At 43.0% G+C, this 144179-nt stretch overlaps 2 protein-coding genes across 2 annotated transcripts; both read right to left on the bottom strand.

Moving 5' to 3' along the window:
• Positions 1 to 22567: 22567 nt before the first annotated feature.
• On the bottom strand, positions 22568 to 24271 carry Gp5 (glycoprotein V platelet). The gene has a single exon (XM_059276995.1). The coding sequence runs from the start codon at positions 24269 to 24271 to the stop codon at positions 22568 to 22570; it is 1704 nt and encodes a 567-aa protein (XP_059132978.1).
• A 6488-nt stretch (positions 24272 to 30759) lies between these two features.
• On the bottom strand, positions 30760 to 118514 carry Atp13a3 (ATPase 13A3). The gene is made up of 33 exons (XM_059276847.1): positions 118401 to 118514; positions 117626 to 117671; positions 93215 to 93315; positions 90973 to 91146; positions 90257 to 90439; positions 89964 to 90034; positions 88083 to 88163; positions 85827 to 85896; positions 83889 to 84023; positions 82371 to 82443; positions 79974 to 80105; positions 78474 to 78811; positions 77410 to 77598; positions 75882 to 75943; positions 72761 to 72911; positions 69998 to 70114; positions 69389 to 69406; positions 69141 to 69294; positions 68931 to 69051; positions 65597 to 65721; positions 64719 to 64894; positions 63639 to 63761; positions 63482 to 63561; positions 62198 to 62240; positions 61995 to 62104; positions 61167 to 61263; positions 60239 to 60311; positions 54897 to 55065; positions 53076 to 53263; positions 48279 to 48367; positions 38468 to 38548; positions 37308 to 37397; positions 30760 to 30957 (listed from the first exon to the last, which is right to left on the bottom strand). Exons 3-33 carry the CDS (start codon positions 93263 to 93265, stop codon positions 30760 to 30762), a joined length of 3762 nt encoding a protein of 1253 aa, XP_059132830.1. The 5' UTR covers positions 93266 to 93315; positions 117626 to 117671; positions 118401 to 118514.
• Positions 118515 to 144179: the final 25665 nt, after the last annotated feature.

The following is a 144179-nucleotide window of genomic DNA, read 5'->3' as shown; positions in this document are numbered from 1 at the left end:
AGAGAGAGAGAGAGAGAGAGAGAGAGAGAGAGAGAGAGAGAGAGAGAGAGAGAACCTGGGGAGATGATAGAGGAGTCACAATTAGGGAGGGGGCGGCCAGATTTCAGCTTCTTTTCCATGAGCGGCCCTCAAACAAAGCAGGAGCCACCGACAGACTGCAGGCAGGTGCCCTGGCTCAGTTTCCCTTCTCCACCAAGCGGCGAGAGTGATGTTTGCACCCAGCCCCTGGTGGAACGCCAAGAGCCTTAATTAATGTTTGCAGGGTGCTTTGAGAGCTGCCATGAAAGGCAGACATAAAAGTGCGGTGTTATTACTGAAGCAGTGATTTGGGTGGTCAAGCCCTACAGCCTGAATCATGCCTCAACCGTGGCACCATGAATCACAGCCAGAAACAAAAGTGCCCTGGCTATTAAACGAGGAGCCGGAGAGCGCTGCCACCACACCCCCAGCCCCAGCTCCCCAACCTCAGCCTCCTTTCCCACCGGTATTCCACAGGAGAGCACCTTCCTTCTCACCCCCAACCTCGGAGCCTCTGCATCTTGATCCCAGGGGCGTCAACTTCCTGACCGCGGACCTTGGATAATAAGACTAGTCCCCTCGTCCTGTCTCCTTCCTCCAGTCCCCCCACACAGTCACTGTGCCAGGCTCTGCGCTGACAGTGGTCAACAGCGGGGACATCTAAGGGTGGCCATTTAAGCAGCACAGCTGTAAGGTGGGTGTCCTGAGGGACTTGTGCTGCGTTCTTCCTATATTGCTTCTGCCACACCTTGTTTTTCAACCAGACCGTGGTGACATTCAGGGCCAGGTGATGTTTTTCTGTGGAGCTACCCAGGGCTTTGCAGGATAGGATGCCAAAGAGCAACTCTGGCCCCTACCCTCTAAAAGCCAGTGACATCACTTGTGTAGTGTTAACAACAACAACAACAACAAAATGTCCCTTAGACGTTGCCAAATGTCGCCTCCCATGGGGAGGGGTGGGGGAGAACTATGGGCCCATCAATGGCTCTCTATACTGTAAATGAAGCAATTATCACCAACCCAAGACCCAGGCCAGTGCTGATTCCCCAGAGGTCACACACCAAGGGGCAGAGCGAGGATCCAAATTGATGGCTTCTGTGCTGTTCATATCTCCATGGGACTCATTGCTCTGACAGGCACGACTTTGACAGGTAAAAACACCGCGCTATTTAGACAGGCTGTGTGGAGGAAGAACTGTGAACAGATGGGGGGTGAGGTGGGCAGAGTATGCGGAAACCATTAAGGCAGAGCAAGGAAGGTACTTGGCCAAACGTCACGTTTGAAGCCCAGATTTGTGATGGAGTCAAGGAAGCCTAGACTGCCTCCCGGAGGAGTGGGGGGCCTTGCAGGCAGTGGGGGGCCGCCAGAAGCACTGGAAGGGGTAAGAATCATGAGGAGAGCCAGCGGTAGGATGCTGGTATGGGGAGAGAGTGCCCAGTTTCCGGCTCACTTGATAGCACGTGGCTGATGTACAGTGACCAGGACATGCAAGGGACCACCCTGGGGTGTCCTACATCCTCTTACACTTGTGCTCCCTCAAGTATGAGAAAGCAACATGGTGCCCAGTCAGCCCCCACAAGTGGGACATATTACTGCAGAAAGGAAAAGCCTGACTCACCACCCCGAGGCCCTGTAGCCTCGGGGCACACTTTCTATCTATCCCGTGGGGCCAGGTTTGCTGAAGTGCTCAAGGGAAGTCTGGCCCCCCTCCCCCAGACCCATGTGGATCTGTTGTGGTTAAGAAGGGTACAGGGGGCCTCTAAGGTGGCTCAGGGGGTAAAAGTACTTGTGGCACAAGCCTCACAGCCTGAGACGGATCCACGGAACCCACGTTTAAAAAGTCACAAACACTCCTGTAGTCTCAACGGTCCTACTTCACGACGGGACTGGGAGACAGCAGAGTCACCTGCCAGTTCGCGGGCCAGCTAGCCTAGAGCTGCCGCAGAGCAGAGACAGAAGAGGCCTTTCCTCAACCAGGCGGAAGGGAGGAGAGAACCGACTCCCAAAAGTTGTCCTCAGACTTGGGTATGCATGCCGGGGTACGCTAGCGCTCCCACACAGAAATCTCATACACACGTACACGCTCTCTCTCTAGTGTGCTCTCTTTCACACACACACACACACACACACACACACACACACACACACACAAATAAATAAATAAAAATGAGGGGAAAGAAGGATGGATCAACCGGGACTCTGGGACCCAGCTTCTGCTCTGTGGAGGAAACCCCTCATAGCACCCTACCACAGGGCATTATCATCCCATGAATCCCCCGGTAGAGCGGCACAGTGAAGAACACAGAGAGCGCCCCAGGGTAGTGAGGCTGTGGGCGACAGAACAACCTACTCTGTTCTACCAAAGGCAGGATGTGTAAAGCCATTTGCCAGGGTAGCCTTGTTCCCACAGAATGATAATGAATGAACCACTGCGATCAGGAGTGTTCAGACCACATATCTAATGTCTGAATTCCTCAAGACAGAAGACTGGGGAGGAAAAAGAAGGTCTCAGACCCAAAGAATTGAAATTTGTCCAGGAAACCCCACCCTGGGGGTAAAACTAACCTGAGGCCCTAACTGCCGGAGGAGGACCCCTCCGGGAAACAGTGTGATAACCACTCTTGCCGCTGATCTGCACAGCACCTTTTCTGGTGCCTGTTTCAGCTTTTCTGTAAATGACAGCATGACTCTGGCAAAGCAGCAGTCACTTCTCTGTACATTGTCACCATGGTGTATAGTAACACTGTTCCTCAGTCACACCTCAGACCTACGGAAAACACTGACTGTCAATCATGGTCCCTCAGAAGCCAGAGGACAGAACAAAGGCCCAGTTTCCCCTCGGAACAGCCTTCAAAGCCGTTCCACCTGTCTCCTTCTAGGTCTCCTCATCTCCTCCCCTGCCATGGTCCCTCCATCTCTGAGGCAGCAAAGACCATGGGGCCGCTGAGTTCCCCACGGAGAGCTTATGGTTCTCAGCTCCTCCCACGGTCCTGGCTAGCCTCAGAAGTCTCGTTTGAGCCCCAAAGCAGTGAATCTCAAAGAGATTCATAGATGCAGGTGTTCATGTTTTGTTTGTTTGAGACAGGGTCTCTCTGTGTAGCCCTGGCTGTCCTAGAACTCAATATGTAGAGCAGACTGGCCTCGAACTCACAGAGATCTGCCTGCCTCTGCTTCCTAAGTACTCGGATTAGAGATGCGCACTGTCATGTCCAGTCAGTTCATGTTTTATTGAAATAAACTTGATTCTTGTATTACGATCTACTAGGTAATTACACCAACTATCATACGCTGTAAAAATAGTTATATTTCTATCTTGCCTTCTATTACACTGAAACCTGCCTTCTGGGAATCCCTACCCATGAGATCTGTCCCATTTTGGGACCATATCGTCAGGTCAGCTCTCACCTGGAGGCCACTTTCATGAGTAGGGCCCACAAGGAGACGCACTCTATCAAAGCCCTCATCTCTCCCGCACTGTTGGACACACCACCTCACCTCACCATTCTGAGTGCCTGCATTCACTCAACAAACTCTGCACCAGGCCTTAGACTGGGTGTTAACTAACACGCAGGAGTGAATTCATTCTAAGAGAACTCAAACACCTCAGCAATCAAATTCAAGAGTAAGACACAGAACCACCGAGCTTTGGGGGGGCCATGGAAGACAGCTTTCCCACAGAGCTGACGCTCAAACTGCTCCTGGTAGAAGGAGGAGGCACTTGGGCATTCTGGGAAGAAGCAAGAGCATTTGCAAAGGCACAGAGGTGTGAACAGCCAGCCTATCATGCGTGTGAGAAACAGAACAGCAGTCCCCAGAGCGGGGTCATGTCCGAAGCAGAACTACCTTCCCGGAGGAGGGCAAGGGCCAGCCTAGGAAGAGTCTCGACAACTGGAATGCATTCTGCAAGACACAGATCAGATCAGTGTGCCCTGGTGGCTTCCACGGGACATCTGGCAGTGTCTAAAAATATTTTTGTTCTCATCATTTGGTAAAGGTACTGGCATCTGGGGGTGGTGGAAGAAGAGACACTACTAAATGCCCTGCAATGTATGGGGCAGCTGCCAGACAGAGAGCTATGTGGTCTGGGAAATCACTGATGCCCAGGAGAAGAAAGGCTAATGTGGAAGATGGATAGTTTGGGTGACAGCGTAGAATGTGAGTTACTAAGGGGCACGGAACAGGATAAAAATGACAGTAGTCACTCAGGCAGATGATGAAGGCCTGGAGCATTGATAAGTGGGTTGCACAGCCAATTGCTGAAGTCCAGTGATGGAATGTTTACAGCAGTAAGTGGACCGATGAAGCAGGGTTGCTGGGGTACCGTCACCAGGGAAGCCAGTATCGCAAGAGCTGAATCACAGTGGTGTTCCCATCGAAATGTAGAATAGTGGCTTCACTGCATTGGAGACATCGAGCCATGGTTGTCGTGATCCTAAACAGCTGCTCCTGAACCTACCTCCATGTTCATATTCCTGCCAAAGGAGAGGCAAGAGAAGAGATGCTTAGGGCTTGGTCCTTCTCTTTAAGGAAATGATCTAGAAGCCACACTCGTCAAATCTCACTCATATCCCACTGGCCGGAGCTCAGTCATGTGGCTGCTCCCATCTGCAAAGAGAATGTAATCTTTTGCCAAGCACCATGTACAAAGCAAGACTCTCACAGCTGTGGAATGGAGAGTGAATGGCCTTTAGGGGACCATCAATCACTGGACCATCAATGATTTAAAAAAAAGTATAAAGGTCATCAGTCAGATGGAGGCCTGGGTAACTGAGTGGTTGGCCAGTGTTATTAAGAGAGCTGGATGATGAGGGAAGACAGAGTTGTGGGGCAAAGCCGAGCCCACTGTGGACTGTCCAGGGGAGTGTAAAACCACATCTGGGCTCAGAGGAAGGCATGGGGGTGGGGCTCTATGAAGTAGAAGAGGGGTAGAGTACACAGAAATGGCACCTACTCAGGAGACTACCAGCCCCCCGGCTTAAAACACACTCCAGATTAAAGGGCTGGGTGGAAGATGAAGTCTGAGCTTCCTGAAGTGTGTGCATGCACGAGTGTGTATGTGTGTGTGTGTGTGTGTGTGTGTGTGTGTGTGCAAGAAAGACAGAGACAGAAACAGAGAGAAAAAAAAAGAGACAGGCAGAGTAGCGTGAGTAGTGGGTGAGCACCTTTCCTGTCCATCCCAGGGAGGTAAGAAAAGGGGTAAGAAGATGGACTTGAAACCCATTCCGCACTTGAGAGGTGGTTGCAAGATCAAAAGTTCAAGGCCAATCTGAGCTACACAGGGAGATCTGCCAGAAAGAGAGAAGGAGAGGGAGAAAGAAAGATTAAAGAGAAAAGAAAAGCAGCCCCGGGTCCCCAGTGCTACTGAAACAGAAGATGAGGAGCCCGGAGGGACCAAGGGGCGGCAGTCGAGCTGCTTAGACTGATGACCTGGGCTTGATCCTGGAACCCGTGGAAAGGAGAGAGTTGACTCTGCAGAGTTACCCTCTGACCTCTACACACACCGTGACATGTGCATGTCTCCATCATACATACATGTGCACAATTGTAATAAATTAAATAAATACATTAATATTTATAAAGAGGCTACGGTGAGGGGCAGAAGCAAGGGAGGAGGAGGGAGGAGGGGAGGAGGGAGGAGGCAGAAGGGGGAAGGAGGAAGGGAGGAGGGGGAAGGGAGGAGGGAAGGAGGGAGGAGGGAGGAGGGAGGAGGGAGGAGGGAGGAGGCAGAAGGGGGAAGGGAGGAGGGAAGGAGGGGGGAAGGGAGAAGGGAAGGAGAAGAGGAGGGAGAAGAGGAGGGGGAAGGGAGGAGGGAGGAGGGGGAAGGGAGGGGGAGGGGAGGGGAGGGGAGGAGGGGGAAGGGGAGGGGGAAGGGAGGAGGGAGGAGGGAGGAGGGGATGGAGAAGGATGGAGATAAAGGTCAGGAACTTGAGGTGTGGCGAAGCTAAAAGCCAGGACACCTCAGTGTGGGAAGCAGCAGACAGGAGCAGGAGGCAGGGTCCTTAGGGGAGACTCAGAGCGTGCATTGTGTGTGTGTGGTATATGTGTATTATGAGTTTGTGTGTGCATGTGCACATGTGTGTGCATGCACATGGGTCAGGTGATGATGTCGAGCATCTTCATCAATCACTCTTCACCTTATTATTTCTTTTTAAATTTTATTTGTTTGTTTGTCTGGGCATATACATGGAGGTCAGAGGACAACTCTCAAGAGTCATTTCTCTCTTCCTGCCATGTGGGTCCCAGGATCCAACTCAGGTTGTCAGGCTTGGCAGCAAGCACCTTTACCTGCCAAGCCACCTTGCTGACCCTTCACCTCTTTTTTCTTTCTTTCTTTCTTTTCTTTTTTTTTAAGAAAATGTCTTTGTTTTACTGGGAGCTCACTGATTGGATAGACTAGCTGGTCAGCAAGCTCCGGGAGTGTTCCCAAGTCGCTGTCCCAGCAACCAGAGGGACTACAGGCACACAACAACGCTATGCCCTACTGCCACAGAGGCGCTGGGGATCCAAACTCAGACTCTTAGCTCAGGCCTCCCTGGAGCACCCTGATGGTCACATCCAAGACCCCATTGTCATCATGTGGAGTCTATCATCTGCATGAGAGTTCACTCAGTCCTGGAGGAACACAATGACAAGTGTCTGCCATCAGTGTCATACAGGGTGTTCACAACACACGAGGGTTTTTAAGGACAGAGAATTCAACATGCCCACAGACCAGGTGAGAATGCCTAGTGGAGAGGAAGATGGGGCAAATGGCTGTGAATGTCAACCCAGCCCTCAGTGTGGGTCCAACAGCCTGGGACAGGGTCCCTGTCGCAGAGAGCTTCTGATGGCTTTAAATCTCAGCTCTGCAAGTTCTCACCTCCCTCTCTGAGTCTTCTCGTCCCAATGTGTGAAGTCAAGTCAACGAGCTTCACTAAAACCTGCCTCGCCTGATTAACTCAGGCTAGAAGACAAGTAAGAGGTGAGATCCACGGTGCAGGATGCCAGCTCAGCAGCTGAGTAGGTGGGAGCGCCCTGAACCTCCTCAGCTTCTTCTGTCCCTAAGGATAATGCTCTCAGCAACCAAGAACATCGGTAGCTTGTGAGCAAGCGCCTTTATCATCCCTTGCTTGTACCAAAGGGGTTGAGTTTGGACCACATAAAGTACACCTGCACATCTCTCAACAGCAAGGATGTTTGTGATAAATGCATCGTCAGGGGATTTCATCATGTGTAAACATCAGGGGCTATTTGCACAGACTTAGAAGGCTGAGTCATGGGAGATATAATCTGAGGGAACCGTTGGAATATATGTGGCCCACTGTTGATAGAAACATCATATGTAGCACGTGGCTGCGTCAGGCACCATGCTCATGTTGGAAGAATGATGCCAGAAATACTGAAAATATATAAAATAATGATAATGGGACAAACAAGCAGACAGTCACCTTCTTAAAATCCTCGGCGACAACTCCCAGACTCATCCCCGTCCATACCCAGTTATTAGTGGTGTTTCTCCAGGGATGAGTTTCCTAAGAGTGCTCGGGTCCCCAGCATGTGCTCCTCATGATGGTGACTGCAGAGTCATGGGTGTTCCAGGAGGCTGTTTGCTCAGAGCTGTGGGTGGAGAGGAGAGTGTCTCACGGTGAGAAAGCAATCCCCAAACAAACAGGCAAAGGCTGAACAAGCAGCTCTCCACAGAGTATACACAGGTGGCCAGTGACGGCACAAAAGAATGCCCAACACCAACACCGCTGCATTACAGAGATGTGAACTAAAGCATAAGGACACACACACACACACACACACACACACACACACACACACACAAAGAGAGATCAAGTGTTACTATGAGGAAGAAGAAGACCCAGAAGATAATGTGTTGGAACCGATGTGGAGAAGTTGGACTGATGGTTATAACGGCAGGGGTAGAAAATGACACAGTCACCGTGGGGAGCAGGGTGGCACTTCTAAAAAGTTACGTATAGAAGGACCATATCATATAGCCGTTCCTCCTCTAGGCACGCGCCCCAGAGCAGAACTTACCTGCCCACAGTCAGTCACAGCAGCATTAATCTGAACAGCCAGAAGTGGGAGCTATCCAAGCTCTGGACAAACCACAGAATGTGGTGCATATTAAAATGTGTATGAAGATGTTCCAGTTTTAAGAAGAAAATGAATACGGAAATTTTGCTGAAAGAAACCAATCTCAAAAAATACTGTGTACTTTCACTTTTAGGGAGAACATATATATATATGGTAGCTAAATTCACAGAGACAGGGTATAACAAGGTGATTGCCATGGAGCAGGGTGGGGGATAGGAGTTGATAATGGGTTGAGTTTCAGTTTGGGGAGCAGCACAAAATTATGGTATACTCAACGCCACAAACTGTACATTTAAAAATGGTTGAGGCAAGCTGGGTGCGGTGATTCACACCTATTATCCCAGCACTCAGGATGCTGAGGCAGAAGGATTGCTACTTCAGGGCTAGCCTAGGTTAGGCTACATAATGACATCTTGCCTCAGACAAAACAAAAGACAAAAGACCGGCTGGCAAGATGGCTCAGCAGGTCAAAGGGGCTTGTTGTACAAGCCTTGAGACCTGAGCCTGAGTTCCATCTCTGCAACCCACGCGAAGGTGAACGAAACGCCACAAAATTGTCCTAGGCTGCCAGCCCCACCCCCAGCAACATTAACTAAAGTAAAATGTCAAGAACTAAAATAATAATAATAATAATAATAATAATAATAATAATAGTAATAATAATAATAATAATAAATCTGGTAAGTTTCGTATATATTTTATCTTGAGGAAAATAATAAATTGTGCGTTACATATATTTTAATACGCTAAGTAACCCCCAGGTAAAGTTATGTTCCAGAGAGTTGAGGTCCATCACTGTAATAGTAAAATGATATTCCACAAAATCAAAACTAGCCCTTTCTCAAAATATTAATTAAAAACCAAGACCACAGAACATCATTCTAAGCATTCTGGCACCTGCTTCGACAGGGGCATGGACAACTATAGAAGCCATCCCTCTGCCCTGGCCAGCTCTGCTTTCCCCTCACCCATCAGATATGGCCCAAGCTTTTGAGGAAGGCTAAGTTTTCTCAGGTGACAGGAATATGGCTCATCTATCTGCACCTATAATTTTGTCTGTCATATTTTTTCACATTTTTTCTGATGATTTTTATAGTGAAGAAAACATTCCTAGGATTCTCCATTTTTAAGACCCTATCCTTCAAGCGTCCTTGCAATGTTTCTCAAGTGGGTCTGGGAGTGATCAGTGATGCCATCTTTCCCGGGTGAGTCATGCTGGACTCATGGGAGGATGGGCTGGACTCATGGTCCAGAATAAAAGGCCCATCAAATCTCTTCAAGGGGTCCCCACAGAGACAAGCTGGAACGATCTTCAGTCCCTACCCCAGGAGACTAACACCCCTACACAGGGAGCACGGGGCACCCCAAACCCAAAACAATCTTAGTTCCCTGTAAGTCAGGTATCCGGCTTCAATGCGGGGAGAAAGCGGTGGTCCAGCAGGGATAATAAGACAGGGTGCGAGGGTGGGGGGAGGGGAAAATAGGGAGCTGCAGGATCCTTAAGGGAAATTGGGCATCTGTGAGCTCTGGAGAAAAAGAATGGGGACGGCTGCTGTGGGAGGAGGGGGTGAGCTGGAACAGCTAACAGGAACTTGTACGCCTGGCAGGCGATGATGGCTGATCCAGCCCTCAGTCCATCACGCGAGACCAGTGGCTCTCAACCACCCCAACACTGTGACCTCTGAATACAGTTCCTCACTTTGTGGTGACCCCCAACCACAAAATTATTTCGTTGCTACTTCATACCTGTAATTTTGCCATGGTTACAAATAGTCATGTAAATATCTGATATGCAGTATCTGATCTTTGATATGAGACCCCTGTGAAAGGGTCGTTCGACCCCCCGAAGGGGTCGCAGCCCACAGGTTGAGATCTATTGCTCTAGAGGCTGCTTTTCTGCCACATCAGCCTGAAGAATTGCCCAAGGCCAAGTGGCAAGCTTGTCAAAATGCCTCTGAAATGTCCATTTTCGAAGAGTCCCGGCATCCCATTCACTGAAAGTTGGGGGAGTCTGAAGGCAGACAGTTAACAAATGGGAAATCAGGAGGGAATGGGGCTGCTGTTAAGGAAAGAGAGGGAGGGAAAAGTTCTCCTTGGCCTAAAGCAATTTATTCAAGTTACATTTAATTGTACATTTTAATATGAGCCTTCCAAATTTTACGCCACAATAAAACAGAGCAGCCTTTGAAATGATTAAACTAACAACGTCGCAGTCCTTACGGCTAGAGCAGCTTCCAGCGCGTCACCACACCTAATTAAAGGTCAGGGATGGGCTCTGTAAGGGATGCGATGTTTCCCTTAATCTCTGCGTGAATGAACAGGTCTGTTCTGGATGCCCGACATGACAGGCTGCAGGAGACAAGGCCACATGTGCCCAGCCTAGGGAGCCCCACTGCACCACCTACTCCTTTTACTCTTAAGTTGTTGTTGTTTTTTTTTAATTTTATGTGTATGGGTGTTTTGCCTGCATGTATATCTGTGTGTCCCATGTGTACACTGCCCGGAGAGGCTAAAGAGGGTGTCAGATCCCCAGGAACTAGAGTTACAGACAGTTGTGAGGCACCCTGCGGCTCCGGGAATTGTACTCAGGTCTCCGAGAAGAAGAGCCAGTGCTCTTAATTGCTGAGCCATCTCTCCATCCCCCATCCCCACCCCCAACTACTCTTAGTGAGAGACCCTAAGAAGAATAGGAAAGTTCCATTAGCTAGAAAGGAAAAAAAAAAAAAAAGCAGGCCCGTGAGCACGTTCATGAGAGTCATGGAAGGCTGTGAACATGAACAGGGACCTAGTGAGTCACTTCCTGTAGTGGGTCGCGGGCTTCCCTTCCATACAGTAGGGCAGTACTGGAGACAAGCATACAGGACAGCCTATTAGGCTATTGGGGGAAGAATTGTATCTTTATTATTTTTTTTTAAACCCCATTTCATCTGGGAATGAAGGGAGAAAAGGAAGGAGGTGAGGAGAGGAGAGGAGGAGAAATATGCCCGGGTTCATATTTGTATTCACCAGTTCTTGCTCGCTAGGTGATCACTTGGCATCTTATTCCCTTGAGATAGTCTCTCACTGAACCTAAAGTTAAGCCAGCAGCCGGCAGCTCCTGGTGGTCTGATCCTCTTGTCTCTAGCCCCTACGATGAGGGGGTTATGGGTGTGTATGTCCCCACTCCTGGGTTTTTAACGTGGGTGATGGGGATCTGAACTTAGATCATTATGGCTGCCATTACCCAGAACCCTCTTGACTCTGTATGCTGGGACCACACCTGGCTTGCCCAATCTAGATAATTGTTCTGTGTTTTGCTTCTTGTTAGTGGTTTGTTTGTGTTGTTGTTGTTGTTGTTTTGTTTCGATTTCTTTGACACAGGGCCTCTCATTGTAGTTCAGGCAGGCATAAAACCCGCTGCGTAGCTCAGGCTGGCCTCAACTCGTGGCATCCTATTGCCTCAGCCTTACCTGTGGTGGGATCACAGGCAAGAGCGACCAAATAGCCGTTGAATAGACACGAAATGACAGTAGTGAACGTGGGTTCTACTCCAGAGCCACACCTGACTTCGGGGAGCTACAGACTTGGCAATGGCATTGGCTGTTTCCTCCCTGAGCCATGAAGGGGATGAAAAGGACTCAGCCCTTCTTCCTACAGCAGAAGGCTCTGAAGGCAGGGAAGTCAAACGCCGCTTACCACTCCAGAGGGCATAGGGAACACGTGGTTACGGCACGATGGGTAAAAGATCCAGCTGGAGCCAGGCAGGATAAGGACGGCTCCTGAGCTCTGCCCTGCTCTGACCCTACTCTATCCCTTCTCTAAAGCACGAGACAGTTCCTCACATGGAGGGCAGAGCTGTGGTCCTCAGGTCCAGGCTCTTCATGATCCAGTCAGAGACCTCAGAATCCACACAACCCATGCATTCATTTATCCTTCCGATGCCTCACTCCAGAAAAGTTATGCAGCTCACAGAAAACACAAGATTGCCTAAATTAAAGCTAAGAAAACAAAGGGGAAGGGATAGCAGGGAACAAGGAATAAGACCAGAGTAAACACTCAAAGTTCAGTTCGTGGGCCCTTACTCAGCTGCACACAGATAGGATTCATGTGCTTTCCTGCACACATGTTAAGCAATTAAAAGAAATTTTGCCAAGCCTGGTAGCACAGACCTATAATCCCAGCTACTTGGGGAGCTAAGACAGGAAGTCTAAATATTCAAGGCCAGCCTGAGCAGTTTAATGAGACTAGTCTCTTAAATAATAACTCAGTGGCAGAGCACTCACCTATCATGTGCCAAGCCCTGTGGTCCCAGTATCGTAAATGACAAAAACAAACACATTCACATTTTAAAGGTAGACTTGGCATCTTCTCCCCACCCGTGACACAGGCAAGAGGCAGCAGAGGCCACAGCCACAGAGACAAACACCACAGGGCCTGGAGAGAGGAGACCGTGACGTGGCCGCCTCTGCGCTAGTCAGCAGGCATGTGACGGCAGCCCGCCATGATCCGCCAGGCAATGGGGATTCGGGACAGGCAGCCCATTGCTACCCAAGACACTAAGGACTCTGTGAACCTGCCTTAGGACAGGCAGAGCTTGAGGGGAGAGACTGAATGGAAGGTAGGCCTGGGGGGGGGGGGGGTCGCGGGATTCAGCATTCAGTGGCAGAGAGAAGAGGCTGAGCATGGAAGGGAAGCCGAGGTGAGATAGCCAAAGAACCAGGAGGGAGAGAACCTTGCCACGGTAGACCAGATATCCCCGTAAGCCTCTTAGCGGGTAATCGGAGAAAGGAACCAGGTCTACTAATGCGGCAAACACATGATGAGGCACCAGAGAGGAGTGTGAGCGACCTGAGTCAAGGGCCAGATGGAACAATGCCTGTAAGGGTCCCTGCAGGGAACACTGACATTAGTCCAAACATGCCCAACAGTCATCCCAACTACAGGTTCTTGTGAGCACCAGAGGTATGTCTTCCCACAGGGTTCAGGGTGCCACTCCAGATGAAGAGGTGACCCTACCAAGAGCCAGATCCCTACCCTCTGGTCTTCAGGCTTGTTTGAGGTGTATCTGTGGCCATCAAGGGGAAGGGCTAAGCCATGTTTTTCCTCTCAGCAACTCTCCCTAAATATTAATCCTCTTGTTTGGGCTTTGAAACCTCAGGGCCTTGAGGCTGACAATGCCCTTGCAGCCCAGTGGGACAGAAATCAGACTGTCCCACTGACATTGGCCTCTTCTGAACCAAGTCTCCTAAATGCCCTACAAACCAATCACTTGATCTTGGTGACTCTGTACAAAAGGATCCAGGCATGGTGGCTCATATCTTTAACCCCAGCACTCAGGAGGCAGAGGCAGGTGGATCTCTATGAGTTCGAGGCCAGCCTGGTCTACAGAGTGAGTTCCAGGACAGCCAGAGCTACAGAGAGAAACTCTGTCTCAAGAGAAAAAAGAAAAGAAACGCATCAATGCCGCAGAAGGAAAGAAAATGTAGGCGCTCCAGGGTCACAAAGCTCCTTCAATCTCTACTGTCACAACATTTGTTCCAAAAACAACGGCTCACTGCCATCAGAAGAGGCAACAGCAGGTCCTCTGTAAGCCAGGGGACCTTGTGCTTAAGTCTTCCTTATGACAGAGGCAGGGCAAGGAGCCACCTAGGAAACCCTCTCCTTCACTCACCGCCACCACCCTCCTCGGGACTCCCAGTCAGCAGCTAGCTAGCACAAGGATGGGGGGGAGGGGCTTGCCAAGATGACTGAATTTCAGAACAGCCCTTCAATCGGGAGCCACGAGAACCGCTGTCCAGGGTGTTTCTGCTAGGTGCGGCGAGGACCATGGGACGGGGGCCATCGGGCAGACTCTGCCCCTGACTATCTACCTAGTCTGAAAAGGGACAGTTTATAGAGTTGCTTGACTGCGTGGCAAGGGGAGGCAGGCTCAGCCGTTGGGGTGCAGACTGTGTGGGAAGGGCAGCTGATGGGGGTGGGGAGGGCAGCCTTGACAGAATCAAGGTAGAGCGTAGGGAAGAAAAGTGAGAAAGGAGAACTTTGGGATCCAGGAGTCAGACCCTGAGTTGGGACGTCCTTACGCTCCAGACTCCCACTTTACACACAAGGATACCAAAAGCACAGATGCTTCCCTACATCCGGGACATCTCAGATGTCCCATTATCAGAAGCCTGGGGATGGTCAGTGTGACCCGAGGGAGGATCAGGCTGACTATGCCAGCCCGGAAGATGACACCTGTGAGGAGACGTCCCCTCCCCTGGAAACAGCAGCTCAAACTGCCTGTTACTGGAGTGGCTTGTTTCGCATGCTCGTCTGAGGATGTGAACTGACCCCGGGGCAATGAAGCACCCAAGCCAGGACAGTCCTTGCAAATTCCTCTTCGTCTCAAGCAGGTGGTTCAGCAAGGTCACGGTCAGTGTCTCGGTTGACCAGTGCCTGGGTGGCAGGTGACACCCAGACCCACCCAGTCCAGCCCAGGGTAGGGGGTAATTAGTCAGAGACTGTCTGAGGTACGGGGATCTTAGAGGCCATTTTCCAGGCCCACTCCGGTCTCCATCCAACATTCTTTCTCCCCAGCCTAAGGCTCCTTGGATTGAGGAGGAAGCTCCCGCTGGCGTGCTGGGCCACTAGAACCTTGGACAGTGTGTGAGTTCGTCCTCTGACCCAGCAAACACTTCACCACTTCCGGGTCTTCCCTGGACCCCATTCCTTTGAAATGACATAGAACGAGACACCTGGTATCTGCTTGCTAATGGATTCAACACTAAATAAATCCACACTCTCCACCCTGACTGTGGCTGTCAGCGTGTAACAGAGTGTTCAGGTTGGAAGACACCAGTACAAATCACGCTTCCTTTAGCGACCTGAGACCCCCTTCTCCCTTCCTGCCATCTCCCGCCTTGACGCCTTGGTCCAAGACGTGAGAGAAAAATCTTATCCCAAAAGACAAAGCCTTGGACATCTAAAGGCTCAAGATATGTAAACATGTGTGACAGAGGCTTCTAAAATAAAACCTTTTCAGAAGGCCACAGGGTCATGGGCCAACAGGTATCTGCTCCCCAAGAGCACACACAGCAGGTGTTAAAGATGACCAGTCCCAGCTACCAGCTCACACATGCCACATTCATCCATTCAGGAGTGTGCCCACCCTGAGTACCCACTGTTCATTAAGCCCCACACAGCCCCATGAGAGGAAAGCTAAGCACATGTAGTTTTTGCTTGAGGAACTCCCATTAAGGAAACTGACCTATAGAGAGCCACCGTAATGCAGACTAGATGCCACATATCAAACAGGAAACTGAGACCGTTCCTTTCTTATTACTGTTTTCAGGAGTTACCACAACCCCGGAACAAGTCTCACTGGGTTGAGAGGAAGGGGCCAGGACCGCTGTGTTCCACTGGAGGCTGGGAAGAATGTGCTCTGCGACTTCCGAGTGCAGGCTACCACATTCCTTGAATCCTGGCTTCTCTCACCATGTTCAAAGTCAGCAGCACCATACCGTCCTCTCTTGCCTCTTTCTTTTGCTGGACTCCTGTGGTCACACAGGGCTCTTTAGATAACCCAAGGGCCTTCCCCTGAGTTATTGATCTAACGACTTCTACGGAGTCTTCTTTGCTGTTTAAGGTAACATATCCAAATGGCCTGGGATTAGGAAGGGGGCATATCTGAGGCTTTTAGTGTGCCTCCCACGGCTGGAGAACTGCAAACTCTCCCTGCGGGAATGACTACACTGGACTGGATTGAGGCATTGCTAGATTTCTATGCAGAAGCCCTTGGGATGAGTGGGAGATGATACAGAAGGAGACATGCCCTCTCGTGAAGTAGGAAAGCATAGTTTATTTTTGTCTTTGGTTTGGTTATTTGTTTTTAAGAAAGAGCCAGGATCTGCTTGATTGCTTCCAGTCCTGAGAGGCTTACTACCCTTCAAGGGGCAATCAGGCATCAGGGCTCAACTAAGGAAGATTTTCTCCGTGCAGATCTGGTAACTAAACTACAGTCCCAGCGCCTCTACCATTGCTGGAAATATTAATACTCACCACAGTGCTCAGTGACTTTAGCTAGACCACAGTGTGGGCTGTGCAAGGGAGGGTCAGGGTGCACAGTGGTCTAAGAGACCCAAGAGGTTGCAAGTCAACATTTTAGCAGAGAACACCTTTGTCAAAGCAGGTCAGGTGGCCGAATTTCATCGACGCCATCTCCTCTCCTCTACTCCAAATCAACTGAAAAGAACCCAAGCTGAGGATGAATCTAAACTTTGAGCTTAAAGAGGACCGAAAAACAGATAGTGACATTTTTCTTTTCTCTTTTCACGTCGCAGGGAAGTAAATTGGTGAGGGCTTGGATTTCTTGTCTTCCGGGGTTCTGGTAGCTTCAGACAGGTGTCTCTGGGGGAGAGGGAGGGAGGGAGCTTTGGCGGTGGGAGTATCTGGATGTAGGAGGGACATAGGGAAGGCTTGCTTCGAAGCCCTTCCACACGCCTGTTGTCTCGGTCACTTTATTGGCCCCTGTCTCTCGGGTGGAGGAGGTAGAGCAGACACAAGCTTGCTCTCCCGGAGAACAGTGACAGGTGGACTCCTCCCCTGCCCAACAGAGCTTCTGTGGGAACAACACCATCTTTGACTCGGAACACCCTGGGAAGAGTGGAGAAACTGAGTCAGTGGAGAGCTGTGGGCCTTGGCTCCTGCTGGGAAGCCGCTGTCAGCAATGGCCCACCCTTAGAATCCTGTCTTTCTCTCCCTTCCTTCCTTCTTCTTTATTTCTCTCCATCCATTTTCCTTTTGTATTCCGAGTTCCTCTTCTTTCTCAAAGCCAAGCCTCCCCCCACCTCCACTAATGTTCAGCTCTCAGGGAGCTCTTTTGGGGCTTGAAGGACGACAGCCCCTAGATCAATATGGCTGACCACGAGCATGAGTGTCCCTTTGATTGACAGGCCTTTGTATCAGTTGGTCTGGTCCATGCCAGAGGAAACAGGCGTGGGCACTTGATAGCTGGGAGGCTGGGGATCCTGTGACAGCTCTCCTGTCACCAAAGGAACTTACTCCTCCACTCTGGACCTCATGTTCTTTCCAGCCGTAAAGAGGGCTGATACTGCCTCCCTCCTAGGTGGTTGTAAGGACAACTGAGATCCCAGTGGAGGGCGTGCTTAATGTTCACTAAAGCTACATTGGCTGCACAGCCCCTGAAATGCAGAGCTCTCCCAAGGCCTGGATTTAGAAACAGCAGGGCCAGTGCTGACTAATGAAACCCAGGAATCACTGGCCCCACGGCCAGGCAGGTACTGGGCGGAGGGCTGGGCTGAGGGTCACTGGGTGGAGGTTGTTATTGTTTTCTCCCCTCGGGTGTCAGCCTCTCACTCCAGACCAGCCACTGGACTCAATGAATGTTTGTTTCTTTATGATGTTGATGGATCATCCTGTAACATTCCAGGGCCTAATAAGGGGGTGCAGGCTGTTGGGGAGTGAGTCCTGGAATCTCCCTGCCTGCGGCACACCCTGGAAGGAATGGTGATTTTTTTTTTAAAGGCTGGGAAGCCCAGAGAAACTTTGGTCAGAACAGACGGAACCAGTTCAAACATCAGGAGAGGTCCAGACCTCCATCTACTGAGGTTCTAGGAAGGTAAATCAAGCAGAGCCCACAATGGGAGGTTGGGGGTGAATGGAAGACACAGTCCAGGAGGGATCAGGGCAAGGAGGACTGTCTTCCAAGGAGACAGGGAAACTTCCAGAATACAGACTTAGAGAAGAGAAACAGATAGACTTAACACGAGGTATGGCCTCCCTTCCCAAGGACCGTACCTGGATGGCAGTAAGGGAATTGAAATGGTATAAGGCTCAGTGTCACAGGCAGTGGAGAGGGTCATCAATGCACTTCGTAGTCCAGCGGGTTCCAGCTGAGGGAGTAGTAGCTGAGGAGGAAGCCCAGCCAGTGTGGGTGGAGAGATGCCATCTCCTTCACAGAGCTTCACTGAGGGCTGAAGAAGCTTTGAGATGTGAGGCTGAAAGTCAGGGAGTTGGGAGCTAGTGTAGAACAGCTGCTTCCGCTTCCACCCCAGGGGAGCAGGAGAAAGAAACAAGCTCTTTAAGGAGGTGGCCCAGTCTCGGACAGACAAAACGCTCCATGCAGGACAGGGAAACTGCATCCATGAACTCGCTGTGGTCACCTGAACAGGGCAGCATAATGGCAGCACCTGTTGACATGCCAACAGGGACAGGGGAAATTCCACAAGGTCCTGCCCCTAGATGAAAAGCTAAGGGTGGCCAACGGCTGAGAGACATTGGCGGGGCGGGGTGTCCATTTCCTTCAGGAACCAACTCCCACATAGGTTGTCCAATTCCAAGTGGTCAGATCTGGACATGTCCATACAGATAACACTAAATGGACTCAGTAGGTTGGACGGACACACACACACACACACACACACACACACACACACACACACACACATTTAAAGATGTCATAAATTTGGTAGGGACCCAGGGAGGCACAAGAGGAGTTGGAGTAGGGAGGAGTGATGTGGATGAAGTTCTAGATAGATGATAGATAGATAGATGATAGATAGATAGAGGATAGATAGATAGAGGATAGATAGACAGATAGATAGATAGATAGATAGACAGATAGATAGACAGATAGACAGATAGATAGACAGCGGATAGATAGATAGATAGATAGATAGATAGATAGACAGATAGATAGACAGATAGACAGATAGATAGACAGCTTGCTATCCTCGTGTTCTAAAATAAATCTTGCCCTCAGTAACACTTTCATGTGTGCACAGAGCTCTCAAAGTTGGTTATTTTCCTTGCTTCAGTTTTAAAATATGAATAACCAAGGATTCAAGAGGAATAAGAAACAATAAAGGCATCTCAGAGGGAACATGCTTGTACACCAAGACCTTATATAAATCAAAAGGATCTTCAAAAAAAAAAACTCAAGCTCAATAAGCTTTCAGAGCCTAAGAAAACTTCAAAATGCAAGCATAAGAATGTATAAAATCATCTACCATTTCAACATACCAAAGGGGAAAAGCATAGTAGAATCTTAACAGACGCGGCAAAACCTGCTAAAATTCAACATCCACTCATGATTTTTAAAAGTACTTAGCAAACTAGAGCTTGAAAGGTTCCTGTTTACAGAGGAAACAGTCAGGAAATTAAGATGTAGTTTGGTGCCACTTACTGTCAAGATGATAGCCGTGTGTTAGCCAATGCAGACATGGGTTTTAAATATAAAAATAAATAAACGTTGGGCACAAGGTTTTAGTAGGAAGCAGCAATTGTCGGAGTTACTCCAGATATAAAGCAGTCATGTGTAAGAGCTGGGGTCATAGGTCAGTGACAGAGACCTTGTCTAGTGTGTGCAAGGCTGAGTTCTGACAGCAAACTTGTGGAAAAAATAAGCTACAATATCACAAACAACAAAAACCAGACAAAACAGAAACACCCAGTGTAAACTGATCAGTGTTCATGTGCAGATCATTTCCAGAAAAAGAAATCTCAGTGTTCAAAAAACATTTTAAGATAACTGAATTTCACTACTTGTCAGGAAACCAAGACAAAACAGTAATGAAAAACTAAGTTAGGGTCATGGAAATGACTTGGGTGGTAAAGGGGCTTGCCCAGTGATCCCTGGAACCCACATAAGGGTGGAAGGAGAGAACAGACTCCACAAGCTGTCCTCAGACACACACACACACACACACACACATACACACACACATACACACACACATACACACACACATACACACACACACATACACACACACATACACACACACACAGACATATACACACACACACACACACACACAGACACACACACAGACACACACACACACAATACCTTTCTAAAGAAACTATTTTATACCTACCAGATTCACTAAAATATTAAAAAATCCAACATTAACATGAGCTGCAGAATATGACCACTATGAAAGAAAGAAAGAAAGAAAGAAAGAAAGAAAGAAAGAAAGAAAGAAAGAAAGAAAGAAAGAAAGAAAGAAAGAAAGAAAGAAAATGGAAAATAGAAAGGAAGGTGGGAAGGAAGGACAGACGGACAAAAGAAGAGGTAGCCAAGTGAGTCGGTGCACATGCCTTTAATCCCAGTGCTTGAGAGGCAGGTGGACCTCTAGAAGTTCGAGGCTAGCCTGATCTACACAGTGAGTTCCAGGACAGCCAGGGCTGTGCAGAGAGACCCTGTCTTAAAAACAAAACCCAAACCCAAAACAAACAAAAAGGAATATACTGTGGTAAGCCGTAGTATATTCACTCAATAGAATATTATATAAATGTCAACTGTCCTAGAGCTAAATAATCATACTGATAAATCTCAAAAGTATCCAAATTCAGGAAAAGCTGAAGACCATTGTATGTAGGTTAGCATTAAGGCAAAAACTGAAAATGCGCCAAGTGTGAAAACATATATAAGGATGTAAAACACATTTATTGAGTAGCTTTATTGCTTGACAAAGAGAAAAAGGGATAAAGTCGAGGAAGAGATTACACAGGGGTTTTCAATATTATCTCTTTAAAGATTGAATCAAATAGAGCCAAGTCTGATTATTTCATGAAGCTGGCTGAAGTGTTCGAAGCTGTCCTCCACACCTTGGTTCTGAAATAACCAAGACAAAAACTGCCCAAGGGGTTCATAGCACAAGAGGCTAATTAAACAGATACCCTAAAATCCGCACCCAGGACCAGCACATAGCATACAGGAGGTACACAGTCAGAAATAGGGAGGGCGTCACCAAGGAGACGTCACCAAGGAGGCGATATTTGAGGGTGCTGTTGAAGTAAATGCAGATAGACGTCAGGATCCAGCTCTTTCTCCTCCACATGCCCCAATGGTGTTGGGAAGATCCGTGGCTGTGGCCTGTAAGCACAGAACCCGAGCACACAGGACTGAGGAGGCCACCGGGGGTCAGATATAGCTGGTTTGGATATAACCTCCAGTCTGAGAAAGTTTTCTCTTTTATATACAGAGGGTGAGAATATCCTCTTTAGAAATCATGGTATCAGCTCAGTGTGACGGCCCAAGCCTCTAATCCCAGAGTCTGGGAGGGTAAGACAGAAGGATCTCAAGTTCAAAAGCAACCTGGCCTGCATAGTGAGACAGTGTCTCAAAAACATGAGGGTGTGGGTGGGTGGGAGGGATGAGAATGTAACCGCATACTTTTTAATGGTAGCTATCCTTCCCTGGGCAGTTTTTGTATGCAGGGCACTGGGTAAAGTCTTTGTTTTATTACCTTTAACTCTCACAGCGACCCTCTGAGGCAGGTACTGTTGTGTCCCCTTTCAGGGATGAGGAAACCCAGGCTTACAGAATGTGTGTACAAAGTCCTCAAGGGTTAGTACGTGGGGACATGAGACCTAAGTTGTCAGCTCCCAGTGCATGTGTTTAACCACTGCCTCTCACAAGCACAGACAGCCAATTAAGGCAACAAGGGTTTAATTGCTTTCAATTGGAAGGATAAATGAGAATGTGATACAAGCGCTGTCCATGGAAACCAAGCTATCATTACGTCCATGAACACCTATCACATGGTCACAGCTCCATAAATGCTTGTGAAATAAGATGGCATTTACCTCTAGGAAATGGGAACCAATGACACATCTCCCTGGTGCAAAGCAATGGAAACTCCCAGGAAGCTAATGGGACACGCGGAGCAGCAGCCCGCCCCCCCCCCCCCCCCATGGCTTCTCCAGATGAGTTCAGAATCCCTCAGCCAGGCTCTGGTTCCTGTGGAACCTCTATTTCAGAGCAAGCCTCCTCTGTGATGGGCTGGGCCAGGACACACGGGAGTTCCCATCCCCATACCAGTGACAAAATCCATTCTAGTCAGGTCAGGAGTGGGTACCAGGAAGTGACCGTCGTCGCTGGGGGTGGGGTTGTCACAGAGGAGGCTTGCCCTCAAATGCGTCTCCGGATCAGAGTCCAGCGCCCTCCCAAACAGCCCACAGAACAGACTCAAAATGAGAACCAAAAAGAACGGACACGAATCTCCTTTCAAGTAGAAAGGGACAAGAAGACCCCAGCTTTCTCCTGGGAAAAGCCGCCGTCATCTCTGGGGCCCAGGATTCGTTTTATGCAGGTATTCCTTCAGCAAATGTCACCCGACCCTTGCTGGGTGCAGGAGAGGTCTTGCCCACCTAGGAGGAGTGTCCTCAAACTCAGAAACTAAGAAAGAGCTCCTCTCTCCACGCTGCACGGTGGGACCGGAGGAGCCAAGTACAAGCCAAGTTTCCTCCTCCTTCTCCCCGAAGCTAAGGCCAGAGAAGGAAACTGAGGCCAGGCTAGCAAGCGGTAGGGATTTACAAAAGGTACTTCTGAGGAGAGGGGGAGAAGGAACACCGAGAGAAGGAACTGAGGAAGAGAGAGCAGGGGAGAGGAGAGAAGGCGTGGGAAAAGGAGGAAGGAAGCAGCATCCCGACTGGATTTTCCTTGGGGCCCCCGTCCACAATGCTCTAGTCACGTTTTTAATTAGTCACACGATTTTTCCATTGCCTTAAACAAGAGCTTCTCTCTGATTAATGTTCGAAACAGCTGGCCGATTTTAATCATGGCAAACACGATGATCCCGGCTATGACGGCCTGAGCTACTAAAAGCAGAATATAAAGACCCCAGTAGAGGCGAAGATCGGGACCTTCACCCCTGGCCACCAGCTGGACCCACGCGCGGGACTGTGAGCTGTTAGGTAGCTGGGATGGGACCGGGACTTCCAGAGCGTTGTCGGCTGCAGGGTTGAGAGGCAGGCCTCGAGGGTGCGGGCACCACGGGTCACCCTGCAGCAGGTCCCAGAACGACAGGCCCGCGCGTGGCTCCGGGCCACGGCACAGCGGGGGCTCGTCGTGGCTCAGGAGGTCCTGATGATGCCGCAGCCACTGGAGGAAGGGCCACAGGCCACAGTCGCAGAGCCAGGGGTTGTGGCCCAGCAGGACGTAGGTCAGCTGGGGCAGGGTCGCGAACACGTCTCCAGGGAGCGTCTCCAGCTGGTTGTGCTCCAGCTGCACGGTCTCGAGGCTGCTGAGGTTGAGGAAGAGCGCGCGGGGCAGGGCCCGCAGCCGGTTGTGGCGCAGCGACACCTGGCGCAGGCGGCCGAGGCCGCGCAGCGCATCCTCCGGGAGCTCGGCCAGGGCGTTGGCGTGCAGCGCGAGCACGCGCAGCTCCCGCAGGCCCTGGAACGCGCCGCGCGGGAGCGCGCTCAGGCGCGGGTTCCCGGTCACTCCCAGCGTCTGCAGGCCGCTCAGGTTGCGGAAGCAGGCGGCGGGCAGCGTGCGCAGCCGGGTGCCGTTCAGCCACAGCTCCCGCAGGCCGGCCATCTCCCCGAACAGCACCTCCGGGAGCTCCTCCAGAGGGTTCTCGAACAGGGTCAGCCGAGTCACGCTGCTCGCACGAAGGAAGAGCTCGGGCGGCAGAGACTCCAGGCGGTTTCTGGACAGAGTCAAGGAGCTCAGGTTTCCGAGGCCGTCGAAGGCACCGGGTGCGACCGAGCGGAGGTGATTCCGGTCCAGCCGCAGCTCCATCAGGGCGCCGAGGTTGCCCAGCAGCCCCGAACCCACAGATGCGAGCTGGTTTGAGTAGAGTAGCAGTTGCTCAAGCTTAACCTGCGCCGCAAGCAATCCCATGGGCAGGTGGGTCAGGTTGTTTCCCGATAAATCCAACACCTTCAGCTTCCCCAGGCTCGTGAAAAGGTTGGCAGGAAGAAAAGCGAGCTGATTTTGGTTCAAACGGAGCTCCTGCAGGTTGATCAGTTTCTGAAACAGGTTTTGGTCAAGGTCCCTTAGTGCATTGTGGTCCAAGAACAACTGTTCCAAGAGCACCATCTTATCCAGGAGCGGGCTTGGGAGATGAGAGATTTTGTTGCGCGTCAACCTGAGGGTTTTTAGTTTTATCAGGTCATTGAAGGTGCCGGGGTCGATGGCGGAAATGTGGCTATCTGAAAGCATCAGGCGCTGCAGGACTGTCATACCACTGAAGCTGTGGTTCCGCAACACGCCCTGGTCCATTCGGAAGAACAGCATGTGCGTGAGGTTCGTGGGCAGACCCAGCTCGGCGATGCGAGCCACGCTGCCGCCCGAGCACTGCGCCGCATCGCGGACCACACACTTGCAGGTTTTAGGGCAGGGGAAGGGCTGGGCGAGCACGAGTGCGAGCACAGCGCACACCAGGGCGCTCCTCAGCATGTCTGAAAGAAAGGCAAATGACACCAGGCTCAGAGCAGGTAGGTCTTGGAGTCCAGCACCCGCTGCAAGCACGGCTCTTTGGCCAGCATTTTCACTGCCTTGGAATGTTGCCCAGATGCAACCAAGTCCCCCTCCATTCTTACTAGGGCCGATTAAAACATAAATTACTTTTCTAGTCAGTTTCTATGGGTGCTGGAAATTCTAGCTCAGGCTTGCTGGGTACACATTCTTCATCTACTGAGCCATCTCCCCAGTTCTCAGTTATGAGCACTGAAATCTGGGCACCTTCAAGCTACAGAAAGAATACCTTAGAATCTTCATGAATTAAAATTCTCACGGTCATGTTCAGTCATCACCAAGTAGTGTCCACGGGGGGACACTGGCTGTGCTGCTGACTACTGACTTACTCAGGGCTGGCTCTACCCAACAGCCAGGAAGGGAACAGCAAGGCCCACAGGACCCATTTTCTTAGAATCAACACAATACACTAAAGGACCAACACCCAACAACACAATACACCCTCCTTTAACTGCCAAGCTCGGTGGAGCCGGGCACTTGGTACTGTTAACAGTAGGCATGAGGAGGGCAGTAGGGCTGAGCGCTTCAACCCACGTCAAGTTAAGTAATTTAAGGGTCACATAGAATTTGAAGGTAGTCTTTCTGACTCACACATTTAAATAATCTGTCTGCTTCTAAGCCAAGCTGCTTAATAAAAACTACTCTGGACATTGAATTAACTGGAAAACACAGCAACACTAGTTTACTCAGTTTCCCAAGTAAAAATTTGTACTGTTTCTCGTACCTTATCCTCCCCCCCCCCCCCCCCCCCGGACTGGACCCTCTAATTACAGACACTAATTTAAGAATATTTGGCCTTACCTGAAGCGGTTCTGCACCCTGGACTGACTGAAATGCTTATAGCTGTGCTGGTGACTTGGCACTTCACAGAGGAAGAGGGAGTACCCTTGCATCCTGAGGATAAAGACCTTACCAGAAAAAAGGCAAGGAAAAGACTATCTCAAGAGGGCATATTCTGGGCGTTCATGACAAGAACTTTCAGACTGTGAAAGGCCATGTTAAAGAGTCCTATTGTCGAAGCTAAATGGTAGAAGACCCAAGTTTTTCCATAAATGGCAAGCTAAAACTATTAACAAAGTTTAGGGATGTATGGATCATTGCAGCAGTCACACCAATAAATGGGTCATTAGACATACATACATTTGCATGTTACATTGCACCAATTCTCATCCCCTTTTAAAGAAAAGAATCATTTACTTGGTATACATGAGTATTTGGGTACCCATGTGCCACAACCTCACTTGTGGGTGCCAGGAACCTTAGGCAGTCAGTTCTGGACTTCCACCACGGGGGTGCCAAGGACTGAACTCAACACGCCATCAGGCCTGGAGGCACCTTTACCTGATGAGCCATCTCCTGTGCCTGACATTTTATTTTTTAAATAAGGCTAAAAACTTCTCAAATGCTCCCTCCTTTAATGGCTAGTGTAGCCATTGTCAAACTTGCTCATGACTGGCGCTGTTCAAGAGCGTGTCATCAGTGTAACATACTGTCAGACTGCCCGCCACAGTGGGTGTACTGACAGTGCCACATACCGGGTGAAAACCCCTGTGCTTCACAGCTCTTGCTTATGCTTGCCACTCTCTCGATCTTTCCATCAATGCCCATCCCTCACCTGGCACGGCTTGGGCACACCCCAGGACAGCCAAACAGCACATAACCCACCAACCCACTGTCTCAAATGCTTTTGAATTTCTCATTTCTGTTTAATGATGAACTTATCTTACAATGAAGGGCCACCTGTGCTTCAGCTTTTGAGAAACTTGGGTTTCCCTTGTCACGTGTCTATTTCTTTCCTCCTTTAGACAGTCTTGCTATGTAGCCCAGGCTAGCTTCAAATTTATGATCTTCTGGCCTTAGTGTCCTAAATTTTGGATCCGGAGAATGCGCCATGATGCCCAGCTGTGTTCATTTTTGTATATGCAACTTTACGTAGACTTTCTTTGTATGTTCTGTTCACCCACTGTCAAATCATAGGTGTTAAGTCAATCCTCCCAAGGCAGGAGACCCCAACCAATTCCTTTAAATGCTCTAAGGCTCTTCTCCATAACATTCAGATCTCTGGGGATAAACAGGTTCCTTGGCATGTACCTAAGAGGCGGAATTAGTTCAAATGTTCTTAAATCACTAACTTCCATTTTTAACACAACTCAAGATGACTCTTCAACTGCTTTAAGAGCAACGATCCAGGGTTTGGGGAGACTGCTCAGTCAGTGAAATGTTTGCTTGCAAGCATGAAGACTCATTTAATCACAAGAGACAGAGACTCCTGGAGCATGCTGGCTAGCCACGTATCGGTAAGCTTCAGGCAGCTAACAGACCTTACCTCACGACACCCACTACACATACAACGTTTACTTGAGATTACAGAAGGGAGCAGTTTGGAGAGGCACTTCTTACAGTACTTTAACAAGTTGGGGAAGAACCCCCCCTCAGTGTATGCAAGCACACAGACTGTTCCGTTTTATTTTCTCCGGTGCTGGAGATTGAGCCCGGGGCCCGGGGCTTTGTGCACACTGGGTCAAGCCCTCTACCACTGCCTGAGCCAAGTGTACTCAAGCCCAGCAAGGGTCTTCTCAACTGGAACCATCTGGTCAGCTCTGAAGCCCAGGGCCAAGGCAATGCCTCCTAAGGTCGGACGAGTTCCTCAAGTTCTCCCCGAGAAGCAATTCTAGAGCCCCAAACCACCACCCTACTCAGTCTGCAGTCAGCCCTTCCCCCAAGCAGCCTTCTCCACCCCCCACTCGGGCAGTAAAGGCCAGCAGAGCTGCGTCTCGGGAACCTCTACCTTCTATCTAGTTCTCCGATCCCTGTCTTTCCTCAAGGGCTCCTTCGGGTGCCCAAGGCACACTACCTGATACTGGCTGTTGATTGATCCCAACGGATAGATTAGGTCTCGAGCATTATTTCAGTATTTCCTCCACCCCCACCACCCCCACCCGTTTACCACGTGGCTGTTGTGCGTAACTGCTGGGACTTCCTTCCCTAAGGCAGTTACAGGCCCAAGGGTCCTTTGGAAACACTGTACTGTTATTCCAAGTCAGGGAGACAAAAAAGAAAAAAAAGAAAGAAAAAAGAAACTAAGTAGTAGGTCCTGAGAGAGCTGCATTCACGTAACTAAAAATCAAACAAGTGTGTAAAGACCCAGGAAAAATTAGATTCATTAAAATTTTTATTTTGAATAGCTTCAATCAAAAAGATTTCATAAGGTTATTTACAATGCTGAATGTACAATTATGAATATCTACCTTTTCGACAACAGGGTACCATTCTTGAGCAGCAATACAATTTTAAAAATATAAAGATGTGGTATCATATCTGATATATAAAGTTACTTAAAAAAATCCACGGTCTTAGGGAATTCACAAATCATAACAGGAAGTAACTTTTATTAATTTCATGTGCACATAATTACCAAATTGTAATACATTAAAAATACGTGTAAATGCCCAGACTGTACAAAAGTTAATCCCCTATCTTGTTAAAAGTTCCCAGTAACCTCCCACCATAAATATACAAAACCCTTTTCTTCGACACATCAAAACTGCATGCATGAAATTAGATGTGCTCTAACGCCTGAAGTTGCCCCTCACTGCATATGAGCTTCTGCTGCTTCTGGAAGAGGTTTTTAATGTATGTATTATGTATGTATGTATGTATGTATGTATGTATGTATGTATGTATGTATGTATATATATGTGTCATATGACAGGTCATTCATTCCTCATGCCTTTGAAACTGTGCAGTACTTTCATCAGCATGGGAAACAAAATACACGGTGTGAAATCGCTGACGGGTTTACTCAAATGTGAGTGCAGTCTGGAGGCTCTCGAGCGAGCGCCAGGCTCTAAACCGATAACAACGTATCTCCGGCCTGTGGTGGTCTCGCCGCTCTCTCCCCAGCACTATCTGAGCCCTGCTTTACAGCAGGTGGTGCTGAAGACAGAAAACAGTTACCACTATTGGTTTGTATTTGAGGAGGAAAATGACTTTAAACAACCCTGAGGGAGACCCACATTAAAAAATCTTATTTATTTAAAAAGTTAAAAAGTTACATATCATTATTTAACAATTACTTTCCCGGACATTTCTGTCCTTTAAGTATGTGCATAAATAAAATTTAAATCAGCAATATTATCAATCTTAATACATCAAAATAATATATGTACAGATTTTAAAATCTAGGTCTGTATATACTCAGATAATTTAATGTAAAATTCAGAACCCAAATCTCTATATAACAGTGACCTACAGAAGACTGTCTACCTACGGCACTAAGCAGGACCCATGTCTGGACTCACAGACATTCCTCACAACATCCTCACTGGAATAACCTACCCTGTCTATGTTCAAATCAAACTTCCTACAAATGCTTTCTCTCACCTACAAAAAACCTTGTTCCTTTGCAAACAATATGGAGAGATGAGATATAAACCCTTATCAACTCTAAATATTAAAAGGGATATGTGTCAAAAATAGCCTTTTATGATCATTCTCTTGAGGATGTTAAATACAATTAATATTGGGTTTCTAAACTGCAGTTAGCAATTATATGCTTCAGCATTTAAACCAAAGAGTAAGACTTAACAATCCAGAAAAATCACTAAAGAATAATATGAGCATTATTTGAAATGAACATGGACAGTATAAAACAATAGAGAATAAGTAACTATAGAAAATAGTGCTAATTCACAGCTCAAGAGGTCTAAGATGCATAGCTTCATAGAATCATTCATGGGACAATTGTTCTTATCATCTAACATATAATAATACTATACATTTTGTTGGAAAATTTTGATTATGTATTTTTTAAGAATCACCAGTGGCAATAGCAGTAACAGTGATCCTGAGAATAATTTACATTTTTTTTTTCTACAATTATCAAACATCATTCAGGTCTCTGCAACACAAAAAATAAGAAAAAAAAATGGTTCCACAAATCTGGGTAACATGTGGTAAACTGGTAAGTATGTACTGGGACAGTAATGATCAACTCGGAATGGAAAGCATACACACACGGTTAGTTAAGAACCAACATAGAATAACATCACATTGTCTCACTAATTTAGGGTCCATCTTTATAGCAATGCCAGCTCCCCAAGCTTATCATAACTGTGGGCACTGCCAAACTGCCAGGTCCTACATAGGAAGGCATTGTGGATATTCCTTGAGAAATGAACATTAATCAGACAAAACACAAGTGTGAAAAATGCTTTCTACATTTCTTTTGGCTCAATAAATGTGTATACTTTATTTTCTCAAGCTCACTTGTAACAAAACAGGTATGTGCTGACCTCTGGTGCCACCTAATGGCATAAAACAAGCTCTACTCAAGTTCACACTGCTTTGTAAAAGTCAAACTCAATATTCATTATTCTTTTAATCCTTATTATCCAAAGGAGAGACATACACCAAGGCTAAGCTCTAACTCAAAAACAAAACAGTATTATCCGATTCCTTTAAGTTAAAAAACAAACAGATAATGAAAAAGCATGTAGAATGATAAAAATCCTGAAAGAAAAACAACAACAGGTATGAAAAGCTACAAGGTCACCACCAAGGAAATGACCGTTGCTCTCTGCATGCATGGATTCTGAGACAGGACTTTACTATCTCCTCTAGGCTATCCTTGGACTAAGAACAATCCTCCTCCCTCAGCCTCCTGTGCAGGAGTACAGGCCTGCACTACCATGCCTGGCTCAGAAATAAACTTTACTAGAAAAGTTCTTCGTTGATGAGGCAAACTGGACTGCCGACATCAGACACAGTATGAGACAGACCCACAAAGGTTATGAGGACACGAGACAGCGGTGAAGCACCTTGCTGGCTAGAAAGTGACACCCAGGCAGTCTACACAGAGACTATAGAACCAGAGGTGGAAATTACCTGAGCTGCTCACAAACACTAACACAACAGTAACACAAACCACTCCAACCCCAGGTCAAAGGAAACTGGTGTATGTTTAACACAGAACTCTTTGGGAGAAACATTGGAATCAAAATAGATTTTCAACCTATTTTCACCAAAGGCTAATCACAATTAACAATCATATTATCTTTAACAATCCTATTATTAGGGCCTACATATAGAAGAAACTTGCTAATAAGGGGGTTTGTGAAAATTAAATTTAAGAGGCAAACTAGTGTCAAAAGCTGAAATCTAAAAACCCCAACACAGTTCTCTCACACCCAATATAAAGTGTATATCACATTACGTTACTGCATGAAGATCTAGCCAGACTGATAGTTAATAACTGTGAGGCAAATGCCATTTTACTGCTTTTGTTTTTTAATCAACTACTGTATTATAAGAGGGCTATCAACTGGCACAGTGCCACTCTGACAGCCAGCGTCAGAAGAGCCCAGCACATCCTCCTGAACACTGTCACTAGCACAGCGGAGAGGCGTCTGCTATGTGATGGTGCTGATCTGACATGATCCGTTCTCCTTGACTACAGCTTTGGCTTCCGTCGTTGTCTGAGGCTTAGGTGGCCATTCAGGGTCAACTGAGAGCTCCTGGGCCAGGTACATGTATTTTGCCTTTGGTGTCTTCTTTCTACAGCTCAGGGCCCAGGACAAGCAGCACTTCCCCCATCGATCCACTGACTCCTAGGAAAGGAAAAACATCCCGAGTAAGGGCTTATTTGTTACAGCATGCACTGAGCGTAGAACAAGATGAAATAACTTCTGAATGCAACAAATAACTAGGAAAAAATTTCATGCAAAAAAAGGTCAGCTTTCAATTTAGGAACAGATTGTTTTAAAGCGGATTTTTCCAAGCTCCATTAGTTTTGCGCACATGTCCTCTTGTGTACTTACTATATTATTTAAGTAGCTTTCTCTAGCAGAAAACACCCAGGATGAGTAATTTGAAAGTACTCAGAAGATAGTTTTATTATCTAATTTGGAAATCCTCATATCCTATCTCAAATTTTTTAAAATATATTATTGATACCCACAATCACTTTTAAAAGAAAGGAATCACTGAAAGCTATCACTGTTACTGCTAATATCACTTTCAAAACACAAAGCATGAAGTAAACACCATGGAGTGAAAACCAGAATCTCACTGTCACATTTAAAATTGCATCTCTGGGGGCTGGAGGGATGGCTTAGGGGTTAAGAGCACTGGCTGCTCTTCCAGAGGTCCTGAGTTCAATTCCCAGCAACCACATGGTGGCTCACAACCATCTGTAATGAGATCTGGAGCCCTCTTCTGGTGTACAGGCATAGATACGTGATAAATAAATCAATCTTTAAAACAAACAAACAAACAAACAAACAAACAAACAAACAAACAAAAACTGCATTTCTGGCCAGGCATGGTGGCATATACCTGCAATCCCAGTGTGGGTGCTGCAGTGGTCTGTTTCTGTCAAATTGACACAGGCCAGAGTCATACGGGAAGAGGGAACCTTAACTGAGAAAATGCCTCCATCAGACTGGCCTGTAGGCAAGTCTGTGGCATTTTCTTACTTAATAATTGATGTGGGAGGGACCAGACCACTGGGTGTTGTCTAAGAAAGCAAGGTGAGCAAGCCCTGGGGAACAAGGCAGTAAGCAATGTTCCTCCATGGCCTCTGCTCCAGGTCCTGCATTGGCTTCCCCTGATAATAGACTGTAACCTGTAAGCCAAATAAGCCCACATCGGTCACGGTATTTTATCACAGCAAGAAAAGCCTAACTCACACAGCTACACAATAAGACTGTTTTTAAAAAACAAGTACCACCATATTCTCACTGACAGAAAACTACTTTCACCGAAGTTTCCCTTGGTGTTCCACAAGCAAGTGCTGGGCTCAAGAGATGGCTCAGTCATTAAGAGAAGCAACTGCTCTTTCAGAGGACCCAAGTTCAATTCCCAGCACACACATGGCAGCTCACAACCATCTGTAATTTCAGTTCCAAGAGCTCTAATGCCCTCTTCTGTCCTCCACAGGCACTGCACATACATGGTGCAGACATACATGCAGGTAAAACACCAATACACAAAATAAAAATAAGCTGAGACCATTGTGATCAATCATGATGTTACTGATGAATATGACCTTAGATAAATAATCCTTGGAGAACAGGAAGGCAAAGTTCTTGAAGAAAAATAAACAGAATAGTTTCAAGTGAAGTTTGAATTAATCTAAATGACTCTTGTTTCACCTCTGAAAACAGACCATAAATTACTTGGTTATTGCTTCTCCCAAGGAAAATTTAAATCCTAGATCATTCTTCTGCCAAACAACAATGAGCCAATCCACACTGGGCTCTAACCTCAATGGAAGCCATCCTACAAAATGGAAATACAAATACAAATATGAACATCCAAAGTACCCACAGCCAAGAAAGGCAATGTGTTAGAATACATACTTGAAACATGCTTCTTCACTGGCCAGGCGTGTGTAGTCCCTGCAATCCTAGCACTGAAAGGGGGGGGGGGCGGCAAGGCAGATGATTTGGGGGCTCACCACCAAGCTAAACAGCAGGTTTGGGGCTAGTTTAAGCTACAAAGTGATACCTCTATTTCAACAGATCGATCCATCAATCAATTAAGGCAAGTAGCAGCCAATGGGAAGGACCAAAAGTACTTCAAAACAAAAGCTCTAAAACTGTAATTCCTGGTGCTTCTCTCACTACAGTGAGACAGCCATCAGTAACCCTGCCTCTCTTCTTCAGTAAGTAGATATAACATTGAGCTGCATCGCTCCCAAGGATTTAAAGGCAAAACTGTAGTCACAGATAAGTTATATTACATCCTAGGGAAAACTAAAAGATTTGAAGATTATTCATCCAGTAACCCCTGTTACCATCACAATGAAAGTTATGAGCTGTGCATGGTGGCACTTGCCTGTAATACCAGTACACAGGAGGGTAGAGGCAGGAGGATCTTCAGAAGTTTGAGGCTGGCCTGGTCTACATCGTTGAGTTCAAGGTCAGCCAGTGTTATACAGTGACATCTTGCATCCAAAAAAGGAAAGCCCCAGGTGGGGGTTACAGGTGTGATATTACGTTATTCTCTTTTTTAAAGAGTTCATGACAAATCACTGTGTATTAGGATCCAATAGTCACCATGCACAGGATCCCTCGGGTGATCAAGAATGGCTAGCAGGTCCCTTCCCAACCCGGTCATCTGAGATGACACTACACTACTACATTTTACTGCTTCCCCGGTGCTTGGACTCTTCAACCCAATTGTGGCAAAGATCACTGTTCCTAAATATGAAAGCTGTCTCTTTCATTTATCACAGCACTGCTAAAGCATCACAGAGAAACACATCATGCTTGTCTGTGTAGATGAGTCCTTTGGGAAGGTGACGCATAACAGGCAAAAAGCCCCGAGTAATAGAACCGAAGACACACACATTCCCCTCTAAATTCACTGTTCTACACCCGTGGAAACCAAGGCAAGCAATATAATTAAAGCTAATCACAAATGGCATCATAACTGCAGATTTCTCTTAACATTTTGGGATATATTATATATACATATATATTCACATGTTTAAAACAATGTATATTCATTGTACATCAAGTCACAAGGAACACCTGAGATTTCCCCTATTCCACCATAATTAGAAACATGTTTGTTCCTGTACCCTTATCTCCCCCCAAATGTCACAAACAAACAAACAAACAAACAAACAAAATACACTACACACAAAGTTCGTGAGACTGCACATAAATGTACCACACACATCCTCAAACAACACAATTCACTGGAAGAGAAAATTGAAGGCTACAGTCATGACAGAATGAGAAATCAGGAGAGGGAGGATGATAGCAAGGGAGACAGCCAGTCAATGTGGAACACAAAGCTTATTTAGTCACGGGGCTTAGACTGAGCACTTGGATCTCCCCAACACAGAGGTTCAGTCCCTGCAGCAGAACACTGGATCCTTGGATTTAGTTAATTGGGGATGGTTAACGTGGCCAAAAATAGAATCTCCAAGACAACAAGAACAAGAGTCCACAGGTCAACAGGGAAACCACACAGAATGTTTATGAAGATCTGCAGCCACAATCTTGCTTCTGAGACACTCCAAGTTGCTCATTCTAATGCCCGGCTCTTTATGGCTAGCAGTCTTCATGCACGGCATGTATTGTGGTATTCATAAATCTTCTTCCACATCAATCCTCAATATAAAACAAATACAATCCAAACTAGCAATCAATCTAAGTAAGTTCAAATGGTATTTTCAATAGTTCTTTTTTTTTTAAGTTGCATAATGGCTACAGTTCACAGATTTTCACTAAAGATAAAACGTATCAGGTACATAACCTCAACAGGGTCACAGTGCACAACAGCATGATTCTAGTTCTCTCGTGACTTTCAAATGCAACCACTTCAGTTTAGCGTGGAGCCTACAGCTCTGAACTAACTCAGTGTGCCCCTGAATATGGTAAGGAAAGAAGGGGGTGTTCTTTCTCTGACACCAACACAAAACTGGAGAGCTGCAGTCTGGGCTTTCATGGGCTTCTCTGTAAAAACGAGCAGCACTGGTTAGGCAGTGCAGAGTAGGGACTGTGGCGGAATTACAGCACCACACACCACGAGGCCTGGAGGAACCTGGTGCCGCTAGCCATCTCTGCTTCCTTCTCACTCAGCAGGGCTTTCTACTTCAGCACGGGTGAGACCTTGGGCCACACAATTCTTTTTTGGCAGGGGTAGTTGTCCATGTAGCACAGGATATTTATTTACCAGCCCCAATGGCCTCTACCCACCCTACATGTCAACAACAACCTCCCCTTATTTCTGATAACCAAAACTGTCTAGAGCCACTGCCAAGTGGTCCCTGATGGGGGAGGGGAGTTAGACAGAGTTGCCCCTGATGGAGGAGAAACTCAGCATTACTTACACACAGGAGCATCACTAGAGGAAACAATATGCATTAATAGAAGGACTCTCCTTTTCTAAAAGTAAAACTCCAAAAAGTGCTTTCTTAAAACCACAGAACTAAGGCCAAAATTCTTGTCTACCCAATGATATCCAAATTGGGTCAATTTGCAAGAATGCTGAGCTTACATGCTAAAGGACTGTCCCTATATCTCTATTCCCTCCCAGGAACATTTTTAGAGGTGGAACTTCACATGAAATAAAAACTTTTAAAAGTTAATCATTATTTAGAGATTTTAAGGAAAAAAGACAGTAGTAAATAACAAATAGATAGCCATTTTATTGTGCTGGGGATCTCTCTGAACCAGGCAGCGTGGCAATGAATCCCAGCACTCAGGAGGCAAAGGTAAACAGATCTCTCAGTTTGAGGCCAGCCTGGTCTACAGATTGAGTTCCAGGATAACCAGGGCTACACAGAAACCCTGTCTCCAAAAACCAAAACCAAAAAGTATTTTATAGGGGACTTAAAAGACTCATTTGACTAAATAAGCAAATAAGCTCCTCTTCAGAACATGTCTGCACTTGCTATTTAGACCAAGTTAGACATCTCTTTGGAGAAGGTAAAAATTTGCATGTTTCCCTAGGCCTGTGCCTTTCCAATACTAATATTTCACATGAGAAGGGCGACCTGAGACAGTCTGACCTTCTGAAATAATGTAGTGATAGTGAAGTCACCAAAAGAAAATACAGCTATGTCATTATGACCAAGGAGATTCAGCTAAAGGACCTGAGCCCCATAGTTCTTTCTGGTCTTGCTTACTACTAGTGACAAACAGGCATGACACTGCTTTGAGGAAGAAGAACTGGAGTTGACCTCAGACCCATGCTGTCACTGCATGCCATTGTTAGTCCACCATAAGCACAGAGCACAAAGTGGCACTCTCCATCTTACACAGCAAGCCCAGCATCAACCTGGATCTCAGGCCTGCTTAATCACCAACACAAAACTCGGGAGGTCACCATTTAGGTAAAAGGTGATGACAGTGAGTTAATGGTCTAAGTCAGAAATGTCAGCTGATCCTTGAACACGTATTAGCAAGGCACATCACCCACACTACAAAGAGCAATGGGTTATGGGTTCTAATGTATTACAATCCATCTTTGCACTCTCTGTGATCTTCTACTGCAGCCTCTCATGTGCTGGGACTGTGTGTTGCAACTCCTGGCAAGATGAGATGTTGAATGCTCAAGTTCTCATGGGGCTGACTGAATGACAGCCATCTACAGACTAAGTCTAACCTGTACATTCTGTCAAAAGCTCTACTGGAACATCCTCACACTAACTAACAGATCTATTCATCTGTTTCTCTTTCCTTTTGCCAGAGCTTTGTGCCACCTGATAAATCACAGGCTATTTCACTGTCTTTCAAAGCCCTCACCACTGCTTACACAGAAATGAGAAAATACTTTTCTGAATGAGAAGTATTGGTCAGGTAAAGCCCAAGGCCACATTAACTTAATGCATAGCAGCTGTCAAAACAGAAACACAGAAATAAATCTGCATGTAGAAAGTGTCTCTTGGTTCTGATCCAATAAAAAAACAAAGTTTGTTTACATGACTGGCATTTACATGTGAAAATCAAACACAGAAACTATAAAGAAGGCAGAAATTAAAGAATTAACTCTCAGCCGGGTGGTGGTGGCACACGCCTTTAATACCAACACTCATGAGGCAAAGGCAGGCGGATTTCTGTGAGTTCAAAGCCAGCCAGCCTGGTCTACAAAGTGATTCCAGGACAGCCAGGGCTACCCAGAGAAACCCTTCGGGGAGGTGGAGGGAGAAAGAATTAACTCTCTCATGTTTGAGGATAAGACAGACAGACCGAGACATTTGCTCATACACATACACACATACTGAGGATTGGAATGGAAAAGACTTAGGAAATTCCCAAAGTCCTAAAAAGCCTGTATTAAGTGCTTGCCATGAGTTTTCTTGGACTCCTTACCAAAAAAAGAAAAAGAAATGCCAGGCACAGAGAGGCGGCCGAAGCTGCACACACAGATAACAGAACAAAGCACACAGAGGAAAGCCAATAGGGACGTGAAGAATCAAGAGTAACTGCTCGATCCCAACCTGTGGCGGCTGTGTGGTGGTGACACGACACTCTCCTTGTCTGTCTCGACTGAACACAACTTTCCAAAGGACCGTGTCAAGGAAGAAGCTCTGAGAGACAGTCCAGTGAGGTAAGAATTAAAAACGCCAGGTCATTCCTTCCAACATGCACATTTCATAACATTCACACAATGCTGCATCATTAATATAAACAATGTGAAAGGCTTTTCATATGGCAAACCTCAGTCAATACTACAAAAGAATAAATAACAACTCTAATAACAAATACAAGTCATAAAATTCTTGATAAAACAAAACTAAGTTTTCTACAAAAAATCCCCAGTGCTTCCTTAAATTAACAATGCTGATGATTCATAGCCTTTTTCTTAAAGAGTTATTGTCACTTAATATCTAATATTCTGTCTACATCTCTCTACAAACGTTTCATCAGCATCCAATACAAATAATTCTCTAGATAACAGGAATAAAAAATAACATCTGAAAAAAAATGAACCTACACAATAGGAAAGAGAGTGCTTACGATACAGTCTTACTGTGCTTTCTAGGACTCTTGAATAGAAAATACACATTCTATGGAACAACTTAAAATGATTGACTACAAATATTCATGCTCCCATCACATCTCAATTTAAATCCAAGCTATCTTTTTGGGATAGCTGAATTTCAGCATAATTTCTCAATCTAGAATCATCACTAAAATAAATACATACTTTCAAAAGCCTCTACTATACAAGTCCTTAAACATCACTTTACTGCTGTCTTGTCTGTTTCTTACACCGATATAAAGAGAAGCTTGAGAACTTCCTAGTTCCTTTTAGAGACATTGCCCCGAAGGCTATTTTCTTCTTAAGCGGTACACTCTGCTTTCCATTAGGGAACACAAGCGGTTCTGTGAGCTGCTGGATACCTACTTCTCTTTCTACTCACCACTCATTTTTGCTACCTCACTACCTAATGCCGCCTATGTTCATGAATACAACTCCATCAAATCTCTTGACAGAACTACAGAAAGGTCTGATCAGGAAGCTAAAAGAATTTGCCTAAAATGAAATGAGAGAGTGGGCTTCTGTATAATAAATAATATTACCTGTTCTCCCCACCACTATCATCACCAGCACCTTTAAATCACCCAAGAATCCCAAAGCTGAGTGCTTGCTTACCTCGACCATGATAGACACGAAGGCATTGATAAGAACAATGATAAGCATATATATACGCCACTGGTAGGGTACACACACAATCTAGAAGACAAAAAATTATAGTTACTCTTAATTGATATTACAGCATTACATCATGGTTTTATGAAGTTAGGCATGGTAGCATATGCCTGTAATCTCAGTACTTGGGAGGTAGATAAAAGAAGATCATGAGTTCAGGCACCCTCAGGTACCTAGTGGGTTCAAAGCCAGAATGGGATACTAGAGACCTTTCTAAAAAAAATAAACAAAAAATCTGAGTTTACTGAAATCCTATTACGTACCTATATTCACACACTTTATCCATTTAACTTTCAATAATGCCACAAAGCATGTATCTTTTCACACAATAAAAGTCTATCTCATAATTTAAAATGTGACTGAACTCAGCATTACATCTTAAGAGACTCAAAAGTCCATGCTCTAATCTACAGTATTACACATGGCTAACAAGTCTGTATTTTTAAAATAGAAAATCTGCCTTTCAAAAATAAGGCAGAGGTTAGATCACTGGCTCAGTGGTTAGGAGCATGTGCTTCCAAAGGCTCTAACTCTGGTTCCTAGCATCCGGATCTGCTGGCTAACAACTACCTGCTAACTCCAGCTCCAAGGGATTCAATGTCCTCGTCTGGCCTCTGCAGGCACTGAAGTCAGCATGCACGTTCCTCTAGACATACACATAGTTAAAAAGAACCCTTTTAAAACATGAGGCGACACTCATTTAATGCTGGTCAAACCTCAAGTTGACTTCCACCTACTTAAGTCTCCAAGCAGCTGGCTATCATGCCAAGCACATGCCATCATACCCAAGTAAAATCTGATTGTTCTCTATGACCTAAAAGATCCTTTCAGTTAGCAAGATACTAGGAGGCCAAGGCGTGAGATGACCTAATGAACTTCACATTAACAACACACTATTGGTCCAGTAAGTTTGAGATGAGGAGACTGCAAGAGATGCCAGAAGGCCAAACCAGACCAGGGCCAGTAAACCTGAAGTAAGGATAGAAGAATCTCCAGAATAGGGAAACTTAAACAATGGCAAAAACAAAACAAAGAAGCCACAAAACAAAAACACTTTAAAAAGAGGTGGGATCAAGAGAACCAGCAAGATGGAAAGAGAACACGATACATTTAGCTTTTTTTTTTTTTGGTTTTTCGAGACAGGGTTTCTCTCTGTAGTTTTGGTGCCTGTCCTGGATCTTGCTCTGTAGACCAGGCTGGCCTCGAACTCACAGAGATCCTCCTGGCTCTGCCTCCTGAGTGCTGGGGCCCAGTCAATACATTTAGCTTTAAGCCTTAGCATCTAGATGCTGTATGTGTGATGTATGCACACACTTATGTGCACACAGGAGGCCAGAGGAGGATGTCAGTTTCCTGTTCTATCACTCTCCAGTTTATGCCCCTGGTGCTGGGATTAGAAGCATACACAACCATATCCAGTGTTTTACGTGGGTTCTGGGATTTGAACTTGGGTCCAGCAAACACTCTTATCCCGAGCTCGTTCAACCTCAAAGTTAGCTTTTTCAAATGCTCCATTTAGGGAACTGCTGTCACTTCGAATTCAGGTCTACAGCTCAGTAGTGACAGCTCATCTGGGGTATAGACTGAACAGTCTTGAACTTACTGATGCCAACTACAAGCAAACCTTGACTACAAGGAGATCATCTGAGTACTGAGCGAAGAGAGAGACACAACCAGAGAACAGACCCACACCAGGGACCCAGAATGAGGACCACGGCAGGCAGGAAAAGCCAGAGGGAAAAAAGCACCGCAATCTAAGTGGAAGATGTTTGAAAATACTGGCCTGGTTATGAGGTTCAATACTTCAGGAACTAAAGAACAGCTCAGGAAAAAATTTCAAAGAGACACACCCTTTGGATGGAACTACTAAGGTGGTCAATGATCTTGGTCAGGGCAGTTTCAGTACATCAGCCATGCTAGGTGACAGTGTATGGAGGTGAGCAGAGTATGTGTTTAAAACGCTTAACTAAATCTCTCAATGAAACACATGAACACACCCAGACACTGCTCTTCAAAATTCAGTAATGCAGTTTTGATGAGGACTCAAGATAAAACGTCCTGTGGTTTGGGTTAGGTCTGTCACTCTTCCAAACTCCTGTGGCAATGTGGTTCCCAATATAAGCGTTAAGGGTAAGGGGGCCTTTGTGAGTGAGGACTTTGCAGGGATTCCATTTCCAAGGAAGGATGAATGTACTTTCTGCTAAGGTAGTTTAGTTATAGCAAGAGCAGGGTGTTCGAAAGTGAACTGGGCCCCATGGTTCTTTATTACTACATTTCTTACTCTGTGACCTCCTCTACACGTGCCAATCTGATTTTCCACCTTTCGGCCCTGAGAGGAGATGGAAGTCCTCACAAAAAGCTGAATTGATGATGCTGGCGCAGTGCTCTCAGACCTCCAGGACTTTAAGCCAAAAAGACCAAAACAAAACCCCCTCTTCTCTCCATAAACTGTCTTTCTTCAACTATTTTGTTATGGCAACAGAAAACACTGAGGGGCCAGAGTGACAGACAGCTCGGTGGAGGAGAGTACTGGCTGTTTTCACAGTGGATCTGGGTTCAGTTCCCAGCACTAGAATGGTGGCTCACAGATGCCTGTAACACCAGTTCCAAAGGGGTCAGTGGTACCCTTTCCTGGCTTACCTGGGTACCAGACAAGCTGCAGTACATATACACGTGTGTAGACACTTACAAACACACATACAACAGATCTTTATAAAAATGAAAACATGGGGGGGCGGCGGCTAAGCTAGGTGGTGGTGGTGGCCATGCATGCCTTTAATTCCAGCACTTAGGAGGCAGAGGCAAGCAGATCTACAGTCACCAAGTTCCAGGATAGCCAGAGCTGTTACACAAAGAAATCATCTCGGGGGTGGGGGGGAACCAACCAATAACTAACAACAACAAACACACACGGGGCTGAAGAGATGGCTGAGAGGCTGAAAGCGTGTGCTGCTCTTCCAAGGTCCCAAAGCCAGTTCCCAGCACCTACTACCAAGTGACTCACAAACTCTACTCCGGTTTCCAGAGGATCTGAGGCCTCTGGCCTGAGGAAAACCTGCACTCAAGTACACATATCCACATGTAAACACACATACAAATAATATAAATCTTAAAAAAAAACAATAGCAACAACAAAAAAGACAAAACTACACTCCCAGGAATTCCACTTTTGTGCCCTAGCCTATAATACACATTTGTTTGTGTTATAATAACTTAGAACATCAAGATACTGGAAATAACCTAAATGAAGTTAGCTTAAAAAAAAATAGGGAAAAGTCTGTACTACGGATTTCTCTTGGATCTTCTTTTTTTAAAGACAAGGTCTCACTTTGTTGGCCAGGGTAGCCTCAAACTCCTAAGCTCAAGCAATCCTCCTGCCTTGGTATCCCAAATCAGTGTAAATAGATAATGGTGTTTGTTCCCTTAATATAACAGTCTTGCAATACATCTAACAAAAATGTACAAAACATCTCATGGAGAAAACTACACTATTGAAAGGACTCTTCACTGTTAACTCTGTGAGAACATTTTCAAAGGATCTGACTAAGGATGCAGGATTCTAATCATAGGTGCCACCATCTCATGGGCTTGGGGGCCCAGATTGATAAACAGGAAAAGAGGCTCCCCCTTCTATTATGAAGAGCTGTGAGGAGGACAGGACCCAGACTGCAGAGAGCACCAGCCCCTATCCCCAACAGAGCTGAGAGCTGTAGGGATCGGAGCACTTCACCTCTCAGTTCCAGGCAGTGATGCTCTTTTATTTGTGCCTGTTTCCTGGTGAGTTTGCTTTTGTCTGTTTACTGCTGTTAGGTTTGGGAACTGTTGTGTATGTTTCTTCATCCAGTCTACTACAAGGCTTTTTTTTTTTTTTTAACTATCCCTTTCGTCTATATCTCAAATACTTTACCCCTTATTTTAATGTCTTTTCCTTTTTCATTTTTTTTTTTTTTTGTTTGTTTGTTTGGTTGGTTGGTTGGTTTTTTGAGACAGGGTTTCTCTGTAGCTTTGTGCCTTTCCTGGATCTCGCTCTCTAGACCAGGCTGGCCTCGAACTCACAGTGATCCACCTGCCTCTGCCTCCCTAGTGCTGGGATTAAAGACGTGCACCACCACTGCCCGGCTCCTTTTTCATTCTTTTTTTTTTTTTTTTTTAAGATTTTATTTATTTATTTATTATGTATACAGTGTTCTGCCTGCATGTGTCCTTGCAGGCCAGAAGAGGGCGCCAGATCTCATTACAGATGGTTGTGAGCCACCATGTGGTTGCTGGGAATTGAACTCAGGACCTCTGGAAGACCAGTCAGTGCTCTTAACCTCTGAGCCATCTCTCCAGCCCCTCCTTTTTCATTCTTAATCCTGCCTCTTTTTACCTATCAGTTATAACCTTCCACAGCCTGAACAATTTCTACCATCTGTAGGCCCTAACAGTATCTCAACTTCCCTCTCCTTGATTCTTTTTACAAAACTGAACTCATCCTTATCCTCACCCTCCCAACTTTCCTCCTAATCCTAACCTCAGTAACGAAATCCCAGGATACTCCTTATTATCAGTGGTAGTTCATTCTCCAACAGACTGGTTACCACATCCGTAAAGATAATGTCCAGCAGCTGTGGTTACTATTCTCATGGAATAAACAGAGCCCACCATCAGGAACTCCTTTCTAAACTGACCCTCAACTCTACCATATCCAAGTCTCACGATTAGCACTCCAATTGAAAGAATGTATCTTATTAAAAAAGAAACATTCCTAGTAATGAAATAATTCCAGATATGTGAACTCCAAAGAAGTAAAGTAAGAAATTGGAAAAAACAACTCTTCCAAAAATTACTAATCCTTCAGTAATGGCATCTAGTAAGAATGAATTATATGAAGCCCCTGGCAGAGAATGCAAAAGGTAAGTATGCTTGAAGAAATCAAAGAAGATAAGCTGCTGAATGGGAACATAAGCAAGTGAATGAAACAGAGAAGGCAAGGCAAGGCTCTAAAGAGAGATGGAACTCCTAAAGAAAAACTAATCTGCAATGCTGGGAATGGAAATAAGTCAAATAAAAAGCTCCCTGCAAAGTTTCAGCAATTGAATGGATCAAGGAGAGGAGAGAAAGTGGAGGAACTAGAACAAACCAACATAGAAGAAGATAATTAATAAAGTTACCAATGAGAATTTAAAAAAGTGTGACACTCTATAAAGACCAAATATACGGGTTATAGGCATAGGAGAAAAATCTCATTCTAAAGGCAGAGAAACATTAACAAGATATCTTCATGTTAGGAAAAGATGCCAACCAAGTTCTAGGAGGCACTGAGGACCAAACAGGCAAGACCAGAAAAGAATCTCCTCGGTCACAGCACAATTAAAATAGTAAATTAAAAGCAGCAGGGGGAAAACCAACAAGTCATATATCAAGGCAGGCTTATCAGGAGAAGAACAAACAGGTCATTCGACTAAAAATTTAAGAGCCAGAAGACTTGGAATGATGTCTTTCAAGTTCTGAGAGATAATTGCCAACCCAGAATACTATATCCAGCAAAACTGTCATAACTGAAAGAAAAATAAAAACTCTCCATGATAAAAATAGACAAAATTTGTGACCACTAAGCCAGCTCTATATAGAAGATACTTTAAGGAATTTTTCATACTGAAGAGAAACTGATCCATCCATAACACTACAGGATAAAACAAACTACATAATGGTGTGGAATATTTAAGATGTGTTGCATTCATTTATGCTGTGAAATATTTGTTTAATGATGCAAAGATGTGTTGCATTCTTATATGTTGCATTTGTTTAACTTTGTGAAGCTGTGTTACTTTGCCTGCCTAAAATACCTGATGGTCTAATAAAGAGCTGAACAGCCAATAGCTAAGTTGGAGAGAGAAACAGGTGGACTGCCAGGCAGAGAGAATAAATGGGAGAAGAAATCTAGGCTCAAGAGAAGAGGAGTGAGAGAAGGATGCCAGGGGCCAGCCACAGAGTCAAAACGGAAGAGAAAGAGAGATCTATAGAATAAAGAAAGGTAAAAAGCGCAGAGGAAATGTAGTTAAAGAGAAACAGGATAATTTAAGTTAGAAAAGCTGGCTAGAAACAAGCCAAGCTAAGGCCGAGCATTCATAAGTAAGAATAAGTCTCTATTTATTTGGGAGCTGGGTAGCAAGCAATGAATAAAAAACAAAACAAAACAAAAGAACTGCATAACTGTTAAGTGAGAGGGGGAAAAAGAAAAAAAAGCACTGCCCCAAATCAAGAAAATGACAAGAATTAATACACAACCTTCCGTGGTAAGTGAATATTAATGGCCTCAATTCCTAAATTGAAGACCCAGTCTAGAAAAGAAAAGAAAAGAAAAAAAAAAAAAAAAAAAGCAAGAACCATTAATTCGCTGCCTCTAAGAAATGTACCTCACCACAAGACCCACATACCACCTTAGGGTGAAAGGCTGGGTAAAAGGTACTGCAAGCAAATGGACCTAACAAACAAGCAGGTGGTTTACTATCTGACAAGAGACTGAAAGTCAAAACAAGTAATGAAAGACAGTCATTTCGCACATCAAGAGGACATTAAAACTGTAAATGTTTGTGTCCCAAAGACAGCTGCACTACTTTCAGAAAACAAATACTATTAGAAGTGAAGCCACAGATCAACCCTAAAGCAATAGTAGTGGGTAACTTCAAACACCTGACTCTCTCAATTGGCAGATCTTCTTGACAAAAAAATAAAGATAATTAGACGATATCATAGATAAATGGCCTTTAAGAGACACCCACAGAACATTCCATCCAAACATTGCAAATCCATTATTTTCAGGAGTCCATGGGACTTTCTATAAAATAGATCAACATTAAGAAAACTCATAAAGAAGTGTAGGAGACACGAAGTTAAGCACTAGGGGGAAAAGAATGTTAAACATACAGGGCTGGATGTGGCTAGTAGCCTGGTGACCTCTGCACCAACCATATGGCCAGGCCACACCTGACTCCCCCAGACTCTTACATTTATCTCTTGAGCCAGTTTTTCCCAGTTAATCAATCTACAGAACCTAGCTTTACGGAAAATGCCACTTGTACTTTATAAAGAGTTTTGATGTAATCATGTCTTAAGTTTTATTGTACACATGGGATTGAGTTAATTATCGCAAGGGAACTTTCCCCAAAATTATGCTGTGCTTAAATATGCCTGAAACAAACTGCCTGGTGTCAGCCTCTCAAAGTTTGAAGCAACACTGGCTACTGAGTAGTACTGAGCCAGACTTCCTTCTTGCCTAACACGGATTAGCACTCTGCTGGCTCTGATGTTGGCAGAGACCTCCCACAAGGAAGAATAAGACTCTACTTGATCAAAGTAATCTTGAGCAAAAATAACACTGCTGGAGGTATAACCATAATTGATATCAAGTTATGCTGAAGAGCCACAGTAACAAAAGCAGCATGGTACTGGCAAACACCACCACCACCTCAGACACGGAGATCAATAGACTAGAAGAGAGAGAGGATTCGTCAGAGTCTACACAACTATAGCAACTCCATTTTCAACAAAGATGCCAAAAGCACACATTGGAGAAAAGATAGCATTTTCAACAAAATATGATGGGAAAACTGAAGACCAAAATGCAGACTGAAACTAGTTCCTTATCTCAACTCCAAATGGATAAAGAACCTCAGCACAAGAGCTGAAACTCTGAAACTGCTTCAAGAAAAAGGTAGAGTACACATTAAGATATTGGCACAGGGAAGGAATTTGTGAATAGGACTCTGACCACTCAGGCAGGAAGTAAGATCAATAGCAAATAGGATTGCATGAAATTAAAAAGCTTCCATACAGCAAAACCACCACCAACAAAACCCTGTCAACCCACTGAAGAGGCAGCCTATGGGTTTAAAAAAAAAAAAAAAAAAAAACTTTGCCAGTTATACATCCAACAGAGGATTAGTATATAGAATATACAAAGAATTCAAGAAACTAAACAGTAAGAAAACAGCACCACCCCAAACAAGAGAGTCGGGTACTGAGCAGTGAGTCCCCCCGACAAAAAAGGCAAATAAACATTTAAAAGTATTCAACACCACTGTGAAAACAAACCCAAACTGCTTTGAGATTCCATTTCACCTAGTCAGAATGGCTGGCATCAAGAAAACAAACGTTACCAAATGCTGGTGAAAATGTGAGGAAAGAACCCTTAATCCACTGTTGGTGGGAGTGTGAATTGGCACAGCCGCCATGGAAACCAGTGGTTTCTAAGAAGCTTAAAAAACTGAATTACCACCTGGTGATGGGGGCGCACGCCTTTAATCCCAGCACTCGGGAGGCAGAGCCAGGCAGATCTCTGTGAGTTCGAGGCCAGCCTGGTCTATACAGCGAGATCCAGGACAGGCACCAAAACTATACAGAGAAACCCTATCTCGAAAAAACAAAAAACAACTGAATTACCATGATCCCAGCAATACCACTCCTGGAGACCGCCAATGATTTTTTTTATCTCCTACTACAGTGATATTTACACAGCCACACTCACCACTGTTCTAGTTACAACAGCTAGGAAATGGAGTCAGTCTAGATGCTCATCGAGTGATGAACGGATAAAGAAAATGCCACACACTAACAATGGAATGTAGTCAGCTGTAAAGAAAAGTAAAAGTATGTAATCTGCAGAAGATGGATGGAACTAGAAACTAGGCTAAGTGCAGTAACCTAGGCCCAGAAAGACAAATACTTCACATTCTCTCCCATATACTGATCCCAACTTCAAACTTTTAGATGGAGTCAGGAAGCTAGAGAGGACATATAGGAGAGAAAAGAAAGCCTTAAGGGGGAGGGGGCAGGGGGAGGGACAGTGGCACACACGTAATATAAAAGTAGAGGGAGGGGTTGGAGATTTAGCAAGCGCAAGGCCCTGGGTTTGGTCCTCAGCTCTGGAAAAAAAAATAAGTAGAGGGAAAGAACATTAGTAGTTAAGCAGGGTTTAAGGTGATGGGGAGGAAGAGGGAGTAGGGGTGAGCTAAGGAAAAATTTAGGGAAACCTCTTTGTAAGCTAGTTTAAAATATGCACACAGGGACTGGAGAGATGGCTCAATGGTTAAGGGCATTTGCTGTTCTTGCAAAGGACCCAGCTTCAGTTCCAGCACCCACACAACAGCTCAAAACTGTCTCTAACTCCAGTTTTAGCGGATCTGGCTCCCTCTTCTGGTCCCTGTGGGCACTACATACATTTAGTGCACCTACATACATGCAGGCAAACCACTCACACACACAAAATAAAAATAAGTATTTTTTTTTTTTATTTATATATATAAAACACTAAGACTGAGTTCCAGGGCAGGCTCCAAAGCTACAGAGAAACCTTGTCTTGAATAATCAACCAGCCAACCAACCAAACAAACAAACAAAGCTCCTAACAGGATGAAACTCACAAACTTTATGCGTGGGGAACTGAGAGATGACAGAGGTACCACTGAAGACACATGGAAAAAGATGTGCCAATGAACTAATCAGGTATAATCAATAAAATCTATTTTAATTATGTTATTTCTTTTAGAGCATCTTTTAGTAACTACAACTATATCTTAGACAAAGGGAAAGAAGCAATACTGGGAAAAATAAATGGAGGAAGTTTAATCTTCAGTATCAAACATCAGAAGTATTATTTAGCTGTTTACATTCCACATAATACTACAATGTCACTTTCCATTAATGTCTTATTACTGTTACCCCAGTTCCTATCAGCCATGACACAAGTAATAAATGAAATGCTAAGCCTTACCTCAAGAACCTGGTCAACAGAGGCAACTGGATGCAACATGATGAATAATATGAAAACATACAAAATAATCACAGATATAACAAAAAAATCTGGAAAAGAAAGTAAACAATTAAATTAGGCATTTTCTTTAAATGAAAAGGTGCCAAACACCAAGAAGCATATAATTACGTCAAGATTTGGTTGAAACACCTCTACGTGTTGATGAAATAGAAAAAGCATGTTGTTATTTCCTATAGTGTAAGACATTCTGCAACCCCACAAAAGATTCATTAGAGACATCTAAAGTCTATTGGCGTCAACCTTAAATGTATGTCAGATAATGGTAGCACATGCTTTCATCTCAGCATTCCAGACACAGACATATCTGAGTTCCTGGCCAGAAAATATAGTGAGACCCTTATCAAGTGATTCCCCTGCACAAGTACAACTAAATTAATACATATTAGTTATCTGAAACTATTACGGCAGTTAAACAAAGTGCTGGTTGGAACTACACAACCACAAACAGATCAAATGGGGAGAAAAAGAAAAAACCTAAAGGAAATAGTCCCAGGCAGGTATGATGACACAGGCCTGGAAAGCAGAGGGAGAAGATGAGTCTAAGGTCAGCCTGACCTGCAAGATGAGATCTATCTCAGAAGAGTGAATCAGAATGAACTGATGATTGAAGTTTCAATTCAATAAAGACATAACCCATCAGAAACCTTTCAAATCTTACGACATTTAATAATTGTTCCTAATATATTCCTTAGTTAAGAAAGTTGTTATATTTACCTAAACATGTTTTTCAAAAGTTGCTGAGCCACCCCAGGTCTGACTTCTAAAAATCTGCCCGATTTCCAGGGGAGGAAAAACGATTATTTTCACTAGCCTGGAGATTAAAAAGCTCCTACAGGCTGGGAGATGCTCAGCAGTTGAGCACTTGCTGCTCCTCGACAAGATACATGTTCTGCTCCCAACACCCTCATCCAGTAGCTCACAACTGCATCTAACTCCAGCTCCAGAGACTCTAATGCCCTTTTCTGGCCTCCGTGAGCATTGCATACAATTAACATGGACACAGAGACAGAAACACTTATAAATAAAAATAAGTCTTAAGTACTATTCAAAAAAGGTAGATGTCGCATGGCTTTATTTTATGTAATAAGCACACAAACATTTTTTTGAAAATCACTGAAGACTTCAACAAGACTGGAAAATCGAGTACTGAGGTGAGAGAGGCAGGAATGTTAGGAGGTTCCTCTCAGCTTCTGGGTCCTCTTAGGAGGGGCAGTGAGCACTCAGCAATCCTGTTAGAGTGCAAACCCTCTTCACCAGAGCAAGTGCCAGAGCATCACAAGCTGCTGGCGACTGCAGGGCGGGGCCACGGGGTTAAGTTAGAAACTGAGTCAAAAGTCAAATCATTCTGCCGAAAATGGGGCTATATTGTTATAACAAAAGTTTTTTTTTTTTTTTTTGGTTTTTCGAGACAGAGTTTCTCTGTGTAGATTTGCGCCTTTCCTGGCCTCGAACTCACAAAGATCCGCCTGCCTCTGCCTCCCGAGTGCTGGGATTAAAGGCGTGAGCCACCACCGCCTTTTTTAAGTGGATACTTTTAAATACTCAAAAATGTAAAATAAAGAGCAGGCCATGGTGGAACATTCCTGTAATTCCAATACTCAGGAGGTGAGGTGGGAGGTTCAAAAATTCAAGGATGGCCTTGAACTTCCACATAATGACAGCCTAGGCTACAGATCCTTTTAGAAAGTTAGTTTGGCGGTACATGTCTACAATCCCAAGATTTGGGGGACTGGGACAGGAAGATCACCAGTTCAAGGCCAAAAAGCTTGAGGCTAGCCTAGATTGGACAGCAACACACTGTCTCAGTGTTTTCCAAAGGAAAAATATGTAAAGCCCATTAATCATATCCCAGCTTACTGTAACACAAATCTTTTTGATAAAAAAGGATTTCCTGCCTATTCCCTCTAGATAACTCCAAATAACACAGAGAGCAAACACATTGGCCTATGGTTTGTCCATAGTACACTCTTCTCTTAATGTCTCTTAGCCCTGTCTCCTTCCCCACAGTAACCGCCATCTTCTGACTTAGCTTCCTCTCTCTTTTATTTCACTCAGTTACCTGTCTCTAAAGACAACCTTATTTTGTAGGGCTAAGTTATCTGACTCTTCCCACCAATTACGGCATGACAACTAAACATGAAAAACACAGGCAGCCTCTCAACTGGAGATGCCGACAGTTCAGTACTAACATCTTCTCAGACAAAGACAGAGGATAGATTTTACCAACAAAAAAACTACAAGGGTCAAGCAACACTCTAACAGAAGCTGAAACTGCCAGGAAGGTGGCTCACACCTCCAATACCACAACCTGGGAGGTGGAAGGTCACACGTTCAATGCCCCCTCAGCTACGTTAAGACCCTGCCTCAAACTAAGCAGCTCAATCTAGTGAGAAATGACAGTTAGGACTTCAAGTGTCCATCATTATGGTACTTGAAATGGAAGCGTGGCCAAACACAGTAGTGCACATGTAACTGCTAAGTTTAAAAATGTGTAGCTAGACTGAAAGTAGGTTTCATTTTAAAATGAAAATAAACCAGAAATGTACCAGTGGGGATGTACCAATCAGGAGAGGGTGCCTCTGACACCTGAGACTGATATTAATTACAGCAACAAACAAAAACTCAAAATAAATATAATACATTACATTGATTAGATCTAGAGAACAACTGAATGGTCCTAGCAAAGAACTATTCCCAGAATTCCAATGGCAATGTACATCACTGACAGGAAAACAAGGAGTGAGAAAACTAGCAGAATGTACATGGACAACTAACTATGTTGGTTCCGCTATACACTCTATTGCATAAAGTAGTTTTATGATTATATTCCTGCTAAACTATTTCAGAACATTTAAAAGAAGTCAGTGTCATTGTCAACAATAAAGTGGTTATCATTTATTGACATCAATTGGAAGCTAAACAAGATAAATTTGAAGTTTTCCAAATCATGTAATAGATTTTTTTGGGGGGTGGGGGTGGTTTCAAGACAGGGTTTCTCTGTTTAGCCCTGGCTACAACTCCCTGCTTGGAGTAATTCAATCAATCAATCAATCAATCAGTCTGTCTGTCTATCTATCTCTTTCTCAACAATCTAACTACAGATAGGGTAGAATATATTTCCTTAGATCAATACAGCTAATTTTCCTAAGGGAAAACAACCCGAGGACCAGTTCTCTTTATAACTAAAAAGAGAAAACCACATACAATGTTCATTCAAAAACCTAAAATAAAAAAGGGAGGGCTGGGGCTGGGGCTGGGGCTGGGGCTGGGGCTGGGGCTGGGGCTGGGGCTGAGTTGAAGAACGCTTTCCTTGCATATATTCCACCCAGGGTAGGACCCCTGACGCTACATGAACTGGGTGTGGTGGAAACACCTGCAATCCTAGCACGCAAGTGGAGGAAGAGATCAGAAGCTCAGGATAACCTCGGTTATGCAGCCTGAGCTGCACAAGACCTTACCAGGACGGACGGACGGACGGATGGATGGATGGAGTGAGTGAAAAGAGAGTTGACTGGGGCTATAATTCAATGGTACAGTACCTACCTAACTTGTGGTGAGAGTCCTTAGGTTTAAGCCCTTAATATTACCTCCACTCCCTTCCTCTAAAACCCTCCCCTACCCCAAAGGTTCACCTTTTAGTACATTAACTTTAGTTTTACAAATTAAAGTTACATATAAACTAAAGGTCCTATTTTAAGCACCACAGCATCGTTCTAGTGGATCTCAGGACAGTTATTATACACAGTAACATGAGTAATAAGAAAAAACAAAATTTCAGCGTTACCTGTTCAAACACATGAGGCCAAACTTGGATAGTGAATGTGGAAATGTTCAACTTTAGAATGAGAACAAGGGTCTAAAGATTATTACTTCTGTGATGTCTAAAATCTAGACCCAACATTTGAATTGGAACAATGACATCTTTTCATGGCCATAAGAATATCTGCCATTTGCTCCATGATAGCAAAAGCCACATCAACTAATGTTTGCAATTTTAAAAATTGTTACTGTATATGTGAATTGACATATGTGCCATGGCACATATGTGGAAGTCACAGAACATCTCCATGCAAATGAGTCTCTCCTTACACTTTTATGTAGGTTCCAAGGACTGAACTTAGGTCAAGCTTTTCAGGCAGGACAAGAGCCTTTACCTGCTAAGCCACCTCACTGGTCCCGTTTTCAATTTTTAAAAGCTAGCAACTAACATGTAACACCAAGTTTTGTCTATAAGGTCTAATTTTTGTCATTTATGTTATCATCTATAAACACACACAGACCTCTATGCCATTGGCCACTTTTGTGGTAGGAAGCAAAAGTAACTAAACATTAGGAATTCCAGAGACACTGACCACAACAGTTTAAGTAGAGAAAAAAGCAGCTGGTATTGTGTCAAATAGCCAAAAGGAAAACATACCCACTGTCTCCCTGAGAGCCTCCTATAGGCTCCTGATTCCAATTCGAATTCTCTGGACTCACTCACAGAAAGGAAAGGGCCAAGTAAGAGGCTATGCAAACCAGTTGTCATTTTCATTTTTAAACTTAGGCATAGGAATGCTCATGAAAGTGAAGAGAGGACAGTAAATATTCAAAGCACTAAAATCTTGTCTATCTGTGAAGAAGTTACCAGTTAAGTCTTTACTGATTTTATTCCTTTATGCTTTTATGTTTTTATGTATTTACTTTTGAGACAGGGTCTGACTATGTAGCTAAGTAGAATCATGATGTAATACTTACAATTCTTGTAGCAAGGCTGCCTGAATGGTTTTCCTTTTGAAAAGGCAACCGCCACTGTGAGGTACTGAAAACTGGAGATAAAAAACACTGTGGTATTTTCATAATTTTGTATTTTACATGTATCGAGTTCAGTTCCATTGAACAAATGTGACGAGTTCCAACACGCACTTCTTGTTGTATTACAAACACTGGAACACACAAAGAGTCTATTAAAAATGCAGCAGCATCTCCCCAAGAGGCCAGTGTTATACAGATGCCTTAAATCACAAAACAAAAAAGAACAATGCTATTTATAGCAAAAGACACAACAGCAGCAACACAGAGGGCAGGCAGAAAAGTTGTTTCTTCTTTTCTTTCCCCTTTAGCTAGATAATTCCAGTCAACTAAAATTATAATCAAGTAATTTTTTTAATTTTTGAAATTTTAGCACAGTGAATGTAAACAGGCCACAGGTCTGCCTTTAGTGCTCCCACTTTTAGCATCAACCCATGATAACGGGGGATATAGTATCTACTGAACAAACTGATACCACTTGTTCACCTGGGATTCGCACTTCTCTGGGGGTTATGCCATAAGTACTAAGTAGGAAGACTTGTGCTAATGTCTGGCCGAGCACTGGCACCAAGATAACAACCAATGATTTTAGTTACAGCTTACTGTTGTTAGACATACACAATTAGTAATGTTACAGCAATGAACACTGATAAATGTTAAGCCTCTGTGTAAATGGACTCTGGAAAGATTCAAGACAAATTTTGCCCATTCCTTTTCATGGGCAATGCCTATATACATACAAAACAGTAATATTTTTAAATTTTCTAAAAATTTCAATGATAATCTCAATAAAGTAAAATATTCATAACTAAAGAGTTGACAAAATTATTCACATTTAATTGAGTCATCACAGTTTTTTAACAGTAAAAGTACTTCACAAATAAACACATAATACTGCCAAGGTGGTGGTGGTGGTGGTGGCGGCAGCAGCGGCGGCAGCGCACGCCTTTAATTCCAGCATTCGGGAGGAAGAGCCAGGTGGATCTCTGTGAGTTCGAGGCCAGCCTGGTCTACAGAGCAAGCTCCAGGAAAGGTGCAAAGCTACACAAGAAACCCTGTCTTGAAAAATAACCAAAAAACAAAACAAAACAAAAACCCAAAAAACAAAACACATAATATTCTTTTCAGAAATTTAAAAATAAATAAATACAGTGTTTCTTCAACTTGGGGTAGAAAAGCTGGAAGTATGACACTATACCTCTTGGACATTGATACCAATTTTCTCATTTTACAGATAAGGCAAACTGATCAATTGATCTAAGGTCACATCCAGGTAATGAGAAGAACTTTGCCTGTAACCCTTCTACTACAGTCTTAGAACTGTCCCCTGTAAAGTTTATGCTCAGATTTAATCCCCACTGAGATATTAAAAGAGACTGAGTGATTAGGGTTTTGCCCCAATGAGTGGATTAATCCATTTATGCAATTCACAGGTGAATGGGGCAGATCAGAAAAGGTCTGTTATAAAACCCAGTTTAAATAGGTCTCTCATTGTGTGCTGTCTGGTACTGCCTAGGGACACCTCCACCAAAAAAGTCAGCCTATGTTATTTCTCAGCCAGGAGATAAGTCTCTTTTCTTAATAACTTGGTCTGTGGTACTGACTAATAGAAAACTGAGACACTCTCCTAAAGACAGAAGTTACCATGACAAAAAGGAAAAATTTATTAGGTGTTTAAAGCAAGCTGCAGGCAAGTTCTATACACATTTCAAGGCTCATCTTTTTACATTCATCCTACAAATTTTTATGATGGATTGACCAACTCACTCTGAGTACGGATCACACACTTTATACTGCTTGACCCAGAAAAAGCCCAGCGACTGAAATCCAACGCAGATGACGATCTGAGACAAGACAGAGAAGAGGAGTGCCCCGGATATAAGGCCTGAAGGTGGTCTCTGTGCCACAAGCTCCTTCCACGCGGGATTTAAACTCACTGTATTTGAAAGGAAAGAACAAAAAGCTGTTGTCTACATTTCCCACTAAGAAAGAAATAATAAAATTGACTGCAAATAAAACTTTTAAAATTCTGGTTTTGTCCATTAAGTATTTAATAAGAAAAGTTTGTAAACACTCAAGCCAGATGTCATACACATTTAAATAATCTGTAAGAGAAAAAATTTATTATTTCAAAAATGCTTCCAGTAAGTTTCACCTTTTTGTTGAAATTCATGGGAAACATTAGTACCAGTAAAAATAATAGTAACTGTAAACCAACATGTGATGGGGCACCCTTGTAATCCAGCACTGGGGAGGCTGAGGCAGGAGGATCATAAGTGCAAAAAACCATTTCATACCATGTATGCCATAGCATAGCGTAAAAAAACATGGAGATAGAAACCCAGTCAATTGCTTTCCCTTTAAAGAAATTACTAGTAACGTCTGAAGCAATATGAACAGAATAGTAACAAAGTAGAATTAGTACAAGTGATAACATGTGGGATCTACTAAGTTTTCCTCTATAAAGTTCCTGTTTATCTTTTGATAATTAATGTCAAAAGTTACACTGACACTATCAGAATTTTGTTTATCCATTAACTAGTTTTATCATCTATTAAGCATTTTTAACTCCATAATTCTCACCAGGGGTAATTTTAGCACCCCAGAAAAGATTTGACAAGGGCTCTACTTCTAGCAGTTGGAATTTTGGCAGCATTGACGATATGCAGTAACCAATGGTATAGCTGTGTATCTGACAGTGCACAAGACAGCTCTCCACAAAGAATTATCTTCCTAAAATGTAAAGAAGCCCTGGATTTCTTCTTGGTCAAATGTATTATTAATTAATATAATATTAATTAGCAAGTTCCTTAAAACAACAGTTTTCACTTACTTCCCAAGTACTTATTTATTTCCAGTATGGACAGACTTGTGAATTCCTATTAATTTAACAGGTCACACACCATAATAATTATTTACCTTGATGTTAGTATCACCAACACTAGTAAAACTAACATTGTGTCTCCGCACACGATGAATCTACAAGGACACAACATCAGCCTTGTAATATCCCTTCAAAAATCCATAGCCTAGGGCTGGAGAGATGGCTCAGAGGTTAAGAACACTGGCTGCTCTTCCAGAGGTCCTGAGTTCAATTCCCAGCAACCACATGGTGGCTCACAACCATCTATAATGAGATTTGGTGCCCTCTTCTGGCATGCAGGCAGAACACTGTATACATAATAAATAATTCTATTAAAAAACCATAGCCTGAGTTTAAAGAACATAAGTCAGGCAAATCCAGCTTTAGCAGTATTAAGTCAGGTTGTCCTCTAAAGACTAGAGAGATGGCTCAGTGGTTAAAGAGCACTTGCTGCTCTTGCAAAGGAGCCGAGTTCAGTTCCCAGCTTTTCAATAATCACATCATCCATTAATTCCAGTTCCAGGAGATCCAATACCTTCTTCCCACTCCATGGACACCAGGCACATTCATGGTGCACACACACACACACATGAAGGCACACACTGAAGTACCTAAAATAAAAATATAACAGCCGGGCGGTGGTGGCGCACGCCTTTAATCCCAGCACTCGGGAGGCAGAGCCAGGCGGATCTCTGTGAGTTCGAGGCCGGCCTGGGCTACCAAGTGAGTTCCAGGAAAGGCACAAAGCTACACAGAGAAACCCTGTCTCGAAAAACCAATAGATAGATAGATAGATAGATAGATAGATAGATAGATAGATAGATAGATAGATAGATAGAGATAAATAAATAAATAAATAAATAAATAAATAAATAAAAACAATGATAACGAGGACTAAAGAGTATATGGAAGTGAGCATGCTCCATTAGAACTGATGATGTTTGTTACTCAGAATATTTTTCCAGTTGATTATTGAAAAGCTACTTTACCATAAAAAAAAAAATGGGGGGGGAGCACAAAACCAAGGCGTAGGGGAGAAAAGAAAGAAATACAATAATTAGAGTAGACTGATTCACAATTTTTTGAGGAAGCGCCATACTGAGTTCCATAGTGACTATACAAATTTACACTCCCAACAGCAACAGAGAAGTGTTCCCCTTGCTCCATATCCTCGCCAGCATGAGCTGTCAATTATGTTACTGATTTTAGCCAATCTGACATCTGTGAGACAGAATCTCAAAGTAGGTTTGATTTGCATTTCCCTGATGGCTAAGGATGTTGAACATTTCTTTAAGTGTTTCTCAGCCATTTGAAATTACTCTATTGAGAATTCTGTTTAGATCTGCACCCCACTTTTTAACTGGATTATTTGGTTTTATAATATCTAATTTCTTGAGTTCTTTATATATTTTGGGTATTAAACATCTATCAGATGTAGAGTTGGTTAAAAAAAAAAAATCCCATTCCATAAGCTGTCTCTTTGTCCAACTGACAGTGCCTTTGCCTTACAGAAACTTTTCAGTTTCATGAGGTCCCATTTATTTTGGTGATCGTAGTTCCTGCACTATCGGTGTTATGTTTAGCAAGTTGTCTCCTGTGACAATTCATCCAGTGCTGTTTCCCGCTTTCTCTTCTATCAGGTTCAGTATATCTGGTTTTATATTGAGATCCACTTGGACTTGAGATTTGTGCAGGGAGATAAATACAAATCCACTTGCATTCTTTTACACATAGACATCCAGTTTGACCAGTACCATTTGTTGAAGATGCTTTCTTTATTACAGCCTGTGTTTCTGGCTTCTTTATCAAAAAGGTGTCTATAGGTATGTGGACTTATGACTGTCTAGGTCTTTGGTTCAATTCCACTGATCAGGAGATGTCTGTTTTTATGCCAATCCCACACAATTTTTATTACTTTAGCTCTGTAGTACAACTTGACATCAGGGACAGTGATATCTCAAGCAATTCCTTTTTGTTCAGCCAACTGTTTTAGATATCCTGGGTTTTTGTTTTTCATATGAAGTTAAGAATTAATCTTTCAGGGTTTGTAAAGAATTGTTGGCATTTTGATAGGGACTGAGTTGAAACTGTATATACTACTCTTTAGCATATACCCAAAGTATGCTCCATCATACTACAAAGAGACTTAATCAACTATGCTCATTATGGCTTTATTCATAATAGCCAGAAACTGGAAACAACCTAGATGTCCCTCAACTGAATAGATAAAAGAAAATGGGGTACATAAAGACAATGGAGTATTACTCAGAGGCTTAAAACAAAATGACATCATGAAATTTGCACATAAATTGATGGAACTAGGAAAAAAAAAAAAAATCCTGAGTGAGGTAACCCAGACCCAGAAAGATAAATATGGTGTGTATTCACTTGTAAGTGGATATCAGCTGTTAAGTAAATGATAATCAAGCTATAATCCACAGGCCCAGAGAGGTTAGGTAAAGAAGGCTATGGGGGGGGGGGGGGGGGAGCATGAATCTCCCTGGGAGGGAGAAATAGAGCAGATTTTACGGGCAGAAGGGAAGGTGGGAGCTGGGAGCCAGAGTGATCAGGTAGGGAGGGGAGATGGGGCGGAGGAAGAGAGTTCGAGGAGAGACAGCTGGAATTGGAAAGCATTTGAGAGGTGGTGTGGAAACCTGGTGCAGTGGAAAGTTCCTAGAATCTGTCAGAGTGACCCCAGTGAGGACTCCTAATAATGGAGGATATGAAGTGTGAATTGGCTATGTTCGGTAGGCAGGCAAGACTGGGTTACATTCGGTTGAGTTGTTGGCCAAGGAGATCCTATGGAGACCCCTAAACACCCAGGCTGATGCTAGGACAGCAGGTTGCCCTTTCAAAACTGATAACAGGGCCCCTTTGCTGAGGACAACTTCTATTCAGATCACTGAACATAGAGAGGTTGAGCTGGTGCAGGTTTAGAGCCTTCATCCTTATGTCCTAGCCTCTTTGGCATGAGAAGGTACTCTGTAGGCTACAGAAAGAGAAACCTGGACACCAATCCAGCCACAAAACTCCCCACCTACAATCTGTCCTACATGCAAGATGTGCTGGGGCAGTTGTTGCACAAAATATGTAGGAGTGGCCGGCCAACCAATGACTGGTCCAAATTGAGGCCCATGCCACAAGAAAGGAGCCCATGCCCAACACTACTTGGATGGCCAGAAACTGGAGACCGGATAGCCCAGGAACCTACAGTAGGACCAAACATGACCAATGAAATTAAATGATCCCTGAATGATATTCTGCTATACTCATAGTTTGTCCAGTCTCCAGAGAGGCTTCCTCTGGCAGCAGATGGGAGTGGGTGCAGAGACCCACAGCCAGACATTATACAGAGAGTGAGTCTAAACTGAAGGTCCCTCCCCTCAGGGATGGGTGAACCCCAAGTAAAAGGGGAAGGAAAAATTGTGGGAGGAGGACACCAGGACAACATGGCTCACCAAATCAACTAAGCAGGGCTACATGGGCTCACAGAGACTGAAATGGTAAGGATTGCTCTGCACCAGGTCCTCTGAATAAATGTTATGGCTGCTAGCTTCGTGCTTTTGTGGGACTCCCAAGAGGTGGAGTGGGGTATCTCTGACTCTTTTGTCTGTTCTTGAGAACCTTTTCCTCCTATTGGGTTGCCTTGTCCAGCCTAATAAAGGGCTGTATTATATCTTGTTTTGTCTTGTTTGGCTGCTGTCCTGTGGAAGCCTGCTCTTTTCTGAAAAGGAAATGGAGCAGGAACAAATCTGGGGGAGAGGAGAGGTAGGAGGGAGCTAGGAGTGGAAGTAGGGCAAACTGTGTTTGGGACGTACTGTATGAAAGAAGAATCTACTTCAGCAGAGAAGAAAAAAAGAGTCAGAGTAAGATAATGCGCCAAGGATCAAATGCATACTGGCTAACAGAGGACCCTCTCCTCATTTACTAACCGAGCAAGAAGGGGACTGTAAACAGTTAGTATTTGATGGCCTCTATGGTGCAAAGAAATCCATTCTGAAGGTTTAAAAAAAAGACACACACACACAAAAAAAAAAACCCATAAAATTTATGAGTCAGGATTATAACTCACTTCTAGTCTAGAAAACAGATTAGGCAAAATATAAACAACCAGTAATAAAACATACACAGGAAAACTGGAGCAGGACAAGCTACTTATAATGGCTGATACAAATTTACCAAAACTTAATAAATAATTTCAAAATTTCACATGCTTTGAAATCACAAAAATTAGCTAACTACTTACTTGTAAATACCACTACCAAAATGATTGCCAGGTCAATGAAGAGAAACTGAAAGTCTCCCAGGTTACTCAGGATCTAGAACAGCAATTGTGAAAGTTTAAGAGTGTTTTCATAGCACTTTGCCAGGCTATAATCTTGTCTTTCCCCAAGAATGACACCTTCAAAATGATACTTGAACCTGCTTAAAAACTGAAACACATTTGCCTTTGAAATTCATAACAGTAACAATCATTGCATAACTTTGGCCGAATATTAGTACAAAAAGTTTAACTTTAAAATATTCAACATTCTAATCCTCAGTGTTCTCAAATGTCAGTATCTTTAAGTTTCTTCATACTTACGTCTTCCCTTCTGATACACTCTATAAATAGTAAAAAGGGAATGTTCACAGAGATACCTTTAGGATGTTAGTGTCAATTAGTAGGAACTCTACAGTGAGATCATATCAACCATAATCTAATAGAGTAACCTATTGTAACTACTGTGACATTCTTCTCCACATTCATAAAGTTCTATCAACTTTATGTCTTTCTTTTTCTGTAAATACACAGCAAAGTTAACTACAACTGTGACTATAACACAGAAGGCATACATCTTTAGACTTCAGGGCCATCCTCAACCACATAATGAATTTGAGACTAGCCTACAAACATAAAATCCTGTCCAACACAAGCAAAACCAATCTGTACTACAGACTAAAAAGAACAAAATCAGCATTTCTTCTCCACAAAGCTGTAGCCATGGGTGCAGGCTTTAAGGAACATGCGTCCCAAATTAATGACACTGCTATTCAACTCCATTAATACACGGTAATTTTATACACACTTCGTAAGTTTCAGGTTCAATCAATGTATTCAAGATCAATGACACATGCTCAATACCTTTGGTGCCTGACCATTAAGACCATGTCTGTGTGGTACCGGTACTCACAGAATAAAGGAGAGTAACACTGAAGTACTGTATGATGCTGTATAATGCCATGAATTTAAACACACAGAAAGACGTCATTAAAGCAGCACGGCCTTCCCTGCGAATAGAAATGTTGGCATGAGATTAACAGCACCTTAAGCTTGTCCTTCAGAGCACAATTCCATGACAGACGAACATCAACATTCACAGCTACAATGAAGTTCTTGGATACCAAAAAAATTATGCCACAACACAAAAGCATCAATCTGTTATAGATCAAATACACTGCTGAACATTATAACAAGTTTATATTGCACTTTATGATAATTTACCCTATTATATTTTAAGCACAAGCTAAAACAAAATTATAAAACTTCAAGCCAGGAATACTAGCTCTCACATCTATATTCATTCATAGCCACTGGGGAGGCTGAGAATAGAGGATTATACAAGTTTAAGGCCATTCAGGCTACATAGTGAATTCCTGGCCAGCCAGTGCTACAAAGTGGGATCCCATCTCAAACTATAGAGCAGGTGCTAAGGGGGTGCACACATGCTAAGGGGGCTGGAGAGATGGTTTGACACTTAGGAGCACTGGCTGCTCTTCCAGAGGATCCAGCGTTTGATTCCCAGCACCCACATGGCGGCAACTCACAACTGCCCGGACTCTAGTTCCAGGGGTCCAGATGCTCTTTTCTGGTCTGCTTAGACATCAAGCACACCCATGGTAGCGGTGCGCAGACTTCCATGCAGGCAAAACACATACACGTTTTATTAAGGTCTCCTCAAAAAAAAAAAAAAAAAAAAAGGGGGGGGGGGAATAGACAGAAAGATCCCAATCTCCATTACCTGATGAGGTTTGGCACGCAGGAAATACTAGGTGTCTTAGAAGTAAAGGGAGATGCCACGGAAGCTTCAAGCTCAGACAAGGAAATCCCACCATGTGCCCTCTTCAAAGCCTAATTGTTTCAAGAAAACTGATTAAATTTTGTGACTATAACTCAGGCTAAAAAAAGAACTACCAAAAAAAATCCACAAAAAACTTTACTTACACCACAATCATTTGCACCATCACCGCACATCCCAACAAAGTAACTAAGAAAAAAAAAGTTTAAGATTTTATTACAATCACATATAAAGCAGTGGATTCTCCAGCACAGAGTCACAGAGAGCTAATGGATAATGAGTTTACACACTAGACCATCCCAGACAGGACAGTCTACTGACAGCACACTGGGCTAAAAGCAGAAAGAGCTGAGTAACTTATTTCTGTCTGTACAAGAACAAATGATTTTGGTGTCTTGATTTCCTGACCTGTGGAGCAAAAGGCTTTAGCCTGTATACAGCTGAACACACTTGTGTTATGAGTGAAGACTTCTCCCTTAGAAAGTTCAAACATTACTGGTTACTAAAACTCCAGAGCCAGGAACCAAGTGCATTTGTGTGATCCTATAAACCCAGAACTTGGGAGAATCAAGAGTTCAAGGCTAGCTAAGACATTGCCTTCAAAACAAAAATACCCCAAAAGTCAAATTATAAAGTCACTTCTTTCACTATACACCCACACATATACAAGTAGCACTAAGTGGACTGAGTAGGTTGAAGAAAGGAAGAAAAAACCCATGAGCCTAGGAGGCAGAAGTGGAAGGAGAGATGGGGGGACTGGAGGGAACAGGGAGTGAGTGGGGCTTGCTTATAACAAACTATAAGCACATACATGAATTTCAATGGAAAGAGCACTAAATTAATGATCTTTGTGTAGGTAAAACCTTAAGAAAGCATTGTGATATTTTACTTCAGCTAGCCAAACATGCAGGTGAGCTTGTTTAAAAACCAAGTTCGCCAGGCGGCGTTGGCACAGGCCTTTAATCCCATCACTCGGGAGGCAGAGCCAGGTGGATCTCTGGGAGTTCAAGGCCAGCCTGGTCTATAGAGTGAGATCCAGGACAGGCACCAAAACTACACAGAAACCCTGTCTTGGAAAAAAAAAACAAAAAACAAAAACAAAAGCAAAACCCATAAAGTTCTTACCTATCTTATAGGTATCAATGCCCGCCCCCTCTCTCTCACTCACTCACACACACACACAACATATCTTATCTGTTATAAGAAGTATTTCAGATTTTTGGAGTTTTTCATATTTTCGAATGTTTGCTTCAAATTCTATTCTGACACTCAAAAAGTTTCAGATTTTGAAACATTTCAGGTTTGGATTAAGGATGCTAAACTTATACATAAGAAATACAAATTACTATTCTGAATTTGAAAATGAAATTACAATTCATGAAGGGGGAAAAAAAAAAACCAAGAAACGATAAAAGTCCATGACTACGTACTCTACATTCTGCAATGCTTCTACCAACTGTGTCTTCTGATCCGGCGCCATCCGCGCAAACACGGTGCCATGCAGCATCAACTAGAAAACAAACACAAATCATTAAAATGCCATTCACAGTAAGCTCATGAAAACATCCATAAATCCACAGTATTTACCTTGGGAACAAGATCTTGAAAATGTTCCAGTATCACTGAAAATGACTTTCCATTCATCGCAAAATGAAAGCGAGTAAACTGAAGATCCTCTAAGCTATCACGGGCAAGTTTAATCGGGATATCCTGTACATGAGACACGCAGAACAATATTCAGGCAGTCATACGAAGAAATACAGTTCTCATGCTCAATATATGTATTCCAAGACTGGATTCTTTCACATTATATATTATACATATCATTAAAATCTTAGGATTTGCTGCGGGGTGCCTCACACCTTTAATCCCAGCACTTGGGAGGCAGAGGCGGTCAGATCTCTGAGTTCGAGGCCAGCCTGGTCTACAGAGGGAGTCCCAGGACAGCCAGGGCTATACAGAGAAACCCTGTTTCAAAAGAAAAAAAAAAGCAAACACACACACACACACACACACAACACACACACACACACACACACCAACAATGACAACAAAACAAAAAAACCTTACCATTTATTCAAAAAGGAAAAATCAATATTAAGGTTACCTAGAATATTCATTTAAAAAAAAAAAAGAAAGAAAGAAAAACTATGATTATAGGCAGTACACCTATAATCCCGTCACTAAAGAGGTGAAGACAAGATCAGCTTCACTTTGAAGTGATCTGAGAACTGCTTTTTTTGTTTCTGGTTTTTCCAGACAGGGTTTCTCCGTGTAGCCCTGGCTATCCTGGAACTCACTCTGTAGACCAGGCTGGCCTCCAACTCACAGATATCTGCCTGCCTCTGCCTTCCTGAATGCTGGGATTAAAGGCGTGCGCCAGACCAAGAATTGCATTTTTACGGACTACCTGGATCGTTTACTACTGATTATGATTAAAAATGGGGTATTTGGGATTCTTACATTTTCAAACTATGGTTCTCAATTTTGACTAAATATAAAAATTTAAACATTCAGATTCTTATGCTAATGAATCAGAATCTCTGGAGTGATAGTCCTTGAGTCTATTTTCAGTTTTTGTTAATACTGGGTTTTCCTGTACCATCTTTTTTTTTTTTCCAGACTAAATTCAAATAAGCAAATTTAAAAAGACAATATAAATATTACCTCTGAGTCAATTGCTGATGATTCATTACACTGTGTCAGGGAGTCTGCATAATGCCAATTGATCTTGGCAACCTTCCCATCCTTTGGAGGTAATGCTTCAGCAATAATAACTTTATCCTGAGGTAGAATCATTCCACAGTCTCTGGCCACAGAGACAGCTGTCAACATGTTGTCACCTAATTTTCCGAAATATTTAAAACACATTAAGGTTGAACAGGAAACATGGATGTGAGGAATGAGTACTAGGCATCTCCTACAGTGCCTATGGCTAGCAGAACAGACCGAGAATAAAGAGGGCCCACAAGATGGCTCTGCTGGAAAAGGAGCTCTGCTGCCAGCCTGGTAACCCACCCGAGTGTGAGTCGCAGCTCTCACACGGAAGCCGAACTGACTCCTGCAAGCTAATCTCTTGACGTCCACACATACATACATACATACAAACCCATAATACGGAAAAGAAGTGTAATTTTAAAAATTCTAATCTTAATTCTGACAAACACCTGGTAATCACTTTCTATTTATATGTCAATATTAAAATAAATTACAAACAATCCCCAAAATGAACAAGGCATGCACTTATTCCTCAGGATTTTATATTACAGCACAAGAAACATTTACAGATAATTCACACAAGGCAATGTACAACACGTGGTACAGGAAACAGAATAAAAAGGAACAGAATTAAAATGTTTCAGTTTCTCCTTCACTACTATTCTATATTTTCTATAAACAGGTTTTGTTAGAAATCAAAACAAGGATTATAGTCATCTTATTATCTTGGAAAATTATGTAGAGTTGAAATAGGACAATACATGGTAGAGCCACTAAATAATGTGTTTTCATACATGACACACACTTGAGCTCCACATCACACTCACCTGTGACCATGACAGTTCGAATGTTGGCTTTATGCAAATCTTCAAGTACTGCAGGGGTTTCCTGCTTTAATTTGTTCTGCATTATAATCAATCCCATAAAATCCATGTTGTTTTCAATGGCATCTCTGAAGAAAAGAATTAATACACAATAGTTTAGTTTGGATGAAAGATTGACAGCAATCTAAAATACATAAATCTAAAATATCTTTAAGTTATAAAGTAAAACACTCACATGCTGAATGAACCACATTTATATGTACCAGTTCACTATCTCCAAAAACTTAAATCTCAAAAATAATTTCCAAGCAATGTTTTAATATATTAAAATAAAAATTAACCTGATATGAAATACAAACATCATCTGGAAATATCTTTGTAAACATTAATCGGTTCTGGCACTAAGGCATATTAATATTTTATACAAAAGGATAAAAGCACAAATCTGTGTCCTTCATGAAATATAGCCAAATTTAAATGTTAAGCGAGGAAGGCACACCAAGAGCTATACCAGAAGTATATTAGCTATACCTATGATGGATTCATTACAGATGTATCTTTTAGAATAGTGATAACCAAGAGTTATCAGAATGTTACTCTTTCAATAACTGATTATCTACTATGCTGGTGCATATCCCTAAGTCAAATATAAAGACATTTCTCTAATAGATGTTTGCAAAAGCATTCTTTAGCACTATCACGGTGACAAAGTCTGTTCAATGAACAAAACTGTGACTCTGTCTTGACTAGTAAGTCTCAAGCTACAAAATTATACCATAGACACAGTTTTAATCAACTGGGAAAGAAAGCCTTAAGTTACCAACTAAAAACTCGGATATGAAATCACCAAGTGATTTACCAACAACAGGGATGAGGTATAGCTCAGCCAGGAAAGTGCTTGCCACGAAAGCACGAAGATCTGATCTGAATCCCCAGCAGACATGTAAGAAGTCAGGCTTGGCAGTGCACAACTGTAATCCTAGTGCTGGGGAAGCAGAGTCAGGAGGAGCCCTGAGGCTGGCTAGCCAGTTAGCACTGGTGAACCGGGCAGTTCCAGGGTTAGTGAGAGACTGACTGTTCTCAAAAACCAAAGTGGAGTGCAATAGAGAAAATGCCTACCACTGACCTCTGCCCTCCAAACACGGAGACCCAAGCACAAACGCAACATGGACAATTTCAACAATAATGAATTATTATTATTTAACAATTGTTATCCATGAAACCTAACCGTCTTTTAAATACTTAATTCATAACAAACGGTAAAGACACTGCAGGGGAAAGAGGGAGGGAGGGGAACCCTTGAGATGTGACTGTTCAAAACACAGTTGAAACAATGTGGAAGTACTGGGTTAGTAAGCATTGACCAGTTAGTCTCCCACTGGGCTCTCAATTCTGGATTCAGCTGATTTCCAATGAACTTTACAACTCTAAAATGTAAAGGTTTAAATAATAAAAGAATGGTAAAAATCTGTTCCTATGAGACAAAACACAGAGACGGTCTAAAGGAAGAGAACAGACAAAGTTAACAAGGAGGGATAGGGTATTCTGATTAAAAGAAACACCTATTCAAGGGAACGGAAAGCTCTCTGAATATGACAGACTTAAGAACTACAGGTGACTGAACAATTGTCTTTAAGGGGACAATGGCAAAAGGTGACATTATAAGAGTAATGTGTCCTTTTCTGGAATGAGGACATACCCATGGTTTTCAGTGTGATTTGTGTATCAGTTCACTAGGTTTTGGTTTTTGTACATATGTGTTTTCCCTGCATGTATGACTGTGGTGTGCCTAGTGCCCACAGAAGGCAGACGAAGACCCTGGATCCCCTGGTACTGGGGTCATGGGTGGTCCTGAGCCACCATATGTGCTAGAAACCAAACCCAGGCCCTCTGAAAAAGCAGCCAGTGCTGTTAACTTCTGAGCCCCATCTCCAGCCCCCTTGCTCTGTTTTTTTGTTTTTTAGTATATTTATGTTCAGATCTCCAAAACAGGCAGAAGTATCAGGACAAACTATATTTCTTCCTGCTTACAAAATACTAAAACAGCCTGAAATATTAACAAAAGCACTGCCCTTAAAGGCTAAGTCCAGAACCAGAGAAGGACGGGATGGCTGGTAACAGCTGTCAACCTGACAATAACCTAGGATCAACTGGAGACAGGGCTCTGGGCATGCCTGTGGGGGGTTATCTTGTTGATTATGCTGAGGTGGGAAGACCTACCCACTGTAGGTGGTACTGTTCTCTGGCTAGGATCCTAGACTGCAAATATGGAGAAAAAGAAATGAGCAACAGCATGTATGCACACCTGTGTCTCCCAACTGTGATGGAACTGGATGCTTCAAGCTCCCACTGCCTTGACTGCCCTGCCCTACCATAATGACTACACCTTGAACTGTGAGCTCAAAGAAATCCTTTGTTCCTTACATTGCTTTGTCAGGACTTTATTACTGTAGCCACAGGAAAAAGACCTAAGTCAAATATAAAGCTGTATTTATACAGGAAAAGAAAAAGGTGTCAGCAATGTCATCTGACAAAATGGGAGAGAAAGAAGCAGAGAAAAACAGGAGAGAAAGAACAGCAGCTATTATGATTCATGATACTCACTGCCAAATTTATATTTGGTTCCCACTGGGTGGTTTTAGGAATAATAAACAGTAGAATCATTTATTGCTCCTAGAACATGCTTGGCACATAGTAAAAATCTGATAACAAGCTGGAGGGATGTTTCAGTGGTTAAGAGCACATAGTCCCACTTTTAAAAGGGGACCCAACCAAATTCAGTTCCCAGCACCGACATCAGGTAGCTCACAACTGCCTGTAACTCTACCTCAAGGGGATCCAACACTCACTTCTGCCGTCCATGGGCACTGCACTCACATATGCAAATCCACAGACATACAGATAACTTAAAAATCAAAATAAAAAAAAAAAGATCTGATAACAATTTCACAAACTACAAGTACTTCCGGACTTCTAAAGAAAACAATTATTTCAGGAACATAAACTCAGGGGAAAAAAAAAAAAATCAACAAAGTGGGGTGTGGTGGTATACAATTTAATCCCAGCATTGGGAGGCAGAGGCAGGTAGATCTTTGTCTTTGGAGTTCCAGGCAAGCCTGCTCTACACAGTAAATTCCAGGATAGCCAGGACTACACAAAGAAACTTGAAAAACAAACAAAAAAGAGCAATATCGAATGAAAGGAAAAAAAAAACCATAGTTTCACCTCAAACACTAACGAAGCTACAATATACACATTTCACACATTCAACCGTTAATAAATACATGTCATTACTGTGCATGACTTTGGGAACTGCAGGAAAGCCATTCCGCCTTACCGACTAACATGCTGTACTCTGTGCCATGTCAGTTTGGACTCCAGTTTCCTGTGAGCGAGAGCAATCACACGGAAGCCTTGTTTGGTATAATCTTCTAAAACCTTCTCAAAATCAACTGGAACTTTTAAAAAGAGGAGGAAATTAATTTTAGAATTGCTAACGTAAGTTCATATAAACATCAGTCTTACCCAGAGCCTAGTCACCCCTTACCTGTTTCAGGTTTACAAAGACTGGCAATGACCTCAGGGGCTCCTTTCATGTAGGCGTCCATTCTCTTGTCACCTAGTACCCTTGCAACCACACTCATCCGTTGTAGAGCAGAAGAAAACGGGAACTGTCGAACAATTCCTATCTCATAAACAGCCTATTTAATTTCAAAAGAGGCACAAAGGACTTATGATTCTTTAAGAATAAAAGCAAATGTACTTATCTAAGAAGAAGAAAGCATCTTCACTTACTGGAAGTTCAAACAGCTCCTAAAAACAAGAGAGTAAGTACAGATTAATATATACCAGCTAGAAAAACTAAAACATCCACAAAATACATTTAGGAAGTAACAAGCAACTCTGAGTAAGTCAGAACCTAATTGGCCCTCAGCACCACCCATGAAAAAGGAATGCTGTCACGGTGTAGCTTCATGGTATGACCACCCAGGCAGAATGCATATGGCCCAGGCTTCAGTTCCTAGCATAGGAGAGTGGGGATAAGATGGGAAATAGTATTCAACATTTTCATAAAAATACTGACACATTAAATGCTAAAATAAATGAGAGGAACACTTAAAAATTCATCTAAGAGTAAAACTACTAAGAGTGCTTTTTTATAAATTCTTTGTATGCAATTCTAGGAATACAGACGCATTCTAAAAAGATTGACTATCACACGAGTAAGTGGCAAAGGACAGAGGGCACTGGGAATTTAATTGCAACATTTTACAGAGTGCCTGTAACACATCAGGGGTAACCTTTCTGATAAGCTCAGTTAAAACACGTGTATCTTCATGGATTAATACACCCGACTCCCTCTCCTAGAGGTACTTCCAAACTAGAGTTAAAATGACATCACACCATTTCTTGGTTTCCTGCAGCTGTAGACTCTGGAAGCAGCTGTTTGGAAGGACGAACCACAGTGGGCATAATCCGGTTATGAAGTGCTGTCTCTTCTTCAGTTGCTTCTTCCAAAATCTAAAAGGAAAACACTCAACATATCAGAAAATCCCATACTCCTTTCATTTTTAAGTGGTCCATTAAAGAAAAAAAAAAAAGCAATTATTATCAAAGGACATGTGAACACTAAATTATTAACATAAATATATTTATTCTAATGTAAATAAAATAAAACATAAAAAGAGCTACTCAGATACTTGGCAACCTTTGGGTGAGGGGAGAAAGACCTTCGAAGTAGAATAAAGGAGCAAATATGAAGCCTGCTGTCTCCAGAATGAGCTGGAGGCACATGGTTATTACCTTTTAAGTATTTTTAGCCTATAATACAGGAATTTCCTTTCTGCCAACAAATGTGTTCACAGGTGTACACTTGTAATCCCAGTACTCAAGAATACTGAAGCAAAAGAATCAGGAGCTTAAGGCTAGCCTAGGCTACATAGTGAGCTTGAGGTCAACCTGGACTACAGGAGAGCTTTTCTCAAGCCTAGACAGAGTTCAGATATGGTTAATAGAACACTAAGTAGACAATAGGCTGTACTAGTCAGTATGTGATTTGAGAGCCATACCAAGAAATCATAAACACCTTTAGTTAAGCTACTAGAGTCATAACCTCTTGATTTACACTTTTAAAAAATTATGTGTATGGGTATTCTACCTGCACATGTAATCTGTGCACCATGTGTGTACCTCATGCCAATGAAGGCAAAGAGAGGACATAGGATCCCTGGGACTGAGTTATAGACAGTTCTAAACTGCCACGTGGTACTGAGAATTGAACCTAATATTATGCAAGAGAAGTCAGTGCTCAAAAGCACTGGGCCATCTCTCCAGCTCTCAACTTTACTTAAAAATTTTTTTCTGGGTAAGATGGCACAAGGGTTGAAGATGCTTGCTATGCAGGCCTGATTATTTGCTTTCTGATCCTGAGATTTCCATAGTTGAAGAGAACCGACCGAACGAACACACACACACACACACACACACACACACACACACACACACACACACCCCAATAATGCAGAGGGGGAAGAGAGAAAAAACAAACTTCAACTAGGCCAGAGTTGAAGCTCAGCGGCAGATGATGTGCCTGGCATGAACGTGCCACCAACCTAGACAGAGCCTCAAGCAAAAGTCTGCACTAAATACACACGGAAGAAAACTAAGCTAATCTGACTAACTGGAGGAATCCATTAATGCAAAACATGAGGAAAACTTTTTAAACAATCAAATTTATACACTTCCACAACATACTTTCCCACATCTGACCATCTCAGAAATTGGGATGTATTTTAATGTCCTAAGACTAGTTTTAAGTCCAGTTTAAGAAGAGGGAACCACAACCAAGAAAATGTTCCTATCAGACTAGCCTGTGGGGCATTTTCTTGATTAATGATTCATGTGGGAGGGCCTGGACCCCATAGATGGTGCCACCTCTATGCAGGTGGTCCTGGGTGGTATGAGAAAGCCAACTGAAGCCAGGTGCAGGGGCGGGCACACATTGTTAATCCCAGCGCTTGGGAGGCAGAGGGAGGTGGATCTCTGTGAGTTCAAGGTCAGCATGATCTACATAAGTTTCAGGACAGCCAGAGCTTTGTAGAGACCCTGTCTCTAAAAAAAAAAAATAAAAATAAAGACAACAAACAGGCTGAGTAAGCCAGTAAGCAGCCCTCTTCCAAGGCCTCTGCTTTGGTTCCAACCTCCAGGAAGTTCAGTTTGGAGTCCCTACACCAACTTCTTTAAATGATGAATGCCAGGTGGAACTGTAAGCTCAAATAAACTCTATTCTCCCGAAACTGCCTTTGGTCATGGTTTCTTACCATAGCCATAGAAATCCTAACCAAAACAGAAATGAATACCAGGTTTGGGGTGTGCTATGGCAGCCCTGACCATGTTTTGGAGAGGACTGTGGAAGGACTTTGGAGCTTTGAGCTAGAAAAGGCACTGAACGCTCAGAGCTCAGTGGCCAGTGGAGCCATTTATGTAATATTTTTAAATTAAGAAAATGGTTCTGGTCAGCTGGAGCCGAATAATTGGCTGTAGTAACAAAAGCCCAAAACCACCTGGCAGAAGTAGTGCACATCTTTAATCCCAGCACACCAGAGGCAGAGGCAGAGATCTCTGAGTTCGAAGCCAACCTGGTGTACAAAGTGAGTTTCAGAACAGCCAGAGATCTTACACAGAAAAATCCAGTCTCTAAAAACCAAAACCCGAAACAAAAAGGAAAGAGCAGAACCACTAAAGAGAAACCTTTGCTGGGACAACTGATGCTGGTCAGCTGGGACTGAGGAATTAGCAGTGATTAAAGAGAGACCAGAATCACTGAGTCTTCTGGGACTATTTCCTCAGGGTCAGCAGGGTGTAGTCCTGGGTGGGCAAGGCTGCATCTCATGCTGACACCCGAAAATTGGTACTATGTTAGAATCACTTAGGTGGTGCTTGTTTTGACGACATGAAGGGGGTCAGGGAGAACAGCTGAGGCTTGGCACGGTGGTGGAGATGGAGTCTTGTGGGAGGGGCTGGGAGAAGCTACTGGTAAAAATACAGCCCAGTACCAGAGTCTAAGAACTCACTCCGATACTCAGGAGGTAAAAGCAGGATATCCTCAGCTATACAGCTGTGCTTAAGATGAGTCTATGTTACAAAAAAAACCTGTTTCAAACTTACCCATCCAATGGCTTCAAACATTTTCAAATCGAGTGGGTCACCAGAAAGTATACCTTCAATTTTTGTAAGTGAATGACAAGTAGCCATGCAAGCAACGAATTGAGATTTTATCAATGTCTCGCTGCAAACATTGTCTTCCGGTAAAAGAAATCTAAACAGAGAATACACGCCGAATTAGGTTTGTAAATCTCTAGACTCAAACCAATATTCTAACATCTTTTCAAATTTGTAATTAAAAAAAAAAAAAAATCAAACTAGGCATGGTAGAGACAACCTGTAATCCTAGCACTTGAACCAAGGAGTTCAAGGTCCAACCGAAAATTACAGTAAAATACATGAAACTCCATCTGTAATTACATATTTTATGCTAAGTGCAGTGATACAGGCACAGAAGAGGCAGAGGCGAAAGGATCAAGAGTTCAGTCAGCCTTTTCCACACAGTGAATTCAAACAAGAGTAAGCCAGTAAGAGACTGCTGTCTGAAAACCAACTGAAGGCTGGGGTATAGTTCTGCAGTAAAGAGTCACACCGTTAGCAAGAATAGGGTTGACTCTGACCCTCAGCAGCAACACAAACACACATCCCTGCCATAAAAAAAAAAACAAACAAAAACAAAACCATGCAAGCTATGTAGTATTTACTAGGTACCAGGAACTCTTCTACGACTGTTATAAACCAACTCATTACATTTGCTTTGTTTACCCCAGAGGCTGGATATTGAAGTCATGACAACTGGGGGGAAAAAATGTCCAAAGGGAGAATTTTAAAATTAGAATTAGAAGAGACGGAGAGATGGCTCATTGGCTAAGAATGCTTGCTCTTTGAATCTCCACCACCCATTTAAAAAACAAACAAACAAACAAAAACAGATAAGTTTTTCCCATGCCTGCAACCCCAGCATTAGGGAATTGAGACAGGTGCATCCCAAGAGAGGGATGACCCAGCCAACCTGGCTAAAATGGTGATCTTTGGGTTTAGTTAGAGACCATGTCTTAAGTCAGTAAGGTAGGAAGCAGGAGGAAAACACCCTGTGTTCTGCTCTGTGAATGTGCATGAGCTAGGGTACACACACTTGCATACTCACACATGCACCATACACACAAACATTACTCACACATCATGGGAAAGAAGATCTAGAAAGAAACAAATGCACATTCACTAAGGATTCCCAGATGGAAAGAAAACAGCGCATATGGGGAAAGGGAATAACAGAATAGTAAGAGGCTAAAAATGCACCAGAAGTTGCAAAACTATGAATCCTTGGAATCGAGAAGCAAATGAATGCAGCGAATGTAGCAAATGTAGGTCAGTGTCAGAGTGCTCGACCAGCATGCACAAAACAAGGGTTTAGGTTAAATCACTAACGAAGTTTTTAAAAGCAAAAAATGAGTCCTGGAAAATAGAAAAATAACACACTGATCAGGGCAAATATTTCTGAAATATATTTCAAAGCAACTAAGAGAGAAGAGTACTAGAATGAATGGGGCTTCTCAGTAGCAGTAACAAAATGTGCCAGGGGAAATGGAGTGGTCAGCCTAGAAACGGTCAAACAGCTGGGCAGGAGAATGAGTTCGCTCATCTCAGCTAGACAGTGAGTTAGAAGCCAGCCTAAGTGAACAAAGCAAACCATCACCAGAGTGAGGAAACACCCCAGAGAAAGAGGGAAAACCTTTGCCAGCTACCTCAGACATGCAAGTAACTACAGCAATTCAACACCAAAATATCAAATCACTTTATTAATAAATCAGCTAATGAAATACAGTTCTCAGAAGAAATATGGGCCCATCTGGCCAATAAATACTTGAAAAAGTATTCAAAATCTTTTGCCTCCAAAGAAATGAAAATCACAACTATATTTGAGATTATAGCTCATACCCAGTCAGAATGGCTACCATCAACAAAACCACCAGCCAATGATGGTGAAGATGTGAGAAGAGGAGAGAGAACTCTTAAATATCTTTATTGGTGGGGACATATACTACTTGTTCAGCAACTACAAAAATCTGTATAAAGATTTCTCAAAAAATTAAAAAATAGAATTACCACAAAGCCCAGCTGTAATACTCCCACTCTTGGATATGGATATCCAACATAACACAGAAATTGTTCAACTTCCAGGCCAGGCATGGTGGCCCACACCTTTAATCCCATCAGAGGCAGGAGGATCTCTGTGAGTCAAAGGTCAGCATGGTTTACATAGATAAATTCCAGGACAGCCAGGGTCACACAGTGTTAAAAGAAAACCAAATACTTTAACACCCATGTTTGTTAAGACATTATTCACATCATTCATATTATTCACAACACCTAAGAAATGGAACCACCCACATATCCATCAACACATGAATGGATAAAAAAATGTTCTACAGGTACACAATAAAACTTATTCAGTCAAAGAAAACTTACATCATCAGCACATTTATAAGAAAATGGATGGAACAGGAAATCATTATGTAAAGCAAAATAAGCCAGACTCAGCAAGACAAATTGCACTTTCTCTCATATGAGGTATCGAATTTTAAAATTGTGTGTATGGGTGTGTGAGTGCTCATGTGCATGTGTTTAACATGTGAAACCAGAAAAAGGTCCATGAGAGGAGGAAGAGATCTTAGGATGGAAAGAGGGTCACGTCATACATGAGACAGGGAAGCAGGGGAGAAGGAAGCATGTGTCAGGAGGTGGCCTCACGGGGAGCACTGGGACAGAGGACAAGTGAGAAAAACACCACAATGAAATCCACTGCTCTCTATGCAAACTGAAAACAATTGAAGACAGCTCAGCTTGGGGTAATGGTGCTTGCCCCACAAACCTGATGAGCCACCAGGTCTGACAACCTGAACCTGAGTTCCAGCCCCACATGCGGGAGGAAAGGAAGCCACACCTACAAGTTGTGCTCTGACTACATGCCCACACCTGCACACACACACACACACACACACACACACACACAATCACAAATAAATTTTAAAAGATATCTGAAACATACACGTTTGTTTATATTTAGCAGGTATTTATTCTTGGTGATAGGTACACAGTTGTCTATCATGTTAGAATGCTCAATATGCTAAAATGTTAAAAATTTACTGGACTAATGATCTAGAAAAATCTACCTAATATTTACCGGGTATTTTCCACTCGCTGAATTCCCCACAGATCTAAGCCATCTTCAGTAAGAGTTCCAGTCTAAAAAAAAGTACACATATACAAAGTAAGGACAATACCTAACAAAATTAGAACAAAATAAAATGCCAAGATTCACACTAAGAACAACTAAGTACATATACACAATGCAGAGGAACAGAGCCTGAGGAAATAAGGAGGCTGGAGCTCATATACTGCCAGGGTATGAACTGTGCAAAAACATTACCTACACAAGCCGGCACCTCCTAGTGTTAACTGTATTTATCCGTGTGCTGACACAATAAACAAAGCACACCAATTAACTTACCTACCTACTAACAAGCAGTGGTGCTGGTGTAACGACAGGACAGATTACTAGACAAGCAGCCAAGAAGAAAATTTAAACACCAGAAGGAAGCTAATAGTTAAAACCCAGATAAGAAAATGACCGCTTTTCTTCAACAAAATGGTTGGGGATTCAATAAAATCATAGAACATTAAATACACGTATTTATGAGTAATTAAAAAAACACAGTAAATACATATCCGAAGAGACTATTTATTACCTTAGCATTACCTAAAAATACAAAAGACCATGTAATTTTTATTTATTGCCACTATATCTTAAAATTTTTTAATTTTTTAATTTGTTTTTATGTGTATGGGTGTTTTGCCTGCATATACGTCTGTTCGTCCTGTGCATGCTCGGTTACCATGGGAGGCCAGAAGAGGGTACCAGATCCCCTGGAACTGAAGTCACAAAAGGTTGTGAGGTGCTGCATGGATGCTGTGAATCAAACTTGGGTTCTCTGGTCCTCTGTAAGAACAGTCAGTGCTCTTAAACACTGAGCGTCTCTCCAGCACCCATATCTCTTACATTTTATTACTAACAGACATTGAGGTAGAGTCCATGTTGCCCAGATGGCCTGAACTTGTGGGCTCAAGCTATCATCCCACCTCACTTTCTCAGATGCTAGAACTACAAGCATGCGGTTTCCTTGAAAAAGGTGGGGGGAGGGATGCTGGAGAGATGGCTCACTGGGTTAAGAACACAGGCTATCCTTCCATAGGACCTGGGTTCAATTCCCAGCACCTACATGGTGGCTCACACCTGTCTGTAACTCCAGGGGCCCTCTTCTAGCCTGTGGGCACTGCACAAACGTGTTATATAGACAAAGATGCAGGCAAAACACACATGCAGATTGATTAAACAAACAAACAAGTAAATAATGAGATAGGAGTCCAGACATGGTGGTGCATGCTTTAAATCCCAGCACTCAGGAGGGCAGAGGAAGGCAGATCTCTTGAGTTGGAGGCCAGCTTGGTCTACACCAATGAATTTCAAGTCAGCCAGGGCTATATAGTGAAAACCTGTTTCAAGAAAGAGAGGTGAGGAGTGGAGAAAAATATTCCAAAATCTGCATACGCTAAGGAAAACTACAAAACTATTAAGGGCAAATTAATTCATAAAGGAAATATAAACATAATTATTTAAAAGTAACACAGTAAGAATGATGAAGTCAACCAACCTTGTCAAAGCAAACAAGGTTCAGCTGTCCACAGATATTTATCCTTTGGGGACTGATACAGAAAATCCCCACTTTTTTCAGTCTTCTCTGAGCATATACGATCCCAGCAGTCATTGCAGCAGGAAGTGCAGGTGGCACAGTAATTGTAATGATATCAAGAGACTTAATAATTATTTCCTGAACTTCTTTCTACATTAAATAAATATACATAAAAATAAATGTCAAACTCACAGTATTCAATTTACTAATTTATGATAAAATAAACACTATTTTTGTATTTATATTTATTTTGTATATGCATCCATCTATTATTGACATAATTTTTCTTCATTCAGAGATTTTGTAAAAAAGGGCTGAGGTATATAAACGCTAACCTAGCATGTTTGAGGCCCTAGGTTCAAATCCCAATGCCGGCAGGGAATTCTTATCAAACAGAAGGTTCAGTGAGCCATCCAAATGTACTAACAGAATAGCAGCTAAAAGAGACAAGTATTTACTCTTAGAAACACCTGTCTCATTTTAACAGCTTGCACTCTTCACATGACTACCTTCAAATCAAGTAGAAAACCTTATGTGATACCATCTCATCCTACAAGCAACTGGACAGTCTCCATGGAAGCTAGAAACCAATCAGGCATGGCCTCTTACAAGTGTTTAGAAATAATTTTGGTAAGCCAGGAATGGTAGTGCACACCTGTAATCCCAGCACCCAAGAGGCAGAGTTAGGAGCAGAACATAGCTAAATAAACAAAACAAGGTATTATCATATATATTATTTTAATTTATTCCACAAATAAGAAAAGGCTTTTGATGTATGCTTTACATCACAGAAAGTACCAGACATTCTGAAGAATTATATGCTATAACGGAAATGTTTTATACTTGTGGGTTCTGTTGTTGAGACAGGGTCTTGCTATACAGCCCAGGCTGTCCCAGAACTTTCAATTCTCCTGCCTAGGCCACCCAATATATTTTTGCTTTCTAATATAATAGAAACTAGTATCATAGTTTTCTTCAGTCACATGGGAAATAATTAAGGACCAAACCTATCAAAAGTTACATACCTTATTTAAAATGCTATTGATGATTGTGTAGATAAACCCAATGCCAGCCACCACCACAAGACACAGTAGAAACAAGTAGGCATCTCTATAGAGTTTAAAATCAGTTGGCTTGGGATACAGTATAGAACGAACAAGCTGTCCCTTGGAAGTACTAAATCCTGTTCTAACTACTATGGCTTTCACAAGTTCTCCAGTGTAGAAACGGGTCTGAATCACAGTCGTCCCACAGAACAGTGTGTGCCGCTTGTGTGTCTCTGGACTATAGAGCTCCTCTCCCGTTCCTTTTACATCCACTGAAGGATTTGGCAAGTTAGTCTTTGTCACTGGAACACTTTCGCCTGTTAAGAAAATCAAATATTAAAAAAAAAATCAATGTCAAATACATATTGAAAAAAGTGAAATATTTGAAATGTTAATAGTACTGTTTATAATAGTTAATAACTAACTGCTCTGTATATGGACAACATAGTACAATCAATCACCTTTTTTCCATCAATTGGTTCACTGAGAAATACCAAGCTGTCCCCCACAGTAATTCCATGTTTCAGAAATGCCTGCCATTATTTGAAAATTGTTTTTACTGACCTTCAAAACATTTCAAACACCAAAGAAAACATACTTAAGCAGAGCTAGTAACATACTGTTACTATCAGTAACCAGTAGTGTCATGACATCTTTAATCGCCAATAGACAGAAAATATCTCAGTAACACAGAAAATTTGGGCAAGAGAGAAAGAAAAAGAATGAGTAATATGAGGTTCTTTCTTTTTGTCATTTAATTCTCTATAACATTCAAATCTCTTCAAAGACAGCAAGAATGTAGAAATATGTGTGACATTGTGTGTGTGTGTGTGGTTTTTGTTTGTTTTTTGGTTTTTCGAGACAGGGTTTCTCTGTGTAGCTTTGCGCCTTTCCTGGATCTCGCTCTGTAGACCAGGCTGGCTTCAAACTCACAAAGATCCGCCTGGCTCTGCCTCCCAAGTGCTGGGATTAAAGGTGTGCGCCACCACCGCACGGCGACATTGTGTGTTTTAAGCCTCTAAATATGTAGGAAATAATTTCTAGCCAGATTATAATTTAAAAATACACAAATTAAAAGGCAGACAGATCTACTTCTAGATCGTACATTTCCAGTAGAGTTACCTTAAAGTCTACCTCTTCTCAATTAAAGAACATGAAGAAGCAATCTTATTCCCACCTTTCACTTAACGACTACAGAAGCAAATACACTGCAGTCTCTGCAGGACAGGACTCTTCCCTCTGCCCTTATTAGAACCATTTCTCTATGTCCAAAGAGTGGCAAGAAACAAGTCTAGGAGTATGGTCAGTACTGAAGTAGTGATTTAGCATTCGTTTTCAGCTCAGAATGTAGTATTCTCACACACACAGAATCACTGTCAAGCACATTTATGAGTAAATGGTATGATTTTGAAAAAGTTTCAATGACTTAATATTAATAGCATCATAAATAGTAATCGTGATACTGGTGATTCTATTTACCTGTTAACATGCTTTCATTTACAATGCAAGTACCATTAATAAGTACTGCATCACAAGGCATGACTGTCCCATTTAATGGAATGATCATGACATCACCCGGCACAAGGTCTGTAGAAAAGATTTCTTCTATTTCTGAATTTGAAAAAAAGTTAGAAATTATTCTTCAGTTTGGAATAAAACACAGCAAATAAACTAATGACCTATCCAAAAGTCTCTTGTTCTCAGTAAGCTACTGATACAGTGGGTTAATACCAAAACTGTTACACATGGAGAGTCTCAACAAACAGGACTACATTAACAAAGCATCAAGGCTGGAGAGACAGCTCAGGGGTTAAGAGGACTGGCTGTTTTTTCAGGAGACCTGAGTTCAATTCCCAGCACCCACATGGAGCCTTACAACTATGTGTAAGTCCAGCTGCAGAGAATCTGACCCCTCCTCTGGCCTCCATAGGCACCAGGCATCAGGTGTATCAAGCAGCTTGTGTCCTGACAAGATGCTGACTAAGCACAGGGGATAGATAGTGTGGCCTCCTGGCGATTCTTTCCATACACTATTTTTTCCATACATTAATTTTGGCTGTCTGCCATCTTAAAGTACAAGCCTAAGTCCACACAGGAAATTCTGTTGAAACAGGCAAAAGGAATTCAGATTTCTGTAATTCCACAGAAATAAAAGAAAACATGAAAAATTTACCATGTTTTCTTTTCAAATGTATTCTTTTCTTACTGTAACTTCTTATGCCTCATCCCTTCTCAATGTTTTAGTCCTTTTAAATTATTAAAATACAGCAAGTTGAATTTATTAAATATATAATATCATTTGATACATTATTTCCTTGAAAACTTAAATCAGGCATTGAAATCCCAGCATTGAAAAGCCAAGACAATCACGAATTTGAGGCCAGCCTGGCAAGACCCACTTTCAGGTCTCTGTACATGTAGAGAACTTAAAAACCTTCAAGCTGGGTATGGTGACTCTTTCCTGTCAAAATATCAAAACTGTTGAGCTGTCTGGTAATCCTAGAGCTTGTAGCAGCAACAAAAAACTTTAAAACGAAACAAACAACAAAAAATAATCCTACCAAAAATAAAAAGGATGGCAGCAAGTGTGGGAGCTTCTACTGGGAAGTGAGTGGGAAGGAAGCAAGGAAAGAAGGAAGACTGAATCACGTGGCTACAAGTCAAGAAAATAGAGCCTGAGGGCATGGTTCATACCTGTAACCCCAGCTACTTAGGAGACCAGGGTTGCTAATTTAACAATCCTATCTCAAAGAAGAAAGAAGAGAAAAAGGTGGGGGTATGTGGAGAATATGAAAAATGAAGACTGATTTTGAGTTCTGGAGAAATCAAAGTAGCTACTATATTATGCTATCTATCCTTCACTTCTTCAACGGACAGTTTCTAAGTTCCAAGCATTCTCCTTCCTACAATCATTTTTTCCTTTTTACTATGCACCATGTAACAATGCCGACATCCATCTACCCAGCTGCACAGATCAAGACTTCAATTATCACCAAATCTTGTTCAATGCCCACATTTCGAACCCACGTCCTTTCTTGTTAACGCTACAACTCTGTTATTGATCCGGGTGATGATGTCTTCAGCACTGTTCCCTGATAACCCTGTCTAAACATGGAAGTTAGAATTACTGGTTTTTGCAAAGGACAAACAGGATGGGATCTGCTTAAAGCTCTTTGGTAGCTTTCCAGCCTTTTGGACGCATCCAAATCCCTTAGAATGCTTCATCTACTTTCAGCACATGCCTTGCTGAATTCCAGCTCTTATGAAGAACACAGTCTTAACTTCTGGTCCCTGGGTACTTACCCACTCCTCACCCATCTTCAACTTGGCTAACTGGAATCATCATTCTTAGACTTCAAAAACCTCCCCCGAGTACTTAGAGTACTAGTGTCGAGGGCTCGCTGTGCCCTCACAGCACTCACCACATTTTGTTGTTGATCATGTTTTCCTAGAGTGTAGCAAAGTGCCTTTACACTGTACAACAAGATATTTACAACGTTATATAAAGGAGTTAACTGCCCACAAATCCAGGACTCTAAATGTGTATTTCCAATTCTGAAGAAGGAAGAAGGGGAAGTGAGAAGAAGTAATAACAGAGTTTGTGAGGTGGGACAGAGTAACGGTGCTTGCCACCAAGCCTAATGACCTCAGTTCAATCCCAGATGAATCCCAAGTGGTAGGAAAAGGGATTCCCATGGGTTGTCTTCTGATCTCCATACATAGGCCACTGCGTGTGCGCGCGCGCACACACACACACACACTCTTAAATAAACAAATGCACTTTTAAAAATATGCATATGCACAGACCAGATGGTCTTACTTTACACACGAGCATTTAATCGGGTGTTCTGTGTTCATTCACTCTGAAGTCCTTACCTTCATTTACTCTACAGACCGAAACTCTCACCGTACTGTGAGTTGCCACCATGTCATGCAACATAACATATTGCTAAAAGAAAAAAAAAGATAAAAAACTGATAAAATACAAATCTGTTACTCAAGATACCTGAAGAAAAAGAGAATGCTCAATTACTGTGATCATTTTTGACTGTTCTGCCTCTATAAAAGGTCAAAAGTCAAGGGACAGGGAGATGACTCAGTGGCTAAGTGCTTGCTACTTGTGGGGGTCTGAATGAAAATGGCCCCCATAGGCCCACAGGGAGTAGCCCTATTGGGAGGTCTGGCCTTTGGGGCTTCAAATGCTCAAGCCAGGCCCAGTGTCGCTCTCTCTTCCTGCTGCCTGAAGATCAAGATGTAGAACTCTCAGCTACCTCTCCAGCACCATATCTGCCTGCACGCCACTGTGCTTCCCGCCATGACAATAATGGACTAAACCTCTGAACTGTAAGCACCTCAATGACATGTTTTCCTTTCTAAGGGTTGCCGTGCGTGGTCATGGTGTCTCTGCACAGCAATAGAAACCCTTACTAAGACACTACTCAAGTTCAGATCTGAGCACCCATGGGAAAGCTAAACAGGCATGGCAGCCTGCCTATAATCCCAACACTCCAAAGTCCAAGACTGGATTCCTAGAGCAAGCTGGCTAGCTGAACTAGTTCAGTAAGTGGGCTCTGGGTTTAACTGAAACCCTGCCTCAATGAATAAAGCAGAGAACAATCTAAGAAGATACCCAGTATCAAAATGAGGCCTCCAGGCACAACTGCACTCTCTTACATGTGAACATATCCATGCACATACCCAAAAGTTAGGAATTCAAGAATTACTGTTTTAGCTCAAAACAAAGAGACACTTTAAATGAGGCAGCCTTGAGACCAACAGAACTATCTTTTCAACACTTCAGTCTTTAATACAGATGCCTATTGCTTCTGAATAATAATGCGGTAATTTGATTCTAAAAACATCTGCCTAAGAGTGTAGCTCAGTGAGCATATGCAGTCATAGGTTCAAACTCAAGCACCACAAAAAATAAGCATTTGGTCCAGCCACCCCAAAAAAGAAAGAGAAAGTCAGGGCTGAAGAGATAGCTCAATGGTAAAGAGTACTACCTACTCTTCCAGAAGATCCAGGTGGATTCACAGCACCCCCACAGTGGCTCACAATCATCTGTAACTCTAGTCCCAGAGGATCCAATAATCTCTTCTGGCCTTTGCAGGCACCAAGGACACTTGTGGTGCATGGACATAAATGCAGACAAAACACCAGTACACATTTAAAAAAAAAAATGTCCAAAGGCCAAGCATAAAGCGGGAGGATTAGTTAGGCTACCCTAGCTACCCTGTCTAAACGAATAAACCAAAGGATGTTTGTATGTGTGCTTTTGCAAATGTAACATTAAATGTACTTTATACGAAGTACTATGCAGTCTAAAAACCTTACAAGTTATTACAAAATGAAAATATATTTATGAAATATGTAATAAAAATTCTGACTTACCTTCCTAATGGAATATAGTGAGCTTATAATGGATACTATGGACATAATCACAATGGCTAGAGCATAGTAATAGTATTCATCAATGCTCCACAGGATAACACTGAACAGTTGGAAAATGTAAAATGGGTTGAGAACCTAAAAAACACAAAAAAGGATGCATTAGTAACCAAAACTGGAGTAAAGTATGTATAAACATGGAGATTCTCCACCACTTCCCTAGAGAAGCAGACAACCACATACTTAAAGGATAAGCTCTATAGTCTTGCTTCCCAATAAATAAAATTTGAGCCAATAAACTTAAATTATTTGCATTCATTTAGATTCACACTTAACCCACCTACAGACTCAACTCGAAAAAGTTAACCTGTATGAATTTAGGTGTTCTGCATTATACTTAGTTAAAGTATAATTTATTTGTAATAAATTCTGTGTTCTGGGCTAAAACACAAAACTTTTAATAAAACAGAACAAATGTTTGCTTTTAATGAACTCAAAAGAGAAATTTACTTACATTTCAGAAGTTCTCTGACATACAAAGAAAAGATAAACACGTGGTAATAAAGAAACTGCCTCGCCATCTCAAAAGTAAGACTAGAAAGCCCTGGTGATGAACTTTATGAACCGGTAGTTCATCTTCCTTCATTTCCTCCCAATGTCCTCACAACTGCTGCTTTTGTGCTTTTCAAAGCACTTTCATGCACGCAGTTACCATTTTACTTCAAACCCAAATAAAATATTAACAAATTATTCACTGGGCGGTGGTGGCGCACACCTTTAATCCCAGCACTTGGGAGGCAGAGGCAGGCGGCTCTCTGTGAGTTCGAGGCCAGCCTGGGCTACAGAGCCAGATCCAAGAAAGGCACAAAGCTACACAGAGAAACCCTGTCTCGAAAAACAAAAACAAAAACAAAAAAGAAATTATTCTAACTTTATCTATAAAGGAGTAGGTAGAAATGTTTTCTTTAAAAAAAAAAAATCAAAGACAGCTAATAAGATACTCTCAAAGTACGGGATTTCCTAAATTTCTTTCTTTTTTTGGGTTTTTCAAGATAGGGTTTCTCTGTGTAGTGTTGGCTGTCCTGGAACTCGCTCTATGGACTAGGCAGGCCTTGAACTCAGAGATCTGCCTGCCCCTGCCTCCACAGTGCACAACCACTGCCCCGAACTTTTTGTTTTGTTGGCTCTAATTTTTTTTTTTTAAAGATTTATTTATTATGTATACAATATTCTGCCTACATGTAGGCTTGCAGGCCAGAAGAGGGCACCAGATCTCATTACGGATGGTTGTGAGCCACCATGTGGTTGCTGGGAATTGAACTCAGGACCTCTGGAAGAACAGCCAGTGCTCTTAACCTCTGAGCCATCTCTCCAGCCCCCGGCTCTAATTTTTTTAATCAGTACACTAAACTATTTTTGCAGGCAGCATCAAATGGTTACTTTAAGAAACTGGTGAATAACAATCATATTTCTAGTAAAGTATCCACCCAATACAAGTTTTTTTTCTACAGCCAAGAACCAGATCCAGGTCCGGCAAGCCTTCCTAGGCAGTTACTCACCAACTTCCTTTACTTGGTCCTAACCCTTTATTCACACAACTACGGCAGCTATAAATGACCCTCACTGCAAGAACTGCTTCACTTCCAGTACTGCACCATGTGCAGGGAAGAAAGGACAGAAGGAGACAAGTTACATACACCGTAGGACAGGCCGAGCTGTAGATGTCACACACACACACACACACACACACACACACACACACACTTCTATACAATAAAAACAAAACAAAAGTATACATCCATGACAATAATTTTTTCCCATTTTTACTTTCCAAGTAAAATATAAAGCAAAGTTACAGAGCAGAAAACCAAGGCTATCTTCTTACATATGACTCTTTTCCAATTGATGAATCTACTGTTGAGTTATATACAATAGTCTTACCTCTTTAATTAGAAGCTTAAAAACAGAAGGCACTTTCACAGCAATTTCATTTACTCCATAAAGCAACTTTCTATGACAGAAAAATACAGTTAACTATATTAATAATGATTTAGAAAAAGAATTATGCTAGATATAATTAAAGCCAATCATCCTTAGATTTATGTTTTTAAAATCTTATGTTCCTTCGCTAAAATTCTCTACTTTAAAAAATAAAAAAGCTGCTGGGTGGTTGTGGCGCACGCCTTTGATCCCAGCACTGGGAGGCAGAGGCAGGCGGATCTCTGTGAGTTCAAAGCCAGCCTGGTCTACAGAGTGAGCTCCAAGACACCGAGGGATACACAGAGAAACCCTCTATTGAAAAAAAATAAAAATAAAAAAGCTATCTGTGCTATTTAAATCAAAGCAGTCAATAACGGTAACCAAACTTTTAGCAGTTTACAACATTTTGACTGCCGTATTTACTGTGACAACTATCTTTCTTACTAGTCAATAATCACGTAAGCAAAAGACTCATTTTGTTATGTTTAGGCTATCCTGAAATTTAATCAGGAGTCTGAAGACAGCTCATGGGAGAATCCTCCTGCCTCAGCTTCCCAGGTGCTGGGACTATAGGTGCAAGCCACCACAACTGACTAAAGTTCTCTTCTTGACAGAGCAAAAAAAAATTCTGAGATTTCATTTGTATTTCATGTGCATGGGTGTTTTGCCTGCCCGTATCTATGCACCACGTGCATGCAATACCCAAGGAGGCCAGGGGAGAGCACTGGGTCCTCTGGAATTGCATTAAAGACAGTTGTGAGCTGCCATGTGGATGCTAGAACTCATCCAGGTCCTCTGGAAGAGCAGCAAGTGCTCTTAAGCACCAAGACATCTTCTCTGGCCCCAAACAGAGCAAATTGTATTAAGATTTAACTTACAACTAGCTTTTTTAAGTAATCAAGTATGTTTGAAGAATCTTACCCTAATTTTTTTCTAGGGAGAATATTTTATTAACAAAGTTCATTTCAAAACACTGCACATTTGAAATCTTTTAGAAAACAACACTTTCTTAATTTTTTTTTTTTTTTTTTTTTTTTTTTTTTTTTTTTTTTTTTTTTTTTTTTGGTTTTTCGAGACAGGGTTTCTCTGTGTAGCTTTGCGCCTTTCCTGGAACTCACTTGGTAGCCCAGGCTGGCCTCAAACTCACAGAGATCCGCCTGGCTCTGCCTCCCGAGTGCTGGGATTAAAGGCGTGCGCCACCACCGCCCGGCTTTCTTAAAGTTCTTAAAAGTTGCTTAGAGACTGGGGATGCTATGATTGCTGCTCCAGTATCAGAGTGGCTGCCAACCATGCACAAGACCCTGACTTCAATTTCACAGGAATGCATTAAACAAGCATAGTGTGGGACCTCCCTGAAAGCCCAGCACTTAGGAAGCAAATGCAAGATCAGGAGTTCAAAGACATCTACCCTTGGCTACACACTGAGTGAGGTCAGGTTTAACTATGAGAGGCCTTGTCAAAAACAAAAACAAAAACAAAAACAAAACAAAAAAACACCAAATAAACAAAAACCAGGGGGTGGGGGAGCATGCCTCAGTGTACAGTGCTTGCCTGGCCCGAGTAAGGCCCTGAATTCTACCTATCCCTGGCCCCTCTAAAACCCCCAGATTCTTCATTTTAATCTCTTGTGATAGTATGCTTTGTATACTATTATAACTGTAGCCTTTTATAAAGTGTTAAGTCTGAATGATTGTTTTGTTCAAACATTGAAAAACACGGTATAGTAGTACAAAAAAATTCTAATTCTATCGAAAAACTACATTTATCTTTAAAATATGCAATACACTGGCATATTTTTATACTTTAACCAATAACACAAAAAAAGCATGGCTCCCTGTTTATAGCTTCCTGGTGGGAAATTCCAGCTCATGCTTACAATTCCCATTTCAGAAACTCTAAGGTGCTGCTAATTTATAGAACACACCATTATGTGTGACTGAGGATGACACTCCACCCACTACACGACACCTCCCAATTTCAAAGACAGGAAAACGTGGGAAACTTTGTATCTTAGAATTGATGAAATAGTAAAACTTTAGGGATATGAGTTTAACATTTTTATAATTCTTAAACTAAAGGAATTTTGCTCAAAATATCACTAAGGGCACAACTAACCGTCTATTTGATTGAAGTACCTACATTAGAGAGTTGGCCATACACACATGCGTCTAGATGTAGGAATTTTGATACAGATCCACTTGAGTTGGGTAAAGTTACCTGTAGGCATGCATCCCCTTTGTCAGTCCTGCACTATGCTTTTCATAAATTGATGTACAAGAAACACCTTCATCCAGTCCCCTAAATAAATCCAAAGTTTTTACTTTAAACAAAGTTTAAAATATCCAAACTTATTAATGCCTCATTGTGCTATATTCGTGGTTTTAAAACTGTAACTTCCTTAAAAACTTCTTAGAAATTCTTAACAACAACAACAAAACAGAAATCATGAGACTTTTAAAACCTCAAAGTCTTAAAATAAAACAACAGTGAATGGTCGAAGTCTCAAACATAACTGTGTTGTTCACTGTACTTGTCACGGCTCTAAATACTTACTATAATAAATAAATGGACTTGGCAGCATTATCCTTTAACAGTTTCCGAAGCTTATGAGTCAACAATAAAACTAATAAAACTTAAGATAAAGTATAACTGAGAATTCCAAACTAAAGTTTTTTAAAGTTTTTATCCTGTTTCTCCTTTATATTTTTAGTTTTAAATTAAGAAATCCTTTCATTTTCTTCCATAATGCACAAACATAAATTCTTTCCTACTTTCATAAATTCTTACCTAATTTCAAAGTATAGAATTTATGATCATAAATGTCTAAAACCTAGAGCAATCCTATGATCCAACTAACATATTTACTTTTCCCCCCCCAAAAAATCATAATTATATTTAACTTAACTGATACCAGCCAAACATCTCTAAACCAAAGAGAATTAAACACATTAATCTACATATTCTCTACATTTTACATATATGAAAACTAAGCTCTATAATTTGTTGATATCATTAGGGTAAGCTCAAATCTTATAAATTTCAATGGCTGACAGAGACCAAACAACAATTATATGAGACATTCTTCCCAACAGAGTTGATGACTTCTCCAGAATGCAGTACACAGAGGGACTAGCAACTAAGTGTTTAACAAGACTGCAGGACATTGGCATTTTTCCTTAAAGCAATGGTTCTTCAACTTTAGAACCAGGCATGAGAAAACCATCAGGCCCATTCCAGAACATTCTAATTCTTTAGTATTTCAGATAAGCATTCCAGGTATTAACTTAAATCTCGATTCTTCTTTTTACTGCTAAGACTTACAAACTTCTCTGGCATTCTAAAGCAATGGCATTTAATGAGTGTTTAAAATAGTGAATAATAGCAAAATAGAATCCTTAGGGGGCTAAGACAGGAAGCTGGATACAAACTGAGCAAAATAGCAAGACCCCATCTTTCAAACAAAAGAGTCTAAAACATAATAAGTATTTATATAACTTGAACTCTCCACACAAAACAAAATAATGAATTACTCCAATTTGTCCTATCCAAAGATAACACAGTTGCCAGTGTTCTTTCTCATCAAGACAGTAAAGTTTTCTAAATATGTATTACATGATTCTCTTATTACAAATGCATGGGACTAACAACATAGGAAGAAATAATTCAGAAACTCTAGAGAAAAGTATAGGGGTTAGGGAGTGGGGCTCAATGGGAGAATCACTACTTATTAGCATTTGTGAGTTCCAGATTCAATCCTTAACCCAGTGCACACCAAAAACAAAGTAAATCAAAACAACAACAAAAACCAGGTAGAAAACCTATGATGTGAGGTATACTAAAATTTTTCATGCACCTCAGCCTCCCACCTTGCTGGGATCCCATGCATGTACCACAGGCAAGCACTTAGCTTTCTTCTAAATTTTATGTAAATTTTTCCAAAGTACAAGTTGCAAGTCAGACTTACTTTTAATACATGAATAAAAGTAATGAAATAAAAGGTTTTTTTTTTTTTTTTACTTTATGTAACATTAGAATACAGTCTCTTTTACTAAAGCATTTTCAAGATAGTCATAGTCTAAGCAAAAGAAAGATACTTACCTTAAGAAATCAAAATTGTGAATGGTATCATTCCAGAAATATCTTATGCTATGGTGGGTGAAATAACGCATCTGTAGGACACACATAAATATTACATCAAGAGGCTTATTATCACTTCCTATAACACATCATTCATTTCTATTAAACCTAAAGTTTTATTTAATGGCAGATATTTTACAAAGATGTAATTTTATCAAGCAGTAACTGCAAATGCAAAATTATGATCTATCTTTGATAATGTTGAACGTTAACTACAGTTTAAAAAAAAAAACTTTGATATTCCATCACAGTACCTGTTGTGACTGAGTCAGTGAGTATTTATTCATCTCGCACCTACTTTCTTCTGTCAGATTCTCAGCTAAATGAACAGCATGGCCATTAGAAACCTTATTAACTAAAGATTTTGCATTAAAATTTGGTTGATTTTCCAGGGGAAGAAAGCGAATTTTTGCACAAAACCACGTTCTAAATTCGTCCTTGGAAAAAAAGGGAGAAAGGTCAAGTTAATTATGCATATTAAATAACTACCTGTATTTTTATGTAAATCCTGTTATTTAAAAATTTAGTCATCTCTTGCTGACAAAGTATCATTTCCTACTCATTTAACATGAAAAATTTCTGATCAACTTTAGCACACTACCAATTCCTTAACTTACTCACATATATACTGAACATTAACTATTATGACCCCTTACAAAATGTTTTCAACTAGGTTTCTAAACAAATTGCTTGAGATGTAACATCATACAGTCAATAGCTGGCCTAATCACTGAGGGGTCTGGTTATCTATGGTCCTAAAGGGCAGGAAGACAATTAAATATCTATCTAATAATACCCTGGGTCATAGAGAGCTATAAGATAGTCTCATTAGATTTAAGACTTTTTTAGCTTTATCACCGGAACAGTATTCACATCTAAGCCATACCTGATAAACACTAAACATTCCAAAGTCCCAGTCACTTATTCTGAACAGATTATTAGCTACTAGCAAATACGTGCACGGACTTACAGTAGTCCTGAGCAGCACCACTTCACAGTCTTTAACTGCAGCTTTAATACATGTGGCTTTCACTCGCCACTCAGGCATCCAGTAGAGGAGGAGGAGGAGAAACCCACCAGTACAAATCACTCCTACAGAAACCATGGCAAGCTTCCAGCGGCAGAGGTTATAGCCATGTATCTCCTGTACAGAAATGGCAATCACAATGATAAAGGGGAAATGATAAGGCATTTTCATAAACTTGTTTCAAAGATACATAGTAAATCATATATACATTTTATGTGTATGAATGTTTTGCCTATGTGTCTGTCTGTATACTGTGTGTGCAATACCCTCAGACCAGAAGGGGCTCTGGATGCCCCCTGAAAATGGCATTATAAATGCTTGAAAGCCTCCATGTGGATGCGGAGATCAAACCTAGGTCCTCTAGAAGAATAGTCAGTGCTCTTAACCACCAAGCCAACTCTCCAGCTCCATTCCTTGTAACTTTTATCATTTCATTATTTTAAAACTTAAGTCTTCCATAGGTTTTTACAAAATGAAGTTTTCATTTTGCAACCATTTTAGACTTACAGAAAACTGTAAAGATATCAGTGTTTCTTACAGACCCTTTCATCCAGTTTCCTCTGTCAAAACCACACTGCTCCATTACGATCACGTACACTTGGTGTTGGATTTCAGTTTTTCTACTTACACATTGTTTCATGACACTATATTCCCTGACTGAGCAACTGAGACACGGTCATAGACTGCGGAGATGGCTCAGACATTAGAAGTGCTGGCCATGATACAGGGTCTCTCACAGTTAAGTGATGTACCCAAGGCTGGCCTCCAACTTACCATCCTCCTGCCGCTGCCTCCTGCATTCAGGATTACAAAGTATGTATTACCATGCCCAGCACCACATTACATTCAGATGTTTGTTTGTTTGTTTGTTTGTTTGTTTTTTAAGTGACTTGCTCACTGTTCCAATACCACTGTAACTGATCAACTTCATTCCCTAACCCTAATTATTTGAAATATTCTTGAATTCTTATCCACAGTGGCTGCCAAATAAAACATTTCAAACTGCTGAAGGCCTAGTTAAGTGTACATTTCAAATAAGCAGTGGAAATTTTTGTTTATTCTATGGCAACATCTGAGATACACTAAAACTTATTCCTTAATGTGGTGGTGATACACGCCTCTATCTCAGCACCTGGGTAGCTGAGTCAGGAGAGGGTTGTGAGTCTGAGGCCAGCTTGAGCTACAGCAAGGAGAAAACTTTATTCTTTGATTATCTTAAAAGCATCTTGACAAAAAAAAAAATGAGACTTTTTGTTTTAATTAAGCTGATTTTTTAACTTTATAAACCACAAATAGAAATCTTTGCTTGGGGAACCATGCAAGATGTATCAGAGTGAGTGTGCTTGCCATGCATGCCTGCTGACTTGAGCCCTAAAAACTAAAAAGCCCTAAAGCCCAGAAAAACTCCGAAAAGTTGTCTTCTGACCTCCACCACACGCACACCACGGCACACATGCACCTACATGTACACATAAAAATAATAAAACACACATTTTAAAAAATGTAAAGATAAATTAACAAGCCAGGTGGTAGTCTGGTGAGAGCCCCACCTCAGCCCCTGGCACCCATATACCCAAAGGGTCTGGAATGTTCTGGTGGAAGGCCCACTTCAACTCCCCTCCCCAAACTGGCCCCCTCAAAGCCCACCAAACAGCAGCCCCTCCCCTAGAGCTGCCCTTCCATTCCAGATCCCCCACCCCCTCAAAGCCCACCAAAAGCCCCTCCCTGGGGCTGCTCAAGATCACGCCTACAGGTTACTTAAGGCCTGGTAGCCATATTTGGCATGTGATCCCTCCCCTGCCTTCCCAAGGGTCACCCAACATTGCTTTACTTTGCTCATTAAACCTGGACTTACTAATTCGGTTTGATTTGACTAATTACATCAGCGGTGGACACCCAGCAACCAGGAATTCAACTTATCAGGTGGATCTCTGGGTTCAAGGCCAGCCTGGTCTACAGAGTAAGTTCTTTGTTTAAAACAAACAAAATACACACACGTACACAACAACCTTAATCAGGATACAAAAATTCAGATGTGTATGTTGTGAGTAGGTGTTTCACTAGAGATCAAACCTAGAGCCTCATTAGCTGGACAAACACTCCACCACTAGGTCTGGGCCCGGCCCAGGCTGGTTTTCTTTAATTGCATCTTTTTACTCCCTAGGAAATCATGAAAGCTAGTTACCATTTCATCTTCTTGACCCTTGTTGATAATCTTCCTTTCTTCTTTGTCCATCTCTACAGTGGCTTCAAAGGTGCTGTGCTTCACACAACAGGTGAGGATAGCTGCAGGAAGAAAAGAAACAACCGCTGGCCTGCTGTAAAACACATCCTGGCTGCCCACCAGAACTAGACAGTAAAACCCCACTGCCGATGACACCACACACCGAGAAATCAGGTTGGACGTGAGCTAGGAACTGTCTCCCTGTGGATGGATAACTTTCCTAGTACCAGAAGGTGCTATGTAGACAAGCTACTACTGGAGAAAAGTCATCCACAGTCTTACCCAGATGTGGACTCTGTGCACTACAATACCAACCTGTCAGGAAAAACAGCCTCATGGGTACAAGAGGGTCATGACTGCTATGTACATAACCAACAACTTTCTGACTGGATCTGGGGCCCATTCCAAAAGAGGAAAATCATGCTTTGACCTTGTAACCTGTAAACCTGGACCAAAGCCTATTGCTGGGAAATCTCAGGCCCTGGGGGAACAAACCTATTATTCTTGTTTTGTCCAAACTACCTTTCAAATGTTTATGTCTATACCCATGGATTACTTGGACAGTTAATAAAGAGACTCATAACTGGTGGGGTAGGTAACTGTTGAGAGCTCAGCCCTAAACATGACATCTATATCACTCCCTCCAAGGCTCAATCAAGGAACATCATTGTAGCAGGCAGGGGCAAAAGAACCAAAAGATAGGGAGAAACATTATGAAATGCTGTCCTCTGCACCTGACCTACAGAACAGCTGCACTCACTCACTCACGCACAGCAGCAAATATGGCCAGTCAACATTCCATCATGGATGGAGGGAGAAGGGGCTCACTCATAGGACCCCACCCCTCCCTGAGGAGCTATTGGCTGAGCGGAGGAGGTCAATTTCCTCAGTGGAATAGCCACTAGTAAGCTGCCCAATCAACCCTAATTAAACTCAGTGGGTAATACCCAAACCAAAACAGAACATGAAAACAGGAGAGCTTGCTGGGAAAAAACAAAGCGTTCTGTGGAAGTGGGTGGGAGAAGACAGTGGCAGCAGGAGGATGGGATGTCAAAATATACTATACACGTGTGTAAAGCTGTCAAAGAATGATTATCTTAAAAAAAAAAGTTAATAATGCCAGCTATGGGAGCTCACAACTTTAATCCCCGCCCAGCATTTGGATTAAGAAAGAAGATCTGGAGGCCCGGTAGTGGTGGCCCACACCTTTAATCCCAGCACTCGGGAGGCAGAGGCAGGCAGATCTTTGTGAGTTCGAGGCCAGCCTGGGCTACAGAGCGAGATCCAGGAAAAGTGCAAAGCTACAGAAAAACCCTGTCTTGAAAAACAAAACAACAAACAAATAAACAAACAAGAGATCTGTGTGTTCAAGGCCAACCTGATTTATATAGTGAACTCCAGGCCAGCCAGAGTTACACAGTAAGACCTTGTCTCAACAACAAACTTTGTTTGGGTTTTGTTTTTGTTTTTTGAGACAGAGTTTCTCTGTTTAATAGTCCTCGCTGTCCTGGAACTCACTCTGCAGACCAGGCTGGCCCTGAACTCAGAGATCTGCCTGCCTCTGCCTCCCGAGTGCTGGGATTAAAGGCATGAGCCACCACTGCCTGGCCAAACTTTAAATTTCTTAACAAACTTTTGTAATTCAGAGTCAATTCAGCTCTGGAGTATTTTAGCTCATGGTAGATATGAATAAGACTACTCGAAAGCTGGAGAATGAAAAAACATTCTTTATTTTCTCTCAGAACTTAAACTGTTACCTATCAAAGCTACAGCAGATATGGATTGATGAAGCATACTGAGTTTTATGGTCGTAAGTAGTGAGAGTCGAAAACTGGCATGTCGCTATGACTGCAGAACCAGCAAGTACTATTTCTGAGGTGCTGAAGAAGCCTGCCTAGGGCACTGTTTGTGGTAGTGTCTTCCCACTGAGCTGTATCTGCAGGCCCCAGAAGATTTCCAGTGAGTTCCCCCAACCAGGGGTCAAATCTATTTGGGAAGATGAAGCACCTGTACTGAACGTGTACCCCTTTTTCTTGTCATAAACAGCAAAGGAATCTACGTGGGTTAAGTGTGAACAGTCTACCACATCATATAAAGATTAAGTAGCTCAGACTTCAGTACCTGGCAGAGTCTCAGCATCAGTCCTCCACAAATACTAATGATCAGTTACATTTAAATTACCAGTTCTAACCTCTTCTTCCCTGGTTGGCCTGGAACTCACTATACAGACCAGTCTGGCCTTGGATTAACTGAGATCCTCCTGAGTACTGGGATTAAAGGCATTTAATCTGCCACCATTGGGTCAGGTCTAACTTATAATACAGTATCAATACATAAACCCAGCATAAACGAAAACTCTTTAACATCAACAATAATCATAAAAGCATACAGGAGAGGCTAAATCTAAAAAGTTTGAGTCACTGCTTTAAAACAAGGGAGAGAACTGGCAAGATGGCCTAGCCAACAAAAAAGCCTCATGACCTGAAATTTGACACTCCGAATCCACAGTGGAAAGATAATGGACTCCTGAGTACCATGGGAGTGTATACACACACACACACACACACACACACACACACACACACACACGTGTGCAAAAAGGGGGGGTTGTCTCTGCAGAACACAGCAAGTGGCACACTATCACCTCCCTCAAACTATCACCTCCCTCAATGAGATTCCACACGTCCTCTAACCAGTACACACCAGATCTGGAACACAGCAGACACTCAAAAAGCACCTGTTTGACTGGCACTGTTTGACAAGGATATTGGTGCTAAGACAGCAATATTTTTTTACATGACAAATTAACTGGCCAAGTAAAAGTCAAATGAATTGTAAACTATTCCATACATAGAACCAACTAAAATCCATCAACCAAAACAAAAATATTAAACCCAGTGTCACTGCAGAAATGGAGCAGTTTTAAAAGTATCAAGTCCAGCTTCTCCAAAACAAGTCCCACTACCATCCAAAACCCTTTGGACAACTTAGGAATAATGTCTTCTCCATCTATGGCAGTAGTTGGGCATGAAAGCATACTTAATAGTCATTCCAATACCATAATAACAACCCATCAAATCAATGATCTGAAGTGGCAATTAATCTCAAGAACTAGCTATCTAGAACATGGAACAATTAAGCAAGCCCAACATCGTTCCCTGCGATAAAGATCTAGTTACTGCCTGCACTTGTAGGGCACAGTCTAATCCTGCTTGTGTCTTTAAAGGTTAATTAAAGAAGCCCTGGCCGGGCGGTGGTGGCGCACGCCTTTAATCCCAGCACTCGGGAGGCAGAGCCAGGCGGATCTCTGTGAGTTCGAGGCCAGCCTGGTCTCCAAAGCGAGTTCCAGGAAAGGCGCAAAGCTACACAGAGAAACCCTGTCTCGAAAAAACCAAAAAAAAAAAAAAAAAAAAAAAAAAAAAAAACAAAAAAAAAAAACCAAAAAAAAAAAAAAAAAAAAAAAGAAGCCCTGTCCCTGACAGTCCCCAATAAAGAATACTGGACTAAGTTGAGGTTCTTCCTTAGGCTTAGCACCATCCTCACTCAGGATTTATTGGAAATAATTTTTGATAACCAATTTTGGTCATTTCCCATCACCACCATCACCTTTACATGGAGAGAAACTACTTCCAGTCTTTAAATTTAAATTTTCAATTTATTATTATTGTGTTTGTGTGAGTACATATGTGAGCAGTTCCGGTGTGTGGAGGTCAGAGGACAACAACAGAGTCAGTTCTTGCCGTCTCCCGTGAGTGCCTGATACTGAACTCAGTCATCAGACTTGGGTACACACTTTTACCCACTGAGCCATCTCCCCAGCCCCTGCTCCCTGCTGTGGGATGTATGGCAAATGTGTTGCTGATTAATCAATAAAACACTGATTGGCCGTTGGCTAGGCAGGAAGTGTAGGCGGGACAAGGAGGAGAATAAAGCTGGGAAGTGGAAGGCTGAGTCAGAGAGACACTGCCAGCCGCCACGATGAGAAACAGCATGTGAAGATGCCGGTAAGCCACGAGCCATGTGACAAGGTATAGATTAATGGAAATGAATTAATTTAAGCTATAAGAACAGCTAGCAAGAAGCCTGCCACGGCCATACAGTTTGAAAGCAACATAAGTCTCTGTGTTTACTTGGTCGGGTCTGAGGCTGTGGGACTGGCAGGTGACAGAGATTTGTCCTGACTGTGGGCCAGGCAGGAAAACTCTAGCTACAGCTCCCCGTTTCTATAACCTTCAGTTTCAAACAGCAATCAGATGTGCCCCCCTGTCTAAACAACCCCAGAAGAGACAAAAAGGGCACTGACTTCAAGGAAGACCACCAGGCGATGAGGGTCACAGCAAGTGAGCACTGGGAAGCTGGAGGCTAACCCAGCAAGCTCTACACTTGCAGTTCCAGGTGACTGAAGCCAGAGCAGGAAAACCAACAGGATCCAGCAGCCCCTACACTGCTAAGGCTGGGAGTCAAGAGGGATGTCTAAGTTATATCACCAGAAGATCTGTAAGAGCAATGCTGGGCATGGCGGCTGGCCCACCCATAAACCTAGAAGTGTGAAAGCAGACACAGGGGGAGGATTACAGTTTAAGGTCAGCCTCAGCTACATGGAGTTCCAGGCCAGTGTAGGCTACAAGAGACCCTGTCTCAAAAGAAACAAACACGGAGGAAACGGAGGGAAAGGAAGAGATCTGAAAAGGGACCCACTATGCAGCCCAGCTGGACTGGAACCCATTATATAGACGGCTGCCTGTGTGCTGGGATTCAAGTGTTCACCACCACCCCCTCCCCGCAGCCAGTCTTCAGTTGTGTACTTACTGATCAATACTTGCCAAGACACTTGTCAGTGCTGTTATAATTTAAAAAGGGCAGGAAGGAGCCACACCATACAACAGGACCCACATGAGAGGTTTATCGAGGGGAGGGGAGAGAAGAGGCAGAAAAGGGAGCAAGAGTGAAGGAAGAGAAAGAGACCTGAGGTGGGCAAGACCCGCCTTTTACAAGGAAAGGAAACATAGCGAATGCACACAGGGGGTGCTCTTCGTGGCTGCAGCTGAGGTGTATCCTGCCAGGACCCTGAGGGCAGGCCAACACAGATGCCTGAATGCTAACAAGTGCCAGAACTCCACCCCTCCAATACACACTCCTCCCTCTCCTCCCCCCTCCCCCCTCCCCCATCCCACTCCTTTTTTCATAGGTCTTGCTGTGTAGAGATGCCTAGCCTCATACTCACTGTGTGATCCAAGCTAGCTCAAACTCATGGCAATCTTTTTAAGCTCAGCCTCAAGAGTACTGGGATTATATTAATGAACCAGTAGGTCCAGGTGGAATTGCCATTAAAATTCATTGGTTTCACATACTATTTAAATTTTTTTTCTCTAAATTTCTTTAACAAGGTTACCTTAGTCTAGCATGAAGTATATCCCCAAGATCTTGAGCAGTTAAAAAGCATATCAAGGAATATTCCAATTATTTTTGAGTTGTATGGTTAATTTATTGAGTAGGACAACCTACTTAAATTTTCCCAAATGATCACTGATCATATTACAATGCAGCTCTTTATACAAAAATGACTTCTCCACATGTTAACTGCTTTAAGACATAATTAATGCCCTATCCAACTTTACCAAAGTTAGTAAAACTGTAAAATTAAATATAAATTGTTCTGAAAATCATCCATTATCACTAACTTTAAATATATCACACACCTCACAGGAAATTAAAGAATTAACCCTTCAAATACACTTGGAAAACTCTTAATTCCAACTATTCTTACATTTAAAATATGCATATTATAAATGTATAATTAAATATAAATGTTTATATAAATAAACCTTTAACATTTTAATGACTCCATAAAGATAAAGAATATAAAACTATCTTAAAATACTCTGTAGTCAAGATGCATACTAAAATACTTTTCTGACATATACCTAATTAAGACATTTGAAGCATTAACAAGCTTCAATAATATATTGAACAAAATATACCCTTGTTGGCTTGCTAGAGTGAATTTTTTTTTTCAATCAAGTCAATTTCATCATCACAGAAAATAAAAAAAATTTTCTTACCAATAGCATTATACCATTATTCCTCTCAGATCCTGATACTTCAGCTTTCAAAAACTGGCTCTTCATATAAAATAAAACCATAAAAATCCATACAAACATTAAAAATTTATTCCAAATACTGGATCTGTTTAAAGTTAATTTAAGATGGATAAGTTATTAAAATTTAGGACTTTTTAATTCAGCAAATTTAGAGTTTTAGAAGATAGACCCTTCGGTTCCTTGTCACTGGCAGAACTCCTACTGAATAACTCCTATCCTGCTAGCACACAGAAGTTCCGGCCACAGTGCATGCCTGAATCTTGATGTTATCTAAACAGCACAGGGTTAGGCTATTGTCCTTAACCAAACCCTTCCTTGAATTTACAATGAAATGGATTTGCTTCACAGGGCGGAAAAAAAAAAATGCAGTGGAGGACAAAATGAAGCTATCAGAAATAAAAATCACCAAGCTTAATATAATGCTTACTCCCTCTATTCCTTTAGTATGTTCTAAAATGGTTAGGGCCTTATTTCCTAAACAAGACAAACTGGCATCCACAGGCAGAGAATTTCCCAAACCTCTAAGACATTTTTGCTTTCCAAGAGCATAATACTGTAACAGTTCATCTGAGCCAAATGTGATGTATATATCTGTATCCCAGCAATCAGGAAACTGAGGCAGAAGAGAAATGAGTTCAAGGTCAGTCCAAGGCCCTGTCACAAAATAAAAAAAGGAAATCAAAATTTTTAAACCTGCCCAGAATTCCCAAATTCCCAAAGAATTAATTTCACAAGGTGCTTTACAGGGCGATCAGTAACTCAAGTATAACATTTAATAAGCACATCAATTTTAAGTATTATATTTTGTTTTCTTTTTTGAAGACTCCCATGTAGCCCAGATCGGTCCTGCATTCACTACGTAGTTGTTTCTGACCTCCACATATGTGTTATGACATGTATATCTTTGCACCCCCATGACATATATATATATATATATATATATATATATACACACACAAATAAGATTTTTAAAATAAACATTTAACCCTCCCCCTTTTTTTGAGATTAAGTCTCTCCATATAGCCTAAGCTTGTCCTAACCTCTTGCCTTAACTTTCCATGTACTGAGATTGTAAGCATTTATCACCCCATCAAGCTAAAAACCACAGGACACAAAGGATGCTTCAAAGGCCCTGAATTATAAATACCACAACTGGCATTCTCAACCTTTTTTTTTTTTTTTTTTTTTTCAAATTTATAGCATCCACAACAAATCCACAATTCAAAAGTTCTACTTCGTGCAAGTGAAACAAAATATGCTCTGGTACATTTAAACTCTAATCCAACCCACAGAACAATCCTAATTTAATATCTATACAAATACCTATGTAAAAAGAATAACCAAATCATAATCTTCCAAGCAGAGTAAACAAACTGTCACAACTCTGAGGACAGAGCTCAACCTCAAATCAGCTCCTAATAATAAAAATGACGTAATATAGCTTAATGAATACGTGGAAATTTTACAAGGATACCAGCTAAATTTTAACAAAGGTTTACTCAATACCCACTTTATCACTTCCCATCTCAGACTTTCTCTTAGAATACATGCTTTTGTTTCTGTGTTTAGGCTTAAGGAAGACTATTGTGTCCAATATACACCAAACCAAGACTGTATTTACATTTGTTAAGTGAAGTCTTTGTATAATATGCTTTTTGTGTTATAGAGCAATATGATAGGTAGAATAAAATAAATTCTAATTAGGCCACACAATATAATTACCTACACTGGGATTAATATGAAGAATGAGTTTAGTCTACATTATTTTTTAATCACTTTTACTATATATACTACCTTTTAAATGAGCATTTTTATTTAGGGGTATCCCATATGGTTAAGACTGCCCTCATGAGACAAAACAGTTTATCTAATAAAAAGTTTGGATTTTATTTATTTACTTATTTATTTAGGTTTTTAAGACAGAGTCTCAAGTAACCCAAGCTGGCCTCAAACTCTTATGCAACTGTGGCTGGCCCTGAACACTTGACCTTCCTGCCTCTACCTCCAGAGTGCTAGGATTATAGGTATATGCCATCTCATCCAGTTTAGTCTGCATTTTTAAAATGCCTATTTGTGGGGGAAGGGGACTGGGGAAAGGCAGTGGATGAGCGAGGGAGCGAGACAACAACGGTACATGTTTGAAATCAGCACACTGAAAACTATCATTTTGTACGCTAACCTAAAACTTAGTTTTAAAAATAAAACTGGGAAGGTGGTTGGTGCATGCCTCTAATTCTAGTGCTTGGGGAGAGGTGAGAGGATCAAGGATTCAAGATCTGTTCAGCTTCACCAGGAGTTCGAGCTCAGCTTCAACTTCATGTGATCTGGACTAAGAAAAAAATCCAGTAAAATAAGTCAATTACTCAAGTCACTGGGGTCCTACAAGCCTCATATTTCTTTCTCATGTATGTGACAGTTCTGAACTCCATGCTCAAGGTTAAAAGTAATCAAAGTGTTATAATGCCTAGACTGGATAAGAACTTGAAACCTATCTAGGTAAACCTTTCTATGAAAACTGCTACATCAGGCAAGAGTTTGAAACACATTTACCCTGCAGACAGTTTATTTAAAAAGACTGGCAGGACAAAACAGCCTCTGAGAGAACTGCTTCTGACACCTGAGACAAGAGTCACTGTGCTAACCAGTGCCCATCCTCGGCACTGGGGTGGGTGTCAGGAGGAGGGGGAGTTTGGTGGGTTTTCTTTCCCAGAAGGAAGACTGAGGAGTGTATAGATAAACTTCCAAACACTCTCAACCTGGATCTCAACTCACATCTCCTGACGTTAACAAGCACACTGACTTTCACTTGTGTTTTCTTTTTCTAAGACAGGCTCCACTTTGGTGCAGGCTTGCCCACAACTCACACCCAGGGCCTCACACAAGCTCAGCAGGTGCTCTAAGCTACAGGTAGTTACACGTATTTCCTTTCTAGGTTTTGGTTCAGATGAGTACAAGTATTAACAACCCATATTACAAATATGATAAGTAGCTGCAAATTACTTTTTGGTTTTTGTTGTTGTTCGTTTTTCGAGACAGGGTTTCTCTGTGTAGCTCAGGCTGTCCTGAACTCTTTGTAGACCAGGCTGGCCTCCAACTCAAAAGATCTGCCTCTCTCTGCCAAGTATGTGTCACCACTGCCTGACTGCAAATTCTTATTTTATTGAATTCATCTACAGAATTAAGCAAGCAAGTGCATCATCACATTAAGAGCAGAATAAACTAGGTGTAGTGGGGCACGCCTTTAATCCCAGCACTCAGGAGGCAGAGGCTGAAACAGACCTCTGTGAGTTCAAGGTCAAACTGGTCTATATAGTGAGTTCCAGGCCATCCAGGTGGGGTGGTGGGGTAGCCTGGTGGGCTGGTTTTCAGGATGGGGTTTTAGTTCTGGTAGTCCTAGAACTCACTTTGTAGACCAGTCTGGCCTCAAACTCACGGAGATTCATCTGCCTCTGACACCACCATGCCCGGCCCTGTTTGGGGTTTGTTTGTGTGTTGTTTCCTCGGTTTGTTTTTTGAGACCCTGTCTCTTCAAAGAAGAAAGGGACAAAAAGCTCGGGCACTGTGTACAGCCTGCTGTTGCACCCTTTCACCTGTAGATGGCAGCCCAACACTGCGGAAGAAAAAGGGAATGGCTGAAGCCAACTAAAATACTCACTGTTCAAGATGAGCTATTATGCACCAATTTGTTTAGAAGACTGAAAATGTCAGTATGAAAAGCAGTTGCTTTCTGAAGTGCTATTTTCATTTATGTGTCTCAAGAGAAAAATCATATATACAACAAAAACCATAATGAGGGCTGGGCATGGTGACAGAGGCCTTTAAAATCCCACCACTCAGAAGCAGAGACAGGAGATATGTGAGTTCAAAGGTAGCCTGGTCTAATACAGTGAGTTTCCAGGACAGCCAGGGCTCAATAGTGTGACCCTCTCAAAAACCAAAAATAAGTTCCTGGGTGTGCTCAGGCTGCCCTCCCACAGCAGGACCTTTCTCCAGTTGGTGAACATCGATGACGTCCGAGCCACCAACCTCAACTCAGTGATAGTTGGCGTGAAGAACAATGGCTCTGCATAGACATTATTATTCGATGGATATCAGCTGATTGTGCTCAGTGCCCACCTCACTGCTCAGGAAATGTCCACTGCCTTGGCCTCCCACATCTGGGCCAGGAACGCAGTGGCAGCATCTGCACCCAGCACAGATAAGCTTGGCCTGGGGACATTGCATAAGAGTCCTACAACCAAATGTTAGGTTTGTGACTAAAGACAGTTGTCTGTAGCACGAATCTTAGATGGTCTTAATAAAATCAAGCCTGAAGCCAGGTATATGGGGTGAATGCTGGAAGATCAGAGAAGCAGAACAAGACACAGCCATCTCACCTCGCCAATTCCTCAGCTGATCCTGTTTCCTCAGACTGGAAACCTCTGAGTCCTCATCCAGAATGAATCTTAGCTGAACTGCTCCTAAAAGCCTAAAAGCTTAACCAGCTCTAGTTCCTCATCCTCACGCCTGAAATATCTTTCTGCTTCCCGCCATCACTTTCTGGGATTAAAGGCTCTTGTTATCACACCTAGCTCTTTCCAGTGTGGCTTTGAACTCACAGAGATCCAGGCGGATCTCTGCCTCTGGTATGCTAGGATTAAAGGCGTGTGTGCCACCATTTTCTGGCCTCTATATCTAGTGGCTGTTCTGTTCTCTGACCCCAGATAAGTTTATTAGGGTGCATGATATATTGCGGAACACAATATCACCACAGTTGTCTAAGAAGAGTTGGTCTTAATAACTTAATAACATGAAGGTCACAAAACAGACTAACGGTGCAAGAGTCCTGACATTTAACAGTGCTTCTGGGTAAGATAAGTAAGAGTAGGCAGATGGTGAAGGGTCTGGACAAATTTGAATTTTTCTTTTTCACTTTCCCTCGCTGCTTACTGATACTTGAATCTGGCTTCATCTCTCACCCAAGCATCTTTTAATTAAATATTTACTGCCAAATGAAAATAAAGCATAGACACGTGTGGTAAAACACTTAGCCATTAGACAGGTGATAAAAACAACAAACAGGCCAGGTGCACCCTAATACAGATACAAAGAGTGAATTCTGAGAAGGGTATGGGGGAGGGGCACTAAAGCAAAGTATGATGACTCATTTATGTGTGCGTCCACACACGTCATAATGAAATTCACTACTTTATAGCTGAACTTAAAATGAATTGTAACAACAACAAAAAAAGAAGCTCCTAGCATAGTGGTGACATACTACGGAAGTGAAACAGGAGGATCTGGTACTTAAGGCCATCCTCACTACACGGTGGCTTTTGAGACCAGCCTGGTGAACTACAAAGACCTGTCTCTTTTAGTAAGACTAAGCTGGGTGTGGTGGCACATAGCTTTAATCCCAGAACTAGGAGTCTCTGGCCAGACTGGTCTACAGAGTTCCAGGATAGCCAGGGCTACACACAAAGAAACCGGGTGCATTAGTGGTGCATCCTTGCAATCCCAGCACTTGGGAGGCTAAGGCAGAAAGAATGTAAGTTTAAGCCATCCTGGGCTACATAAGAGCTTTCCTCCCTCTTGAAAAAGATCAATCAAAAGAAAATGTATCTTTGGTATACACAAGGCCTTGGGTTAATCACCAACAAAAGAAAGGCGAGGGGGAAAAAGAATTTATACTATCTTTTTAGAAAACCGGCTCACAACATCTTTACATTTCTAATCTAATTTTTATTAAAGATTTATTATTTATGATGTATACAGTGTTCTGCCTGCACACCAGAAGAGGGCACCAGATCTTATTACAGATGGTTGTCAGTCACCATATGGTTGCTGGGAATTGAACTCAGGACCTTCGGAAGAGCAGCCACTGCTCTTAACCTCTGAGCCATCTCTCCAGCTCCTACATTTCTAATCTATATATACCTTAATCTAACAATTCTAATTAAAATCCATGGCATGTGTTATCTAGACTAAGTATATATGCATAAAACATATTCCTACTGTTCAGTTTGTACCAAGGGAAAACAAAACCAAGCCCCTTATAATCTATCTCAATGTCTGTCAACAGAATGTATGGATAGCTTATGAAATCAAGGCAAATTAGTTAAATTTATGTGTAGAGACCAAGATAGCTCTATACAAGAACAAAGAAATATGACTAACATACCACCTCTGTAGCAATCAAAGAGTTGTGTGTTTGTGTTTAAAAACAAGCAATGAGGCACGAATAGTGGTGCATGGCTTTAATCCCAGCACTCAGGAGGCAGAGACAGGCAAGTCTCTGAGTTTGAGGCCAGCCTGGTCTATACAATGAGTTCCAGGCTAGCCAGGGTTTCACAGTGAGACTGTCTCAAAAGAGGGAGAGTGGGAAGGGAGGGGGAGGAACTGTAAGATCCACCAAAGTGTTACCATTAAATCAGAAAGTGTAAATATTGTCCAATAGATGTCACCAGTATCATATAGTTCAAGTTCCTCTACATAACTGAGTGCAAAATTTTTGTTCTTTTTTTTCCCCCTCTAAGGGTGACAGTGGGATTCACTGGAATAAAAAAGTTATTTTAAAACAAGCAAAAGTGAAATAGTACAAGAGACACTGAATACAATAAGGGTTCAGAAAACAAGAGTTCCAGTAATAGTCTATCTATGTAAACAAGGCAAACTGCCAAACGAGTCTAATGAACAACTTAAATCTGTAATTTCAGACTTAAGGTTAAGGTTTTCTTTGAATAATATATAAATGAAAGGGTCTCCCATTTAAAGCAAATTAGTGTCAGCTTAAAACTATAATACTATTAGCTAAAACACTAATAACTTGGTTGACATTTAAATCAATAATTTAAAAATGATACTTGAAATCTAAATGCTCATTAGTTCTGAGACTGCTATTTTTCACATTTTACCACAGCTAACACTGCAGTGCTTTTTAAATGTTATTGTTGCTGTCAGCAGGTAACTGATGATACATGGGTCACTGCACAAAATGCTCAAAGTTAATATCACTGTTCGTATTTCTCAAAATTAAGTGATGTGTACACACTGTTAGTGGTAAGTACATGTTTAAAGTTACTAATGCGTTTGAAATGACTACACTACAGTTGGATTGGCAAACAAAAAGTAATAGCATCAACAGAAAAGACTCAAAATACAGCAGCAGAGTGGACAGGAAGAGCTGGGATGAAAAGGGGGAATAGAGAATACTGACAAGGAAGAAATACACAATAAAGACAAGAACATTTCCAGAGACTAGATTATATTCCTAAATCCTCAGTATGTCTGGGAGATAGAAACCCCAGAAATGTTTTCTGAGACAAGGTCTTACATGTCACAGGCTGGCCTCCAACTTGTAGGTATACTTTGATCCTCCTGACTCCACCTCCTGGGTGCTGGCCTTACAGACCCGAGCCACAATGCCTGGTCTATGTGGTGGATTGGGGGAAGGGAGGGAAGCTAAAATTCTGGGCTTTCTGCATGTTAGGCAAGCACTGGACCAACACAAGCTAACTTCCAGCACTTCATTTTGTTGTTCTTTTATCAACAGAAAGCCTTGTGTTTACTTTCAGTAACTCAGCATGGTTTGCTTCAGGATTACTGCACAGCTTTCAAAAAACCAAAACTCATTTCATTCATGATCTTTACTACAGTATGATTCATATTTCACTCTTCCAAGCTTGATGATTTGAAGGTTCAATCACAAAGAAGCAGAAAATCAGTAGGAAATTATTCTTTACAAAAGACACAATCCTGCACATTTACAATTGTAGCTAACAAGAACATGGCGGGCCATGTCTGTTAGAGGAGAGAGTTGTGTGTTGAGGTAAGGTATAATTATAATGGACAGGCTGGCCTCTAACGCTAAATCTTCTTTCTTCAGCCTCCTAGGTAGCTGGATTAAAGGCACATATATCTGGCTTATGTGAACTTCAGAAATTGTATGAATTTGTGTTTTTCTGCTTTATTCCTTTTCTTAATTCAAAGCCTATGTTGATTCAATGCAGCACAAAAGACTTAAAAACAATTATATCCTATGAAAATTTTAAAAATATACTCAGGTAGCAAAGGCAGAAAAATCACTGGTTCAAGGCCGGCCTAGGCTATCTAGCAAGACCATGCCTAGGGGCAGGGGGTAGTGGTGGGTGTGGTGGCACTTCATTTAATCCCAGCACTCAGGAAGCAGAAGTAGACAGATCCATGAGCAGGAAGCAGGCCCTGTCTATACACTAAGGTCCAGCCAGTGTAGGCTACATAGTACAACAAATGTGTACAGGTATATTTAGCCTAGAAACCACCTTTATCAGCATCTACTCAATTTACTGATATTACCAGGGCTTCATCCACACTAGGCAAGCACTCTACCACTGGACGCTCACTCTAGCACAATCCCAGGCCTAAATAGTATCTTCTTAAAGAATGACATTGATAGTACCAGCTTCCACGAGATTATTTTCTAAAAATTCATTAAACCAATTGTTGCTACAAATAAAGCTGATCCATTTATTCATGGAGAAAACAGTGACCCGGCTTCCAAGAAGGCCCACAAATGTCCTTTCTACCTCCCACAATTCTGCTTAACTGCAGTTTACCTTATACTAACCTAAATAGAAAGGCCAGGTTACCAAGCTACTACTTCCTATGATCACTTAATTGTTAATGTCCCCTGGGCTGTTTTTGTAACAATGTCACCAGGGACAAAGTATGCCACTACTGGAACATCTATGATGGCAACAACTGCCCATCCATCAGCTTTCACCACTGATTTCTCATTTCCATCAGATGCACAGATTCAACCTCTAATTTTAGACAGCTAAAATTCAACCTTTTCTCAAAATATCCTGCCCCTCAAACTTACCAATTCATTCTCCCCTTAATGATTATAATTTGTCTAAAACAACAAATTTACAAGTCACCCTAGACCCCACTATCTAACACCTATACCAAACGGGGCATCATTTCTATCCTTTCCCATGCCACGTCACCATCCCTATCTCCACCGCCATTCCTCAATCCAGGTCCTTCTTCCAGTCTCCCCATTCACGTCTATGCAAATCAACTACGACCTCTACTCTGCTGTGTGAAGTCTCAGCTTGCCACTGTCTGCAACATCATTTCCCAAATCTGTAAGAGTACCTCCAGAGCATTTCAAGATTCCCTGCTCCTATAAAGAGAATAAATAGTAGTTTTAAACAAAGTTAAAACACTTCTCTACAGCTAGCATCTGAAGTCCCACAATGCAAAATATGTATTTCTCTATCAACGTGGAAGTGGAGTCCATAGTAAAAACTAATTACAAGACTTCTAAGAGCCTTTAGTATCTGTCACTTATCAACTGCTATCATTCACACGTACAAACTTTACATCTCCTTCACACAGAGCACAAGTTGTAGCTCTTCAAATAGCCCTACCACTTCCTGACTCCATTCTTCTGTATACAAATACTCTTTCTGCCAAGAATGCCTTCCCAAACCTAGTCGGGCTGAGGCGCCGCTATTAATCCTTCAAGCCAACTCAAGCTACTAAGCTTTCTTTGATTGTTCTTTCAATCTTCTTCTGGCAGAGGACTCCTCTCACTTTTCCCCACTACTCCAATTGTCAGAGCAGTTACCAAAGACATCAAATTTAGCTTGAAAAGCTTAAGTTTCAGATTCAAGCGAGACCTGGTAATACAATCGAATGAATGAAATGAGGTAAGACCAGAGGTGGAATCGTTCTTTTTTTCTGGACAAAATCTTACAATAAATTTTGGGTTTGGGCATGCTCCCTCATCTCAACCCTATACTCTTTCTCAACTAATTTAGCCAGATCCTTTCCTACCCTTTAGCCCTCCTTATACAACCCCATCACAATATTATGTCCATCAAATTAACTCCTCTTTCTCTCTAGAGCAGTAGTTCTCAACCTTGCTAATGCTGCGACCCTTCAATACAGTTCCTCACGTTGTGGTGACCCCCAACTATAAAATTATTTCATTGCTACTTCATAACTGCAATTTTGCTACTGTTATAAATCACAATGTAAACATCTGATATGAGGAATATGTGATAGGCAACCTCAAAGGGGTTGTGACCCACAGGCTGAGAACCACTGCTCCAGAGTCATTCGGCTCAGAAGTTAATGTCTACAGAAATGACAGCTGGAGACTGGGTAAGAGGGTCAGTGGGTAAAGCACTGCAAGGCTCTGAAGACAGGCAGATCCCTGAGGCTCACTGGCCAGCTAGTCTCAGGACAGTGAGAGAGAGGGTCTCGAAAAGAAGGCGGAGGAGATGGAGAGATAGTTCAGTGTTAAGAGCACTGACTGAGGGTGGTGGTACCCAGCGCACTCCTTTAATCCCAGCACTATAGAGGCAGAGGCAGGGCAGATCTCTGTGAGTTCAAGGCCAGCCTGGTCTACAGAGGGAGTTCCAGGATGGCCAGGACTACACAGAGAAATCCTGTCTCAAGGAAACAAAACAACAAAAAGAAACAGCAACACCAAGAGACAGGTAAATAACACCATATAAAACACCCCCAAGAGCTGGAGAGATGGCTCCAAGGCTCCCAGCACCCATATGGCAGTTCACAAGCGTCTGCAACTCCAGTTCCAGAGGTTCTGATGTCCATTTCTGGCCTCAATGGACACCAGGTATTCACAAGGTATACATACATACATGCAGGCAAAACACCTATGCACATAAAATTTTTAAATGGAGAGGAAAAAGTCACGTATCAACAGAAACACCTAAAGTTCCCAACATGAACTTCTCAGACATTGCTACTAAAGATGAAAGTAATGGTGTTTTCTCTATGAAAAGCCAGAATAAAACATCAAAGACAAATATCCTCAAGCACCTTCCAATATTCACACTACCTGTTTTAAACACGCTGAGTATTATTGAACTAATAAACACTAGCATGTTACATTTACTAGAACTCACTTTTAAACTCTCTAAGGCAAATTTTGTTTGGCAAATGAAGAAAGTAAAAAGGTTAATTGATTTATGTATCCCAGACACAGGGCCAGTACGTTTTAGGGCTATAATTAAAAAATCACATCCATGTGGATCAGAAGTCACAAGTTGGCTGGGCAGTCACTACTCGGGAGGCAGAGGTAGGAGGATCTCTGTGAGTTTGTGGCCAACCTGGGACATTCACTGGGAGGGAATTCCAAGACAACCAGGACTACATAGAGAAACCCTGTCTCAAAAAAAAAAAAAAAAAAAAAAAAAAAAAAAAAAAAATCACTCACACTCATACACACAAGTCACAGGTCTATCCAATAAATCTTGCTCTCTTCCAGGGCATATGACTGTTAAAATTTTCTGTGGTTATTTTGAGACAGTCTTGCTATATAGGCCTGGAAGGCCTTGTATTCACTATGGAGGCCAGAATGGTTTCAAATGCCTGTCAATCCTCCTACCTCAGCATTCTGAGTGCTAAGATTACAGATGAGCACCACATTACATCCATTCACTTGTCAAAGGCCATCTCTCAGTTAGGCAGGGTGGCACATTCCTATAATTCCACAACTTGGAAAGTGGAGGATGAAGGAAGAAGAATCAGAGTTGAAGACCAGGCTGAGCTATATGAGACTGTTTCAAAACAGAGATTCCAATTTATTAGTAAGGTAATCTGTCCTAAAGCCTTAGGAAAAACTGGCTACTGAAATTCAAAGACAGTATATCAATTTCCAATCAATTTTTCAAGCTGGTACTTTTTTTTTTTGGGGGGGGGTCAGTTCTGGGGACTGAACTCAGGGTCTTGCACACCCAAGGCAAGTGGCCATTTCCAGCTCCAAGGCAGTCTTCAAAGATATTTCCCCTGGGTGATGTTCCCATACACAGGCCTTCCTTCAGTGTGAACTTGAGGTCCAAAAAGCAGGATCTAAGACATAACTTGATTTTAACTCAAATACCGATTAACCAGAAAGAACTTGGAGCTAGACCCAGTGGCAAAGGCTTGTATTCTCACCTACTAGAGAGGCTAAGGCCGTTAACTAAAATTCAGGCTTGACTGGACTACAGAGTTCAAGACCATCCTAAGCACTGTAAGAAGACTTTCAGTGCTTAGGAAAGAAAAGGCAAAACATTCCTTTAAAAATAAAAAATGCAAGGGCTTAGACTATAGCTCAGTGGCAGAATGCTTACCTAGCATGCAGGAAGCCCTACATTCAATCCCCAGTACTGTAAAGAAAAAGATTAAGAACCAAAACACTAGACTTTTATAACAAAATAAAGTATTTTTCAGCCAGGCGGTGGTGGCGCACGCCTTTAATCCCAGCACTCGGGAGGCAGAGCCAGGTGGATCTCTGTGAGTTCGAGGCCAGCCTGAGCTACAGAGTGAGAGCCAGAACAGGCACTAAAGCTACACAGAGAAACCCTGTCTCAAAAAACCAGAAAAAAAAAAAAAAAAGAAGAAGAGGGCTAGAGTTCCATATTCGTACTAAGCAGTCCAGGTCAAGCAAGGTGTGTTTCTGCACTTTCTCTCCTGGAAGGTACTATGTCAAGTTGTAAATTTCTGTCTGAAAGGAGTACTGTGTCCGTCCATCCATCTAACCATCCCCTTCCCTCCCCACAGGGCTTATGCTTTAGGCTTTCTCTTCTCCCAACATGAGATTCCTAGGGGAGCTTCCATTTCTTGGGGCCACTGTTTCAGTAGTCAATGGACACAAGTGTCACTACTAGAATACGACAGAAGACCCAGAAGAAAAGTACACCGACCTGACCAAGACAGACTGGAATCAAGCCACACCCTTTACTAACATGCTGCCGTTTACCTCCGCAGACACCGGCTCTGCTGTAACAAAGAGCCAGTCTAAATAGTCTGCTACCTCTCAGCATTACTATTTTCTACTCTTGGACCTTTACTTTAATGCCAGATGCTTTTGTGAAGAAAACAAGAAAAAATAGTAAGAGTAAATAAATCCAGACTACTATTAAGGCACAATTCATTCTTTCTAACCTTTTTTTCCTATTCTAAGTCACATGATTGCTCATTCCAAGGTAAGAGTTGCAGAAAAGAATATGAGAAAGTTCTAATTAACAAATTAATTTCGTATTCTAAAATCTATTTATTTTTAAGCTGTTTTACCACCTCAGATTCAACCAAAGGTCCCAACATGAACCATGGGTCTAAGGTGTCAACAGCCCTGGTTTTAGAATTGTTCTGTGGAACTCTCCAACAATTCCCATCCTCAGGTAACTTTAGTTTAAGATATATGCATTTTTGGATAGTTCTCTTCTTCATTCCATTTTTCAAGACTAAGAAGCAATAATTATCATAAATTTTAAACTATTATAGTAGTTATTATAGTAGTGATCATGTTTTTGTCATTTACTATTCATGATACTTTATCCTTTCTGTTATTTTATTTTTATTTTGTTATTCTGAGTCAAGGTCTTGTTAGGTAGTAGCCCAGGTTAACCTTGAATTTTCAGTGAGCCTCTTATGTCACCCTCTAGAGGTTATCAGCCAACACTACCATATCCAATTTGTTTTGTTTAGAGCCAAAGTATCAGTAAGCTTCACAGACTGGTTTTGAACTATTAACCTCAATCATCCTCATGCCTTAGCCTCCCCAGTCATAAACTATAGGCTCACAAGCACTGTGCCCAGACATATACGTTATTTTTAATATCAGTAATGCCAACATTTTAACTAATACTTAATCCTATCACTGATTATCAGGTTATCATTAACTTCAGGACATTCTACCTTTTAAATATCTACTTTCCGCAAGATGAAGCTGTGGCTGGGAAAAGACTCAGTGGTTAAAAGCCTATTCTGCTCTACTAGAGGACCCCAGTTTGATTTCAAACATCCACATCAGGCAGCTCACACTGCTTGTAACTCCAACTCCCAGGGGATCTGACACCTGTGGCTTCTATAGGCACCTGAATTCCTATACACAGACACACAGACACATAATTTTTTAAAAAAATAAAATAAAATAATAGGGCTATAGAGATATAGCTCAGCAGCTAAACACACTTGTTGCAGCCAGACATGGTGGTACACGCCTTTAATTCTAGCACTCAAAGGGAGGCAGAGGCAGGAAGACCTCTGTAAATTCAAGGCTATCCTGTTCTACAGAGCAAGCTCCAGGATAGCTAGGACTACATAGAGACCCAGTATCAGAACCTCCCCGCCTAAAAAAAAAAAAAAAAAAAAAAAAAAAATTGTTGCTCTTGCAGAACTTTGGCTCAGTTCCCAGCATCCACATGATGGTTCATAACCATTCACAGGCTCAGTTCCAGGGATCTGATGCTCCCTCTGGTCTCCTTAGGCATTAAGCACACATGCGGTACACAAACACATGCAGGCAAAACATTCATAAAATAAAAGCAATTTTATATTTTATAAATAAATCAATCATTTTTAAAATATTAAATAAGCCTAGAACACTTGATATTTTTACCTGAATTCTGAACTTCTCTCTCAAAGTAAGAAAATTCAAGTAAGAATCCAAGATAGGATATGGCTTTGATTATTACATAGTTACTCTCTGTATATATGGGCCGGTTAGCTTCAATTAACAAAAAGCTACAAAAAACCCAAAGGCTAAATCCTGTAGCCCACCTCTTAGCTCAAGATTTAGCTAGATCAGATACAACATAGAGTGTCCAAGACCTCCAATGCACACATGAAACTGAGGGTAGGACCAGACTTTGTATATACATTTTCTCCTATACATACATGTCTATGAAGTCTAATTTATAAGTTAAGCACAGTAAGATTATCAACAATAATGGAGCAACTTAACATTACACTATAATGGAAACATTGCCAATGTGATCTCTATTTTTTTTTCTCTCTTTTTTTTTTCTAGTCTTTCTTTGGATAATCTGAATTGCTAGCTGTATCAATAGGGATACTTACAATACTAAAATATCCCAACAGTCTACTTGCTGGCCACAATGGCTAGTATTTCACTAGTAGGCACAGACAGTGAGTACACTGAACCAATGGTGACTCATGACTAGGCCAGAACAATGGCACAGTACAAAATGTCATCACTATTCCAAACAACACAAAACGTAAATGTCTAGATCCGTGGTTCTCGACATTCTTAATGCTTCGACACTTAATACAGTTCCTCACATTGTAGTGACCCCCAACCATAAAATTATTTTTGTTGCTACTTCGTAACTAATTTTGCTGTTTTGGATCGTAATAAAGTATTTTTGGAGACAGGCTTGCCAAAAGGGTCACAACCCACATGTTGAGAACCACTAGTCTAGATGGTTTATTTCTGGAATTTTCCATCTAATATTTTAAAACCACACCTGAATGATGGTTAACTGAAACTACTGAAGGTTAAACTATGAATGTATACTGAGTAGAAGGGATACTATTGTATTCGGAATACATTTCATCACCAGAACTCTAGGGCACATCAAGTGTATCAACTTAACAAGATGTTAGAGACTAAATTAACCACTTTCGGTATACCTCTGAACTGTTCTAAGAGTGTGCTTGTCAATAAATGCTAAGCTGTTAACTCTTGCTCAGTGTGTGGTCTAGTCACATACAAGGTCTCACAACCAGTACTTATTATACTTAGTGTAGGCCACCAAGTATAGTACCAAACAATCTGTGTTACAGGCCTGGAGTAACAACAGATCTATAATCTTGGCTACTTAGGAATCCTGGACAGTTCAGGTGAAGGCCATCCTGGGCTACACTGCAAGTTCAAAGCGAACTGGACAAGTGAATTGAAGCCTTATACCAAAAGGGGCTGGGGATGTAGCTCTGTATAGGGTTTGCCTACCATCTGTGAAGCTCTGAGTTCAAATTCAAGTACCACAAAACAACAGAATCCATTTTATATAAGGCCCTATTAAAGCCAGGCAGTGGTGGTGCACACTACTAATCCCAGCACTCAGGAGGCAGGCAGATCTCTGTGAGTTCAAGGACAGCTTGGTCTACAGAGCAAGTTCCAAGAGAGCCAAGACTATACAGAGAAACCCTGTCTCGAAAAAGAGAAAACAAAAAGATCATATTATCAAGATCACTTTGAAATTCTATTTTTTGTCTTCCAAGACTTTAGTCGTCCTTCAGATTTTATTTCACCATCACCCAACACTGGGGAAAAATACAGATGAGGACAAAATTTCCCAGTGTGCTCTCCTGTCACTGCCTGTTCTCAAAGTCTGACCACTGACTGGGTTCCATGAGTCAGTAATTCGATCCCAGCATATTGCTAAGATTACTATTTATTTCAGGAATGAAGCACGTTCTTCAGTGGTTACAAAGCCACCATGATATAAAAAACACAATGCACAACATGGGAAGAAGAAAGGAACTCTAAGTGCCAGGAGAGCTGAGTGCTCCCTTCTTTACATAGGCTCAGGTAACCCTCAAGCCCCTTTGACATGTTATCCTCTAAACTGGAATAAACAGGAAAGGGGAAAAAAGAACAGTTAAGCAACTTACAGTTTAAGGACTTTGAAGGCAGCCACAATCTAAGTTTAACACTACTTTCTGCAATACAGAAGTTCTTCTTTCTAGGTTTGTGAAAGTGTGTGACTAGGAACTTATTGCAAAACCTCAGTCTCCTCATCTAGAAAATGAAGTTCAATAACTACCAAGAATTTATTTTAGAGCCTAGCATACAATAACCTCTCAGTAACTACTGGCATTGACAAAAACAGAAAACCAGCAGTCAGGTCTGAGGCCCACACTCCACACTCTCTTTCTATTACAGTTTTCTACAGTTGTCAACAGTTTGACATAGCTCAGGCTAGCCCTAAACTGAGTCTGTGGTTGAGGATGCCTTGAACTTCTTCTGATCCTCCTGCAGATTACAAGCATTTGACACCACACCCAGGATTTTACCCTGGATAGAGCCTCATGAATATAGTAGCAAGCACTTTACCAACTGAACTACATCCCCAACCCAAACACTTATTCACAGAAGAATCGATATTTGAAAAATAAACGTTTTGGGCTGGAGAGGTGACTCAGCAGTTAAGAGCACTGGCTGCTCTTCCACAGGACCAGGGTTCACTTCCCAGCACTCACATGGCAGCTCACAATTGTAACTCCAGTTCCAGGGAATCCAACACCCTCACACAGACATACATGCAGGCAAAACACCAATGCACATAAAATAAAAATAAATAATTTTTAAAAAATTTGGAAAACTGACATTACCTACTGAACTCTTTGAATACTAAAATCTGATTACAGAACCAAGTACACCTCATCAGACATTGAGTTTTGTTCTAATAACTATGAAACTAGTTCCATACCAATAGAGAAACTTGTATTATTTCAAACTCGTTCTAAATTAAAACTTCAAATTGTTACTAGTTGGCCTGGACAAAGAAATCAATCACCCTACAACATCTCAACGTGAAGCAATTCAAATAATACCACTTTTCCTCCCCGATCCCATAACCAAAAACAATGTTTAAAATCTCAACTATGTCACCCTCAGCCTAATCTAATGATGAATGATTGGGAAGTGGCAAGAACAGATATTAATACTAGGAAAGCAGCAAAATGTATCCTCTAGACTAGAGGTAGCGGGGCTGCCTGTAATTCAACCTGGGTTGTACACAGCCAACCTTGTTTTTAAAACATTTTTCTTCCTCTTCTACAACAATCATTAGTAGATTTACTATTTCAAAAAAACTTTCAGAAACTGATGAACTTTTGAAGCTATTATTAAGCCCAGATGGGATGTCCACACAATCTACTTTGGAAACCACAGCCTATTCAGCAAAGCAACAATCCTCAAAAAAGAATGCTACAAAATCAATGTGTATTTTAGTAAAGAGGACTGGTTCTAATCAAAGGTGGAGCACTTTTAATGATGTACTGGCCCTTCAAAAATAAAAATCACTGGCATTAGAGCCATGGCTCAGCAGTAAGAGTGCTTGCTGCTCTTACAAAGGACCTGAGTTCGGCTCCCAACACCCACAGCAGGCAGCTCACACCACCTGTAACTCCAGTTCCAAAGGGTCTGGCCTCCGAGGGCACCCACACATGTTACAGACATACACACATAAATAAAAAATACTTTAAAATAACAATAAACTTCTATGTTAGCCACAAACCCTCTAGTAGAATGTTCATCCTTAAAAGTTCCCACATCCCTTGGAGTTAAAAAAAAAATCCTAACTTCGTGACTCACAGATCAAAACTCACCATTAACATACTCAAGTATGTTCCATTCAGTTCAGAATCATGTAAGTTTCTAGGTTTACAATGCCCATTTATTTTGCACTAACATAAACCACTAAATACAGTTCTAAATCTAAAACATTAATGATGAATAGTTAATTACATAAGTGACTCACACCTCTTATGTGCAGACACCCCAAGATCCTAGGACGCTGCTGTCAGTCCTAAGGGAAAAGGAAACAATAAACACCTGTCACAAAAGCTTTCCAAATTGGGAAGCCCCGACCAGTTACAGTCAATCCCCGTTGCTATTCCTTCCCTCCCTCCCTCCCAACTCCACACCCCATCATAAAATACATCATTCAGCCAACAGTCTGTCTGTGTGAAGGGCAGACCAGAAAGAACTATACTAGCGGAATGGGCTCTGGGTCCTTCTGGTCCTCAAGACCCGGCCTTTTTCTTCACAATCTCGAGTGCTGACATCTATCTCATCATATCCGAAGTCACTTTTCCTTTCTCGATTACCTCGTTTATCTATAAAGTGTGCTGATAATACCCTAGGTAATCTATTACTCCATGGCCGGGGCCGAACTTGAACTCAGTCAGCACCGGCACGAACCCATCAGGGACTCTGTCCACACTCTTCCTTCGGGGCACATCACCTTCTAGACTTTCTAGAGCGGCTGACCCACCGGCCCGGGGCCGCACGCAGCGGATGCACTCCAGGCCTCTTCCACACCCACACGTGGTCCCAGACAGTGCCGGGTCTCGTCGCCCTCTCCCCGTGTCACACACACACACCTTTCCCCGAGAGGTGATGTCCAATTCGGGCCGAGGAAGCAGCCAGCCACAGACTCACCTGGTACCCGCCACCCGGGCGACGCCGCTCGCCTTCTCCAGCCTCCCCATCTCCTCCGCCGCCCGCCCCACACCCCGCTCGCCCAATCACTCACCAGCCGCGTCGCCGTGCTGACTCCTCGGCGGCCTCCCGGCCCGGGCAGCCAAAAGGCCGCAGGGGACCGGGCGGCCGCTTTCGCCGCCGCCACCGCCGCCGCCGCCTCTCAGCCCAGCCCCATCGCCCTCGGCCAGCGCCGGCGGCCGCGGGTCGCTGGGGCTCGAGGCGCCGCCGCCGCGCGTCGCGGCTCGGACTGTGGGGACGGAGGCGCAGCGGCGGGGCCCGGGCCGCACCGGGCGCAGGATCGTCCGCGCTCCGCTCGTCGGCGCCCGCGGCGGCGGCGTGCAACCGGGCAGGGCGAGAACAAGGGAGCGCGGCGCGGAGGACCGGCAGGGTTTCGGGGGGCCGTCCGCGTTGAGAAGAGGCCTCCCGCCGTCGGCGACGAAGCGGACCCCCTCCCCGCGGCCACGGCGCCCGGTCACGCTGCGGGGAGGGCCGGCGGGCACACGGGGAGCGCCCCGCGAGCTCAGGACTCCCGCGCCGGATGTGAGGTCACGTGATTGCCTCATCCCAGCGCCCCGCGCGGAGGGGCCGTCAGGGGGCGGGGCGACTCCGCGGCCCCGCCCACCTCCTCGCCATCGGGGCCCCCCAGCCCGCCTGAGCGAGAACCGCTAGCGGGAGGCGCCGGGAAAGAGCGCTTGGCGAGGGATGCTGCTCGGGGCTCGTTTTACGGGAGATGATGCACGGTATGTGGCTTGCCGTGCAAAGAGGAGATCACAGTCCCGACCCCCATTTTATGAACAAAGAAACTGAGGCCCAGAGAGATAAGTGCTGACTTGTCTAAGGTGGCGGTCCAGAGAGGACGCCTGTGCTAACAAGGTGGAGAGAGAAGTCCTAGCTCCGGGGCCAGACTCTTTCCCTCCTTTATCCCCACCTACACCCAAAAAAGAACACTTTTAATTCCAATGGAACTCCTGGCCCAGCCCGCGGGCGTGGGACAGAGAACAGTCAGGTAAGCAAGAGAAAAAGCTTCCACACCCGAGACCGCCTGGGCCTCAGGGAGGAGTTTTTCCGACAGTGCTGGATGCAAATTAAATGCTTCCCTCCGCTGGAGACTTATCTCAGCGCTCTAACCAGCCCGGATATTCAAATCGCCGGTTTGGGTTTTCACTGCCTTCCGCCTCGCGCCGAGCGAGCGCGGGTAGCAGAGCTTGCCACCTGCTGCCTCCAGCTCCGCCATCTTTTCGCCCTGAGTCTACCTCACCTGCATCCAGGCGCCTGGCCATCACTTGTTATTGTTCTCCTGCTTTCCTGCAAACATAAGCTGCTTGACGGTCTTAGAGGAAGGAACAGCATGTGCTCAAGCCCTGTTCCTCATACTTAGACTTAGTCCACCAGGGGCAAGGAGCGTTCAGCCTAGTCACCTCTCAGGACATGGCCTCTTAGTCCGCAGCACAGAATGGCACCTCGTTTGGGTCAGTACAGTGTCCCAGAACCATGGTACTAATTAATACACCTCATTTAGGAACTAAAAGGATGCTGGATGGGGTCCTGGATGGCAGCCACGGAATTTCTTCTTACCAGATGATATGAACAACGCACTAAACGAAGATAAGCCTCAGCTGTGTGTTCCCAGCTCCCCACTATGTTTCAGACTTCAGTGTGTGTTTCCTACCCCACGTGTGCTAGAGTAAGCAAATGGGGTAAGGACTGGGGAAGCCTGGGTAGGGCTGAACAAACCCCACACACACACATTCCTTCCAGCGCCCTTGACTCCTGGTTATTTACCTCTCAGATTTTAAACAAGCAAGCCTCTCCAGGCCCTATAAAGTGTCAAGGCAACCATCCACTTAAGAGTGCCCTCTTCAGTTAGCTGCCAAGTGTTTCTGGCCCTCTCCACACACCTCTTGAACAGTGGTCTCTCTCCTGGCTGCTTCTACTTCCTCATTCCTCAACTCTAGGCAAACTGACCACACACACACACACACAAAGAGAAGAGAGAAAGAAAGGCCCTTCTTTACCCTGCTCAGGTGAGAGTAGCCCATAACCTTCATGTCACCCACCATTGGGGCAGAAACTGCTTTGCTTCTTCCTCTGGACTACCTCTGCACCCCTGGGTGTTCTCGCCTTCTGGAATCACTCTACTACCTCAGTTTGCGGAGGGCTGTGCTCTCTCTCCCAGTTCTCAAGTCCCAGTACCTAAGACCTCTGCCTTCATCAACGGCATCCTTAAGTGCCACCAGTTGTGAAACAGCACCTGAAATGCAGGGCAGCACTCTAAGGCCACAGCTGTCCTCCCTCGGCTTTACTCTCTCTTGGAGAATCATCTCCACCCTTGTTTTGAACTCCCAAATCAGCCAGACCTCTTCTTTTAAAAATGAGAGAGAACGAATCAAATATCCAACTACCTGCCATGCACCTCTATCTAGAGCTCACAGAAAAACACCCATGGTATGTCCAAAACTGAACTCGTCCTCTACCTTTATAACTGCCCCCTCCCGAAGCTATTAGCAGGACCATCACACAGCCATCTGAATTAGAAAGTTAGGAATGAATGAGTCACCCCTGATGACTCACTAAGCCCTATCTATTTCACCTCGAATTCCTGCCTCCATCCCCTGGCACCTATCCTTTCTGAGCTATGCTGCTTTGGCAGCCTCCCACCAGCCTTCTTCAGACAAACTCATCCTCCGTCCTGTTAGAACCCTACAGTCAATGCACTCAGGCTTTTATTTTTTATTACACTTATTTGTTGGGGATGGGGAGAGCATCATGGCACAAGGGTAGATGTAAGAGAATGACGTTTTGGAGTTGGTTCTCTGGTTCTACCCTCTAAGTCCCAGGGATGGAATTCAGGTGGTCAGGCCTGGCAGTGCCTAGACCGGCCACCTCACAGGCCAGCACTCAGGCTTTTAAAAGACACTAAGAGCTCACACTTGGTGATACATGCCTGTAAAATCAGCACTAGGGAGGTGGAAGCATGGTGAATTTGTAGCCAGCTGGGACTATGAGACCCAGACAACTCATTTTGTTGTCTCAAACAACCTTGAAAAGCCCAGACTTCAAGATGCAGCCACATTTCTCAAACTAAGGCAACTCACATAGGACAAGGAAACTCCAGGAAGAAATAAAGCAGTTAAATGTTTCAAGAAGTTTTTTTACTACAGATGCCTTAAGTATGGAGAGAAGAGAATCTAAACACAGGTTTGGGGAGGAGATACTGAGTCAGGCTTGAACAAGTTTAAAGCTGAGGAAAAGAGAGTCCCCAAACAGGACCGAAAGTGAGAAGAGCCAGTCTTGAAATTTTTGAAAGCTTGAGTGATACTCAACCTATCACATTTCTGGGCCCCAGACTGCTGTTACACTAGACCCAGGCTTTCCTTTTCCTGGTCACTGTTTAAGGCCCAACCCAAGCTAAGTATGTTGGGCCACACCTAAAATTAAAGCTATTAAGGAATGAGTCAGGAGGATCACATGAATGCTGGAGTTCAAGGCCAGCCAGAGTAACATATAGAGACTGCACCTCCAAAAAAGAAAAGAGCAGAAACAGAGACAACGGAGCACTCAACCCAGGACTGCAGATGCAGACCACAGTCTTACAGACACATCTGACCATTCTTGCGACCAAATGTAGTTTTCCATCGTCAAAATCCATCTTTACTTTTTCTCAACCCCCAATCCCTTCTACCACTTTACCTCCTGTGTTACCAAGAAAACTGCAAAGCATCTGTAGAGACTTATACTCAGTCCCCTTGCCCCAGATCTACACATCACTCCCATACTACATCTAGTTTTTGTTTGTTTGTTTTGTTTTATTTATTATGTATACAGCATGTATGACTGCAGGCCAGAAGAGGGCATCAGATCTCATTACAGATGGTTGTGAGCCACCATGTGGTTGCTGGGAATTGAACTCAGGACCTCTGGAAGAGCAGTCAGTGCTCTTAACCTCTGAGCCATCTCTCCAGCCCCTACATCTAGTTTTTTTTTTTTTGTTTTTTTTTTTTTAGTCCCGTTCTAAAGACACAAAGCACCCTCCAGAAAGAGCTATCTATGTATAACAGCGGTTCTCAACCTTCCTAATGCTGCGACCCTTTAATATAGTTCCTCATGTTGTGGTGACCCCCAAAGATAAAATTATTTTTGTTGTTATTTCATAATCTTGCTACTGTTTTGAATCATAATGTAAATATTTTTGGAGGTAGAGGTTTGCCAAAGGGGTCGCAATGCACAGGTTGAGAACCTAAGTTCAGGGCCAGGCCCCAAGGAGTTCACCACTGTTCTCAATGCCAGGGGACTAGCTCTCTACTCACCCACCCGGACAGAATTCATCACCCCATCTTTCATTTTTATTTATTTTTTTATTTATGTGCATGAGTGTTTTGCCTGCATGTATGTCTGTGTACCACATGCCTGACTGGTACCCTTGGAGGCCAGAAGAGGGGGTCACCTCCTGGAACTGGAGTTACAGACAGGTATAAACTGCTATGTACGTGACAAGAATTGAACCTGGACCCTCTGGAAGACAGCCAGCTCTCTGCAGTCCGTTATTTATTTTTGAGACAGAGTCTCTCTTTGTCACTCTGGCTGGCCTGGAACCCACTATGTAGACGCAGAATGGCTTGAAATTTGTGGCAGTCCTCCAGGGAGTACTGAGACTCCAGACATGCCACCTAGCCCTCCCTCTTTGAAACACCTTTTCTACCAATTACGTTTGATTATGTGGTCTTGGAATTCTTCCTCTTCGTTACTCCTCTCTGTCTGTCTATCTGTCTGTCTGTCTGTCTCTCTCTCTCTCTCTCTCTCTCTCTCTCTGTCTCTGTCTCTCTCTGTCTCTCTCTCTCTCTCTCTCTCTCTCTCTCTCTCTCTCTCTCTCTCTCACACACACAGTCAAAGAGCCAAAGACAACACCTCAGATGTATACAATAATAGCATACTCTTCCCAGGTAACCTTGTCTATCGTGGCTGTAGCTATCATCTGCATGTACATTAATAATTTTCAACTGCATCCCCACAGCCCACCCCTCTCTTCAGAGAGTCAGGACGATACAGACCTCTGTCCCTACCTTTGTCATTGTTGTTTGTTTAGTTTTAAGACTTAATTTTTTTTAATTATATGGTGGTGGCAGGGTGGGGGGTGGAGGGGGTGAGTGTGTACATGTAAATGCCCAAGGCTGTGAAGGCCAGAGGTGCCAGGCCTCCTTGAGCTGAAGTTACAGGGTCTTGTGAGCCACTCAATGTGGGTGCTGAGACTTGAACTTGAGTCCTCTGAAAGAGCAGCACATGTTCTCAATCACTGTGTCGTCTCTCCAGCCCTTTTGTTCCCTTCTTTTGTTGTTTGTTTGTTTGTTTGTTTAGGTTTTTGTTTTGTTTTGGTTTTGGTTTTGTTTTTTGAGACAAGGTTTCTCTGCATAGCCCTGTCTGTCCTGGAACTCACTATGTAAACCAGTCCAGCCCAGAATTAATTCCGAGATCAGCTTGGTTTTACCTCTGCTTCTCAAGTGCTTAGACTAAGTACATATGCCACGACACATGGCATGTCTCTTAAATATATCTTTTTCTTTTTTCAATGAGAGGGTCTCCTGTTTCAGACGACTTTGAACTTTTGATCCTCTTGCCTCCATTCCCTGAGAGAGGGGATTGACAGACATGGGCTACCATACCTGGTTTATGAAATGCTAGAGACAGAACCCAGGGCTTTGTGAATGCTACACACATAGTTTACCAACTGAGTTGCATCCCAAGCCCATTTTAGGTTGTTCTAAGGCACAGTTTCATGCATCCCAGGTTTTCCTCAAACTTATTATGCAGGTAAAGATGACCTTGACGTCCTTCCTCTACCTCCCAAGTGCTGGAATTAGAAGTATGTACCATCACCGGGTGTGGTGGCACACAGCTTTAGTTCCAGCCCTGAAGAGGCAGAGAGGCAGGTGGATCTCTGTGAGCTCTAGGCCAGCCTGGTCTACAAAGCGAGTTCTAGGACACTAGAGCAATTAGACAGAGAAACCCTGTCTCGAGGAGAGGGAAAAAAAAAAAGCCTGTGCCATCAGGCTGGCTAACATACTACCCTTTTCTTTCTTACTCCTGTCAAAGGACACCTTGGTTGGTTCTATATCTTGGCTATTTCGAATCTCATTAAACATGAGATTACAGGCATCCCAGTCATGGAATGATTTCATTTCCTTTTGGATGCTATTCTTTGTATTTCCTACTCTTTCACTACCCACCGCCAATCTAATAACATGGCCATTACAAATCTGTCCGCATGTCTCCGTGACCATTACCACTGGAACAATCCCAGTCACCACCATCCCTCAACCGGAACTGTTGCAGTTGCCCCCCAGCTGATTCCTCCACTGTCACCCTTGCCACTTCCAACCACGCTCACACCCACGCACGTGCTGGGGCATAGCTGCGGATGATGGATTTTCAGTGGCTGCCCATTTCGCTGGGAATCAAATGTACACTCTGTTGACCTCCGAGGTCCAGGCCTTTCCCCTTTCAGTGGCACTCGGCCACCCTCACCCTGAGTCCCCTGTCCACCTTCCTCATCCTTGTCACACGGTCCTCTCTCAGTTCCTCATGCACAGCCAGCTCTTTCCTGCCTCAGCCTTTGCACAACCCTCCCCCTCCCTCCCTTCCCCTTTCTCTTCTTGTAAGCTGACTCTTAGGAACTCGACTCTGGGCTTAAACACTCACACGTCAGATCTTGAGAAAGTGTCAGCCATTCCTTCTCTCCCTTTATCTTCTTCTATCTCCTTTGCTCATATTGGAACCATTGTCATAGATTTACTTGCCAGTATAGGTTTATTTAAATCTTCACATAGTATACATACCATACTATATTATACTATGCTATTCTATACCACACCATACCATACCATACCATACTATACTATACTATATACTATACTATAACCTCTGGGAAGATGGGAACCACAGACCAGGGGTGTAGCTCCATGGCAAGACACTTGCTGAGCACCCCACAAGGCCCTAGGTTCAATCCCCGGCACTAACAGAAAAAGAGAGAAAGAGATAGACCTATTTGTGGTTCCAGCATCTTTCAAGAAGAGGCATTTAAAGGGAAGGTGAAGGGCTGGTGAGCTGGTTCAGCAGGCAAAGGCACTTGTGTACAAACTGGCAATGCAAATTCCATCCTAGGAGCTCACCTTAAAGGTGGAAGGAGAAACCGCCATACTGATTTCCACAGTGGTTGTACAAGTTTGCACTCCTACCAACAGTGGAGGAGTGTTCCCTTTGCCCTGCATCCTCTCCAACATTGACTATCATTAGTGTTTTTGATCTTAGCCATTCTGACAGGTGTACGGTGGTATCTCAGAGTCATTTTGATTTGCATTTCTCTGATGACTAAGGATGTTGATCATTTCCTTAAATGTCTTTTGGCCATTTGAGATTCTTCTTTTGAGAATTCTCTATTTAGCTCTATAGCCCATTTTTTAATTGGATTGTTCAGTATTTTGATGTCTAGTTTCTTGAGTTCTTTATATATTTTGGAGATCAGTCCTCTGTCAGACGTGGGGTTGGTGAAGGTCTTTTCCCATTCTGTAGGCTGTCTTTTTGTCTTATTGACCGTGTCTTTTGCCCTACAAAAGCTTCTCAGTTTCAAGAGGTCCCGTTTATTAATTGTTGCTCTCAGTGTCTGTGCTACTGGTATTATATTTAGGAAGTGATCTCCTGTGCCCATGCGTTCAAGACTACTTCCTACTTTCTCTTCTACCAAGTTCAGTGTAACTGGATTTATGTTGAGGTCTTTGATCCACTTGGACTTGAGTTTTGTGCATGGTGACAGATATGGATCTATTTGTAATCTTTTACATGTTGATATCAAGTTATGCCAGCACCATTTGTTGAAGATACTTTCTTTTTTTCCATTGTATAGTTTTGGCTTCTTTGTCAAAAATAAGGTGTTCCTATGTGTGTGGATTAATGTCAGGGTCTTCAATTCGATTCCGTTGGTCCGTGTATGTCAGTTTTTATGTCAGTACCAAGCTGTTTTTATTGAAATTTTCTTCAGTGACAACTTGGTATCCTGGCATACTCCTACCATCCTGGCATGAGGATCAAGAGTTCAAGGCCAGCCTTGGCTACATAGTGAATATGAGTCCAAGGCCAGACTCAACTACATTATACTCTGTACCAAAACAAGCAAACAAAAAAAAATTGGCAATAAAGATGAGATTGAGAGCATAAGAACTTAGTTATTACTAGGGCTTGAGAGGACAGAAAAAGAAGGGACAGAGAAGAGCTGAGTGTCATAATGGGACTGAAGATGTGTAGATAGAAGTTTGTTATAGAGAAATAAAGTAAATGGACATAAAAAAAAATTGGCAATAAAAGGCAGATGTAAGCCAGGTGGTGGTGGCGCACATAAAGATCCCAGCACTCGAGAAGCAAAAGCAGGTGGATCTCTGTGAGTTCGAGACCAGCCTGGTCTACAAAGAGAGATCCAGGACAGCCAAGGCTACAGAGAAACCATGTCAAAAAAAAAAAAAAAAAAAAAAAAGGCAGAGGTAGCTGAGTATGGTGGCGCTCACCTTTAATCATAGCACTGGGAGTATTGAATCTGAAAGACCTGTAGTTCAAGGTCAGTCTTGCTTACTTGAGAAGAGAGTGAGGAGAGAGGAAGGGAGGGAAAGAAGGAAGGAAGGAAGGAAGGAAGGAAGGAAGGAAGGAAGGAAGGAAGGAAGACGTGTATTCCTAGTACCTGGGAAGTGCAGACTGGAAGATAAAAGTGCCAGACCGTCCTGAGATACATACTGAGAACTTGTCTCAAAACACCAAAACCAGACTCAGTGAGCTAGTTCAGGGAATAAAGATGTTTGAGGCCAAGGCTGATGACCTGAATTTGATCCCTGGGACCCACACAGTTGCAGACTTCCATGAGCTGTCCTTTGATCTTCACATGTGGACAATGACATGCACACACCCACACACTCCCTCGTGCGAGCTTATCACTCTGTTTACTGTTCGGTGTCCTATTCCTCTGCATTTATTCATGAATGCCTGTGTTTCTTCTTTTGTTACTCATTCTTGGTATGGGGTTTTCTTTTTGTTTGTGTGGGGTAAGATACTCAGTTTCACCAGACAGCAGAGGCTGTCTTTGGTCTCCTGGTCCTCTGGCCTCTACGTTCCAAGTACTTAAAGCACAGGCATGTGTGTCCCCATACTCGTGTGTCACCATACTCACGTGTCACCATACTTGATTGACTCATGTTCTTCTTTCTAGACTTCTTAACAGTTTAGTGTACTATTTTACCCAATGTTTACAACAGTATTAGGAATTATAAACTGTTATTATGTCTGTTTACACATAACACTGAAGAAATCTTCAAATCTCATTTTGTAGAATAGTAGAATATATATATATATATATATATATATATATATATATATATATATATATATATCATCTAAAGCCACAGAGTCAGTAAACATAACATGCAGCATTCAGATGCAAACAGCTTGTTTCTAGGGCTAAACTCCTGACAGCCCAGACCAAGTGAAGCCATGATGATCAGCCTCTGGCATGCAGAGTGTCTGCTCAAGCACCCAGACTTCAGCTGCCTGGTGAACGAGACCTTCTTACCTACTCCTAGATCTCTACCTCTTTCGGAGCATTGGGACAGAATGCTGCTGAGCAAGCCTACAGAGCACGGGGTGACAGAGGCGCTGATTTTCAGACTTGCTATGACCCCATGGCAATGGAATGGTTCCTGTTTTATGTATTGATTTGTTTGGTTGGTTTTGGAAACAGTGTTCCATATAGCCCAGGCTGGCTTTGAACTCTGATCCTCCTGCCTCTACCCACAAGTACTGAGACCACAGGCATGTAATACCATGCTAGACTCAAATACCATTTTATAGGGAGGAAAACTGAGGATCACAGGAGGAGATAATTTGTGTGAGTCCTTCAGACTAAGTCCAGCCTTCTGCTGCCTCCACAAGAGAAAACATGTGTTTTAAGACAGATGTGATGGCTCACACTTGTAATTCTAATACCCAAGGGTATTAGAGGTAGGAGGGTCACTGGGAGTTTGAGGTCAGCCTGGGCTACACAGTGAGTTCCAGGCTAGCATGGGCTAGAGTCAACTCTGTCTCAAAACAACAATTAGAAAAGAATAAGAAAAGGAGAAGAAAACTAAGCCGAGTGTGGTGGCTCATTCTGTAATCTGTCCCTCATGAGGCTGGAACAGGAGGATTACCATGGGTTCAATGTCAGCTAGGACGATGTAGTAAGTTTCAGGTCAACCTGGGCTGGCTACAGAGTGAGACTTTCTCTCAAAGGAATGAACTGGGCATGGTGGAATACACCTTTAATTCCAGGCCAACCTCATCTACACTGTGAGATCCAGGCTAGCCAGGGCTACATGGTAAAACCCTGCTTCAGACAACAACAATCAACAACGTGAAAAAACAAGCCTGGGGAGATGGTTCAGAGCCTCAAGATCGGAGTTTGATCCCCAGGACCCACATGGTGGAAGGAGAGAACCAACTCCTGAAAGTAAGTTGTTCTCCAACTTCCACACCTGCAGTGTGGCATGTGCACACCTATACACACACACACACACACACACACACACACACACACACACACACACTGACTGTATGAGAATATATGTAATAAAATAAACATTTTAAATTGAACAAAAAAAAGTACTTTGAGTACTGGAGCACTTGGCTAGCCAGCATACATGAGGCCCTAGTTCATCCTCAGCAGGGCAAAATAATAACAGCAATAACATAACATGCTTATGAGGGATATAATGGATCACAGGCCACTACTGTTTGCAAACTTGTTTCCTGATAGAGACCTCTTTACTGGCCTCCCATAGATTAAAAACCGAGGTTGGAGCTGGGTGGTGGTGGCACACACCTGTAATCCCAGCACTCGGGAGGCAGAGGCAGACAGATCTTTGTGAGTTCGAGGCCAGCCTGGTCTACAGAGCTAGTCCAGGACAGGCTCCAAAGCTACAGAGAAACCCTGTCTCGAAAAACAAAAACAAAAACAAAAAAACAAAACAACAACAAAAAAAAAACCGGAGGTTGGTTATGTGTTCCAGTTCTAAGGTATTAATGGTCCCACCCCACTCAATTTCAACTTACTGTGGGTTTAACAAGTAGGTCACAGAATTACTGAGAATTCCGCAGTCAGCTTGAGCGCACTCATGCAAACCTGCTCTAACACTGTATTACAGTACTCCTCACGTGAATCTGGAGAGAAGTACAAACAGCACTTCACCTTAGCGGTTGGAGGGCGGCACCTGGCTCGGTTGTTGCAGAGTGTCCTTGTGTCTAGATGCGGTGACTGCATTTGCATCAAGAAAAGAGCAGTTGTGCTAAAGGCAGAGAAACTGACTTTAAGACTTACTTAGCCTTCTCCTTGTAAGCCAAACATTTCTTAATTGGAATCCCAATTGTTGTATTGTTTTTACTTGTGGTATTGTGAGTTAGACCTAGAGCCTCATGCATGTTAGGCAAGCACTAGATCTCTTATTTTGCGAATAACTTTTTACTTAGTTGCCCAGCCTGGCCTTGAACTCATAATCCCCCTGCCTCAGCCTGCAAAGTAGCTGGCCTTACAGTAGTTCTGTGCCAGCAGAGCACGCCAATCTCAGCTCTACTGCAGTATCACCCCCTTCACAGGATATTTGATCATCTAACAACCATGCTTAGCACTTACTATCTGTCAGGCATGAAGTACTCCCCAAGGGGCATTATCAGCCTAGAGGCGAAGGGACAAGCACAAAGACCATAATTCTAAGTCACACAGCTACCAAGTAAGACTCAGCTGCAGAGCCCATGTCTTTCTCCTAGACTCCAGAGTGGGTCGTGACCCCTTTGGGGGTTGAATGACCCGTTCACAGGGGTCACCTAAGATGACTGGGGGGGGGGGATCATTATATTATGATTCCTAACAGCAGCAAAATTACATTTATGAAGTAGCAATGCAAATATTTTTGTGGTTGGGGGGAGTCACCAAACATGAGAAACTGCATTAAAAGGGTCACAGCATTAGGAAGGTTGAGGACCACTGATCTCAAGTCAGTGAGCTACCTGGTTCCCCTCCTTTCTGTGTTCACTCTTCCTTCCTTTTCTTCCTTTCCCTTTTTGTTTTTTCACATTTAGCTGCAGCTGGGAGCCAGCCTCCAGCTTTGTGCCGACACCCACTCTTCCACCGTGCTGTCCCCCACCCAATGCACCAGTTTTCTAGAGTTTTCCGGAACACTATACCTCACTCCTCCACTGTTGCACTGTCTATGGCAGTGTTTGTTCTGAGAGAGAGAGAGGTGAGGAACTGTGAGCAGGGACACGTGGACCCCACAGCCGACACACTCTACAGAGAAGCCTTGCTGACATTTGTTCTACAGCATCCTGTCCGAGTGTGTGGGGTGACACGTTGGTTATTAGTTGTGGCTGAAACCGGTTTGGAAATTACCTTTGCTGACCAATAAGACAAGTGAGAATAATGTCAGTGGGGTGACTGGACCGGCTTTTGTGTTCTAACAATTGAGTCAGTGAAATGGCATTCTTTATAGCACAAGGTGTGACCTTTGATGATAAATAATCCATAGAAATCTGTGTTTTTAAGGCCTTGAGCCAATGTTTTTCCCCAGCTGCATAACCTACTCCCATTCTTAGGAGTCTCTCTCTCTCTCTCTCTCTCTTTCTCTCTCTCTCTCTCTCGTTTGTTTTGTTTTGTTTTTCCGAGACAGGGTTTCTCTGTGTAACTTTGAGCCTTTCCTGGATCTCGCTTTGTAGACCAGGCTGGCCCTTGAACTCACAGAGATCCGCCTGGCTCTGCCTCCCGAGTGCTGGGATTAAAGGCGTGCGCCACCACCACTGCCCGGCTCTTTCTCATTCTTAATGAACTGTCTCTATCCAGTCAGAGAGAGAGTGAGAACACTTCTGTTTCCTACTTCTTGGGATTCCAACATCTTCGGGTTGACATGAACTCAGCCAGGCCTACTAACACACACCTGTAATTCCACTCATTTGGGAGGATGAAGCAGGAAGGTATAAACGCAAGACATGCCTGGGCTACCAAGGAAGCATGAAGTCAGTTGGACAACATAGCAAGACCCTTTGTGTCAAACACATCTGTAATCCCAGCAGCTACATAGAGGTAGGAGGATCAGAGTTGGAGTTCAGGAACCTTTCTTGGGGGGGGGGGGGGGGGGATGTAGCTCAGTGGTAGCCACTCTGCTCATCTTGTGTGAGGCTCTAGGTTCCGTCATGAAGTGGGGAGAGGGAAGGAGAAACTCAAAGGCTGCTCATGCAGGCTGTCCTCTTGGGAATACAGCAGTGGGTTTCTAAGGACCTCTCTCACAATGGTCTGCAGTCCCGCTGGATGACTCCCCTCCCTAAAGAGGGGCTCTTTGCACAGCAGGGCAAAGCCAGCTCTTCCACGGCGGCGCTGAAGCACCAGGTGGGCATCTCGACACCTGTCACCCTGTACCCTGGGCTGCGTCTCCAAGTGCCCGTTTCACATTCCAAAGAAGCTCCTCGAAGCCTGGCCTTCACGGGCCTCCTGTATAGTCAGCCGTTAAAAACTTTCCCTGACCTTTGTAGCGACTTCCTATGAGCCTCTGAGGGACGGACTGCCAGTCACGCGTGGCCTGTTTTCAGAGCTGGCAGCTTTGGCTTCGAGAGCAGACATGGGGCAAGCCCAGCCTCCAGGGTGATCTCCTGAGGTTTTCGTTTTGTTTTTTAGGGTTCCTAGTTCCAAAAGAAGAATGCTCATGGGAAGGATTAGTAGGGTAGTTGGGAGCCCGAATGCCACATTCAGGTAGATAGACTGTCACTGCTATAACCCACAAGTCTCTAATCTCCAGATCTGGATAGCCAGAAGGCTGTAATCTTCTGTTTGCTTAAGACAGTTGCTTCCTTGTAGGTTAGGGGAGGGGGAGGGGAGGAGGAGGGGCTTTTGCTCTTATTTACTTTTATTTTTTCTCAAAGCCATGATGCCTCCGCAGAGTTAGTAAGTTAAGGCAATACTGACTGCCAGCTGCGGTGTGGGAGTTCCACCGCCAAAGAATTTCTTTCTTACACTTTTCGAAAGGGAGCCTGTCCAAGACACGCCTTCAGCTTGGCTTCACCTGTAATCTAATCCAGGGGAGGAAGCCGACTCCAAATAGCTCAAGGTTCTGCATACTCCTCAACAGCTGCCACCACCAAATGAAAGCAAGCCAGGCTCTAGGGTGGAGAAGAACTCAGACACTGTGTCAGCTCCGTGACACATGGTCTGCCACCGAAGTCCTTAGACTGACTCAAATGGTTCATATTAGCAGCCAAGCAAAACCGAGGTGAAACCTCTCGGAACTGAACTGCAAGTTCATTACTCACATTTGATCTTGGTCAAAAGGCCAAGAAGCAGCACCTTTAAAAAGAGAAAAAAGGAAAAGAAAGGAAAGGAAAGGAAAGGAAAGGAAAGGAAAGGAAAGGAAAGGAAAGGAAAGGAAAGGAAAGGAAAGGAAGAAACAACAGGGTCATGCTGTATAGCCTGGGTAGGCTGCAACTTGAGAGTCTTCTGTCTCAGCCTCCCCAGGGAAGAGATTATACACACGGAACATCATGCCTTAAAAGTTCCATTCATCTATCTATCCATTCATTTATTTGGAGGCAGCGTCTCCTGTAGCTCACATTTGGCATCAAATTCACTATGTAGCTAAGGCTGGCCTTAAATGGCACACGATATAGCTGAGGTTGGCATTGAACTACTGATTCTCCTGTCTCTACCTTCCAGGCACAGGGATCACAGTCATTGTTAGCATTCTGGCACTTTGCTTCTCTCTCTCTCTCTCTCTCTCTCTCTCTCTCTCTCTCTCTCTCTGCTCTTTTCCCTCCCCCCTTTAATAATAAAACTTTCCACATGGATGCCATTTCTGCATGGTGTAACTTTTCACCGCACCATGACGCCCCAACTGTGTCTGTATGGCGTGGCTGTCTTTTCACCTTGGGCCAAGGCCTCCGCACGCCAGTTTTACAAGTCATGAATCAGGAAGCTCTTTTTGTCTCACTATGTTGCTCAGGCTAGCCTTGAACTTAAGATGATCTTCCTGCCTTAGGCTCCTCAGTGCTGGGGTAATAAGTGTGTGCCATCATGCTCAGCAAATGTATAGGCAATTTTATTTTTCCAGTGATAGGGGCTGAACCTAGTATATGCCAGACCAGTGCCTCACCCACTGAACAAGAGCCTAAAAACCCTAAACTTATTTAAAGGTAAATTTAAGTACAATTATGACCTTAGTTTGTTTTTATGTTTTTAAGATTTATTTTGTTTTATGTGTATGTGTGTAGGACTGACTGTATGTAATGTGTAACACAGACATGCATGTGTCCATGGAGACCAGAAGAAGGTGTCATATCTTCTGGAACTGGAGTTACAGACAGTTGTGAGCTGTCTCGAGGAACTTAACCCAGGTCCTCTGCAAGAGCAGCAAGTGCTCGCGACCTCTGAGGCATCTCTCCAGCCCTCTTGGCTTGTTTTTAAATACAGGTGCTCCTGAGTTTATGATGCAGTATGTAATAATAAACCTGCTGTAGACTTGAAATATTTTATGTTGAAAATGCCTTAATATGCCAGGTGCCACTGAACATCCCAGCTCAGCCCTACAGTAGATTGCTTCCCTTGGCCCTACACATACATCATGTGCACACACAATAGTAATGGGCCAGGCGGCGGTGGTGGTGCACACCTTTAATCCCAGCACTCAGGAGGCAGAGGCAGGCGGATCTCTGTGAGTTCCGAGGCCAGCCTGGTCTACAGAGGGAATTTCAGAATAGTCAAGGCTAAACAGAGAAACCCTGTCTCGAAACGCCACCCACCCCCAAAAGTCTCAGTAAATGGAAACAGTAAGTGACAATTTACTAACATAATTTATATTGTATTTGTTAGGACTCAGGCTGCCTAACTATCCAGAAAGGAGCTCAGGCTGGACTAGAGGATTCTGGCTGTGAGATACAAGCCGGCATGCCTCAGGGACTTGTGAAATCAGCTCCTGTATGCCAAAAAGAGTCGTTTTCCTTACCTCTGGATAAAAGGACATATGGCTACCTATGGTGCTTTATGGTGCTATCAGCATATCAAAGCTCATGCTGGCCACCAGGTTCCCTTCATATCCCAAGTAATATATTTCAAAGTCCACAGTAAAATCCTGGCCCTTCCCAGCTACTTGTCCTCTTTATAATCCACATGAGTCGTCCACCCACCCCCACCCTCTTGCTCTCTGGCTATGTTCTATTCTCTATCTCTTGCTATCATGCTATCTTTATTCTTTTCCACTCTCCCACTTCCTTAGCCCTAGCCATATTTAGTCTATTTTTCTGTTTCTCTGCTCTGGACTCTTCCAGATGCCTCTAGATGTTTTTCTCTCTTATTAACAATAAAAATCTTCCCCTAATAATGCGGTCATGTGGGCAGTTTCTTTACTCTGCTCCCTCACATACAATGTTCATGGATCAAATTTCTTTTGAAGACTGCAGAGATAGCTCAGTCAGTAAAGTGCTTGTCCTGCAAGCACAAAGACTCCAGTTCAATCCCCAGACCCCACATGAAAAGACAGTTGTGATAGGGTTGCATTTGTAATCCTTGTCCTAGGAAGACAGAGACCGGAGAATCCTTGGAACTGCCTAGCCAGGCAGTCCGAACCTAATTATAAGTTCCTGGCCAATGAGAGGCCATGTCTCAGAAGTGGATGGCACCTGAGGAATGACACTAAAGGTCATCCTTAGGTCTCCACACTCAAACAAGTATGGATGCACACTTGCACGTGTGCACACACACACATACACACAGTTTTCTTTTTAAAAGTTTGTTCTGCTCTAGATTTTCTTTAGTGCTGGAGACCAAAGCCAGAGCCTCATGAATACTAGGCAAGTGCTATACCACTGAGCCACATCCCTGTAACATGAACTGCTAGACAGTCTTATTAATACAAAATCCAGAGCCAGATATTGGGTTGAAAGCTGAAAGATCAGAGAAGCAAAACAAGCCACAACCAACCTCACCTCACCAACTTCTCAGCCGATCCTGTTTCCTCAGACTGAAAGCCTCTGAGTCCTCACCTGATAGGGTCTTAGCTGAACTGCTGCTCAGTTCCTGTCTCCTCACAGCTTAGATCCCGTTCTCCACCCAGCCATGTAACTTCCTGGGATTAAAGGCATGTGTGCTTTCCAAGCAAAGGCATGAGATCTCAAGTGCTGGGATTAAAGGTGTGTGCTACCACTGCTTGACTCTGTTCCCAGTGTGGCCTTGAACTCACAGAGATCCAGACAGATCTCTGCCTCCCAAGTGATAGGATTAAGGGTGTGTGCCTCCACTGTCTGGCCTCTAGGTCTAATTTAGTGGCTGGCTCTGTCTTCTGATTCCCAGATAAGTTTATTAGGGTACACAACATATCATCACACACCCCTAATGCCCATCCTAGACACGATGATAGTGTTGGTGGTAGTGGTAACAATGGTGATTTGCAATATTGTGGGTTGGATATATGGGGCTTTGTGCATGCTAAGCAAACATTTCACCACTGAGCGCCATATCAGATCTTTCCCTGCCACCTTTTTATTTTGGAAGAGGGTTTAATGGATTGTGGAAGCCAACCTTCAACTTTGGAGCTTCCTGTCTCCCAAGCAGCTGAAATTAAAGGCCTGTACCACCAAGCCCAGCTTCATACCAGTTACTTAGTAGTGCAAAGTAATTCTAATACTAACATATGGTAGGTACCTGGGAAGCACTGTCATTTCCATGCTGCATGTTTATAAATCTAAACATGAATGCCTTGTTCAAAGTCACGTAGCTGGGTGAGCTTAAGGAGCATGGCATCTCTTTCCTAATTACTGTCCTGTGTCGTAATCCAAACAGAAAAATGCTGCTTACACAGACACCATCATTTCAATATCATTTATAATGGAGGGGACACCTTAAGTTCCAAAGACATTCAGCAAAATTTGAATATAATTTGGAACACATCTATATGATAGGATATTGTACAGATATTTAGTTGTATGTTTATAAAGAAGGAAAAATAAAGAATTATGAAGGAGTACTATAATCAACTGCCAAGAATTCAGATAACTAGATAAATGTGTATGTTACTAGAAAGACACAAGTTGGCTAGGATTTAATTCAGTTGGGAGAGTGCTTGCTTAGCATGTTTGAAGCCTTGGGTTCTATTTCCAGGACCAAATAAACTTAGCACAGTGTTGTACATCTTAATTCCAGAACTCAGGAACCCAGAGCCTTATTCACGCAGGGCAAGCATTCTAACAACTGAGCCACACCCTTATCTTGAATTTTTCTTATTCGTGTGTGTGTGTGTGTGTGTGTGTGTGTGTGTGTGTGTGTGTGTGTGATGGGCCATAGCATAAATACAGCAGATAGATGGGAATTAATACTTCAGGTGTCAACCCACCAGAGGAATAACCCTCTGATGGAGGAACCTTGTCAAGAAATGCTTACGGGACTACAGACTCAGAAAACTGGTTGCTTCTGTCTATAATTTTTCTCATGTGCCTCTACATTTCTTCTGTAAAAACAGCTATGAGTATTTTCCTCATTACTTGTGTGTTTTTCTTGTGTATATATACCATCTACGGGGCACACATATCTGTGGATAGTGAGGAAGATGATCTCTTCTTAAGCTGTATAATTTTAATGAATAGAAATAATACTAGGATATTTTTCATAGCTCAGACTGACATAGGAAAACAACAGTATTCTCAGTTACAAAAATGGCTTTTTACACCGTTAGCTGATTTAAGACCTCAAAACAAATTCAAAGTAGACTAGTCACCCCTGCAAATGAGTTGCACAAGGACAGATCCCCAGGAGTCTGTTGAACCAAGATCAGGCATGAAGCAACTTTAGTGCCAGCTCTTCTCTTGCAAAGGTCTGGCTGACAACATTAAAGACATAACTCCTTGCACAGACCCTCTCAGCAACTGACTTTCTGCATGTACCCCTAACATCAGTTTTATGGTGCAGGACTCAAGGTTCAGCCAACTAACTATTTATTGTTTAGGTCCTGAATTTCAGTGTCACTCTCTGTTGGAAACTCTGAGCACTCAGCTATGTGCCTCCCATTTTTGTTTTACAGTCTGGCTGACAGCCAAGCACTACCATGGTTACTCACTCTCTGGCTGGTCATCGGGACATCACTGGCCTGAGAGAAACTGTGTGATTTCCCATGTGTTATCAGAATGGCTCTGACCTTCAAAATATAACTCATACATTATCCAAAGTTTTTCTGTTGAGAGGACATGTAGCTGTGTGGAGAGATTTAGCTATGAGGAGACATTTTCAAGAGACAGATTTATCAGGATGAAGTAAAAGAAAAAGTTACCGTCAGCCCGAATGTGTTTTCTTTCCTTATACCCCTCAGATGGAAAAGTTTAGTTCTCGTTGACATTGCAGATTTTTTTGCATACCCTGGGTTTGGAGCAGGGTTTGGAGCAGGATCTACCAGAGACCTTGATATGTGTGTTTGTATTGTTTACATCTGATTACAGGTTTTTTAATTATGTGTTCTTTTATGTGGATTGTGGGGATTCAAAATAGCTCCTCATGCTTGTATGGCAAGCAGTTTACCTAGCCCTAAGTTTATTATTATTATTATTATTATTATTAATTAATTAATTTATTTTTTTATGGATGAGTGTTTTGTCTTCATATATATTTTGTTTTTGAGACAGGTTCTTTTTTTTTTTTTTTTTTTTTTGGTTTTTCGAGACAGGGTTCTCTGTGTAGTTTTGCGCCTTTCCTGGAACTTACTTTGTAGACCAGGCTGGCCTCAAACTCACAGAGATCCGCCTGGCTCTGCCTCCCGAGTGCTGGGATTAAAGGCGTGCGCCACCACCTCCCGGCTGAGACAGGGTCTTGCTATGTAGCCCTGGATGGCCTGAAACTTCATATGTAAACCAGGCTGGCCTTGAACTCACAGAGACCTACCTGCCTCTGTTTTTCAAGTATTAGCATTAAATGTGTGTACACCATTCCTGTAGGAGGCATGTATGTCCTTGTGCTCACAGAAAAGCATTAGGGAAGCTAGGAAGATTAAACACACAAGGTTGTCTCTTCAAACAGAGGGATGTATAACCTGTTTTCTGCCCAGAAGTTGGGAATGGATGTGGGTAATAGCCTGGTGACCTTTTCACTATCTGTGTGGCCAGGCCACACCCACAGGCTCAACTCTTTTAGACCCTTATCTTGAGCTTGTGTGTCTGAGTCAATCTAAAGCACTATACTCCCCCAGACCTTTATCATGAGCTTGTTTACCTTTAGTCTGTTTTCTCAGTTAATCTATAGAACCTATCTTTGTGGAAAATGTCACTTGTACTTTAGATGTACAAGAGTTTAGATGTAATCATGTCTTAAGCTTTGCTGTGCAAGTGGGATTATTACCCAGAAATTATCACCAGGAAACTTTTTTTCCAATTTTTGCTGTGCTTAAATAGAGCGAAAATAAACTACTAAGGGTCAGACTCTCAAAGTTTGAACCAACACCAGCTACTGAGTCCTGGTGTTGAACCAAACTGCCCTCTTATCTCTAACGTATGACACTCTGATGGCCTTGGTGGTCACAGAGACTCCCACCCGCACCCTGAACACTTCCTTCTGCTTGCCTGTATGTTTGTACACTGCATGCCTGGAGCCTGTGAAGGCCAGAAGATGATTCAGGATCACCTGGAGTTACTATGAGAGTCAAAGTTATGTTGTAAATTTTAATTACTGTGCCTAAGAGATCCATAGAACAGAGCCAGCATGGAGGCACATGCCTTTAATCCCAGAACTCGGGAAGAAGAGGCAGGTGGATCTCTGTGAGTTTGAGGACAGCCTGGTATACAAAGCGAATTCCAGGACAGCCAGGACTTTTACACAGAGATACCCTATCTTAGGGAAAATAAAAAGAGAGAGAGATCCACAAAACAAAATGCCTTTAACCTGCATTAACCCCTTGCCCAAGGACAGATACTTCCTGAGATGCCAGAGGCTGTTGTTCATATTAGATAACAAGCCACATGTTTTCACTTCTCTAAATAAGTTTGGTTGACCCAACTGCACCAGATGTGCTTGATCACATGTAGGTGGAAAGTACGTAGGCAGGAAGTGCATCAGGATGTATGCTTGCCCCCAACTGGGCGAAGGTAGGAAATATATAATCTTGTGGATTTGCCTTTTTAAGCACCTGACCAATATAGTGTGTGGCATTTTCTGGAAATCCTGGAATGGACCTGTCCAAAGCCCATCATCCTGGTCAATATTTCATTAAAGCTTCGTCAAATTTCGGTAGTGGTCTTATTCCCATCGGGTAGTATTAACATTACATGTGGGTACTGGAAGTGGAAGATGGGTCGGCTGCGAGAACAATGGTTGGTCTTCACTGTTGAGACACCTCTCCAGTTCCAATTATTTTTACCCTTAAGAAAGATTATTAGGGCTGGGCAGTGGTGGCACACGCCTTTAATCCCAGCACTCGGGAGGCAGAGGCAGGCGGATCTCTGTGAGTTCAAGGCCAGCCTGGTCTACAGAGTGAGTTCCAGGCAGGCACCAAAACTACACTGAGAAACCCTGTCTCAGGAAAAAAAAAAAGAAAAAAGAAAGAAAGATTATTGGGAGTTCTAGAGGATAATGTGCCATAATATCGATTCTAAGAACAACAGAAAATCAAAGAAGATAAAGTACACATAGTAAAATATTGCCATGTAAAAAGTTTTAGGGATAAAGATGTAGTCCAGTTGGTATAGTACCCACCTAGCCCAAACCAAACACAAGCCCAATCCCTAGCACCACTTAAAAAGGGTGTGGTGGTACACACCCCTAATCCAGAAATTTAGAAGTTAGGAGGGTCAGAAATTCAAGGTCATCATTGACTATGTGTTAAGTTCTGAGGATGAAAGAGACAGAACTAATATGTGTATTAGTTATACTAGCCTTTCAATTTCTCTGACTGTTTGGAGCATTTTTATTATAGGTTGAGGGGAAGAGCTGAGAGTATAACCCTATGATATGAAAGACCCTGGCTTTGTCCCCTAGTGAGAGAGAGAGAGAGAAAGAGAGAGAGAAAGAGAGAGAGAGAGAGAGAGAGAGAGAGAGAGAGAGAGTTGGTGAAAAATTAATAAGTTTTATCAATGTAGAGATTATGTTCTTTGGTTTTTGTTTGTTTGTTTGTTGTGTTGTGTTTTTCGAGACAGTTTCTCTGTATAGCCCTGGCTGTTCTGGAACTCACTCTGTAGACCAGGCTGGTCTCGAACTCAGAGTTCTGCCTGACTCTGCATCTCGAGTGCTGGGATTAAAAGTGTGCACCACTGCCAGGCTTGGTTTTGTTTCCTGAGATAGGGTCTTGGTGTAGCCCATGTTGGTCTCAAACTCCCAGTCAGCCAGTACAGATTCTGAAGCATAAGCCCACAAATCGCTTGAGCAGAGGGTACTGGAGGTCTTGCTTTAGGACCCTGTGACCTCTCACTACAACGGTAGTAATATATATACTGTGTGTATAAACAGCTCTGCATTCATCTGTAGGTGGTCTGTAGATAATTCCCCAATCCTACCATGGGTCTCACTCTACTGCCCAGCCTGGTCTTGAACTTCTGGGCTTAAGCAATCATTCTGTCTCAGCTTCCCAAGGACTACAGGCTCATACCACTACACTGACTCAGACTATTACAAAGAGGTCCCCTGACTCCAGATAGGCTGCCTTGGCCCTTTATTTACCTGCTGTTCAAATCACATGTTGCTGATAGCTGCTTAGAGGCATAGGGCCTTAAAGCTGAAAGCAGCCTAGGGAACGATCTAGTTCAGAAAGGCTCAGACATAAACCTAGTCCAGGGTCAAGAGACTAAGTTAGTAGCATTTGTGAAATGAAGGAGCCCCGGGTTCAATCCCAGTGCTGCATAAACTGAGTGTTATTATTACATAGTCATAATCCCTGGAGGTGGAGGCAGGAAGATTGAAGGTCAAGGTCAACCTCCTCGATGTTTCTAGTTTGAGGCTACCATAGGCTCCATGAGACCCTGTTGGTTTGATGAACTATACGATGAACACAGGACCAAAAGCCCATCCCTGCTTGCAGAACGCCAGCTCAGTGCCACTCAGTACCCAACACAGATTAACACACCGCCTCTCAACCCGCGTGAGGATTTCCCATGTTGCAATTTTCTTGTAGTAAGTTCCTAGATATTAAATCCTTGAATAGCTTCCTAATAGGGTGTTGATTTACTACATCACAGACATAACCAAGAGGTGTCAGTTCAGGTCTGCTGGGATTAAGTTTAAAGCCTGAAAGCTAAACCTTCAGAGACAAGCAAAGCAGAAAACAGCCAGTGTGCGCTATAGAATGTCCTCACGCAAGCTAGAACTTGCGGCTTGCTGTTTCGTCAAGATCCCCGTCTTTGCTTCAGGCACAGTGTTGTTTTTTTTTTTTTTCCTTGTTCCGAATGTGTGAATAGAGCTGTGCTGGGGCTAGTGCTGAGACTGCTTTGGGATGCGCAGGCCCACAAACACTCTGTAGCTTTGGCTAACCTGGAACTCAATTTGTCGACCAGGCTAGCCTTGAAATCACAGAGATCTGTGCCTCTTCCCCACTCTCTCACAAGTGCTGGGAGCAAATATGTGCACCACCGTGTACTCTGCAGGGTTTAAAGCTTGGGGAGGGGCCTGTGAGCCAGCATCCATGGAGGTGATGTACAAGTGTGGCTATGAGTACCCACTGCTCAGCTCCACCAGAAATCTGGACTGACCCCCAGAGAGGAAATCTTGTGGCAAACACTGTGTTTGGGCAGTGCTCTTCCCTTGTCAATGGGTAGGTATTGTCTCCCTTTGGCCTGAAGTTGCACATTAACAGGTAAGATTGACAGGCAAGAGAATTGAAAGCTCCGAAGAAAGTGTCTTTCCTTCCCAGCACATGCCGCACACCTGGCCCTGGGAAGGTTTTCAAGTCACAAAAGGCTTCTCCTTCCTGCCTGCTCCTTTTCGTTGGCGTAGGTTGACATGAATCATTATTGGTCATCTCATTCATGGGGACAAACCAGTGAAGGACCCCACCTCCACTCAGAATATATCTCCTAGTTCTGTGCCCCGCACCAGAACTTTTTGTTACCGTGACAGAATACTTGAGAGAAGCAGAGGAGGAGAGAGTTCTTGTAGCTCAGAGCTCGGAAGGAGGCAGTTCGTGGTCATTTGGCCCATTGTGGGGGCCTGGGAAGAGACACCGAAGCTCACTTAATGGTAGCCAGCTCACTTAAGGGCCAGAGAGAGATCTAGCCTTCAAAGCACACCTCAGTAGCCCAGTTCCTCAAGCGAGCCCTTAGTGTCCATCACTTATCAACAGTCCCATCAAGTCCATCAGTGGAGAACCCCTTGCTGAGGCTGGAGCTCTCATGGTCTCATCACTTCTACCAAGTCCCATCTCTGAACATTACACTGGAAACCAAGGGCTCAACGCAGGAGCCTTCCGGCTCCTGTCCAAACCTCGAGAGACCTCTGTGGGAGAATCCTCACTAGGCTACACCCTGTCCAGCTCCAGAGTGCCAGCACCTAGCCTTAACCCACCTTTCCCCCCACCCCCCCACCCCCACCCCCGGGTTGCCTTTTGTTTCTCTTGTTGCCCTCCATGTGAATCTTGTCTGAGAGTTTCCCAAGGGGACAAAGCCTATGCAGAACTTGTTTGGGAAAAATTCTATACACTGTGATCTTCCTAAATCAAGACTTTGCACTTGCCATTGTCCCTTTGGAAGCTTCCTCAGGGCATTTTGGGGAGATGGAAATCATCTTGCTAAAAGTGTAAATTTGGAGAACAATAAAAATGCCCTTTGGCTGAGGGAAGGTGTCTCAGTCCCAGGAGAGGCTGGTGCCCCCTGCAGCTGGAAAGGCAAGAGACAACCCAAAGGTGAGCTGTGTCTTCATTCCAGGGACCCGAATGAACCAACACCCCACAACAGACCTCGCACATGCACAGGTGGTCCTGATTTTCCCCAGGGCTAACTACTGGTCTCCACCCCCTCCTGTGTGCTCTCTGTGCTGGGATTCCCCGGCATGAGGCAGAGTAAGTACCTGTAAACATGAATGAGCAAATGTGAGTTAGAGTATACTCTCTCCCAGTGCCCTCGTACCTCATGTCCTTAAGAAGCAGAAGGGCGGACAGGAGAGATAGCTCAGTGGTTAAGAGCACTAGCTGCTCTTCCAGAGGACCTGGGTTCAGTTCCCATTACCCACAAGGCAATGCACACAAATGGCAGCTTACATCTGTTTGTAAGTCCAGTTCCAGAGATCCAACACCCTCACACAGACCTATGTTATGCAGACAAGTCATCAATTTATGTAAAATTAAAAAAAATAAGTGAATTATTTAAAAAAGAAGAAGAGGAGGAAGAGGATCAGGGTGGCGATGATGGTGCATGCCGTTAATCCCAGCACTCGGGAAGCTGAGGCAGGAGAATCTCTGTGTGTTCGAGGCCAGCCTGGTCTACAAAGTGAGTTTCAGGACAGCCAGAGCTATATAGTGAGACCCTGTCTTGAAAAAACAAAAGCAAATAAATAAATAAATAAATAAATAAATAAATAAATAAATAAATAAATAAAATTTAAAAGGAAGAAGCAGAAGGACAGACAGACCTGCTCTGCTTCCATCCCAGGCCACCCTCCCTAGAGGCTGCACCTTGTTTCGGGCTCTGTCTCCAGCTTCCCCCATGGGGCCCAGCAGTCTACCTCCTGCATCGATGAATGTGAGGGGCGGGGCCCAAAACAGCTTGACCACACAGCTGCCATGACGGGCTTAGAGGCCCAGACACAGCTTCTGGCTGGAAACACCTGGACCTAGGAAAA

Source organism: Peromyscus eremicus, chromosome 12, assembly GCF_949786415.1.
Source record: "Peromyscus eremicus chromosome 12, PerEre_H2_v1, whole genome shotgun sequence".
Lineage (NCBI taxonomy): Eukaryota > Metazoa > Chordata > Mammalia > Rodentia > Cricetidae > Peromyscus > Peromyscus eremicus.
Note: the sequence above shows the minus strand (reverse complement) of the source record. Positions and strands in the feature narration are given on the sequence as shown.

Bases quoted from the DNA above. Each gene is read 5' to 3' on its own strand.
- Atp13a3 (XM_059276847.1), bottom strand. From the start codon at position 93,265: ATGGACAAAGAAGAAAGGAAGATTATCAACAAGGGTCAAGAAGATGAA. The intron at 80,106-82,370 runs GTAAGGACTTCA...TTTCAAATTCAG, and splicing joins GGTCTGTAGAGTAAATGAAG to AAATAGAAGAAATCTTTTCT. The intron at 53,264-54,896 runs GTGAGTTGGTCA...TGTGTGTTCCAG, and splicing joins GTGTGTGATCCGTACTCAGA to TGTTTGTAATACAACAAGAA.
- Gp5 (XM_059276995.1), bottom strand. From the start codon at position 24,271: ATGCTGAGGAGCGCCCTGGTGTGCGCTGTGCTCGCACTCGTGCTCGCC.